This window comes from Anser anser (genome assembly GCF_964211835.1).
Source record: "Anser anser genome assembly, contig: SUPER_W_unloc_1, whole genome shotgun sequence".
NCBI lineage: Eukaryota > Metazoa > Chordata > Aves > Anseriformes > Anatidae > Anser > Anser anser.
In genome coordinates this window covers 170,851-287,513 of record NW_028154231.1, presented here as the reverse complement: position 1 = coordinate 287,513, position 116,663 = coordinate 170,851, and the positions used below count along the sequence as shown (strand labels likewise).

At 46.0% G+C, this 116,663-nt stretch overlaps 2 protein-coding genes, 2 long non-coding RNA genes and 1 pseudogene across 12 annotated transcripts in view; 3 read left to right on the top strand and 2 right to left on the bottom strand.

Annotated features, from left to right (window-relative positions):
- Nucleotides 1-9,761: 9,761 nt before the first annotated feature.
- On the bottom strand, nucleotides 9,762-71,417 carry LOC310888819. 7 transcript variants are annotated; one of them, XR_014576180.1, is made up of 9 exons: nucleotides 70,692-71,417; nucleotides 70,150-70,324; nucleotides 69,546-69,601; nucleotides 69,122-69,205; nucleotides 66,829-66,959; nucleotides 64,888-64,953; nucleotides 64,119-64,410; nucleotides 57,167-63,574; nucleotides 9,762-12,380 (listed from the first exon to the last, which is right to left on the bottom strand). It is a non-coding gene; the product is annotated as an uncharacterized lncRNA (long non-coding RNA). The 7 variants fall into 7 exon arrangements; XR_014576181.1 differs by lacking the exon at nucleotides 69,546-69,601 and having other exon boundaries at nucleotides 70,692-71,416; XR_014576182.1 differs by lacking the exons at nucleotides 69,546-69,601; nucleotides 70,150-70,324 and having other exon boundaries at nucleotides 70,692-71,416.
- LOC310888820 lies at nucleotides 24,202-34,448 on the top strand. The gene is made up of 2 exons (XR_014576187.1): nucleotides 24,202-27,089; nucleotides 30,142-34,448. It is a non-coding gene; the product is annotated as an uncharacterized lncRNA (long non-coding RNA).
- Nucleotides 71,418-81,658: 10,241 nt separating the features above from the next.
- LOC310888814 (ATP synthase subunit alpha, mitochondrial-like) lies at nucleotides 81,659-96,467 on the bottom strand. 2 transcript variants are annotated; one of them, XM_083852412.1, is made up of 12 exons: nucleotides 96,171-96,467; nucleotides 95,098-95,176; nucleotides 86,690-86,859; nucleotides 85,721-85,894; nucleotides 85,480-85,646; nucleotides 85,189-85,337; nucleotides 84,122-84,273; nucleotides 83,763-83,987; nucleotides 83,549-83,656; nucleotides 82,854-82,998; nucleotides 82,503-82,653; nucleotides 81,659-81,866 (listed from the first exon to the last, which is right to left on the bottom strand). In XM_083852412.1, exons 1-12 carry the CDS (start codon nucleotides 96,228-96,230, stop codon nucleotides 81,785-81,787), a joined length of 1,662 nt encoding a protein of 553 aa, XP_083708538.1. In that variant the 5' UTR covers nucleotides 96,231-96,467; the 3' UTR covers nucleotides 81,659-81,784. The 2 variants fall into 2 exon arrangements, with proteins under 2 accessions (XP_083708538.1, XP_083708537.1); XM_083852411.1 differs by having other exon boundaries at nucleotides 81,659-81,869; nucleotides 96,171-96,333.
- Nucleotides 96,468-100,827: 4,360 nt separating this feature from the next.
- On the top strand, nucleotides 100,828-105,042 carry LOC310888812 (ATP synthase subunit alpha, mitochondrial-like; the record flags this gene model as incomplete). Its single annotated transcript, XM_083852410.1, has 9 exons — nucleotides 100,828-100,980; nucleotides 101,055-101,221; nucleotides 101,364-101,512; nucleotides 102,428-102,579; nucleotides 102,714-102,938; nucleotides 103,045-103,152; nucleotides 103,703-103,847; nucleotides 104,048-104,198; nucleotides 104,832-105,042. 9 exons carry the CDS (start codon nucleotides 100,828-100,830, stop codon nucleotides 104,914-104,916), a joined length of 1,335 nt encoding a protein of 444 aa, XP_083708536.1. The 3' UTR covers nucleotides 104,917-105,042.
- Nucleotides 105,043-115,348: 10,306 nt separating this feature from the next.
- The window catches only part of LOC310888811 (HAUS augmin-like complex subunit 1), an 8,827-nt pseudogene continuing 7,512 nt past the window's right edge, over nucleotides 115,349-116,663 (top strand). Inside the window, exons 1-2 of the transcript XR_014589227.1 lie at nucleotides 115,349-116,069; nucleotides 116,437-116,611. The product of XR_014589227.1 is annotated as an HAUS augmin-like complex subunit 1 (transcript). The remainder of the gene's footprint in view (nucleotides 116,070-116,436; nucleotides 116,612-116,663) is intronic.

The following is a 116,663-nucleotide window of genomic DNA, read 5'->3' as shown; positions in this document are numbered from 1 at the left end:
AAGGACTTTTCGGCTTCTCGCTCTGTCCTGCCAGCGAGCAGGCTGGGGGTGCAGCAGGAGCTGGGAGGGGACAGACCCAGGACAGCTGACCCAAAGTGGCCAAAGGGGTATTCCATACCATCTGACATCATGCTAAACAATATATAGGGGTGGCTAGCCGGAGTGGGGGGCCGGCTGCTCGGGGATAGGCTGGGCATCGGTCAGCGGGTGGTGAGCAATTGCATTGTGCATCACTTGTTTCTTACACATTATTATTATTAATGCTATTATTATTATTATTGTTATTATTATTTTCCTGTCTTAATAAACTGTCTTTATCTCAACTCACAGGCTTCACTTTCCCGTTTCTCTCCCCCATCCCAGAGAGGGAGGGGGGAGGGTGAGCGAACGGCTGTGTGGTGTTTAGCTGCCAGCCGGGTTAAACCACAACAGGGTTGTAGTTTGTGAATGCCAGATGCTTGGCTTTCTCTCCAGAGTATCGCAGGGATGGAGCTGCAACTTCCCCTCTCTGCAGGGACAGGAGCAGCACTCCTGCAAAATACCACCTTGTGTATAAACACATCTCGTGTTTACTTTCAGCTGTGGTGCAAATAAGGTGACCGCTGTCCTTTTATTGGAAATAAATGGTAGCTTACAACCGGAAAAAGAAACAAATTAGCGTTCTCTGCAAATTTCATTTTTCATTACAGTACGTGACGCAAATTGAATACGGACCTGGAGTCTGGCCACTGCCTTTCACAGCAGGTTTCCTGTGCATGGCTTTGACAAAATCCCTGTCTCATACAGCTGAGGATCACATTTGCTTTGTCCACAGCTTCACCCACTGATAGCTTTTGGCTGGCCCATGATCAAGGGCACCCAAACCTTTCCCACCTCCTTTCTGCCAGGTCCTCATGTGTTTGCATTAAGCTTGATACTGCTGAACCCCACTGTCACATCTGTCACTCCAGCTCATCCACTTCTGTCCCTACTGGCAGTGCTGCATGATCCTGATTCATCAGCAGTTTTCAGTAGAAATCTCCAACTCTATGCCAAGGTCACTCGTGAAAATATTGAAGTAGCATGGTTTCAAAGCTGATCTCTCCAGAGGAGCCAACAGCTTGTGCAGCCACTGCTGAATCAGGCATCAGCTTCCTTAGAAACTCACCACTGGCAGATTTAATTACCTGCATCCTAAAATATCCCGATTGCCCCAGTCATTGCCATGATAGCCCCCTGGGTCCCTGGCCTTAGGCAGCATGGACCTCCAGGTCCTTCCAAGGAAGCAGGGTGCCTTCAAAGTCCCCAAGGAGGGGCTTTCGAGTCAGGGTGGTTGGGCTGGAACAATGGTTGTAAGAGGGGGCGCAAAGCTGCTCAAATGATGGCGTTACTGAGACGGGAGAGGGTAACCAGACACCTGCCCTTGAATTACTGAAGAGCTGCGGTGTGTGCCTCCAAGGCATCACAAGTCATAGGACAGCGAGTTGGGGGTGAGTGGCGTGGTGCTGACAGCAGTGTGCTTCCAAGTCAAAGCCACAATAAATCCCGATGAAAAGAGGGGTGCCTGCAAAAGGCAGCTTGCGGCATGTCTGGAACAAGGCTTGGCGTTTTGAAAACGCAGTTTGGGTCATCTCCATCACGAGAGAGGGTTCCTGGGGCACACCGGACTGTCCTTCATGCCCCGTGGAGCATCCAAGGACCTTTTCCGTGGCTGGGAAGCATCGAAGAGATGTTGCTGCAATGGTCTCCAGCCATTAAAACCCATCCTGCCCAGAGCTGCTGGATGACTGGCTCCTTGCTCCCTCTTCCAGGTCTTCGTTAAGAGGAAGAATTGGGGTAATTTTCACAGCAGGCCAACCTGGGCATTGCAGAAGGCAGGGAGCACGCTTGCCAGGGGGCTGAGCTTTCCCACAAAGCAAAAAACACGTTATTAAAGTGCTTCACAGGCCATTAAGCAGCAGTTTTTAATACAGTTTGGCCACCGACATTTTACCTCGGAAAATCCGGGCTGGAAGCAGCCGGTGGAAGGCACTAGATGGCACCAGAGCCGGAGGAATGGGCTGCAGCCACATCCTGCACTCCATCCCCCAGGAACAGGGGACAGTGCTCCAAAAATCACACCAAAGGGGGCTGTTGGGTGTGAAAGCATCCCGAGCATCAACAGGGCTGCCCGGCTGGATTTGCACCTGGCTGCAGCATCCCAGCTACAGCAAGCGGGAGCCCATTGGGATTTACCCACAGCTGGACAAATATGGGGTTGTAAATGTAAGGAATGGTCCAGCAATTCGTGCCACTAAGGGATTTGAAGGGTTAACATTGAGGCCTGGGTTTAGGTGAGAAGAGAACAAAGGGATTTCTTCAGAGAAAAACTGCTGACTCTGCACGGACGTGCAGTAACTTCTGACATCAGGCCAAGAGACCACCAGATAAGGAGGAAGAATATGAGCCTCCCCGTCCGAGAGGCCCCTGAGAGACTAACAGAGACTGATAAGCAGGTGCCCCTGGGAGGACTTTGGATTCGGGAAACCAATTATAATAACCCTGCGTCTTCTAGAAGTAGTAATGAATATGTATTAGCCTAGGAGCATAAAAACCAGCCGCCTTACATAACAGGTGTGCGTCCTGGTGGAGCAGAGACTCCCGGCACACCCAGCGCTGTTTGCTTGCCTCTATTCGTTTAATAAATTGTAAACTTTGATTGTAATCCTATTTGGGACTCAGTCCTTTATAACATAAACACCACCTTGCAGCACTTGTGTACGTCCTGGGGCGAGCTTTGACTAAAATGGACACATTTAACCACTGAGCACACCCAAATATAAAAACAAATTGTGTGATATATAGAGTAATAATTCGTGTCAAGAAGATGGCTGATGTTAATAAAGAAGGGGGAGATGTGGGAGTGTGGCCATGGGGGTCGACAAGCCCCATGGTTGGTGATAACATCGGACTCTTAACGATGAGGCCATCAGGAATGTAAAGAGTTTAGAGGGAACAAAGAAGGGTGATTCAGGAGACGCCATGCCGTCTCGGGTTGCTTGTTCTCCAGCCGTTAAGGCATGGAAGTTGCTGGGGGTTTGCTGGTTGCCGGGCAAAGTTGTTTGGCCCATGAAGAGATAGTGGAAAAGGACTGCTGTGGGGCGAATAGTATAAGAAGGGAGCCTGTCCTCAATATGGGATGCAACACGATATGATGAACTTCTGTCATCAATAAAGTAGTAGCAGTTACTGATCCTAAAAGAACCCCGGTGTCCGTGTAGTCGTTACGCCACAAATGGCACCCGAACAGGGACCTGAAGAAAACGAACAGGGACATGAACAACAGGAACAGGTGTTAGTGTTAGGGAGAACCAAATGGATGTTTTATTAATATCTCTTAGATGATGGGTCATAAAGTATAATAAGCATTGTCAAATGTACTTACATTATCAATTAATCTATGTATACTGAGATATTTAGGGAGTATACTGAACAGTCAAATGAATCTTTGAAAGGGAACCCTGGGAGGGAACAGGTACAACCTGACCTTTGATAAGAACCTGAAAATGCTGAAATGAGTTGAACCAGAACCAAGGAGCGGAGGGAGCATGCGTCGAGTGAGAAAGGTGAAAAGTTTAGCGGAGAGGAAGACTCCTTACTTCATCTGGATGACCACCTGGACAACCACCAGAGAGCGCCACACATGTGCAAATGGGAGGAGAGCTAATTAGAATGGAATGCGAGGCTGATGTTGCAACCTGTAATGAATATGTATGCCTTACGTAATGTTGAATGTATAAATAATGGCTGGGAAGTAACGGGACTTGAAGCCAGATTTGGGCACCTGCCCCGGCTTCCAGCGCTGAATAAAGCACCTTCATATAATCACTTGGTGGTTATGTGCTTGCTACGCTAACATTTTGGCGACCCAGATGGGATGGCGTGGGCACTGCTGAGGTGGATCGTGTCTCGGTTTCTCTCCAGCCGGCACCGAGGGATTCTCGGGGAGCAGTCGACCGCGACCGACCTCCGCTGCTCACGACGTACCACTGGAGCGGTAAGCAAAGGTGCTTTCAACTTTGGGTATTCGGTACCGATTTGGTTGGGAAAGCCTGCCGGTCAGACGCGGCGAAAGCCACGCTCGGTTGGGCAGGGAGCTCCCGGGGTAAGCCTAGGCACCTTCCATTAGACAGAGCGAAAGCTCTGCAGGTTCGGCATTGGTGGTTTGGTATTGGTAATTGTATTGGTTTGTGCTGAAGGGTCAGCACCTGGTATTATTGGTATCTGGTAAGCACGCTGCTGCTCCGGCAGCTTCTGGGATAGCGTGCTGCTGCTCCGGCAGCTTTTGGGTTTGTATCATAAGCTCAAAATGAAAAGAATTAAAGGAATTCTGGGAAAAGATGTACCTATCCTGCGAACATCCCCGTTGGGGTGTTTGCTAGCACATTGGAAAGAGGGAGGTTTTGGTCAAGAAATGCGGAAAGGAAAGCTGATTGATTATTGTAATATTTGGTGGCCACAATATAAACTAGAGGACCAAGAAACTTGGCCTGAAAATGGAACATTGCAATATAATACAATTTTACAATTAATGCTATTTTGCAAGCGGGAAGGAAAATATGATGAACTCCTGTATGTGGAATTATTCTTTTACTTGCACCAAAAGCCTGAATGGCAGCATGCTTGTGGAATAATGGTGCTTGAAATTTCAACTGAGGAACGTTGCTGTGCATGTACTAAGGAAGGACACTGTATATAGCATCAGGAAATAGAGAATAATAAGTATTATAGGGAAATGAATAATGGAAATATTGATTTGGAGGTTGCGCCGTCGGCTCCGGAAGAGCCAGGACAGGGAGAGAAAAGGGAGAATGAAGATAGCAGTAGTGATGGAGAACCCCCGACTTTAGTCTCCCCTGTGTCACACAGGACTCGGCAACAGCGAAGGGCAGGAGAAACTATAAATGAACAGAGAGGGAAAATAATCACTCCCCTCAGGCAAGGAGTGGGGACAGAAGGACCGGTGTACGTTAAGGTGCCTTTTTCAGCTGGGGATTTAATGATATGGAAACAAGCAGCCGGCACCTACAGGGAAAACCCAGATAAAGTAGCCAGGGTAATGAAAATGATAATTAAAACCCAAAATCCCGATTGGGATGATCTCCAGGTGATCCTGGATACTTTGATGGACTCGACAGAAAAAGACATGGTATTGCGGGCAGCTAGAGAGAGAGCCCGAAAGGATATATGAAACGGATTAGTGCTTGGAAATCTAGATCAAAACTTCCCCGCTGAGGATCCCCAATGGGATTATAACACGGGGGATGGAATAAGGAGGCTGAAGAGATATCAAGATTGGGTACAAGTCGGGGTACAGAATGCCATGCCCCGGACCATAAATTGGTCAAAATTGTATAATGTCAGGCAAGAAAAAGCGGAATCACCTTCCGCCTTTTTGGAGAGATTAAAAGAAACTGCTAAGAAATATACGGATTTAGACGTTGAGACTGAGCAAGCTAAAGCTCAATTAGCACTCATTTTCCTGGGACAAGCCCAAGAGGATATTCGGAAGAAATTGCAAAAGTTGGAAGGTGCAGATTTGAGAAATTTGGATAGGCTGTTGGAAATAGCCTGGAAAGTGTATAATAATAGAGAAAAGGAAACGACAAAAAGGCAACAACAGAACTTATTAGCAGTAATTCAAGGGAGAGAACATGCAGGATTAAGGGGCAGGGGAAGAGGAAATATTAATGGTCGAGGTAGAGGAACAGGGAGAGGCTATCCGAGCTCAGGGGGAAACCGGCTGGGTCTTAACCAATGTGCCCATTGTAAGAGGGAAGGTCATTGGAAAAACGAGTGCCCTCTCCGTGGACAGCTGATCGTTGGTGGGGGAAATCCGTTCCGAAACCAAGAAGCAGCAAAGGCGATGGTTCTGGGGGAATATAGTAGCTGACTAGGAGATTCGGTAACAGAAACTAAAGAGCCCCTAGTAAAAATTCAAATAGGAAATAAGGAAGTAAAATTTTTAATTGATACAGGGGCCACATATTCAGTACTCAATAAATTAAATGGTAAGATAGGGGAAAGGAAAACTACTATTGTAGGTGCCACTGGGAAGGAGGAAATACGGCCGTTCTTACAACCCCTTGATTTACGGTTTGGAGGTAAAGAAATTACGCATGAATTTTTATATGTACCAGAATGCCCTATTCCTCTTTTGGGACGGGATTTGTTAACTAAACTAAATGCTACCATAACGTTTGAAGATGGAGAATTGATTATGAGAATCCCGGAATCAAAAGTGGGACAAATATTGATGATTAAAGAGAAGGCTGTTCCTCATATACCAAAGGAGACAGAAAATGCAGTAATGCCTATGATTTGGGAAACAGACGTACCTGGAAAATCGAAAGTAGCCCAGCCAGTAAAAATTGAACTTAAGGAAGGGGCCCGACCGGTACGGATTAAACAGTACCCGTTGAAGCTAGAAGCTAGGCTAGGAATAGTAAAGATTATAGATAAATTTCTTAGCTACCACATTCTGGAGGAATGCAAGTCTGAATATAATACCCCAATTTTCCCAGTAAAGAAACCTAATGGGGAATACAGACTAGTGCAGGACCTTAGAGCAATAAACGAAATAACAAAAGACATTCACCCAGTGGTGGCTAATCCTTATATATTGTTAACATCTGTAAAAGAGAAATATAAGTGGTTTACGGTAATTGATTTAAAAGATGCTTTCTTCTGCATACCCATTGACAAGGATAGTAGAAAACTCTTTGCTTTTGAATGGGAAAATCCACGGAACGGACGAAAGATGCAACTGACCTGGACAAGATTACCTCAAGGATTCAAGAATAGCCCGACCCTCTTCGGCGGTCAACTAGCTAAAGAAATAGAAGATTGGATTAACCAAGGACAAATTCAGGTACCAAGGGATCGATACTTGCTGTTACAATATGTGGACAATATATTAATAGCTACCGAAGGAGAGTCAGAATGTATTCAGGTAACTATTGATATTTTGAATCAATTGGGACTAAATGGGTACAAGGTTTCTAAACAAAAGGCACAAATTGCGTGCACAACAGTAATTCATTTGGGATGTGAAATTTCCCAAGGACAAAGAAAATTGGGAGTTAACCGAATACAAGCTATTTGTGAAATCCCCGAGCCGCGAAATTTGCATGAACTACGGGCTTTCCTAGGTATGGCCGGGTGGTGCAGACTGTGGGTAATGGACTATGGACTCATAGCAAAGCCCCTCTATGAAACCCAAAAGGCCTGTACATTTACCTAGGGAAAGCCACAGCAAGAGGCCTTTAAGAAATTAAAAGAAGCCCTGATAAAGGCGCCTGCCTTGGGCTTGCCGGACTTATCAAAGGACTTCCAGCTGTTTGTGCATGAGAGACAACGATTGGCATTAGGAGTACTGACCCAGCGACTTGGGAGCTGGAAAAGACCTGTGGGGTATTTTTCTAAACAATTGGATGCAGTAAACGCTGGATGGCCCTCGTGTTTAAGGGCCGTGGCAGCCACAGTCCTTTTGATACAGGAAGCCAGGAAGCTCACATTAGGGAAACGAATTGAGGTGTTCGTGCCACATATGGTGACTATGGTATTGGAGCAAAAGGGGGGCCATTGGCTGTCACCCAGCCGAATGATGAAATATCAAGCCATACTAACTGAGCAAGATGATGTAATCTTAAGAACTACTAACCTATTGAACCCAGCAGTGTTTCTAGGAACAACTACGGAGGAAGGAGACCTCAGTCATGATTGCGTGGAGATCATCGAACATACCTATGCCAGCAGAACAGACTTAAAGGATCAGCCTCTGGGGAGACCGGATTGGGAACTTTTCACGGATGGAAGCAGCTTTGTGGAAAATGGGACTCGTTATGCAGGATATGCGGTAACCACATCAAAGGTAGTGATTGAGGCAAACTCCCTACCTCTGGGAACTTCAGCCCAACGAGCAGAAATAATTGCCCTGACACGAGCCCTGGAACTAAGCGAGGGTAAGAATGTGAATATATGGACAGATTCGAAATAGGCATTTGGAGTAGTTCATGTACATGGGGCATTATGGAAAGAAAGGGGAATGCTATCCTCACAAGGGACTAATATAAAATACCAGGAAGAAATATTGAAATTAATAACAGCTGTACAGAAACCCCAACAGGTGGCCATAATGCATTGTAAAGCCCATCAAGGAGGGGTGTCAGAGATTGCAGAAGGTAACAGACTGGCAGATTTGACGGCCCGGAAGGTTGCGCGCGAAGTATGGAAAGTAATGGCTCTAATTCCATCAAAGGTAGGCCTCTCTTGTTTTAAATTACCTAAAGACCCAAAGTATTCAGCAGAAGACGAGAGACTTGCGAATTTGATGAAGGCCCAGAAGAATCCTGACGGATGGTATGTGACTGCGACAGGACAACTCATAGTGCCTCCTATAGTAATGCGAGAAATCTTACAAATAAAACATAATGAATGTCACTGGGGTGCAGGAGCAATGGTGACCTATTTGAAACGAGGTGTCATCTCGGTACACATGTTAACAATGGCAAAGTCAGTAATGTCAAAATGTGAGCTTTGCTTAAAGAATAATCCGGTAGCAAGGAAACATGCTGAGATGGGAAGAACTAGAGCTGGGATAGAGCCTGGAGATTACTGGCAAATAGACTTCGTGGAACTGCCTAAAGCAAGAGGTTATAAATACCTATTGGTAGGGGTTGATACTTTTTCAGGATGGCCGGAGGCCCTTCCCTGTCGCACCAACCAAGCAAAGGAAACGGTAAAATGGTTACTACGGGAAATAATCCCTAGATTTGGTGTACCGTTGGGTATTTCTTCAGACAGGGGACCACATTTCATTGCCAAGGTGGTTAAGGAGGTTAGTAGGTTAGTGGGAATTACCTGGAACTTACATACCCCATGGAGGCCTCAATCTAGTGGTCAGGTAGAGAGGATGAACCAAACTTTAAAAGGACAATTAAGCAAAATCTGTCAGGAAGCTAAGATACAGTGGCCACAGGCCTTACCAATAGCCTTGCTAAGAATTAGAATAAAGCCAAGAAGTGGGATGTCAGTAAGTCCCTATGAAATCATGTCTCCTGAACCGAACCCGAATATGCATGTTACCGGTAAACAGGATGTATATAATTATGTTTTAATAGTAATGAAAATACTTGCTCTTGGTGTGAGTGAAGTATTTTCAAAGGGGGGAAATGTTAGCGTTAGGGAGAACCAAATGGATGTTTTATTAATATCTCTTAGATGATGGGTCATAAAGTATAATAAGCATTGTCAAATGTACTTACATTATCAATTAATCTATGTATACTGAGATATTTAGGGAGTATACTGAACAGTCAAATGAATCTTTGAAAGGGAACCCTGGGAGGGAACAGGTACAACCTGACCTTTGATAAGAACCTGAAAATGCTGAAATGAGTTGAACCAGAACCAAGGAGCAGAGAGAGCATGCGTCGAGTGAGAAAGGTGAAAAGTTTAGCGGAGAGCAAGACTCCTTACTTCATCTGGACGACCACCTGGACGACCACCAGAGAGCACCACGCATGTGCAAATGGGAGGAGAGCTAATTAGAATGGAATGCGAGGCTGATGTTGCAACCTGTAATGAATATGTATATCTTACGTAATGTTGAATGTATAAATAACGATCGGGAAGTAACGGGACTTGAAGCCAGATTTGGGCACCTGCCCCGGCTTCCAGCACTGAATAAAGCACCTTCATATAATCACTTGGTGGTTATGTGGTTGCTACACTAACACAGGGACAGGCTAACAGAACAGGGACCAGGACAGGAACAGGGACACTGATCGCCTAATGAAGATAGGTTCGGCCAAACTCAGCAAACAGCTCAAAGAAGCTCGTATAGAAAGTCGCTGGAAATAGGTGCACCGGAGCTGGAAGGAAGCTCAAGCTGAGAGAAGCTGACCCGCGCACACAACTGCCCCTCGCTGGCCGAAGGTAGGCAGTTGCTTGCTATGGGGAATCATACGTCCTTAGAAACAAAGACTGTCCTGGTAACCTTACAGCTTATTCCCTTTATTAACTGTTATAAATGACTGAGTCCCAAATAGGATTACAATCAAAGTTTACAATTTATTAAACAAATAGAGGCAAGCAAACAGCGCTGGGTGTGCCGGGAGTCTCTGCTCCACCAGGACGCACACCTGTTACGTAAGGAGGCTGGTTTTTATGCTCCTAGGCCAATACATATTCATTACTACTTCTAGAAGAGGCAGGGTTATTATAATTGGTTTCCCGAATCTGAAGACCTCCCAGGTGCACCTGCTTATCAGTCTCTGTTAGTCTCTCAGGGGCCTCTCGGACAGGGAGGCTCATATTCTTCCTCCTTATCTAGTGGTCTCTTGGCCTGATGTCAGAAGTTACTGCACGTCCATGCAGAGTCAGCAGTTTTTCTCTGAAGAAATCCCTTTGTTCTCTTCTCACCTAAACCCAGGCCTCAATGTTAACCCTTCAAATCCCTTAGTGGCACGAATTGCTGGACCATTCCTTACAATCCCTCCCCTTCTTTTTAATATCATCAATTCGTGTCTCTTCTTCAACCTTTGTTAGTAACAATTGGATTTCATCAGTCAGTTCTCGGGGTGCCCATTTCTTAAGCATCATTATCGACACATCACCTTTTCTCTCACGAAGTCATCACAAATTGGGTGCTATTTATTATTCGCAGCACCAACAACGTAAAGCAAGGTATCATACAAGGTATAAACAATAATGTCATTATACCACATAAAAATAAAAATAACATCCTTTTAACCCATAGTCCACCAGGCAACCACGAAAAGAAATCCCAATCCATACCCTTCCAGGTTTGTACTGGGACCTGGGCTAACTTCCCAATTTCCTTTGTTATCTGTTTAACCACTTTTCCATTATCATCAATTTGTAAACAACAATTAGAATTGTTCAGTTTTCCACATACTCCCCCTTCTTCTGCTAGTAAATAGTCTAAGACCATTCTATGTTGAAAGATAGCATTCCTCATCTGAGTGGACTGATCAGCCAGAAGATCCAAGGCCGTCGCTGTTTGATTGGTTACAACTTCGAGGATAGCTTGCAACCTAATTATTGGGTTCAAATTATAAATAGGTTCTTGGGTTCCTGATACCAACTCATTCGGGTTCCAGGTAGCTGGCCCATAATGCTGTATGATTCTTTCAGGAGGCCATTCATCCTTTCCCCATTTTTGGGCACTACCCCCGGCTAAGGAAGTATCAATAGATCGTTTCACTCTGTTCAGGTCATCATATAATCTTATTCCTAAATGATTTCCTTGTGTTTGTGACAATAAAAAGAACAAGGGTCTTATGTACCCCACATAGCATATTCCCGACCAGTTTCCGGGTAGCCTCTTGTAAGCATGTTTGCCACACACCCAATAATGTCCCTTTAGGACCCACGTCCCTTTTGGAAAAGGACCATCCCATCCCTCTTTACCCTTTGGGGCGTGATAATACAGAGTGTCCTTGTTACCGAGTGGTCCTGTTACAATGTCTGCCCCGTTTGTACTCGTATATGTGCACTTCCAAGCTCCCGCATCGGGTTTCCACTTACAGTCACAATTCAGTTCTCCTTGGTGGCCTGTCATATTATAAGCTGACCAGAAATGTTTAAAGAACACTCGCCTCCCATTCTCATCCTGCCATTTCCAATGATAGACCCGCACCACATGCTGTTCCTTAGTGGTGTTATCACGCTGACAGCTCAAGATTTGACCATCGAATTGTCCCCCCGCTTGCGCTCTTGCCACAGTTTTACATCCGGATCCAAAAAATTCTCTATATGAGCATTTCAGCCAAGTCCCGTTTCTCAGCTGAACATGTGTGGCATTCCATTTCCCACTACGTGCTGTACAGCTTATAGGACTACATCCAGGATCGGTACAATCATATCCGGGGGACAGAGTCCAATTGCAAATGCTTTTTCCCACCGCCACTGTTCCTGTTCTGTTCAAGCAGTATACACCCCGAGCTGACGAGTGCAACTGCCATGGACCTCCTTCCTCTTTCCAAAATTGCGTCCCATTATGAACTTCGCTCAAGTTACTGACCCACCACTTGGGTTCGACCGGGCCTGCTACCCAGGGCCAATTTCAGTTCCCCCCCGGTCCTCCACAAATCCAGCAGTTACTAAGGTTAAAGGCCTTGGCCACTTCCTCCCCCAAAGTGAAAAAGTTATCCCTCCATTCCTGCCCATGGCCCAATTGCCCCTGTAAAAACAATACCAGGAAGTATACCATTTCTTATCCTTTTTCGCCGTCCAATCTTGAGAGTGTGGGAAACGCCTCCAGTCATGGGGTTGGGCCCGCTTTCAGAGCTTGTGTTACCATTCAGCCCTTCGGGGTGATCCAGCTCCTGGAAAAACTAATCACAATTTTATTATGGGTTTAAAAGGTTCTCATGTTATTTTTCTCAGGACAACCTGATCTTAGCGCGGGAGAAGTCCGGTCGAGGCCCTCTCACTCGGCGGTCAATACCCATAGGGGTTGCCTCCCTCGGTAGACCATACACACCGCAGTGGAGGGTCCTACCCCGGTCTTGCCTTCTCCCTTTCCTCCCTTCAGCCTTGTCCTCTTTATCCAGTGCCCTTCATTCATGCAGAACCTCATTGCTGGGATATCAGTTCCTCTTTAGTCTCAGTTTCAGTTCCCCAGGAGTGGACTCAACCCTCCAGGCTTCGGTAGTTATTGGTCCTTTTATTCTGGATGCGTGGGTCCAACCCCTTTCTGCTGTTCTCACAGCTGTTTCAGTAGTAAATAAAACAAGGTACGGTCCCTCCCATCGGGGGTTCAATGATTCTTCTCTCCAGGTTTTTATTAAGACCTTGTCTCCTGGTTGTATTTTATGAATAGCAAATCCTAAAGGTGGTGTCTGAGTCATCATCCCAATTTCTCTTAGCTCCTGTAATCTCCTTCCAATGGCAATTATATATTTCTGGATACTACGATCCTCAACTACATTGTTCCCTAGGGGCATCCCTTGAGAATAAGGCATACCATATAACATTTCATATGATGATAATCCAGTCTCACTGTGTGGTTTAGTTTATGTTTAAAAGTTTTACATGTTTAAAAGTGCCAATGGTAAGCATTTCGTCCAGGGCAGCTGTGTCTCGATCATTAACTTAGCCAATTGTTGTTTTATTGTTTGATTCATCCTTTCTACTTTCCCTGAGCTTTGTGGGTGCCACGGAGCGTGGTATTCCCACTGAATACCTCTCAAGGGGTACATCCTTCAAATCTTTGTGGCTGGCGTATGTTCGATTATTTCCACACAACTGTGTTCCAACGGTCCTTCTTCTGGAACAGTTCCTAGAAATACTGCTGGATATAACAGGTTAGTGGTTTTCAAGGTTATGTCATCTTGTTCAGTTAGTATTGCCTGATATTTCATCAACCGGCTGGGTGATAACCAGTGGCCCCCCCTTTTGTTCTAAAACGGTTGTTACCATATGTGGTCCAAAAACTTCAATATGTTTTCCCATTCGAAGGCAAATAATTTTCTACTATCTTTATCAAGAGGTATGCAAAAGAAGGCATCCTTTAAATCTATCATGGTAAACCATTTATATTTCCCTTTCACAGATGTTAACAATGTGTAAGGATTAGCTACTACCGGGTGAATATCCTTTGTTATTTCATTTATTGCTCTAAGATCTTGTACCAATCTATACTCGCCATTCGGCTTCTTTACTGGAAAAATTGGAGTACTGTATTCTGATTTACATTCTTCCAGAATCTGATATTTGAGAAATTTGTCAATAATTTTCACCATTCCCATGCCTAGCTTCTATCTTAAGTGGATATTGTTTGATGCAAACAGGTTTGGCTTCTTCCTTTAATTCCACCTTTACCGGTTGTGCCAGTTTCGACTTCCCTGGTACATCTGTTTCCCATACTGCTGGTATAACTGCATTTTCTACTTCTCTTGGAATATTAACAAAGGGTTTATCTTTGATCATTAGGATTTGTCCTACTTTGGACTCAGGTACCTTCATTATTAATTCTCCATCCTCAAAGGTTATTGTTGCATCTAAGTTGGCTAATAGATCCCGTCCCAAGAGTGGAATCGGGCATTCTGGTACATACAAAAATTCATGGGTTAGTTCCTTACCCCCAAAACGCAAATCAAGGGGTTGTAAGAATGGCCGTTCCTCCTCCTTCCCTGTGGCTCCAATTATTGTAGTTGTCTTAGTTCCTAATCGTCCTTTTAAACTATTTAACACTGAATATGTTGCTCCTATTACATTTACTGACTAATTAACACAGAGAAAGAAGCTCCCATAACCAACAAAAAATTCAAGCCTCTGTCTTCGTTTCCTAGCTTTATTTCAACTAGTGGACCTGCTAGGGTAGATGCCCCAGGTCCCCGTCATTCCTGACTGTTGTAAGTTTGTCCTGCAGCCTCAGACAATTTCTTTCTGATATCAGGGGCCGATTGCCCTGGAAAGAGGCTAGCCAATTGCCTCTGTTTTTTTTGTTTTTTTTTTTTAAAGCCAGGTCCATTTTTTTTTTCTCATTGCATTTCAAAGTTGGTCCAAAAATTCAAAAATTCCATAAATTCCATAGGGGTTTCTTTTGGACCTTGTTGGAACAGATTCTCAATTCCCAATAGCCAATTTAACCAGATTTTGGTATTTACATAATTTCCGGGGTGATTAGGGTCTCAGTGAGGGGGTCGGTCAGGGGAATGCAATCGGTGACAGTTCCCTGAGCGGTCCCACTGGCAATCTGAGCTCACACATGAACTCAGGTTGTTTTAAGAGATAGCTGCTTTTCTGTTTCCATGACAACTCTCTCGGACCCATCACGGTCCCTCTGCCCCAGAGGGCTCACACCCGCGATTTAGAGATCTCAGCCTCGGGTTGAGGCAGAACTATTAGCATTCCTACATCCTCTTTCCCTGCTCATTCAACTTCAAACAGCTCTGTTAAATACTACATTCCACACAACCTTTAACACCTTCAACAACCCTTTTAACACTTCCTTTATCTTTCTCCAGCCTGTACTTTTCTAATGCCAACACCAAAGGCTCAGTCAGGGGCCAACTTAATTCCAAACCTTTTCCCTCCAAGATGCTGAAACAACATATCAGTATACAACATTTCATCCTATTTTCCTTCTCTCCTCAAAAACAACATTAATTGCAAGACACTGTTATAGTAGATTGATCCATAAAGTGGCCATTTAGTTTATATAGTGGCCACCATTGATTGCAACACTTAGTGAAAGTCCTCTTGCTTTCTGTGCCCCCATTTCTAACAATATCCTTCCAATGTGCCAATATGCACCCAAGGAGGCTTTATTTTTTTTTTTTTTTAGGACGTCTTTGTTTTGGATTTTACCCATTTCCTTGATTTCCCATTCCCTTTTATTTATTTATATTAGTTACTGTCCCTTGTTTCAATTTCCACGCAAACCTTTTTATTGCAGGTTTTTACTATCTTTTCCTAATCTTCTTCCCAAATGTCCCGATTCTCTGGGATTAAACTCTTCTTTCCACATACAAACTTTACTATTTCAGATTCTTAATGAGCCCCGTTCCAATCATAAATCCACAGGGCTTCGGAAAAACACCAGAAGCACTCAGCCTTCTGTCTTCTAGACAAACAATACCACCTTTTCCACAAAATTTACATTTCAACAAGACCAAATTAGCCGAATGCTAATTTTTCTCATGCACTTTGTTAGTAAGCCCACACAAAACAAGGAATCACTCCTGTGTATCCGTCAAGATGGGGGTTTAAAAAGGTATTGAGGCCTAAATAAATTCGCTCTCCCCCTTCTTACCAAATTCCCAGGGCTCAGGCCCGAACCACCAAAGAAGTGACTCTCCGTTCTACCACTTTGATAATCAGTCAGCCCCTCTCCCCCGATACTTGGGAAACTGACCGAACACCACCGCGAATATACCCAAACTTCTAAACTGTTACTTAGATAATGCTCCCACCTTCCTCCTTGACACAGTCAAAACATTTAAGAACAAAATAGGATTACAAGATGCACCACCGGGGGTGGATTGTTAGGATATAGAGGTGGTAGGTTATCCAATGACTCCCATTCATCATCTTTTTCTTTTTCCTTTTTTTTTTAATTTTATTTTTTTGTTCTCTTCTTCTTCAAACTTCTCGTCTGCTTTTAGTGTAAATGTTGAGGCTGGAAAAGGACGTGAAGTCCTGATCCATAATCCTGCATAATCACTTTCCTCCTGGCTAAAAGGTTCCTTTGAATTAACATGTAGATTTAAAGCCTGGCAAACCCAGTCTTCAAAGGATCCGAAAACGGGCCAAAAGACATGTGGTCTTAAAGGCTCCTTTGGCCATTCTATCATACAATGCTGAACCATTTTTAATTTACTTTTTTCCTTTTCTGGGGCCCCTATCGTTCCAATTTCTAATCATTATCCCTAATGGACTTTCTGGCGGTATGTCTGGTAATTTGCTCACATTTCTCTGGTCCCGGATCTTCAATTTTGTGTGACCCATCTAGGAATTTTACTGTGGCAATTCCTACAGCCCTTGGTTGCCTTAGTGAGAGTGTCTTGCAGGGGATTTAGGACCTATCACCTGTGATAAATTAGCGGGTGTTTGTTCATTGTCTTTAAAAGGAATTCAGAGAATCTGCTGAGAAGATAAGGTTTTGCAATTTACGACCTTGTTAAGGGGGAAGACTAAGCAAGTAGATAGTGGGGAGGGGGTGTTGGATAAACATCCTTGGTAAAACAAAGACTCTGTGAAATAGTGTTTGCCGCTTCACCACCCTCCCCCTTGAACACGAGCACAACGCATGATCATTGAAAGAAAAACGACGACCCCCAACAACGAACTGCGCAGCTTCAGAAGGCTCAACAAGTCCTGACAAGCCGAAACTTGGATGCTATAAAACGGCGACACTGAAAAGGGAAAGTTGCGTGCTGTGGTGGAGCAGAGACTCCCCAGCCACCCAGCGCTGTTTTGTTTGTACCTGCTTACTTAATTAATAAATTATCTTCGACCAGAAAATTGCATGGTCTCGCTTATAACAAATTTGGTGCCGTGACTCAGATGATAGGCGGATTGACTAGGAATCCCTCTAGGGGTGGCGCCCCGCCGATTTCGGCGGCCCCGGGAACGGGAAATCCCGCTCGAGCCCTTCACCGACGAACCCAAAATTAGGCACAAGCAAATAAAACCGGTAACCCCAAGCAATCTTTGTGCACGAAGACCGAAGGAAGACCCACGGGGTGGGTAAGTATAGGCCGGTGATCCGTTCGGTTGGGGTTGGTGATCCCGGAGTGCGTCTGTGTGAGACGTCCAATTGCGGACAAAGTGAGTGCGGACCCCTCAGTAGTGCGGTTCCCACATCCCGCGAGGGACTGGGCCACGACCAGGGGGAAGCGGCTGTGTGTGTGTGTGAAGGCACTCCGGAAGATGGGACAGAAGAAGAGTAAGCCTTCTGGTCCCATGGGTGGGGTAATGCCTAGTGCTAGGTTGCCCCCTATTCCCCCAGATAGTCCACTGGGGTTAATGATTAAGAATTGGAGTGATTCCCCTTTTAGGCGGGGAAAGGATAAAGTAAAAATGATTCATTATTGTGTTGAAGTTTGGGGAGGTAAGCAAATTATTGGCCCATATTTGGGCCGTTTGAAGACTGGGTTTGCCAAGCCTTAAATGTTTATGTAAATGCAAAGGAACCTTTTTGTTTAGAGGAGAGCGAATATGCGAGCCTTTGGATTGGCTCAGAGAATCGAGTTAACCTGTACCCTTCAAAAGAAAAAGGAAGGGCAAAACTACCAATTGTGGAGCAAGAGATAAAGTACCTGGGTCACCAGTTAAGTAAGGGGACTAAGAAGTTAGACCCAGGCAGAATCAGTGGAATATTGGCTTTAGCGTCCCTGCGAACTAAAAGGCAGGTACGGCAACTGTTAGGGTTGACCAGATACTGTAGACAGTGGATAGAAGATTACAGTGGAAAGGTTAAATTTTTATATAACAAGCTGAATAAGGATGGATTACTCAAATGGACAAAAGAAGATGAGGAACGACTGAACAAGTTAAAGGAGGAACTAGTACGCCCCCCCCAGTGTTAAGTTTACCAGATTTAAGGAGGCTGTTTTGTGTTTTTTTTTTGTGAACAGCGCAGAAGGCACGGCATACGGAGTGCTGGCCCAAGAATGGGCAGGGAGTAAAAAACCTGTGGCCTATCTGTCTAAATTATTGGATCCGGTTAGCCGGGGGTTGGCCAAACTGTTTGCAGGTAATGGTAGTTGCTGCCTTGTTAGTGGAAGAAGCACAGAAGATCACTTTTGGGGGGGAAATCAAAGTAATATCTCTACACAATATATGCGGGGTACTGCAACAGAAGGCAGAGAAATGGATCACTGACGCCACATTATTAAAATATGAAGGAATTTTGATTTCCTCTCCAAAATTAACATTAGAAACAACCTCCCTACAGAACCCTGCTCAATTTCTTTATGGGGAACCAAATGAGTCCTTAGGACATGATTGCCTCCGAAATATAGAAGAGCAAACGAAATTGAGACCTGATCTAGAGGAGGTGGAATTACCCATCGGTGAACAGATATATGTGGATGGTTCCTCGAGAGTAGTCGAGGGAAAGCAAAAATCAGGATACGCGTTAGTAAAAGGGAAAACATTTGAGATAGTGGAATCTGGACCTTTGAGCCCTAGCTGGTCTGACCAAGCTTGCGAGCTATATGCCATATTGCTAGCCCTAAAATTGTTGAAAAATAAAAGTGGTACAATATATACAGATTCAAAATATGCTTATGGGGTAGTACATACATTTGGCAAAATATGGGAAGAAAGGGGGCTCATCAATTCACAAGGAAAGGGTTTAATACATCAGGAATTGATTACCCAGGTTTTACAAGCTATCAGAGAGCCCAAAGAAATTGCCGTAGTACATATAAAAGGGCATCAAAAAGGCCTCACCCCTCAGGTTAGGGGTAATAATCTAGCAGATCAGGAGGCAAAAAGGGCAGCATTAATGAGTATAAGAATTATAAGAACGAGGGAAGATTGCCCAGACTGTGGGAAATACTTAATACTAATACTTAATACTTAATAATATAATAATTAATAATATATAAAATATAATAATACTTAATATAATACTTAATACTGTGGGAAAGACTTAAAGGAATTTCCATGTTATGATTGCTGGAGTGAATGGGGAGTTGATGGGATTGAATGCAATTGTTCTGAGGAAGAAAGCCCGCCTTATAAAAACTGCTACAAGTGCGGGCCGGCTAACTCCCTGTGGTCGAATGGACCCATTCCCCTCCCCTTACTCTGTTTCACTATTACAGAAGAAGACAAGATGACACAAATGGGGGTTCGAAAAAACGATAAAGGGAAATGGGTACTGCCTGATGGATGGGAAGTGTTACCAAAATCAGTAGCTATGAGGGTACTACGGAGATTTCATGAACAGATGCACTGGGGAACCCAGGCATTGGTGGATCAATTTGCCACAAATTATATGTGTATAGGGATTTATAATATAGCAAAGAGGATCGTAAATGACTGTATAACTTGTCGGAGGGTAAATGCTCAACATAATGAGAAAAAGGGTCCCGGGAGGACGAGAATTGGCACATCGACCTTTTGCAAAGATTCAATTAGATTTTACTGAACTTCCAAAAACGGGGCGATATAGATACTTGTTAGTTATTGTAGACCACCTCACAAACTTTGTTGAAGCATTCCCTACAGCAAGGGCCACAGCTCAAACCGTGGTAAAGATATTATTAGAAAGCATCATACCCAGATACGGGGTAATAGAAGCAATTGACTCTGATCGAGGCCCACACTTTGTGTCAAAGGTATCCCGAGACACGATGAAGGCTCTGGGAATTAAATGGGAATATCACACTCCCTGGCATCCTCAGAGTTCGGGAAAGGTAGAACGAATGAATGGTGAAATTAAAAGGCAACTAACAAAGCTTATGATAGAGACAAAAACCTCCTGGGTGAAATGTTTACCGCTTGCACTATTGAATATCCGGACATAGCCCCGAGCCGATGTCGGAATCTCACCTTTTGAAAGGCTGTATGGTATGCCTTATGATTTAGAGATGCCATCTGATCACCCCCAGGTACAGGATATCCAATTAAAACCTTATTTAATACAGCTTATGAACCGACGGAGGGAGTTGCAAGCGAAAGGCTTGGTGGCTAGATATAGCAATCCATAGGATACAACCTGGAGATAGGGTTCTAATTAAGACATGGAAAGAAACGTCTTTAACACCACGGTGGGGAGGCCCCTATGTTGTTTTACTTATCACAGAGACGGCTATCCGGACGGCTGAGAAGGGGTGAACGCATGCCAGTCGTGTGAAAGGACCGATCCAGAAAAGCGAATGGGAAGCGGTCGCAGGCCCTGATGACTTAAAGCTCATGTTGAAACGAACTCGATAAGTATGGTCTAACTGTCTATGTATCGTAAAAAAAGGGGGAGAGGGGACCCTGTTTGATCAGAAAAAGGTCACAGTTACCCGAGAAACTCCCCTGAAGAACACTGCTGCTGCCGAGAAGAACCTGCACCTTGTAGTTCGCTGCAACCGAACTGACAAGCGAGGCAGAGAGTGAAACGGTGGGGAATTACGTGGCCAGGTAAAGAACTCTGGAAAATGGGCCCTAGCCATTTTTTTTTTTGCGATACATAGTAATGGGTACGATTGTTTACACTGTTCCTGGGTCTGCGCACCCTCACAAACCTTTTAAATGGAGCCTGATTAGATGGGAAGATCACCATGTTGTTCAGCAGATAACTACTGCTGGGGGACTGATAGGGGAGGCATCATCTATATAAAGAAGGAAGAGACTAAGAGTCCCCAACGGGTGGGACCAAATCAGAAACTGTCGGGGAGTGTTTTGAGGATTCAGCCTACACAAGCTTTTAGAATGCTAACTCCTAATAGCCCTAAACCACTGGAGGTTGCTAATAAATCAGTAAACCTGGAGTACGGGATTAGAAATGAAGGGGTGACCGGGAATAACATATGGAGAATCGTGAATGCTAGTTATCAGTTGTTGAATCAACCAAATCCAGACGTGCCTAGACCTTGCTGGTTATGTCTTGATATAAGGCCCCCATATTACGACGCCATTGGGGATCTGGGAGAGACCACCCGTTCAAACGAAACCGATCCCCCACAATGCAATTGGGGAAGGGATGTAGGAATAACGTTAACGGAAGTAACTGGGAATGGCAGATGCGTAGGCACGGTCCCTGGTGAGAAGTTCCATCTATGCAATATTACAGAAAATGTTACACAATTAGACAAAGAAAAATGGTTAATACCAGCAGATAACACCAGATGGGTATGTTCGTCTCTGGGGGTAACTCCATGCTTATCTTTGAAATTGTTCAACTCGTCTCATGATTTTTGTGTACAGGTAGTAATTATCCCAAGGATTCTTTACCATTCTGAGGAGTATATGTACATCCAACAAGCTATGGCAAAAAACCACTTAAGGAAGAGAGAGCCTATTATGGCTGTTACTTTAGCCACTCTGATGATTCTGGGGGCTGCAGGAGCCGGAACTGGAATTACCTCTCTGGTAAAACAAAGCCAAGAATTTACCTCTCTACGCATTGCTGTAGATGAGGATTTGGCCCGTATTGAGCAATCTATATCAGCTTTCGAGAAATCTGTGCGATCTTTCTCTGAAGTAGTACTATAAAATCGTAGGGGATTAGATCTGATTTTTCTACAACAAGGAGGATTGTGTGCAGCCCTACGAGAGGAGTGTTGTGTATATGCTGATCATACTGGAGTGGTAAGGGATACAATGACTAAATTGAGAGAAGGGCTAGAAAAACGAAAAAGGGAGAATGAAGCCCACCAAAACTGGTACGAATCCTGGTTTAATTACTCGCCTTGGCTCACTACCTTGCTATCAACCATAGCAGGACCTTTACTGTTATTTATATTAGCATTGACTTTTGGACCATGTATATTCAATCGAGTAATCGCGATTGTAAAAAACCGATTAGAGGCAGCTCACCTTATGCTTGTGCGTGCGAAATATGAATCTCTTGAACAGGAGGAGGATGACGCAGAAACTTTAATATTGAGCAAACAAGTGCTTCAAAAATTCATCAATGAACAAAATATGTTAGAAAAAGAAAAAGGAGGGATTGTGATAAATTAGCGGGTGTTTGTTCATTGTCTTTAAAAGGAATTCAGAGAATCTGCTGAGAAGATAAGGTTTTGCAATTTACGACCTTGTTAAGGGGGAAGACTAAGCAAGTAGATAGTGGGGAGGGGGTGTTGGATAAACGTCCTTGGTAAAACAAAGACTCTGTGAAATAGTGTTTGCCGCTTCACTACCCTCCCCCTTGAACACGAGCACAACTGTCCTGGTTCCAGTTAGGACAGAGTTAATTTTTCCTCCTAGTAGCTGGTAGGGTGCTATGTTTTGGATTAGGATGAGAAGAGCGCTGATAACATGCTGATGTTTTAATTGTTGCAGAGCAGTGTTTACACCAGGCCAAGGACTTTTCAGCTTCTCGCTCTGTCCTGCCAGCGAGCAGGCTAGGGGTGCAGCAGGAGCTGGGAGGGGACAGACCCAGGACAGCTGACCCAAACTGGCCAAAGGGGTATTCCATACCATCTGACGTCATGCTAAACAATATATAGGGGTGGCTGGCCGGGGTGGGGGGCCAGCTGCTCGGGGATAGGCTGGGCATCGGTCAGCGGGTGGTGAGCAGTTGCATTGTGCATCACTTGTTTTCTTACACATTATTATTATTAATACTATTATCATTATCACTATTATTATTGTTGTTGTTATTATTATATTCCTGTCTTAATAAACTGTCTTTATCTCAACTCACAGGCTTCATTTTCCCGTTTCTCTCCCCCATCCCAGAGAGGGAGGGGGGAGGGTGAGCGAACGGCTGTGTGGTGTTTAGCTGCCAGCCGGGTTAAACCACAACAACAACGCATGATCATTGAAAGAAAAACGACGACCCCCAACAACAAACTGCGCAGCTTCAGAAGGTTCAACAAGTCCTGACAAGCCGAAACTTGGATGCTATAAAACGGCGACACTGAAAAGGGAAAGTTGCGTGCTGTGGTGGAGCGGAGACTCCCCAGCCTCCCAGCGCTGTTTTGCTTGTACCTGCTTGCTTAATTAATAAATTATCTTCGACCAGAAAATTGCGTGGTCTCGCTTATAAGAGACGTGACGCCCATCAGTTTTTTGGGCCTCGGCCATCACCATCAAGAGACCTACACTGACCCTAACACTTCATCACCCAAAGGCTGTCCTCTTGAGCGCACAAAAAACCGTATTAATGGATACCGGGGCAGATGTCACGGTAATTGCTCTTCACGACTGGCCCAAAAGTTGGCCTTTAGATTCCACCACAAAAGGCCTTGTGGGAGTCGGTGGTGTCTCTGATACTTTTCAGAGCCGGTATATGCTTACCATTAAGACTCATGAAGGCTCGCTGTATAACGTCTGGCCGTATGCTGCCCTCATACTTGTCAGTCTCCTGGGAAGGGATGTGATGGAACAGGGCGAGTTCACCCTGAGCTTTCCGGAAAATTTTCAATAGCGGCCATTGACAAATGATCACGCGTGAGACTCACCTGGAGGACTAATAATCCTGTGTGGGTGACTCAATGGCCGCTCCCTGTGGAAAAGGTCTCTGCTCTCCAAGAACTTGTCCAAGAACAGTTACAATTGGGACACATTACCCCCATGTTGTGGTTTAACCCGGCTGGCAGCTAAACACCACACAGCCGTTCGCTCACCCTCCCCCCTCCCTCTCTGGGATGGGGGAGAGAAAAGGGAAAGTGAAGCCGGTGAGTTGAGATAAAGACAGTTTATTAAGACAGGAATATAATAATAACAATAATAATAGTGATAATGATAGTAGTATTAATAATAATAATGTGTAAGAAACAAGTGATGCACAATGCAATTGCTCACCACCCGCTGACCGATGCCCAGCCTATTCCCGAGCAGCCGGCCCCCCACCCCGGCCAGCCACCCCTATATATTGTTTAGCATGATGTCAGATGGTATGGAATACCCCTTTGGCCAGTTTGGGTCAGCTGTCCTGGGTCTGTCCCCTCCCAGCTCCTGCTGCACCCCTAGCCTGCTCACTGGCAGGACAGAGCGAGAAGCCGAAAAGTCCTTGGCCTGGTGTAAACACTGCTCTGCAACAATTAAAACATCAGCATGTTATCAGCGCTCTTCTCATCCTAATCCAAAACATAGCACCCTACCAGCTACTATGAGGAAAATTAACTCTGTCCTAACTGGAACCAGGACAGATATCCACCCCTTATTCCAAAGCATTTATGTCATGCTCAGGTTACACTCTTTCCAATACCTTGTAATTAATCACCATTTTCATCTATGATATTGTGGGAATAGAAATGTTGTTTTTGCAGTGTTACATTGTTTAGAAGGAAGGAATGTGGTATTGAGATATGCTTACAGTGATAAGAAAGCTCAGCAGGTGACCTCCTAAAATGCAGACAACCAGACTCCTTAGAGCAATGAGGTGAAAATCACTATGTTAAGTCAAGCCAGATAAGGGGAGAAAACATTACCATCTCAAAAACAGGCCGGCAACTTAAGGCCAGGCATTGTCTGTGAAGCATCAGATAGATTGTGAACCTGGATTACCCACTCCAGTGGGGAAACAGGGGAGGGTCCTGTCATCAAAAAGTACATAAACTGTGTTTTTGGAACTAGTAGGTGCGCTCTCCTGCTTGTGGGGCGCCCGCCATTGCAATCGTGAATAAATTACTACTTCACTGAGATCCTCGCCTGAGCCTAAGTTATTGGCTATGGAGTGTTTCTCACAATCTGGGGGCTCGTCCGGGATCCAGTCACCTACTGGGGAGCCCCACCGCCGCAGCAGCAGGAAGGCATGCCCCGCTGATTTCAGCGGTCCTGTGCATCGACGGTGGCGGTTCTGCGGAGAGCTGACAGAGGGCCCGAGACTGATTAAAGAGGCAGGATCCGTGAAGTAGTGGGGAAGGGAAGAAGGTAGGCACTCCGGGTTTTAAGAATTGATCCGGTAACTCTGTGCACAGACCAAGGTAAGAAATATTTATTGCCTTGGGGGTCGGGTGAGACTCTGTGTGATGTGTGATTGAGACGTACTTTTGTACGAAGCGAGTGTGGAGTCCTGATCCGCGGTTCCGTAGCTCCGCGAGGGGTGCGGCCGGAGACGGACGAAGCGTGAGATAAGGGAGAGAAAGGAAGAGTCTCGGGAAATTTGGTGTATGGTAAGCCCTTGCACAGGGAAGTGCTTGGAAGTACACCAGGGAAATTTGGTGTGCGGTAAGCCTTGCACGGGGAAGTGCTTGGCAGTACACCAGGGAAATTTGGTGTGCGGTAATCCTTGCACGGGGTAGTGCTTGGAAGTACACCAGGGAATCTGGTAAACTCATAGGTGTGCGGTAGCCCTTGCACGGGGAAGTGCTTGGCAGTACACCACCATTTTCCAGGATAGGAAAAATGGGAAATATGAGTTCCAGGGGACAGGGAGATATCCCCGGGGGAGTGCCTACCGAAAGTTCTTCCTGAAGAATTATAAGAAATTGGAAAAATAATCTCAAAATTGGAGGAGATGGTAAAAAAAAAAAAAAGGTTAAATATTGTGTATTAGTCTGGACAAAAGAACCAATTAAGGAAACAGCAGTATTTTGGCCAAAATACGGGCCTGATGAAAATTCAGGCTTGAAATTTATGTGTAAACAATAAGATTCCTTTTTTTTCGGAGGAGGAGCCAAGTTATGCTCCCTATAATCCTAATATTGCACCGCTGGCAGCAGCAGTCGCTCCAGGAAAGGAGACAGGGACTGCAATTAACACTGTCCCTAGAGAAGAGCGTACTCTAGGCTCTGGCAAGAATTAGAACAAGGTAGAAGAAGTACTGAGAATTTCGCCTTCCCTGATACTAACAGTACTAACACTAACTGTGTATCCTCTTAGGTGAACTTCCCCCCCTCCTTACCAGCAGAGAGGTTAGGAGTTTCCTAGGACCTAACTTATACTCTTGGGGAGGGGGAATTATGTATATAAATATGTTGTTTACAGGGAAAGAAATGGGAATGATCAGGAGGAGAGCTGCTATACAAAAATGGGAAAGAACTCATCCTCCAGGACCAGGGGTAATACCGGCAGGGCAGAAATAACCACTTGCCGATCCTGGCTGGAAGAATAATAGTGTGCAACACAGAAATTGTAATGGGTAAGATGTATTTGTTCATTGTATAAAGAAATAAAAAAAAAAAAAAGAAAAGGGATAAGATGGTTATAAAATAGATAGTATTTTACACGAGGTTGGGACAGAGCTTCCTGATCATAATAGAACCTTGATATATGATGACAAAGTTGGGGAGGGGGGGGATTTGCTAACTATCTGTAAGGAATTTGGGAATCTGCGAGGGAGATAAGGTTGCACAATGTTGCCTCAATGAAGGGGAGGCTTATTAGGCAGATAACAAGAAGGGGGGGTGTTGGGTAAACATCCTTGAACAGGTACAAAGACTCTGTGAAATACCCCATCGCAAGACATCCTGTCTGCTACTTCACTCCCCCCACCCAAACATTAGCACAACGCGTGAGCACCAAAGAGAGGAAGCAGCCCCCCCCCCCCTTTGGACTGCATAGCCGCAGCTGGTTCAACAAGCCCGGACAAGCTGGAACTCGGATACTATAAAACAGCACCCCCGGAGAAGGAAAATTGTGCGCCGCTGCGGAGTCGGAACTCCCCGGCCGCCCAGCGCTGTTTTGCTTCTGCTTGCTTACTTAATTAATTAATAAATTCTGTGATTAATAACATTTATTAACAGACCGACTTCGTATGCGAGTCTGTTCATAACAATTTGGTGCCGTGACTCGGATGGGCAATTTGATTGAGGACTCCCCTTTGGGGGTGGCGCCCCGCCGATTTTGGCGGCCCTCGAAGCAGGAAGTCTCATTCAGGCCTTCACCGACGAACCTCAAAAATTAAGCAGAAGCAAATAAAGCCGGCAAACCCTTAGCAATCTTTGTGCACGAAGACCGAACGAAGACCCACGGGGTGGGTAAGTATAGGCCGGTGATCCGTTCGGTAAGGGTGGGGAATCCCGGAGTACGGCTTCTGAGACGGCCAATCGCGGCCGAAGCGAGTGCGGACCCCTCGGTAGTGCGGTTCCCACATCCCGCGAGGGACTGGGCCACGAAAAGGGGGAAGTGTGTGTGTGTGTGAGTGAAGGTACTCCGGAAGATGGGACAGAAGAAAAGTAAGCCTTCTGGTCCCATGGGTGGGGGAAATAGCGGTAGGAATATTCCTCCTATTCCCCCGGATAGCCCGCTGGGGCTAATGATTAAGAATTGGAGTAATTCCCCTTCTAGGCGGGGAAAAAGTAAAGTAAAAATGATTCATTATTGTGTAGAGATCTGGGGTAATAAGCCCATAAAGGGGGACAGTGTGTTTTGGCCCCTTTTCGGTTCCTTTGAGGATTGGATATGTCAGGCTCTAAATATTTATGTTAATTCAAAGGAACCATTTAGTTTAGAGGAAAGCGAATACGCACATTTATGGATAAATTTTGAAACTGGGACCCAGTTATACCCTCTAAAAGAAAAAGGAGGGAAGGGAAAGAAGAGAGATTTGGAAGTCCCAGTTGCGCCACCTCCCTACGTGCCCTCTTTGCCAACAGCACCCTCTGCTGCCGAATCTGAGGATTCGGATGACAGTGCCTCGGTCCAAGGGAGACGAGGGCCAGTAACTAGAAGCCAGACTCGTCGCGCTAAAGAAGGGTTGTACCCCTTGCGGGAGATTGCAATGGGGGTACCTCAACCAGGGATGGGATATGTAGCCGTCCCCATTAATTCAGGGGACGTTAGAGACTTTAAAAAGGAGATGGGAAGTCTCTTAGAAGACCCGTTAGGAGTAGCCGAACAGGTAGATCAGTTTTTAGGGCCAAACATTTATACTTGGGAAGAATTACAATCTATTTTGGGAATATTATTTACATCAGAAGAGAGAGGAATGATAAGGAGAGCAGGTATGCGAATTTGGGACCAGCAACATCAGCAAGGTCCTGCTGCTGATATTAAGTGGCCAATGCAGACACCTAACTGGAATAACCAGGATCCAATACACAGGGGCCACATGCAGGATCTAAGAACAATCATAATACAAGGAATCAGAGAATCTGTGCCCAGAGGACAGAATATAAATAAAGCATTCAGTGAACAACAGAAAAAGGATGAAACTCCAACAGAATGGTTGGAGAGACTTCGTAAAAGTCTGCAATTATACAGTGGGTTAGACCCAGGTACCCCGTTAGGGGAAGCATTACTTAAGACACAGTTTGTGGCTAAGTCTTGGATAGATATCAGAAAGAAATTGGAAAAAAATAGAGGATTGGCAAGATAGAGGTCTGGACGAATTATTAAGGGAAGCACAAAAGGTGTATGTTCGTAGGGAAGATGAGAAGGAAAAGAAGCAAGTGCGAATGATGGTGGCAGCGGTGCGAGAAGGATCCAGAAGGGCTGGCAATGAACAAAGATGGAGGAATGAAGGGTTTACTAGAAGGAATAGGAAAGAGAAAAAGGGTGCCCAGGAAAGAAGAGATGTGACCTGTTTTTACTGTAATAAGAAGGGTCACATGAAAAGGGAGTGCCGACAGAGGAAAGAGGATGAGAAAATGTTTAGAAATGAATAGGGGTGTCAGGGGCTCTATTTGCTGGGGACCCAAAGGAACAGTGAGCCCTTGATAAAGTTACGAGTGGGCCCCCAGCACGAGGAAATCGAATTCCTCATAGACACGGGAGCTGAAAGATCAACTGTCCAGACATTACCTTTAGGATGTAGAACTTCAAAGGATAGAATACAGGTAATAGGAGCAAAAGGGGAGCCTTTTGGGGTCCCCGTTATAAAAGAGGTACCGATTGAATTGGGATCAAAAAAGGGTACGGGGCATCTGCTTCTTGTGCCAGAAGCCGAATATAACTTATTAGGTAGAGATTTGATAATAGAATTAGGCATAGGACTAGAGGTAGTAGAAAAGAAACTGGAAATAAAGCTGTGTCTTCTTCGGGTAGAGGATGAGAAAGAGATAGACCCCGAGGTTTGGTATACCTCGGAGAGCGTTGGAAGGTTAAACATTAAACCATTTAAGGTAACTATCAAAGAGCCAGAAGTACCAATCAGGATAAAACAATACCCCTTGTCTGAAGAGGGTAGAAAGGGTCTGAAGGAAGACATACAACGATTATTACAACAGGGGTTGTTAGAACCCTGTATGTCTCCTTTCAACACCCCTATATTACCAGTTAAAAGAAAGGATGGTAAATACCGATTGGTACATGATTTGAGAGAAATTAATAAGAGAACTATAACCAGATTCCCCGTGGTAGCAAACCCACATACCTTATTGAGCCAATTAAGCCCAGAGGACAAGTGGTACAGTGTAATAGATTTAAAGGATGCTTTCTGGGCCTGTCCTCTTGATGAGAACAGTAGGAATTATTTTGCCTTTGAATGGGAGGATCCCGACACTCACAGGAAACAGCAACTAAGGTGGACAGTGTTACTTCAGGGGTTTACAGAATCTCCAAACTTGTTTGGCCAGGCCCTGGAGCAAATTCTAGAGGATTACGATAGAATGCCAGGGACCAAAATGATCCAATATGTAGATGACTTATTAATAGCGGGAAAAGATGAGAAAATCGTACGACAGGCAAGTATAAACTTGCTGAATTTTTTGGGCTCACGGGGACTAAAGGTTTCAAAAGCAAAATTACAATTCGTGGAGGAAGAAGTAAAGTATTTAGGCCATTTATTAAGCAAAGGAACAAAGAAATTAGACCCTGAAAGAGTTAGAGGTATTTTAGAACTCAGGGCACCAGAGACGAAAAAACAAATCAGGCAGTTGCTAGGATTGACAGGGTACTGCAGACAGTGGATAGAGGATTACAGCGGGAAGGTAAAATTTTTATACAACAAATTGAGTAACGAGGGCCATCTTAAATGGACAAAAGAGGATGAGGAATGACTGATGCTCCTAAAAGAAGAACTCGTGAATCCACCGGTTTTAAGCTTTCCCGAATTAAAGAAGCCCTTTTTCCTGTTTGTTAATACTACAGAAGGAACTGCATATGGAGTACTGGCACAAGAATGGGCAGGATGTAAAAAGCCAGTGGCCTATTTGTCAAAATTGCTAGATCCAGTCACTAGAGGCTGGCCAAACTGTTTACAAGCAATTGCAGCAGCGGCCTTATTGGTTGAAGAGGCACAAAAGATTACCTTTGGAGGAGAAATTAGAGTAATATCTCCCCACAACATTCGCGGAGTGTTGCAGCAAAAAGCAGACAAATGGATCACCGACGCAAGGTTGTTGAGATACGAGGGGATATTGATCTCTTCCCCAAGATTGACTCTAGAAACTGCGCCAGTACAAAACCCTGCGCAATTTCTCTACGGAGAAACAAATGGCCATCTAGAACATGATTGTCTCAGCAACATCGAAGAACATACGAGATTAAGACCGGACTTAGAAGATACCGAATTGACTCATGGGGAACAGATATATGTGGATGGATCCTCTAGGGTAATAGAAGGGAAAAGAAAATCGGGGTATGCCCTGATAGATGGGAAAACATTTAGAGTCATAGAATCAGGACCCCTCAGTCCGAGTTGGTCAGCTCAGGCTTGTGAATTATATGCAATGTTAAGGGCTTTAAAATTATTGAAAGATAGAAGCGGAACCATCTATACGGATTCAAAATATGTTTATGGGGTAATACACACCTTTGGAAAAATTTGGGAAGAGAGAGGACTTATAAACTCCCAGGGGAAAGGACTAGTTCATCAAGAATTGATTGTTAGGGTTTTACAAGCGATTAGGGAGCCAAAAGAGATAGCGGTGGTACATGTAAAAGGCCACCAGCGTGGACTGACCCCGCAAATAAGGGGAAACAATCTTGCTGATCAAGAGGCAAAGCGGGTAGCCCTCATGACTAACTATGTAATAACAAAAAGGGCGGATTGCCCAACTTGTGGAGAGGATTTAAAGAGGGAACCTTGTTATGGGTGTTGGAAGAATTGGGGGATGGATGGAGTAGAATGTAATTGTTCAAAGGAAGAGAGCCCTCCTTACAAAAATTGTTTCAAACATGGCTTGCAAATGTCTTTGATAGGAGGGACTTTCTTCTCCCCCTTGTTGTGTTTTACTGTGCAAGAAAAAGGGAAAATGATACAAATGGGAATTAAGGAAAATAAGGAAGGGAGATGGTTGCTACCTGATGGGAGAGAGGTATTGCCTAAATCAGTAGCTGTGAGGGTGCTACGGAGATACCATGATCAATCCCACTGGGGGGTACAGGCCCTAGTGGACCAATTTGCATACAAGTATATGTGTATTGGAATATATGATATAGCAAAGACAATAGTTAATGGATGTATAACTTGCCGAAAGGTAAATGCCAAAAACATAAGGAAAAGGATTATGGGAGGAAGGGAATTGGCCCATCGACCCTTCGCAAAAATTCAATTGGACTTTACGGAACTCCCCAGAGTAGGGAGATATGAATTTTGCTCGTGACAGTAGATCATTTGACTAACTTTGTCGAGGCATTCCCTACGGCAAGGGCAACGGCACAAACAGTAGTAAAAATTTTACTGGAGAACATAATCCCTCGATACGGAGTTATTGAAATGATAGATTCTGATAGAGGGCCTCACTTTGTGTCAAAAGTTATACAAGAAATTATGAGAAACTTAGGAATCAAGTGGGAATACCACACTCCTTGGCACCCTGAGAGCTCGGGAAAAGTAGAACGAATGAATGGGGAAATTAAGAAACAACTTACTAAATTGATGATAGAAACTAAAACCTCATGGATAAAATGCTTACCTCTTGCTTTGCTAAACCTGCGTACGAAACCCCGAACTGATCTGGGGTTGTCACCATTTGAAATGCTATATGGGATGCCCTATGACTTAGAGATACCCGTCGATCACCCCCACATTCAAGATGAGAGTTTGAAGTCTTATTTAGTACAGTTAGGGAACAGAAGGAGGGAATTGCAGAAAAGGGGTCTGGTTATACAACGCCCTCCTCTGGATATGGCAATACACAATATACAGCCTGGGGACCAGGTCTTGATTAAAACTTGGAAAGAAACTGCATTGACCCCACGTTGGGAAGGTCCCTATATTGTTTTGCTAACTACAGAGACTGCTGTCCGGACTGCTGAATGGGGATGGACGCACGCCAGCCGAGTTAAAGGGCCAATACAGAACGACAGGTGGGAAGTGACTTCCGGCTCTGAGGACTTAAAGCTGACTCTGCGACGAACTCGGTAGGCATTACTGGGAAGGGGTGGAGGCTCCATGGTCCCTGAAGAATACTACTGCTGCCGAGAAGAATCATAACCCCGTAGGTGGTAGCACCCCATCTGACGGGCGAGGCAGAGTGGTAAAACAAGTGGGAATGGACCTTCACTACCCCCTGTGGTGCTTGGGGTTATTCGCGATGGTCATGCCACCCACCGCTGGTCAACACCACCCGCATCAGCCTTTCTTGTGGAGCTTGATAAGACTTTTCGATACTACGGTCGTACAGCAGATTGTTACGCCAGGGGCTCCCAGCTTTAAGACTGATCTCTGCAACCTCACAACGACTTTGGAGCTATGTAACAATCAGTCAGATTTCTACTTATGCCCAGCTTCTAACCCAGGGAAAAGCTACTGTAATTCCCCAGCACAGTATTACTGCGCTTATTGGGGTTGCGAAACTATAGCCACAGCATGGAATCCAGGCGGGGGAAAAGATAAATATTTAACTGTCCAATTTGGGCCTCAGGGTTGCAGTAATCGGAACACGGTTGAGGCAGTCTATCACCGTGGAACAGGGACCGTACAAAAAGGGAATTGCGCGTTTTTGTGGGTTAACGTAACTAATCCGATGGATCCGGGGTGGATCCTTGGAAGGACTTGGGGAATAAGGTATTATGAGAAAGGAGCTGATAGAGGGGAAATAATTTTAATAAAGAAGGAAGAACCGCCTAAAACACCTCGAAAGGTAGGCCCCCTCTCACATTTGGAAAACAAAGGGACGTCTCGCCCCACGACAACTAAATTGACCCCCACGCGGCCTGGTAATAATAAAATGACGTCCATTCCCACTCCTACTCCCACTGCGATAGGAAGAAATAGGGATGATTCTTCCTTAAGTAGAATGTGGAAAATTATTGAAGCCAGCTATCAACTCCTTAATCAAACAAACCCGGAAATTACAAAAAATGCTGGTTATGTGTCAGTGCCCAGCCTCCATATTACGAGGCAATAGGGGATATGGGTGCACTCGAATACTCGAATGAATCAAACCCCAGCAAATGTAACTGGGGGCAGGAAATCGGGATCACTCTAACACAGGTGACAGGGAAAGGTAGGTGTATAGGAACAGTCCCAAGAGGGAAAAGAGATTTATGCAGTATTACAGAAGATAGAAAACAACCCTCTAATTGGTTGATTCCGGCTAATAATACTCGATGGGTATGTTCGTCTTTAGGGGTAACTCCGTGTCTGTCTTTAAAATTGTTTAATTCGTCCCGCGACTTCTGTGTACAGGTAGTAATTATACCAAGAATTCTGTACCATTCTGAAGAGTATATATACATGCAACACACAATACCACAATTTAATCTAAAAAGGAGGGAACCGGTAACAGCTGTTACCCTAGCCACTTTAATGATTTTAGGGGCCGCGGGAGCTGGAACGGGGATTGCATCCCTAGTTAAACAAAGTCAAGAATTTACCTCTTTACGAGTTGCTGTGGATGAGGACTTGGCTCGCATAGAGCAATCGATAACGGCCCTAGAAAAGTCAGTCAGGTCATTATCTGAAGTAGTGCTCCAAAATCGCAGAGGACTGGACTTGATATTCTTACAACAAGGAGGACTTTGCGCAGCCCTGCGAGAAGAGTGTTGCGTATATGCTGACCATACAGGAGTAGTAAGGGACACTATGACAAAACTCCGAGAAGGATTAGAGAAACGAAAAAGGGAACACGAAGCTCGCCAGAGTTGGTATGAATCTTGGTTTAATTACTCACCTTGGCTTACAACATTGTTATCTACTATTGCTGGACCATTATTGTTGCTAATATTTGTGTTGACTTTTGGCCCATGTATCTTTAACCGGGTAATTGCTATTGTAAAAAGTCGACTGGAGGCTGCACATTTGATGCTTATACGTGCTAAGTATGAAACTGTAGATCAGGAAGAAGATACTGAAACCTGATGATGTGTAAAAAAGCTTTGGAAGAATTTAATGAACAAAATAAGTAGCCTAAAAGAAAAAGGAGGGATTGTAATGGGTAAGATGTATTTGTTCATTGTATAAAGAAATAAAAAAAAAAAAAAAGAAAAGGGATAAGATGGTTATAAAATAGATAGTATTTTACACGAGGTTGGGACAGAGCTTCCTGATCATAATAGAACCTTGATATATGATGACAAAGTTGGGGAGGGGGGGGATTTGCTAACTATCTGTAAGGAATTTGGGAATCTGCGAGGGAGATAAGGTTGCACAATGTTGCCTCAATGAAGGGGAGGCTTATTAGGCAGATAACAAGAAGGGGGGGTGTTGGGTAAACATCCTTGAACAGGTACAAAGACTCTGTGAAATACCCCATCGCAAGACATCCTGTCTGCTACTTCACTCCCCCCACCCAAACATTAGCACAACGCGTGAGCACCAAAGAGAGGAAGCAGCCCCCCCCCCCCTTTGGACTGCATAGCCGCAGCTGGTTCAACAAGCCCGGACAAGCTGGAACTCGGATACTATAAAACAGCACCCCCGGAGAAGGAAAATTGTGCGCCGCTGCGGAGTCGGAACTCCCCGGCCGCCCAGCGCTGTTTTGCTTCTGCTTGCTTACTTAATTAATTAATAAATTCTGTGATTAATAACATTTATTAACAGACCGACTTCGTATGCGAGTCTGTTCATAACAGAAATCATATGAGAGACTTGGGGTCAGAATGAGAAAGTACTTGGGGATGAATCCTGAGGACCCGGTATCCCAAGGGCTCTTGAAAGTTCATTTTGTGATTGAAGCCTGACAAGATGCACAGAAAATGCTCCAGAAGGTGGGGGGGGGTGTAGTGAACAGTCACTGGGGGGCCCTCCTGTGGGAGGTCCTGAACGTGTGTGTCAAGAGGGGAGATGAGAAGGAAAAGCAGAGAGTGAAACTAATGGTATTGACAGTGTAGCAGGTAGTCAGGCAGAGGGTTGGAGAAAGAGGAAGAAAATCTTCAGGGGGAGTCAGGGCCAGGATGGAAAAGAGAGGAAGAGAGATGAAGGAATGGCAGGCAAGGAAAGCTACCCGTGTTGTGGCCTGAATCTTAGCAGGGACAGGCTTTGATGGGATGTTTTAAGTGTGGGCAGGCTGGCCACTTCAGGTAGGAATATCCAGAGTGGAAGAAGGAGGAGAGAAGGAAAATGGGATGAGGGAGAAAGGTATGGAATTAAGTTGGCTAATGACTGAGACTTTGGTGAAAGTACAGGCTGGAGAAAGATAAAAAGAAGTGTTAAAAAGGGTTATTGAAGGTGTTAAAGGTGTGGTATGTAATGTTTGACAGAACTGTTTTTTTGAATGAGTTGGGAAAGTTGAATGAGCAGGGAAAGAGGATGTAGGCACTATCTAAGTAACAGTCTAGAAGTTTTGGTATATTTGCTGTGGTGTTTGGTCAGTTTCCCAAGTATCGAGAAGGGGGGGGGGCAGGGGGGGCAGCCTGCTCCACCAGGGGCGTCTCCACAGGCCACAGGGGGCTTCGGCTCCGGCGCCTGGAGCGCCTCCACCCCCTCCTTCTGTGCTGACTTTGGTGTCTGCGGGGAGGTTTCTCACTCCTCGCTCTCCCAGCTGCTGTTGAGCAGCAGGTTTTTGTTTGTTTGTTTGTTTGTTTTCGTGGATGTGCTCTCACAGAGGCACGGACTGTGTTGCTCATGGCTTGGCTCTGGGCAGCGGTGGGCCCCTCTGGGGCCGGATGAAATTGTCCCTTATCTGCCACGGGGTGGTTTCTGGATTCTCCTCGTGGGGGCTGCCACTGCAGCCCCCCCCCCCCCGAACCTTGCCATCGAACCCAATACACTGGGGCAGCTAGGTCATTACTGGCCTGTAAAGTATCAGGGATTAAATTAATTAATGAAACCCTAACGAGTGATGGGGGTAGAAGGGGCTGGGATAACAGTGCCACCTTTGGGGGATACCAAGCTGAGACTAGGGGATAAAATGATCTCTGGGCAATTATTGTCTGTACCCAAGGCAGGGACTAACTTGTTGGGAAGGGATTTGATGATGAAATTGGGCATTCAAATAGTAAATTGTTAGACTGGAATAACAGTGTTATTAATGGAGTGTTCTCAGGCCCTGAGAGCAAAGATATATTCACCTCTGACTGGAAAGACTCTGAAGTGGGGGCGGAAGCAACAATACAGATGGACAGTTTTACCTCAGGGGTTTACAGGGCCACCAATTTATTTGGGCAAAGTTCTAGAACAGATTTTGGAGCAATTCCAACCTCCCAAGGAGGAATTTCTGTTACAAAATGTGTATGATTGTTTATTGTCAGGACAGGAGAAAACAGTTGTGAAGGAAGCTACTAACAAGCTATTCAACTTTCTGGGAAAGCAGGGCTTGGGAGTATTGAAAATAAATTACAATACGTAGAAAGAGAAGTCAGGTATTTAAGGCATCTAATGTCTGAGGGAAAACTGAGAATAAATCCAGAGAGGATTCAGGGAATTGTTGAAAACTAAGAAAGAACTAAAAAGTTTTTAAGAGAGATTTCTTTAAGGAATCAGGAGCCACGAAGTCTGAGGGAAAATGGATACTCCCTGATGGGAGAGAAATGCTGAATAAAGCAGCAATGAGGCAAATATGATGTTTTACATCAAGAGAGTCATTGGGAGATGCAAGCAATGTGTGATGTGGTGCTAAGAAAGTATGTCTGTGTAGGAATATACACTTCAGTGAAGCAAATATGCAGAGGATGTACCATATGTCAAAAGGCAAATAAAAAGGTCATTTGTAACTAACCTAGAGGGGGACGGGAGCCAGGGATTTGACCTTTACAAAGTATACAGGTAGACTTTACTGAGTTACCTAAAGGAGGGAGACTTAAGTACTTGTTTGTCCTAGTTGACCACGTGACTGGATGGGTGTAAGCTTTCCCCTCTGTATCTGCCACTGCAAACATGGTGGCTAAGGTATCACTGGAGCAAATAGTCCCTAGATATGGGATAGCTGAAAACATTGATTCAGATCAAGGAAATAATTTCATTTCACAAGTACTGCAAGGGTTAATGCAGGCCTTAGAGATTGAGTGGGCTTTTCACACCCCCTGGCACCCCTCCTCTTCTGGGAAGGCAAAGCCAATGAACCAGACATTAAAGAAGCAATTAACTAAATTAGTGTTAAAAACCCAACTTCCTTGGGTAAAATGCTTACCTTTAGCACTCCTACAGGTTCAAACAGCACCAAGAAACGATATAGGAATTTCACCGTATGAGATGCTGTTCGGATTACCCTATCTGGGCAGAAGGGATGAGATACCACAATTCGAAACAAGAGAGTTTTCTTAAGAACTGTATTCTGGGGTTGTCCTCTTCTTTGTCATCTCTCAGGACCCGTGGGAAATTGGGTCCTGATTCAGACCTGGAAAGGATCAACTCCGGCCCGAATGGGAAGGACACTTCCAAGTACTATTAACCACTGGAACAGCCATAGGAACTGCGGAAAAAGGTTGGACTCACTATACTCGAGTGAAGGCATCCATCGACCCTAGTACCTGGGAAGCTGTTCCTACAGAAGACTTGTTGGAAGCTGAAATCGAAGAGAAAAATCTCATAGTGGACTCTGAGCGGGATAAGAGCTTGCAATTGTAAACTAACCTTTTATTTTCACAGGTAACTAATGAGTGTGACTTGTGACTGAGAGAAAGGACTGGCCTATAGTGAATTGAAGTGTTCCCAAGGGGGGTTTGTTATAGTAGTAGTGTATATCTTATTCTTTGTATTGATAATTATTTGGAAACCTAAGGTTTAAAAATAATGACAGGGAAAAATCAATTATTAATTTTGTTTTTAGTGATTGTAGGCCTCAGAGAAAGTCTTGGTCAATTGGCAACTTGGAAAAGGCATGATCAGATAATAGTAAGATGGGATATACCATAGAAATATGGGTGAATGTGACAGAGGGTTATGTACCACAGTCTGTCATGTTTGATGCTTGTGAGGTGTTAGCTTGTGGAGATTTAAATGCCCAACGACAATTGAGCAGAGGGAACAAATAACTGGTAGAGACCCAACAGCCAGATTGAGAATAGCTGTATGGAAACGATCCTCTATTGCCATCAGAGAAAGGGAGAAACTCAAGGAGAAAACAGGAGAGAAAACAGGAGGCCCTCTTTGAAATGCGGCAGTTCAAACATTTGAGATTGAAACAGGGTACGGGGATGTGAATGCCTGGATAGAATGGGTCAAATATACTGTCCAGAGTCTCAACCATAGCAATTGCTATGCTTGTGCCTCGGGATGACCGATTGCCCAGATAGTGCCCTGCCCATTGGGGTGGACCGAGGATTCCCAGGGAATGCGATGTATGATTGCATTGTACCAAGAAAAGACTGCAGACAACCAGACTCCTTAGAGCAATCAGGTGAAAATCACTACGTTAAGTCAAGCCAGATAAGGGGAGAAAACATTACCATCTCAAAAACAGGCCCCGGCAACTGAAGGCCAGGCATTGTCTGTGAAGCATCAGGTAGATTGTGAACCTGGATTACCCACTCCAGTGGGGAAACAGGGGAGGGTCCTGTCATCAAAAAGTATATAAACTGTGTTTTTGGAACTAGTAGGTGCGCTCTCCTGCTTGTGGGGCGCCTGCCATTGCAATCGCGAATAAATTACTACATCACTGAGATCCTCGCCTGAGCCTAAGTTATTGGCTACGGAGTGTTTCTCACAATATATAGCAGTCATGGCAGTGATGACATACAGTATTATATAATAATTAACATACTACAATTCAACTCATGGGCTATTCTCACCCAGTATCAAATCCCCTTGAGGTACACACCGGACCTCCCCATTCTTTTGCATTACCCACCAAGTGCATCCAGGTCCCTGAGCAAAAGCAATTCCACGAATGGGTTTGCTTTTCCTGAGGCAGGAGTAGCCCAGACTGTTTTACCCAGCATGTTTCTTACGTGCACTACAGGAACTTTATCCCCTTCTACAGTGCGTAACAGGTTTGATTGGGCAGGTCCAGCTCGGTTGGCAGATCCCCTGGTATTGACTAACCAGGTGGCCTTTGCCAAATGTGTATCCCAATTTTTGAATGTCCCAGCACCCATTGCTTTCAGAGTAGTCTTTAACAGTCCATTGTATCGTTCAACTTTTCCAGAGGCTGGTGCATGATAGGGGATGTGATACACCCACTCAATACCATGTTCTTTGGCCCAAGTGTCTATAAGGTTGTTTCGGAAATGAGTCCCGTTGTCTGACTCAGTTCTCTCTGGGGTGCCATGTCGCCATAGGACTTGCTTTTCAAGGCCCAGGATAGTGTTCCGGGCGGTGGCATGGGGCACAGGATATGTTTCCAGCCATCCGGTGGTTGCTTCCACCATTGTAAGTACGTGGCGCTTGCCGTTGCGGGTTTGAGGGAGTGTGATGTAATCAATCTATCAGGCCTCTCCATATTTATATTTCAGCCATCGTCCTCCATACCAAAGAGGCTTTGACCGTTTGGCTTGCTTGATTGCAGCACGTTTCACAATCATGAATAACCGGTGCTATAGTGTCCATGGTCAGGTCCACCCCTCGATCACGAGCCCATCTGTATGTTGCATCTCTACCTTGATGGCCTGAGGAGTCATGGGCCCATCGGGCTATAAATAATTCACCTTTATGTTGCCAGTCCAGGTCCACCTGAGCCACTTCAATCTTAGCAGCCTGATCCACCTGCTGGTTGTCCTGATGTTCTTCAGTAGCCCGATTCTTGGGCACATGAGCATCTACGTGGCGTACCTTTACAACCAGGTTCTCTACCCGGGCAGCAATATCTTGCCACAATGCCGCAGCCCAGATGGGTTTGCCCCTGCGCTGCCAGTTGTTCTGCTTCCATTGCTGTAACCACCCCCACAGGGCATTTGCTACCATCCATGAAACAGTATAGAGATAGAGAACTGGCCACTTTTCTCGTTCAGCAATATCTAAAGCCAGCTGAATGGCTTTCACTTCTGCAAACTGACTCGATTCACCTTCTCCCTCAGCAGCCTCTGCAACTCGTCGTGTAGGACTCCATACAGCAGCTTTCCATCTCCGATGCTTTCCCACAATACGACAGGACCCATCAGTGAACAAGGCATATTTCTTCTCATTTTCCGGTAGCTTGTTGTACAGTGGGGCTTCTTCAGCACGGACCACCTCCTCCTCTGGTGATATCCCAAAGTATTTGCCTTCTGGCCAGTCCATAATCACTTCCAAGATCCCTGGGCGACTGGGGTTTCCTATTCGAGCCCGCTGAGTAATCAGTGCAACCCACTTGCTCCATGTAGCATCAGTTGCATGATGTGTAGAGGGGACCCTTCCTTTGAACATCCAGCCTAGTACCGGCAGTCGGGGTGCCAGGAGGAGCTGCGCTTCAGTACCGACCACTTCCGAAGCAGATCGAACTCCTTCATATGCTGCCAATATTTCCTTTTCAGTTGGAGTATAGCGGGCCTCAGATCCTCTGTATCCCCGACTCCAAAACCCCAGGGGTCGACCTCGAGTTTCCCCAGGTTCTTTCTGCCAGAGGCTCCAGGTGGGACCATTCTCCTCGGCTGCGGTGTAGAGCACATTCTTTACATCTGGTCCTGTTCGGACTGGCCCAAGGGCTACTGCATGAACTATTTCCTGCTTAATTTGTTCAAAGGCTTGTCGTTGCTCGGGGCCCCATTCAAAAGCATTCTTCTTACGGGTTACTTGGTAGAGCGAGTTTACAATCAGACTGTAATTTGGAATATGCGTTCTCCAAACCCCCACGACACCTAGGAAAGTTTGTGTTTCTTTTTTGCTAGTTGGTGGAGACATAGCTGTTATTTTGTTGATCACATCCATTGGGATTTGACGACGTCCATCTTGCCATTTTATTCCTAAAAACTGGATCTCTCGTGCAGGTCCTTTAACTTTATTTTGTTTTATGGCAAAACCGGCCTTCAGAAGGATTTGGACTATTTTCTTCCCTTTCTCAAAAACTTCTTCTGCATTGTCACCCCACACAATGATGTCATCGATGTACTGCAGGTGTTCAGGAGCTTCCCCCTGCTCCAGCGCAGACTGGATCAGTCCATGGCAAATGGTAGGGCTATGTTTCCACCCCTGGGGCAGCCGATTCCAAGTATATTGGACTCCCCTCCAAGTGAAAGCAAACTGTGGCCTGCACTGTGCTGCTAGAGGGATGGAGAAAAATGCATTAGCGATATCAATTGTGGCATACCACTTGGCTGCCTTTGATTCCAGTTCATACTGGAGCTCTAGCATGTCCGGCACTGCAGCACTCAGTGGTGGCGTGACTTCGTTCAGGCCACGATAGTCCACTGTTAGTCTCCACTCACCATTAGACTTGCGCACTGGCCATATGGGACTATTAAAAGGTGAATGAGTCTTGCTGATCACTCCTTGGCTCTCCAGTTGACGAATTAGCTTATGGATGGGAATCAGGGAGTCTCGGTTGGTGCGATATTGCCGCCGGTGCACAGTTGTGGTAGCGATAGGCGCTTGCTGTTCTTCAACCCTCAGCAACCCCACAACAGAAGGGTCCTCTGAGACACCGGGCAAGGTAGACAACTGTTTAATGTCCTCTGTCTCTAAGGCAGCTATGCCAAAAGCCCAGCGGAACCCTTTTGGGTCCTTGAAATATCCTCTTCTAAGATAGTCTATGCCAAGGATGCACGGAGCATCTGGGCCAGTCACAATGCAGTGCTTTTGCCACTCATTTCCGGTTAGACTCACTTCAGCCTCCAATACAGTTAACTGCTGGGATCCCCCCGTCACACCATAAATACAGATGGGCTCTGGCCCTTTATAGCTTGATGGCATTAGAGTACATTGTGCACCGGTGTCTACCAAAGCCTTATACTTCTGTGCGTCTGACGTGCCAGGCCATCGAATCCACACAGTCCAATAAACTCGATTGTCCCTTTCCTCCCCCTGGCTGGAGGCAGGGCCCCTCTAGTCCTGGTCAGAATCTTCGTTTCTGTGTTTAAAGGACTGCCTGCTGGAAGTTGGAGCAGCAAACATTTCAGAGAACTCCTTTTTCCCGATTGTTTTCTTTTGCAACTCACGTACCCGTGCCTCTAGGGTCGCAGTAGATTTTCCATCCCATTTTCTCATGTCCTCTCCATGGTCACGTAGGTAAAACCACAGGGTGGCGCGGGGTGTGTGCCCACCATATTGTCTTCCTTGCACAGATGAACGTTTACCCCTAATAGCTGAGACACTGGTTTGTACAGGTGGGGAGGAAAATAATCTCTCTTCAAGTTGGTGGACCTCTTCAAACAGTTTCCCCAAAGTATTTTCCTTTAGCTGGTGGACACTGGTTTGTTCAGGTGGAGGGGAAGATAAATTCTCTTTAAGTTGGTGGACCTCTTCAGAAAGTTTCTCCAAAGTATTCTCTTTTAGCTGGTGGAACTCTTCAGAGAGTTTCTCCACAGCCGAGACACAGGCCTGTAGGGAAGAGGAGAGATTTCCTTCATACTGCCGGAGTATTTTAGCCACTTCATTCACTGTGGGTTCCTGATCCTCTTTCCAGGTTAGTATTGCCAATGAGCTGGCATATGATGATGGTGCACTCCGTACAAACTTCCGCCACATGGGTCATGTACACTGGACTTCATCTGGATCTGTGGATGTTTGTGCGTCATCTAGGTCCTTATAAATTACTTCCCGTATGGCTAATTCCCTCAGGTACTGAATTCCCTTCTCCATGGTGGTCCATTTGCCTGGTAGACATACAAGTTCTTCCTTGAAGGGATACCTTTCCTGCACAGCTGACAGGAGACGCTTCCAGAGGCTGCAAGAGCGTGTTCCATCTCCAATTGCTTTGTCAATGCATGCGTCCCTAGCAAGGGATCCCAGCCGCCTGGCTTCCTTGCCCTCTAATTCCACACAATTGGCTCCGGTGTCCCAGCACCGGAGCAGCCAGGTGACAAGCTGCTCACCTATACAGCGACCAAAATCTTTACGCACATCTCGTAGCTCACGCTGGTATAGAGTCCGGGTAGTTACTGTTGATTTTTCGACATCCTCATCCTCATCTTCATCCTCCTGCACCTTTGATGGCCCAGCCTCGTCTTCTCTATGCCCAGACCTAGCAGAAGACTGTCTGCGTTCTAAACGACCTGAGTTTCTATACCATTTTTTCACCTTGTCTACAGGGGCAACTTGCACTGCTACAGCTCGTTTCTCTAATCCAGACACAGGGTCTGCCACAGGGGTTGGAATACCCTCTGCGGGGTCAACTTGCACTGCTACAGCTCGTTTCTCTGACCCAGACACAGGAGTGGGAGCAGCTGCAGGAGCTGGAGCTGCTGCAGGGGCTGGAGTGGCTGCGGGAGCTGGAGCTGGAGCGGCTGCAGGAGCTGGAGCGGCTGCAGGAGCTGGAGGGGCTGCAGGAGCTGGAGCTGGAGCGGCTGCAGGAGCTGGAGCGGCTGCAGGAGCTGGAACTGGAGCGGCTGCAGGGTCTGTCGCTAGGTTGATAGTAGCATCAATTGCAGCTCGATAGGCACAAGCCAGACCCCAGCACGCTACAGTGATTTGTGTCACTTTGGAACTGCCAGAGTCATGACACCTTTTTTTCAAGCATTCTGCCAGCTTTTTAGGATTTTGCAGTTGTTCAGGGGTGAATGTCCAAAACACTGGAGGTGACCACTGCTCTAGAAACCTGCCCATATCCTCCCACACTCCCTGCCACTCGCAACTATCCCGCCTCAAGGCAGATCTCCGGATGAGATTCCTAAGTAGTTGTTTAACCTTAAACAAAACCTGAAGCGCATTCAGGAGACATAACAACAAGAACATGCTGGTCTGAGTATCCCAAGGATATCCAAAATCTTGAAGAGCTATCGTGACTAGCCTGGAGGAGAAGAGGGTGGTGAAGGAGAAAGGGAGAGTGAACAGGTAGGGAAACATGTCTTCCCCTGTCCCCTCCACAGATTGGCTCCCTAAAGAAAAAAGGCAATAGGTGTAATTGCTAATAGTTTCCGAGATATGGTTTCCAAAGTATAGAGTCGACGTCAGTGCTGAGTACAAATACCAGGTTAGAGTCATGACCAGAAATCTCAGCATTTCATAAGCCATTGTTACACCGCACAGTACCATAACAATCTTAAACCAGGGCCCGGAAAGGACAAACAGTGCGACAGGGAGCACATAGAGAAAGTAACGTGCTATAAAATTTGGAAATTTGGAAAACAGGCACAGCAGACTGGAGATTAAGGCAATCAACATCGTGACTAGCAACTATTAAGCAGGTCCAATACTTATACCAATTTTAGTTTAACACACTCTGGTCAAATCTGTCGATATCTCAACCCTTCGAGCCCCATGCTGGGCACCAAAAGGACTGTTGTGGTTTAACCCGGCTGGCAGCTAAACACCACACAGCCGTTCGCTCACCCTCCCCCCTCCCTCTCTGGGATGGGGGAGAGAAACAGGAAAGTGAAGCCGGTGAGTTGAGATAAAGACAGTTTATTAAGACAGGAATATAATAATAACAATAATAATAATAGTGATAATGATAATAGTATTATGTAATTATGTAATAATAGTGATAATGATAATAATATTATCACCCCACAACCAGTCCCTGGAATTCACCCGTGTTTCTTATTAAAAAGAAAAGCGGGAAATGGCGATTACTTCACGATTTACATCAAATAAGCAATGCAATGGAGGACATGGGAGCTCCCCAGCCCAGCTTACCTTCTCCTGCTATGATCCCTCGCAATTGGAATATCTTGATTATCGATTTAAAGGACTGCTTCTTTACTATTCCGCTTCACCCTGCTGATGCTCCTCGATTCGCGTTCTCTGTCCCAAAAATCAATAAGACCGAACCAATGGATAGGTATCATTGGACTGTGCTGCCTCAAGGGATGAAAAACTCCCCAACAATTTGCCAGACATACATAGCAGGAGCACTATGCCCCGTACGCAAACAATTCCCGCACGTATACATCTATCATTATATGGACGACATATTGCTGCTCGGCTGCGGGATCGACTGTGGAACGGATGCCCCTAGGTGCACCCCGAGCATTTTCCTCGGAGGGGTCTCCACTCTCAGCCGCTCACCGCGGGAGTAGACAAGGACCTCCTGAAGCCGCGGACAAATTATTTTAAGTGATATTTTCTTGTGGTATGAATGAGAAGTGCAAGAGGCCTCTTCGCGTGATTGTGTGATTGTGCTGTGAGAGTGAGAAGCAGCATCGCTGCAAAGCAACATCCCTAGCGCTTAGTGGCTTGTTGACTGATGTAGATTCTAGTAGGCACGCTACTTTACAATCGTAATTCTGCATGTGATTTTCACCCTGTTGCTTATTGTACCTTGCTTATTGCATTGTGTGCGGTGATTGATAGAAAAATCTATAGAAAGCATTTGGTTGGTTGAAAATAAAAAAGGGGGAATTGTGGGAAAGGAATTCGCAGGTGGCTTCGCGCTGTTTCACATGTCCCTGAATTAGAGATAATGAGGAAACAAGAGGTAGAACCAAAAACTTGAGCAAGGTCGAGATAAAGTAAATTGGCTACAGTGTTAAAGAGGAGCTTTGGGCAGTGGCCAATTGCTGGCTGGCTCGAGGCACGTGTCTGAGGGTCTCTAACCAATTGTAAGACAGATTCGGGCACGTGGACAGCGCGTGGGGCTATGGGGAAAGTATATGTAGCAATGAAAAAGGGCAATAAAGGTCTCCTGTTCAAGAGCCATTAGGAGTCCGTGTCTTTCATCCCTTCATTTAATGTCAGTATCTATAGCATGTGAAGGGTGTACACAAAACTGATTTCATCATCCCTGAAATCCCCTAGGGTGCATGATTAGAGTCTTACAATGATGCAGGAACTCTGCGATTCAAGTTGAAATACTGATTTCTTTATGCCATTTTCTCTCATTAGAATCCTTCCCTTGCACGAGTGAATACTGAAGAAGTAAAATGAGAACTGGTAAGAGTTTTTATCTTTCACAAAGACTTAAATGGGTGCTGTCATTCCAAAACAAGCTATATGCATTAATTGCTTGTGGATTTATCTACTTCAGATCATAGTCTTAATGATCTCTAGAGGGAAATTTTTGCTCTGGTATGGCAGAAGCAGTGCATGTTGGTAGGAGGAACTATTGGAGGAACAATATATAAAGCGACAAAGGCAGTTGAGCATAATGGTATCAGTGAGGATTAGGTATCTGTATGCCTCTGTATTTTCTGCTTCACATGTCAGAATGTTTATTCGCTCAACTGTGCTACAGCTTCTTGGTCTCACGACCTTCATTACTTACTGTGCCTGACTTCTCAAAGGGTAGTAGGGCCCATGTGTTATTGAACAGCTGCTTTGTGGACTGCAACAGGGACCTTTCCCTATAAAACACTGCCCATTTCATACTTGCTTGTGTAACCTGCAGTCATTGTTGGGAAAAACGTCATCTAAAGATGTTTGGGAAGTCTGTAGCTTTCCAGAGTGAGCTGGGCCACGTCTGAGCATAAAAGCTGTCTTTTATTTCTTTGGGTTACTGTCTGCTTGTTCATAGATACAGCACAAGGTATTCAGTGATAAGCCTTAAAACTGTGATCAGAAAACATTTATTTGAGAGTATTCTGTATGTTTTCAGATAGGACCAGTCAGGTTGGTGAGCCACTTTTTTGTTCCAGAAACACAAGCTCACCTTACCAGCCTGTAAGGCTTTTGTCAGGTGTGTACGCTCTGGAGTGCACCAGTTCAGCTCCAAGGTGTCTAATGTCCCATTGGGGCACAGTACAAAGGCCACAGAGCATGTTTGGCTGTTCCTTTGGAGTTTCCTCTGTAGTGACTACTGACGCTACTGACACTTGCAGCAGTGAGAACTTCCAGTTCAATGCTTGGGTTAATCAGTGCTAATAATATCCTGAGGTTTGATCGCTGCAGATGTTTTCATATATTCTTCTGATAAAAACACTACTGTGTGATCACTGAGTCCTTGTTTTGTTGTTTTGTTTTTTTCTTCTCCTAGAATGCCTTGGAGGCAGAGTTCTCAAAGCAAATTGACATGCTGACTCTTGAGATGCCAGAACCCAACAAACTCCAGTTCACCTGAAGTGGCTTGAATGGAAGATTTCTTTTCCAATTTTCTATTTACTTGCACTAGTTTGGACTTGAAGGCACGCATGACACGGACTCCTGATGGCTCTTCAACAGCAGGACCTTTATTGCCATTTTTCACCACTACATATACTTTCCCCGTAGCCCCACACGCTGTCCACGCGCCCGAATCTGTCTTACAATTGGTTAGAGACCCTCAGACACGCGCCTTGAGCCAGCCAGCAGTTGGCTACTGCCCAAAACTCATCTTTAACACTGTAGCCAATTTACTTTATCTCGTCCTTGCTCAAGTTTTTGGTTCTACCGCTGTTTTCTTCATAATCTCTAACTCAGGGACGTGTGAAACAGCGCGAAGCCACCTGCGAATTCCTTTCCCACAAAACAGCACAAAGCTCCCTGCGAATTCTTCTCCCACAATTCCCCCTTTTTTATTTTCAATCAACCAAACGCTTTCTACAGATTTTTCTATCAATCACCGCACACAATGCAATAAGCAAGGTACAATAAGCAACAGGGTGAAAATCACATGCAGAATTACGATTGTAAAGTAGCGTGCCTACTAGAATCTACATCAGTCAACAAGCCACTAAGCGCTAGGGATGTTGCTTTGCAGCGATGCTGCTTCTCACTCACACAGCACAATCACACAATCACGCGAAGAGGCCTCTTGCACTTCTCATTCATACCACAAGAAAATATCACTTAAAATAATTTGTCCGCGGCTTCAGGAGGTCCTTGTCTACTCCCGCGGTGAGCGGCTGAGAGTGGAGACCCCTCCGAGGAAAAATGCTCGGGGTGCACCTAGGGGCGTCCGTTCCACAGTCGATCCCACAGCCGAGCAGAGCGGCTCCTGGCGCAAGGAAGGATGCTATTATAATTTGTATAATGACAGCAAAGAGATGCATTGCAATAAGGAGCAAGTGTGGTGTTGACCTTTTTTTTTTTTTTTTTTTTTTTTCCAAGCAATTAAACCTTACACATGCTGTTGCTGTTACACATCCCAGGATATCTAATTCCTGTGGCTCTAGGGGCGCTTGAGATAAGTAGACAGTCCAGTCTTTGTCATCCGCCGGGTTCCCCACCAGACGTGTTGTAGACGGGTCGTTTCATTGGCTCCACCAGAGCCAGGAACCTCCTCCCATCTAACATTTAGTGCACTGCTGTATTAATCAGCTCCAGATTATCACCGAATGGGTCACCCACAGTCTGGGCTGGACTGAGACCCAGGAGGCGCCAAAGGTGCAGAGGCGGACAAGGATGATGGTCCCAACCATGGTTGCACGCCACGAGCCGGCACCCATCGTGGTCCTTGCCCTGTGGAAACACAAGCGTACCCTCGCCCCCAGGTTATTAAGGGATATAGTCCTTCCCACCCCCCAGTATCCAGATTTCTCATCATAACCATCGCTTTTCCTGTTGGAACGGACGTTAGTCCAGATTCCATTGATTTAAAATGCTTAATTATAGGTGGTATTTCTTCGTATTGAAAAGGTAGTGTCAAATGATTCATGACATACACCACTTTGTTTAATCTATTCTGCGGGGTCTCCTGTGTCTCCCCCTTTTACCGTTTTGCCAATAAGTCCTTTAATGTGCGGTGAACACATTCTACTATTGCTTGTCCTGTGGATGAGTGTGGGATGCCTGTCTTGTGAGTGATACCCCAGCTATGGAAAAAAACCCGCATAGAGCGGCTTGCATAAGCCAGGCCATTATCAGTTTTTATTTCTTTAGGGATTTCAAAGGCGGCAAAGGCCGCACGGAAATGCACCTGTACGTGACGGCTTGTTTCGCCCGTCATCGCAGAGGCCCAGAGCGCGTGCGAAAAAGAATCTATGGACACGTGAATGTATTTTAGCCTCCCGAACTCGGGAACGTGAGTAACGTCAGTTTGCCAAAGCTGAAGAGAAGAGAGGCCCCTAGGATTAACTGTAGTCAGTGGGCCTGGTCGTTGCTGACAATCTGGGCAGGTCTGTACTATGAGCTTAGCATCTCCTATGGGGATGGCAAACTGTTTGGACAATGCCTTTGCAGCCTGGTAGAAGAATTGATGTGATAAATGAGCCTGGGACAATGTATTTGGCACTGGGACTTGCAATGCAATGTTAATCAATTATTCGGCCTGGGCATTTCCTTCTGCAAAGAATCCCGGGAGTGTCGTATGATTTCTAATGTGGATCATGCAATAAGGGTGGGTATGGTGCTCTACAAGAAATAATAACTCTTTAAATTTTAAGAATAGTGCTTCGTTCTGGATGTGTTTGATCTGAGATCTTTCAATTCGTTGTGCTACTCCTACTGCATAATGTGAATCAGACACAATATTTAGTGGAGCCTGGTCCCATTGCTTGAACGCCATTACTACCGCATGTAATTCTACTATCTGAGGGGAGCCCTGTATTGTTTCTATCACATGTTGCCAGTGGCCTCCTTGTTCCCACGTGACTACAGCTTTCCCCGTTCTCCCTGACCCGTCTGTAAATACTGTTTGTCCTTGGACTGGGTGCCATCGATATAGCGGCTCGTCCTCAGCGTGTACATTATTATAAAAGGTAAGCATTTTATGAGACGAGAGATGTATATCAAGTTGACCATTGAAACCCGAAAGGGCTGATTGTAGCTCTAAGCTATTCTGGAGGCACCAATCAAGGTAGTCTTTAACTATCGGAATGATAATGGATTTTGGCTCTTCTCCGGCCATTTCTATAATTCGTTCTCTTCCCTTCCTAATCAAATCCGAAAACATTTCAATGCGGGTGGCAAGTGTCTTTGTTGGATGGTCGGGTAGAAACACCCATTCTAATAGCAGCAACGGGTCTGTTGCGTTGGAGTCCCATTGCGCAATAATAGCTAAAGGTTGTGGATTCTGGTTGCATATGTAGAGCTGAATGGGTAAACTTTCTGCTCGCCGCTGGCATTGTTGGGCAAAGATCTTCTCCTCTATACAGTTTAGTGCCACCCTGACTTCATTAGTCAGCCGGCGGGGAGCATTAATATTAGTGTCCCCTTTTAACAACTCGAACAGGGGTGCTAGTGTATGGTTGCCAATTCCGCATTGCGTCCTTATACAATTTATATTGCCTATAAGCTTCTGGACATCATTGAGCGTGCGAATTTCCCTTGTAATGGCTACGTTTTAGGGTTGAATACTTTGCTGCAGTATCTTCCAGCCTAAATATTTCCAAGGCACCTCCATTTGAATTTTCTCCAGTGCGATTTGTAATCCCCATGTCTGGAACTCCTGCCATAGAACAGGCAGTACTTCTTGCGTTAAGTTGCCTGTCGGACTGGAGAGCAATATGTCGTCCATATAATGATAGATGTATACGTGCGGGAATTGTTTGCGTATGGGGCGTAGCGCTTCTGCTATGTATGTTTGGCAAATTGTTGGGGAGTTTTTCATCCCTTGAGGCAGCACAGTCCAATGATACCTATCCATTGGTTCGGTCTTATTGATTTTTGGGACAGAGAACGCGAATCGAGGAGCATCAGCAGGGTGAAGCGGAATAGTAAAGAAGCAGTCCTTTAAATCGATAATCAAGATATTCCAATTGCGAGGGATCATAGCAGGAGAAGGTAAGCCGGGCTGGGGAGCTCCCATATCCTCCATTGCATTGTTTATTTGATATAAATCGTGAAGTAATCACCATTTCCCGCTTTTCCTTTTAATAAGAAACACGGGTGAATTCCAGGGACTGGTTGTGGGGTGTCCTGGTTCCAGTTAGGACAGAGTTAATTTTCCTCATAGTAGCTGGTAGGGTGCTATGTTTTGGATTAGGATGAGAAGAGCGCTGATAACATGCTGATGTTTTAATTGTTGCAGAGCAGTGCTTACACCAGGCCAAGGACTTTTCAGCTTCTCGCTCTGTCCTGACAGCGAGCAGGCTAGGGGTGCAGCAGGAGCTGGGAGGGGACAGACCCAGGACAGCTGACCCAAACTGGCCAAAGGGGTATTCCATACCATCTGACGTCATGCTAAACAATATATAGGGGTGGCTGGCCGGGGTGGGGGGGCGGCTTCTCGGGGATAGGCTGGGCATCGGTCAGCGGGTGGTGAGCAATTGCATTGTGCATCACTTGTTTCTTACACATTATTATTATTAATACTATTATCATTATCACTATTATTATTGTTATTATTATATTCCTGTCTTAATAAACTGTCTTTATCTCAACTCACCGGCTTCACTTTCCCTTTTCTCTCCCCCATCCCAGAGAGGGAGGGGGGAGGGTGAGCGAACGGCTGTGTGGTGTTTAGCTGCCAGCCGGGTTAAACCACAACATGGGGGTAATGTGTCCCAATTGTAACTGTTCTTGGACAAGTTCTTGGAGAGCAGAGACCTTTTCCACAGGGAGCGGCCATTGAGTCACCCACACAGGATTATTAGTCCTCCAGGTGAGTCTCACGCGTGATCATTTGTCAATGGCCGCTATTGAAAATTTTCCGGAAAGCTCAGGGTGAACTCGCCCTGTTCCATCACATCCCTTCCCAGGAGACTGACAAGTATGAGGGCAGCATACGGCCAGACGTTATACAGCGAGCCTTCATGAGTCTTAATGGTAAGCATATACCGGCTCTGAAAAGTATCAGAGACACCACCGACTCCCACAAGGCCTTTTGTGGTGGAATCTAAAGGCCAACTTTTGGGCCAGTCGTGAAGAGCAATTACCGTGACATCTGCCCCGGTATCCATTAATACGGTTTTTTGTGCGCTCAAGAGGACAGCCTTTGGGTGATGAAGTGTTAGGGTCAGTGTAGGTCTCTTGATGGTGATGGCCGAGGCCCAAAAAACTGATGGGCGTCCCGTCGATCCAAACTCCGCGCTGTGTCGGTCGCATGTCTCTGCTTGTGGAACTATGGCTTTAAACAGTATTAACTGTGCAATTGTAGTCCCCTTGGGAATGAGCATTGGAGGAGAAGGAGTCCATGCCATTGCTTGTATTATTCCTTCATAATCAGCATCGATTACTCCAGGCAGTACAAAAAGACAAAAAGTACAAAAAGTGTGGTGCTAAACCGTCCTAGCAAGAGGGCGCTGCATCCCTTCCCTATTGGTCCCTTTACGTTTAGAGGTATTCTGCGGACCCGAGTGTCCCAAAGGGTGCAGCTCGTTGCTGTGGAGACATCCAATCCGGCGCTTCCTCGGGTTCTGGCTGTGAGGGAATCCACGGTGACGTAGTGGACGGGATCGCTGGAGCAGTGGGCGGCTGCGGTCGCAGCCCGGTAGTCGTCATCGCCCAGGGCGGTGACTTCCGCGAGGACGGCCCGCCCACGACGGAGGGCCGGGGCACTTGTGTCGTCGCGCGGCCCCGCCCCGCGCTCTGCTTCCCGTTTCCCTGCCGCGGTTGTAAAGGTCGTCCCTCTGCATCATGCGTCGAACGGCACTGGCTAGCCCAGTGCCATCCCGTGCCGCACCGTGGGCAAACAGTGGGAGGGGCAGAGTTACCGCGTTCCCCCCCCGCTCCTCGCTGTGGGCATTCGGTGGCAAAATGTCCTGTGGCTCGATAGCGAAAACACTGTTTACCCCCAGTTTTAAGCGCAGCAGAAAAAGCTCCGGCCAAGGCGGCAGCGTGATGTTCTATGGATCCGACTCGATTGCATGCCTCTATCATTTGTACCAGTGTAGTATTAGCAGGCAGGGCTTGGAGTATTTTCTTACAGTCTGTGTTTGCATTTTCCACTGCCAGTTTTAGTATAAGGGCCTCTTTGGCCTCGCGGTTGTCAATTTGTTTGTCCAAAGCGTCTCGCAATCTATCAATGAATTGCATATAAGGCTCTGTTGCCTAATGCTGGTAAATGATGGCTCGGCTTTTCCAACTTCAGGCAACTTCAGCATAGCCTGGAGGGCCAGAGACAAGGACTGCCGCAGGATGGCATCGTCGAGCCTAGCCTGCAATCTCGGATCAAGTAACGGCTCGGTCCCCATCAACTGTGGGATCCCGGCTCCCCGGAAGGGGTCGCCAGGCTGCCGTTCTATGTTACCCAGTGTAGCGGGTTTACGTGGCAAGGTTTCGGTAGAAAGGGGGCCATAGGGGTGGCTTCTGTGAAAAGAATCTAGAAGCTGCCCCATGTTTGGTAAGGGTCCCACTGCTGACCAGAGCTGAGCCAATAAGTGATGTTGTTTTGCGCATCTCTAAGAGCATATTTAAGACAGGGGAAAAGCACGCTGCACCACACACACCAGCTGAGAGAGTGAGAGGAGTGAGGAACAGCCTTGCAGGTGCCAAGGTCAGTGAAGAAGGAGGGGGAGAGGTGCTCCAGGCAGAAGTCCCCTGCGGCCTGTGGTGAGGACCATGGTGAAGCAGGCTGTCCCCCTGCAGCCCATGGAGTACCACAGTGGAGCAGGGTTCCACGCTGCAGCCCGTGGAGGAGACCACGGTGGAGCAGGTGGACCTGCACCGACGGAGACTGGGGCCTGTGGAAGACCCCTGCCAGAGCAGATTCCGGGCCAGACCTGTTCCTGTGGAGAGGAGACCACGCAGGAGCAGGTAACCTGGCAGGAGCTGCTGCCCGTGGGGGATCCAGGTTGGAGCAGTTTGCTCCTGAGGGATGGACCCCGTGGTACGGACCCATATCTGGAGCAGTTCTTGAAGAGCTGCTGCCTGTGGGCAGCCCGCGCCGGATCAGTTCAGCAAGGACTGCATCCCGTGGGAGGGACCCCACAGCACAGGGGACAAGAGTGACCGAGAAGGAGCGGCGGAAAAGAAGCGCTGTAGACTGACCATAACCCCTGTTATAAATGACTGAGTCCCAAATAGGATTACAATCAAAGTTTACAATTTATTAAATGAATAGAGGCAAGCAAACAGCGCTGGGTGCGCCGGGAGTCTCTGCTCCACCAGGACGCACACCTGTTACGTAAGGCGGCTGGTTTTTATGCTCCTAGGCTAATACATATTTATTACTACTTCTAGAAGAGGCAGGGTTATTATAATTGGTTTCCCGAATCCAAAGTCCTCCCAGGTGCGCCTGCTTATCAGTCTCTGTTAGTCTCTCGGGGGCCGCTCGGACAGGGAGGCTCATATTCTTCCTCCTTATCTAGTGGTCTCTTGGCTGGATGTCAGAAGTTACTGCATGTCCGTGCAGAGTCAGCAGTTTTTCTCTGAAGAAATCCCTTTGTTCTCTTCTCACCTAAACCCAGGCCTCAATGTTAACCCTTCAAATCCCTTAGTGTGGGAATAGAAATGTTGTTTTTGCAGTGTTACATTGTTTAGAAGGAAGGAATGTGGTATTGAGATATGCTTACAGTGATAAGAAAGCTCAGCAGGTGACCTCCTAAAATGCAGACAACCAGACTCCTTAGAGCAATCAGGTGAAAATCACTATGTTAAGTCAAGCCAGATAAGGGGAGAAAACATTACCACCTCAAAAACAGGCCGGCAACTGAAGGCCAGGCATTGCCTGTGAAGCATCAGATAGATTGTGAACCTGGATTACCCACTCCAGTGGGGAAACAGGGGAGGGTCCTGTCATCAAAAAGTACATAAACTGTGTTTTGGAACCAGTAGGTTCCTGCTTGTGGGACGCCCGCCATTGCAATCGCGAATAAATTACTACTTCACTGAGATCCTTGCCTGAGCCTAAGTTATTGGCTACGGAGTGTTTCTCACACAAGAAAAGACTGCCTGGGGAAATGAGGCCTGTAAGTCTCTCTTTGCTATTCCCTTCCTTGCGTGATAGCAATATCAGGGCTCCCCCTGCATTCTCCACAGCTATAGGTAACCATACAGCTTGCCTCTCACGGCAGGGTGTGAGTGCTACCCGGCATCTGGGAGAATTTGCCTTGTAGCTTCTCAGGTTCCCTCTTCAGTTTCTCCCGCTACTAATAGATCGTCCACATATTGCAATAATTTGACCCTCCCTAGGTAACGTGAAATCTTGTAAAATCTTTTCTAAAGTTTGTCCAAATAGATTTGGTGACTCTGTAAACCCCTGTGGTAGCACAGTCCATCTTAATTGTTGTTTTCGTCCCGTTTTGGGGTCCTCCCACTCGAAGGCAAAATAATCTCTGGATCTCTCATCCAGAGGGCAGTGTGGGAATAGAAATGTTGTTTTTGCAGTGTTACATTGTATAGAAGGAAGGAATGTGGTATTGAGATATGCTTACAGTGATAAGAAAGCTCAGCAGGTGACCTCCTAAAATGCAGACAACCAGACTCCTTAGAGCAATCAGGTTAAAATCACTATGTTAAGTCAAGCCAGATAAGGGGAGAAAACATTACCATCTCAAAAACAGGCCGGCAACTGAAGGCCAGGCATTGTCTGTGAAGCATCAGGTAGATTGTGAACCTGGATTACCCACTCCAGTGGGGAAACAGGGGAGGGTCCTGTCATCAAAAAGTATATAAACTGTGTTTTGGAACTAGTGGGTGCGCTCTCCTGCTTGTGGGGCGCCCGCCATTGCAATCGCGAATAAATTACTACTTCACTGAGATCCACGCCTGAGCCTAAGTTATTGGCTACAGAGTGTTTCTCACAGCAGGCCCTAAATGCATCTTTCAGATCTATTACACTATACCACGTATGTTTGGGAGATATACGACCCAATAAAGTATAATAATATAAATATAAATAAATAATGTTTTGCCCTCGGGGGGAACCGCTTCCCTTATTCCCTGTATGATTAATGTTCTCAAATCCCTCATATTCTGTCTTCCTTGGGGTTGTTGATGATCCCAGTGGGGATCCACGTTTGGCCATTTTTGGTCTCCCGGGGGTCCTGCCTGATTCTGTCTCTCCCACATTCTCATTCCAGCTTGCCTAATCATTCCTTTTTCCTCGACAGTAAATAAGATCCCTAAAATGGACTGTATTTCTTCCCAGGTATAAGTATTGGGACCTAGGAATTGGTCCAGTTTTTCAGCTACTCCGAGGGGGTCATCTAATAAGGCCCCCATTTCTTTCTTGAAATTCCTTACATCTGTGGTATTTAAGGGGACTGCCACAAACCCAATGCCTCCCTGATTGCCTCCGAGGGGTACCTCTCTTAAGGGATACAGAGAAGCTCCCTCAGATGTGGCAGTCCTACTTCTTGTACATGCAGCCGGAGGTCGGTCTAATTCCGGTGCTGTCGGTGGTAGAGATACCACAGCTGCTGGAGGTGGGGCCACTGCCGGAGGTGGATTGTTAGAATATAGAGGTGGTAAATTATCTAATGGCTCCCATTTATCATCTTTTTCTTTTTCCCGTTTTTCTTCTCCTTCTTCAAACTCCTCCTCTGTTTTTAGTGTAAATACTGAGGCTGGAAAAGGACGTGAAGTCCTGATCCATAATCCTGCATAATCACTTTCCTCCTGGCTAAAAGGTTCCTTTGAATTAACATGTAGATTTAAAGCCTGGCAAACCCAGTCTTCAAAAGATCCGAAAATAGGCCAAAAGACATGTGGTCTTAAAGGCTCCTTCGGCCATTCTATCATACAATACTGAATCATTTTTAATTTACTTTTTCCTTTTCCGGGGCCCCTATCGTTCCAATTTCTGATCATTATCCCTAATGGACTTTCTGGTGGTATGTCTGGTAATCTGCTCCCTTTTCTCTGGTCCCGGGTCTTCGACTTTGTCTGACCCATCTAGGATTCAGGACCTATCACCCACCCACGAATCCTATAGGAATCGCTTCGGTCCTTCAGTGGCCAAGTCCCTCGCGGGAGATTGGAACCGCGGTTAGAAGACCTCCACAATCACTTCGGAACTACGTTCCGTCTCAGTCACACTCTCACACACACACAGGCAACGGAATCCCACCCAACCGAACGGTATACGCCTTAAATACTTACGACTCCGTCGTCTTCGTTCGGATCTTCGCGCGCAGAATTACGGGCAAAATATAGTGCTGCAGCCGGGAAAGGGAGCTCATAAAAAAATCTAAATCGTTGCTTGCCCTTATTCAGGTTCAAGATGGCATTAGCCCCGACCCGACTCGAACAGGAGCCACCAAATGGTGGGGGCGCCCCTCCTAGATCAAGTCAGAATTCAGGAACCAAGACCATCCCGGACGAGCCCCCAATTGTTATAAATGACTGAGTCCCAAATAGGATTACAATCAAAGTTTACAATTTATTAAACGAATAGAGGCAAGCAAACAGCGCTGGGTGTGCCGGGAGTCTCTGCTCCACCAGGATGCACACCTGTTATGTAAGGCGGCTGGTTTTTATGCTCCTAGGCCAATACATATTCATTACTACTTCTAGAAGAGGCAGGGTTATTATAATTGGTTTCCCGAATCCAAAGTCCTCCCAGGGGCGCCTGCTTATCAGTCTCTGTTAGTCTCTCGGGGGCCGCTCGGACGGGGAGGCTCATATTCTTCCTCCTTATCTAGTGGTCTCTTGGCCGGCTGTCAGAAGTTACTGCACGTCCGTGCAGAGTCAGCAGTTTTTCTCTGAAGAAATCCCTTTGTTCTCTTATCACCTAAACCCAGGCCTCAATGTTAACCCTTCAAATCCCTTAGTGGCACAAATTGCTGGACCATTCCTTACACCCCCGTTCCCCTGCACCGCTCAGGGGGAAGAGGTGGAAGAGGGTGGATGGGGGGGAAGGTGTTTTTGGTTTCTTTCCTTTGTTTCTCACTTCTCTAGGTTGTTAGTAATAGGCAATAAATCTCACTGTCTCCCTATGCTGAGTCTGTTTTGCCCCTCACGATAATTACCGTGTGACCTCCTCGTCCTTATCTCAACCCTTGAGCCCTTTTCATCATATTTTCTCCCTGTTCCACTTTGAGGAGGGGGAGTGAGAGAGCGGTTGTGGTGGAGCTCAATGGCAAATTGGAAAAGGCATGACCAGATAATAGTAAGATGGGATACCCCGTCAAAATATGGGTGAATGTGACAGAGGGTTATGTACCACAATCTGTCATGTTTGATGCTTGTGAGGTGTTAGCTTGCGGAGATTTAAATGCCCAACGACAACTGAGCAGAGAGAACAAATAACTGGGAGAGGCCCAACAGCCAGATTGAGAATAGCTGTATGGAAACGATCCTCTATTGCCATCAGAGAAAGGGAGAAACTCAAAGAGAAAACAGGAGGCCCTCTTTGAAATGCGGCAGTTCAAACATTTGAGATTGAAACAGGGTATGGGGATGTGAATGCCTGGATAGAATGGGTCAAATATACTGTCCAGAGTCTCAACCATAGCAATTGCTATGCTTGTGCCTCGGGACGACCAATTGCCCAGATAGTGCCCTGCCCATTGGGGTGGACCAAGGATTCCCAGGGAATGCGATGTATGATTGCATTGTACCAAGAAAAGACTGCCTGGGGAAATGAGGCCTGTAAGTCTCTCTCTTTGCTGTTCCCTTCCTCGCGTGATAGCCATATCAGGGTTCCCCCTGCATTCTCTACAGCTATAGGTAACCATACAGCTTGCCTCTCACGGCAGGGTGTGAGTGCTACCCAGCATCTGGGAGAATTTGCCTTGTGCACGAGGACCTTGAATGCTACCAAGGACTTGATGGGAAACTGCTCAAGACTTGAGATCCCCAGGGCAGATCTCTGGTGGTACTGTGGAGGGAAGATCTTACGGTCCACCCTGCCATCTAATTGGGGAGGCACTTGTGCACTTGTTCAATTAGCTATACCCTTCACCCTGGCATTTGAAAGAGAAACATCACAAATACCCAGAAGAAGTAAAAGAAGCTTAGGAGTATCATTCGATGATAGAGCGTACATAGATTCTATTGGGGTGCCTACAGGAGTTCCTGATGAACATAAAGCCAGGAATCAAATTGCTGCAGGGTTTGAGTCACCGTTCTGGTGGGTAACAATCAATAAGAATGTGGATTGGATTACTTATATTTATTATAATCAGCAGAGATTCATAAATTATACAAGGGATGCGATAAGAGGAATCGCTGAACAACTAGATGCCACCAGCAAAATGGCTTAGGAAAACAGAATAGCATTAGATATGATGCTTGCGGAGAAAGGAGGTGTGTGTGTGTGTGATACTGAGCAACCATTGTTGCACTTCTATACCCGACAATACTGCCCCGGATGGCACAGTAACTGAGCACTGCAAGGGTTTACCACCCTTGCCAGTGAATTGGCAGAAAAATTAGGCATATTTACATCCTTGATCGTAGTAGCAGGAGTTTTGACAGCCGTTGGTTGTTGCATTATCCCCTGTGTAAAAGGACTACTACAGTGGTTAACTGAAACTGCACTATTGAAACAAATGACCACGAAGCCACCACCTTACTCAGATAAGGTGATGATATTAGAGGAGATGGAAAGCAAAGAAGGTGAAGAAGAGGAAGATATCTACCAAATTACACCTTAGAGAAAAATTTTGCAAAAATCAACAAATTATAAAAAGAGAAAAGGGTGGAGTTGTGGGAATAGAAATGTTGTTTTTGCAGTGTTACATTGTTTAGAAGGAAGGAATGTGGTATTGAGATATGCTTACAGTGATAAGAAAGCTCAGCAGGTGACCTCGTAAAATGCAGACAACCAGACTCCTTAGAACAATTAGGTGAAAATCACGGTGTTAAGTCAAGTCAGATAAGTGAAGAAACATTACCACTTCAAACAGTAAAAAAGTCAAAAGAAATTTGAAATTTAACAGGCCGGCAACTGAAGGCCATGCATTGCCTGTGAAGCGTCAGATAGATTGTGAACCTGGATTACCCACTCCAGTGGGGAAACAGGGGAGGGTCCTGTCATCAAAAAGTACATAAACTGTGTTTTGAAACCAGTAGGTTCCTGCTTGTGGGACGCCCGCCATTGCAATCGCGAATAAATTACTACTTCACTGAGATCCTCGCCTGAGCCTAGGTTATTGGCTACGGAGTGTTTCTCACAGGAGGACTTTGGATTCGGGAAAACAATTATAATAACCTCGCCTCTTTTAGAAGTAGTAATAAATATGTATTAGCATAGGAGTATAAAAAATTAGCCGCCTTACGTAATGGGTGTGCGTCCCGGTGGAGCAGAGCTTCACTTCTAGAACTTTCTACTTCTCTAGCTTGTTAGTAATAGGCAATAAATCTTACTATGTCCCTATGCTGAGTCTGTTTTGCCCCTCACGATAATTACTGTGTGACCTCCTCGCCCTTATCTCAACCCTTGAGCCCTTTTCATCATATTTTCTCCCTGTTCCACTTTGAGGAGGGGGAGTGAGAGAGCGGTTGTAGTGGAGCTCGGCCACCCACCGGAGTAAAACCACCACACCTAGGGCAGCTAATTCACACCCTTCTTTCCATTTTTGCTCCCACAGTAATTTTTGTGTTGGCGTTAAAATCATCCTGGCTATCTGAGGGCAGTCGTATGGCACCAACAATTGACCAGTCATAACATTTTTTTAACAATGACTGAGTAAATGGTGCGTGTAATCCATATGGAGTCACAGTCTTTCTTAATTCTTTAATTAGGTCCCATTGGAAGGCATTATATTCATTTGGACTGTTGGGTCACACCTGCACCGGGAAAGCTATTCCTACCGGGTCCCCGTCCTTTAGCGCTTCCCGGCGCACCAGCTCCCATCGTTCCCGCGGGTCGAAAGCTCGGGCCCCCAGGGAGGCATTATCAGGGGTAGGCAAGGCAGGAGCCGAGGCGGTCAGCAGGGAGGGGCTCTGCGGCAGCGGTCCGCGGCCCTCTTCCTTGTCATCCCCCAGGTCTATCAAATTGCACCGCTCTGGTGACCTTGCAGGCTCTGATCTCGGTTCGGCTGCTGTTATTGCCTGGGCAGCGGCATTCTGTACTTCCTTTTCTGCCTGCCACGATCTTAACGTCTCAGTCACCAGCCACCACGTAGTCATCGCCTCAGCAGCATTAGTATCCCCACTGGACACTGCTTCCCATACTTTTTTCCCAGCTTGGTCCCAGGTTTTTACATCAAATACTGTGGAAGCCATTGAGGGGAGTCCTTGTTTTCACAAAAATTTCAATAATAGCTTTATCTTAAATGGATCATATTTTACTCCCCCTGTCTATTAGGAGTTGCGCTAGTAGTTCCACTATAGCCTCTTCCTCTGCCGAAAGGCTAGCTCCCATGATTAATGCCCAGCTGCTCACCTGTCCTTCAGGTGATGTCCCAGGGCTGAAGCTGCAGTCCAGCTGCAAGCTTGACTTGTTTGGCTGGGTTCCCTTCAGACGCTCATGCAGCGCTGCTCCTCCCCTATCACATCAGGGTCACCATTTGAAGGGATGCAAGACACGGACTCCTGATAGCTCTTGAACAGGAGACCTTTATTGCCCTTTTTCACTACTACATATACTTTCCCCCTAGCCCCACACACCTGAATTGGTCATACAATTGGTTAGAGACCCTCAGACACGCGCCTCGAGCCAGCCAACAACTGGCCACTGCCCAAAGCTCATCTTTAACACTGTAGCCAATTTACTTTATCTTGACCTTGCTGAAGTTTTTTGTTTCTACGGCTTGTTTTCTCATTATCTCTAATTCAGGGACATGTGAAACAGCGCGATGCCACCTGCAAATTCCTTTCCCACAATTAAAAGCCTATTATCAGTTTGGTTTGGACAATCAGATATTTTTCAGAAGTTTGCTATGACCTAATGCCTAAAGAAATATTTGTATCTATTTTCCAAAACTACCAATTGAGGAAGTAGATTTTAAACATATCCAGGAATGAAGTTACCAGAGCACAACAAGCCTTTAGTAGTGTGCAAGCATTAACCTTCCTCCTTCATTTTGTCTGCACCAGCAGCAAGGCATCAGGGCTCTCTCCCCATCTCCACTGACAGAGAGTTGGGGGGGGGGGGGGGGGGGGCGCGCAGAGGCGGAATTGCAGGAACCTAATCCAATTTGAACATCCTGTTTTGCTCGAGAGGAGGCAGCTGCCTCTTGGGGTAAGATGGATTTAAAAGAGTATCACTCCCCCCCCCCCCCGCTTCATCCTTTTGTTCTAGGAGGGAGACAGCAGTATTTGTATAAAGGAGAAATTAGGTTACAGGAAGGGGTGCTGGTGCTGAGGAGCAGGAACTCTGTGCAAGGGCTGAGGAGGTAAAGGGTGATCCAGCAGACAGGTCCCCAGTTCACAACACAAAATACATGATTCATCTTAGAATTTCTACGTGAGTTTGGACAAGTCCCTTTGTTTCTCTGGACCTCTACTCCCTATTTATAAAACTAGAATAAATCCTTCACCTCTCAGAGGTTACCTGTCTTATGGACTGTGGGGTGCTCAGATGAGGAGGTAACGGTGGCAATAGCAGGTAACTCAAGTACAATTGCAACCATTTAGTTTACCGTTTTTATTTACTGTAGCCAAAACCCACTCAAATATCCGCTCCAGTTTTTGCCAAATCTCACTTGAATGACAGAGAAAATCCTTAATACTCATCTGTAAAAGTAGTGACGATCTTCCAAGGGAGACCAGAAATACTCGGGCTGAATCGTCCCAAGTATCTCAGGCAGTGATATACACACATCACACAAAGCCAAAGACATCTGTTTCACGGATTTACCGTTTCTCCATGATTTCTTTAAGCCATTAAGTTGTTTACAGAACCACCCTCAACTGAAAGTCTTTTGTAACACGGGTTCTTCTCATTTGAAATGAGTAAAACCCTTTTTATAAAAGGTGCTTCAGAGAGCGGCCTGATGAGGTGTGTACCCAGCACCCTCAAGAGAAATCAAGGAAGAGGATGGAGCAGCCAGTACTCATACAAGCTACAGTACTTGACTTGCTTAGGGAGAAGACTACATTTGGGTATTTCTTCATAATTTTTACAACGTTGCTCAGAGCTTTAACCTCTGCAGTGTGCTGTGTCTGCCATATTGACAGCCTGATTTACTAATGTAAACTAATTAGGACATGTGAAATCTAAAAACTTTTGTTATACTAAGGAATTACATTTTCTTCTAAATTTTTAACTTCTGGCTAATTCATCTTGATACTGGGCTCAACTAGCCTTTTTCTTCAGGTCACATTCCTAGACATTTTGTTAGAGCAAAGTTTGCCTGGCAAACACTTTTTTTGGGCTTTGATTAATCAATATATAGCTTAAGTGAAGTCTTTTGTTTACACCACTCATTAATAGATCTATAGATAGATCTTTATCTATTGAAACATGCAACAATTTCCTTTATATTTTTGAAGCCCATTGAAATTAATCTGACTGCAAATATAAAAGAACAGTGAAAAAATAATTACAGGAGTTAAATCAAGGTAGTACTCAAGTTTCTTCTTCAAAGGCACAATTTCTTCCTGCATTTCAGCCAGTTTCTGTGGACAGAACAAGTATTATATTCCATAGTCTTACATGTAAAGAGATGTAAATCAGTGAAACACATTTAGAATTATCTACAGCATTTCAGAATTCACTGATATTAGAGTTCTTGTGATCCTTCTCAAAATGTATGGAGAACTAAAGATCTACCTTTCACTCAGTCAGTCAAACCCAGTTCAAATTTTACAGAGGTACATTCTCTTCCTTTCTGAAAACATACAACACTGTTTCCTACAGGATAACCACCCAATCTCACCTCCCTGACAGGAGGGAGCCTGTCAACTCAGAAGCCACCAGAGGACTTTCATGGTCAACATCGCTGTAGGCCACACACAGACCTGAGCCCCAAGGAAGGAGATACAGTCTCATGTCTATGGCTTGTGTGTGAAAATTTTACACACGCAACAGAAAAAAAGTCCCCAAACATGCACTGCTTTGCTCATTGTGTTAACAAGGGAAGGTAGTTTCCCTGAGGGGCTGAAAATTTAGCACATTACAAAGCCCTTTTTATTCCCCTCAAATAATCAAACTAAAACATACCAAAAAACGCGCTCCAAAGATGAAGTCATTTGTGCTGCATAATTCACAGAGCTCTTGGCAAAGCAGACATAGAAATGCCAGGGAGTCAAACATGCCCTTTTACTCAAGTTTGAGAAGATGATGAAGGTCAGATAAAGACTAGAAAGGTTCCAATTCCATTTTGTATGTAGAATTCCAACATGATTTTTAGTTAGTGCTCTTCTGAAACACTGTGCAAAGTCAACATTGCCACCCAGTGCTGGTTCACAAGAATGACAGCGTACATTCAGGAAACCTATCTTAATTGTTCAACCTAATAGGCAGGAAGAGATAGTAAAAGAAATGGGAAGAGAGACTGAAATGCCCATTACAGTAACAGCAAGTAACATTAAAACACATTGAGTGCAGACAGAACTACTCAAATACATTAAATTTGTATAAATACTCAGTACAAAGCTGGACAATCTATAGTTAGTAACTCAAGAAATGTGGTTTTTTCCTTTTAAAAATATCCTGCTGGACTTACGATTTAGTTAAAAATGTTATGTTTAAAGACAAGAAAAAGGCACACAATAGTTCAGAATCTGGGCTTTGCTCAACCTCCTCCCTTTGCTCAGGGGCATTTGAGAGCAGGTGTATTTCACACACACTAGAAGCAATCACCTGGGTAATTTTATTTAGTAATTGCAATACACAGGCAGCCATGTAATGAGATATATTCCACAGAATATCCACTCCATTTGCAACATGGATTGCTGTAGAAACATCTGTCTTGTACCAACAGACCTACCTCAGACATGCTCACTAGTGACTGATGTGTCAATGACTGATCCAACCCTGTGGCAGCAAGCTGCTCCTACAAACAGGAAAGAGTTCAAAAGATACATGACAAAATATAACAGGAAAGAGAAAGATTTTGCCATTTCCTTGGGTTTTGATTGAAACAGTCAGACAAGAACACAGTCTGAAAATAGTAGAAACGTGCTACTTGAACTACAGCTCTAGCTGGTGTATGAAATCAGTCACTACTAAAGTTTACTCCAAGAATAACAAATCTTTACAGAAAATTAGTGGGAGAAGAGCACATGGCAAGGTTGTGAAGAGGTTTCTCAGTAAAGTGTTGTTAACACTAATTCAACATTTTCTATCTGATATTTGTCAGGATATTGAACAGCATCCAAGTATTAAATAAAGCATTCACATATCCTTCATCACATAGGGAAAGGCAAAGAAGACAGAACAACTTCTGCCTTCAACATTTAATCATTCATTAATCCCCCCCCAAATGGCTATATTCAGGATTTTGATACAATTTTCCTCAGTGAATCATATGTTCTACTGTTAATATAAGAGTATACAGACAAGTTAACAGTACATCACAGCAAACACAAAGTAGTCTTACCTAATATTCCCAGAAGGGAAAGTATCCTTGCATTTACCCAAGGACATTCAGAAGAATGAGCATGTACATATCAAGAACAATTGAAGTATGATAATGACTCATCCTGTTAGGCCAGATGTCCTAAATCCAGGAGTTTAGGAAGCTCCAGCGATGTCCCTAGCTAGTTTTTAGGCCTGACCAATCATGACTATGCCAACCTGTTACAGCATCCTGTTAGATAATTCCTTCCATCTACCTCAGCAGCCTTAATCCTGATTTTGAAATCCTCAGATTTGTCTTTCATGAACTTCAAGTTCTGGGATCGGCTCTCAGCCTTGGCTCTTTCTACCTCAAGATGTTCCTTTGGTTTTTTTTTGTTTGTTTGTTTTTTGTTTTTTTAAGATCCATTAAAAAAAAAAAAGAAAGAAACCTTTACATTCAAAGAAACACCAGTATTCACATACCACTTAGTCATCTATGCTCAAGCTAAATGCCATAATATAACCAACTTCAGAAGGGAGAGAATGTTTGCATTTTCCTGTGAGATTCCCTTACGTAAATATCCATGGCCGTCAACTCCAGACTCCCAAGACCCACAGGATAAAAGGTCAAGGGGAAAGCCATCTGTGTAACAGCACAGAGTAACAGTCTTCCGCTTAATTCTCTAATTCGCTTAGGGACATGTTATGAAGGCTAAACTTATGAGCATAGAGAGGAGCCATGGCAAAACTGGGAGAGGCATGTGGATCTTGTATCTTTGCTACAAGAGCACCACAATTACAACTTTGACAGAACCAGACAATAATTAGAATGGAAAGAAACTGTGGAGATCATCTGGACCAATGCCCAGGGAGGGGCTGATCACGCTGTACTTGGCAAAGCCCTTCAGATGACATCCTTTAGGAAATGGACTTGATACTGATTACTTTATTTTTTCTTTTAGACTCTCCCGTGCAACGGTTAAAGGAGATTCTTACCTGGGAACCCTTTTTGTTTTGCCTGGCTCCTTCATTCTAACTACAAAGCCCACAGTAAGCGTGGTAAGATGATGTGGTTTGCCCTCAACCTCAGCTGAAGAGGACTGGTGGAAGATGCCGTCCCATATCTGAAAACTGCTTGCAAACCATTTTTGGTTTAAAATAATAGGTTTGATCATAGCCCCAAAAGTCTTGACTTCTGAACGTGTCCATAGCACACAGCTTTTGGCAGACACTTCCCAATACTGTGGATTAAAGATGCATCAAAAACCTGTCAGTATGGTTACCCTTGTTAGTTGTCACAACGAATACACCACATGGCAGAGATCAGCAGCACTGCCTACATCTTTCCCCTTTCTCATCCATTACTTACTCCTCTGCTTTTCCAGCGCCAGTGCAGCAGTTCATTTTTTCCTAATGTTGGTCAACTCCAGTTCCATTTCTCTGTTCTTTGATTCTGTTGTATACAGCTCGGGACTCATATCATTGATGGCACAGAAGCAGCTGGTGGAAAGAAAGATTCAGTGGGAATACTAAACAGTCAACTTTTATGAAACTCAGAAGTCTTGTTGTTGTTTACCCCACACACACTTTCCTCAAGTGACCTGTTTTTCTCATGTTATGATGCGTCAGGTAATTAACTACCGGGTATTTTAGAAGAGGAAAATAAATCACTGAAGGTATTTGCTTCCCTTAATTAGCAGAGATTTTGTCCAAAAGGGGAAACAACTCAGTAAACTGAGTACTAGGACAGGCTAAACAGGACCTGACATTCTAGTGAATATAGCCACCAGGTTTGAAATAATAAAACGCTCCACTCCTGGCTTGCCAAACTGCCTTTGAAATTCAGTTTCTGAAAATACATGTCCCTGGGACACTCCCAGAAGTATTTCATTCACTCATTCTTCTCAAATTGTTCATTGCTGCCTGCCCCGCTGTCTCTAAAGAGCTGTAAGAGCAAAGCTCCCAAATGTGATTTTAAAAAAAATGGATTCCAAGGCAGATTTCAGCTCCTCCTTACTGAGGATGCTCAAGGGACTCCTGCTGTGTTATAGTTTAAGGTCAGGCAGAGGGGCTGAGAAAGAACAGACTAACAGCTGCCATTTTTCTCTGTGGCTGAGCCAAAGAATCACAGAATTGTAGGGGTTGGAAGGGACCTCAAGAGATCATCGGGTCCAACCCCCCTGCCAAAGCAGGTTCCCTAGAGCAGGCTGCACAGGTAGGCATCCAGACGGGCCTTGAGTATCTCCAGAGAAGAAGACTCCACAACCTCCCTGGGCAGCCTGTCCCAGCGCTCCGTCACCCTCGCTGTGAAGAAGCTCTTTCTCGTATTGGTGCAGAACTTCCTGTGATCCATTTTGTGGCCATTACCCCTTGCCCTGTCCCCACAGACCACTGAAAAGAGGTTGGCCATATCCCTCTGTCTCCCACACTTAAGATATTTGTAAACACTGATAAGATCCCCTCTCAGCTTTCTCCTCTCAAGGCTGAACAAACTCAGCTCTCTCAGTCTTTCCTCATAGGGAAGATGTTCCAGGCCCCATATCATCTTTGTGGCCCTCTGCTGGACTCTTTCCAGGAGATCCCTGTCTTTTTCGTACCGGGGAGCCCAGAACTCGACACAGTACTCCAGGTGAGGCCTGACCAGGGCAGAGTAGAGGGGGAGGATCACCTCCCTTGACCTGCTGGCCACGCTCCTTTTAACGCACGCCAGGATCCCATTGCCCTTCTTGGTCACCAGGGCACACTGCCAGCTCATGGCCAACCTGTCGTCCACCAGGACCCCCAGGTCCTTCTCCGCAGAGCTCCTCTCCAGCAGGTCATCCCCCAGCCTGTACTGATACGTGCGGTTGTTCCTTCCCAGGTGCAGGACTCTACACTTGCTCTTATTAAACCTCATTTGGTTTCTTCCTGCCCATCTCTCCAGCCGGTCCAGGTCTCACTGAATGGCAGCACAGCCTTCTGGCGTGTCAGCCACTCCTTCCAGCTTCGTGTCATCAGCATACTTGCTGAGGGCAGACACTATTCCCTCATCAAGGCGGTCGGTGAAGATGTTGAACAGGACCAGACCCAGCACCGACCCCTGGGGAACACCGCTAGTCACAGGTCTCCAGCCAGACTCTGCACTGCCGATCACCACCCTCTGAGCTCGGCCAGTCAGCCAGTTCTCAACCCACCTTACTGTCCACTCCTCTATCCCACACTTTCTCAGCTTTGCTATCAGGATGTCATGGGAGACAGTATCAAAAGCCTCGCTAAAGTCAGGAAAACTCCTTAGAATAACTGAGGCTTGATAAGAAAGGAAAGAGAGGAGCTGAGACCAAACAACCAGTTACATTTCCACAGTCCTTGTCTCAGCAGTATAAAAGCTGCTCCAGCTTGTGCTACCTAGCATGAAAGTTGTAATGGACACATCCTGCATGCACTGATCATGAAGGCATGGGCTAAAAAGAGGTTTAATTGTAGCTAAGGCACCTTCTGGGCTTCAAAGACTTTCCTTACTGGGAAAGTCAAGTGTTGTGCTCAGTTTCTGGGTCCTCTAAAGCTGCCCCAGTAGTGCAAAAGAAGCTGGACAAGTAAGATCCCTGGTGTGAAAGTACAGTTTGAAACCGTAGAAAGGGAAATAGCACAAACCATCACCCCTGATGCAGAGTGGAAAGAATTACCTGACAAGAGAGGTGCCTTTCGTTTCAAGTGTCATTGCACTGTTTACCAGGGCACTGAGGTAGGCGGTGCCTTCGCTGGACAGACTAGATAATGAAAGACAAGATTTTTTTTTTTTTTAATATAACTGTTCTTTTAAGCTCTAGGTATGACCCAATCCCACTCCAGAAGGTTTTTTTTTTTTTTTTTAAAACCTCTCTGCTGTTACGGAAAGAGCCACCATGCTTGTCACATGAAACCTCTGCTAGTAATGATATTCCTTCCTACCACAGGAGTCTGAAATTGCAGCAGAGCTCGCACCCATACCTGTCTGGTAGCATCCACATTCTCTGACAGCCTAAATCAACTGTACAACCTCCATTATTGTTTATTTGATAGCAAGTCACTAGAGGACCCAAAGAAAAAAAATCAAAGAGAGTTTTTTACCACATTGTCCTCTTGTGTACAACGTCAATCTCTTTACAGAGCAGTAAAATTCCTTCCTGAAAGAAGCCAAGGAAGGGATGATCCTTTAGTACATGTGTTAAGATCTATTATGGCCCCCTAAACCACTCACTTGGTCTAGAAAAAACATTATTGGACACAGACTCCAGGCTGTGAGAGCATAACTTAATCACCTCACTGTTGTTTCAGATTCCTCAAGTGTTTTCCTTAACAGTAGATTAGCACCAGTTCAGACTCTTAAATCAGCTGTAGGGTCTCTCTGCTATCTATCCAGCCAATATTCCAAAGCTGTGCTTATTCAGCCCAGCAGGCTAGGAGGCTTTAGTAATCAATCTGCCTGTCCATATTTACAGCCTACTCAAGCTGGCTAAAAAATTGCTTTTGACCAACCTTATGTCAGTCAGAGTGTATTTTGCTGAAAGGAAAGCATGGAGTACATTGGAGTAAAAGCTGTACCATAACAAAAGCTAAGCTTATTACTAGTTTGTTTTTTTAAATATGCTAGGTCATAAGGTTTTAACAAAAAAGTCTACAAGCTCACTAAGGAAAACCGTGATGAAACCAAGAACTGGAGCTTCTAACTCACCGTCTGCTTCATATTCTGCTGCCCTCTGCTCCATGCCTTCTATCAGCAAAGATATATCTCTGTCTCTGGATCCACTGTATTCTTCAGGCTTATACAAGATATCAATGGTCTGCGCATTCACTTCATATTGTGGAATGGGCTGATTCCCAAATATTTTCTTTAGCCATAAGGTAACCTGACAAGGAATGGGTGTGTGTGTGTAAAAAGTAAACAGTCAAGGGAAAGAGAGAAAATAGCTAATGGCTGTGAGAAATGTGAAGCACTGTGAGCTCTCCATTCCCGAAGAGCAGCTTCTACTACAGCAGTCAAAGCACTGCTGGAGAAAGGGGAAACAGCTTCCTTCACCTCTGCTTTAGACACCCTCTTCAGAGAACCACTTCCCTTCTAACCATCCTCATTTTTTTCTGGGCACCTTCTTATCTCCTAATTTTAGGAAATTTTATCTTTTTATTCTCATGTCCTGCTTGCTACAGACGCACTGATGACCCAAGAGACATTAAAGACCCCAATCACCACAGCCCCCTCGCCCACCCCTTACTCACCTGAGCCCAGGACCAAGCAGTGCCCGGGAGGACACAAGCTCGCTGTCCCCAACCATACGCATTCCACTTCTAAGCCCAACAGCGCCCCAACACCATTAGCGACTACAACTTCTCCCCCATAGCCATGACCATCAACAGCCGCCTTCAGCCTCCGCCCCGGCGTTCCCCGCGCGCCGCGGGGCCTGCTGGGAGTTGTAGTCCTGCGGGAGCGCCCAACCAGCCAGCCCCCATCCCCGGCGCCTTTACTGCAGGCACTGAGCCCGCTCCGCCTCTGCAATGTAGCCACAGCTGCGGTTGTCCTTTTCTTTTTCTTTTCGGGTCTGAGTTTTAGCACCTGAAACCTTTTCAGGTTCCTATTGCTTTATCCAGCCAGTGCAGTTCAGCGACAAGGTCACTAGCAGACAAGCGACCGGGAGCTCTCCATTTAAAGTTTACATATAACACCTTAGATATGAGGTTACAACATCCTAGTTTTAAAAATCTCAAAGCGTAAATAAAATAACAAATTGGTTCAATTCACTAACTGCAGCCATCACTTTTAATAGAACTGATTTAAGTGCTCTGAATGTTTTGAAATAATTTGCTTTTTCCTCTTACATACCTGATAGTTTAAGAAAACAGTCTTTAATCAGTAAAAATACTTGAGGTGAAATCAGTAAAATACTGAGGTGATTTTTGATGGAACTGTATGTTTCATGCATATCACAATACAAATTGCAAAAAAAAAGACATATAAAACTCTTCACCAAGAAGGTGTGAATCATCATGTAAGGAATGGTCCAGCAATTCGTGCCACTAAGGGATTTGAAGGGTTAACATTGAGGCCTGGGTTTAGGTGAGAAGAGAACAAAGGGATTTCTTCAGAGAAAAACTGCTGACTCTGCACGGACGTGCAGTAACTTCTGATAGCCGGCCAAGAGACCACTAGATAAGGAGGAAGAATATGAGCCTCCCCGTCCGAGCGGCCCCCGAGAGACTAACAGAGACTGATAAGCAGGTGCCCCTGGGAGGACTTTGGATTCGGGAAACCAATTATAATAACCCTGCCTCTTCTAGAAGTAGTAATGAATATGTATTAGCCTAGGAGCATAAAAACCAGCCGCCTTACGTAACAGGTGTGCGTCCCGGTGGAGCAGAGACTCCCGGCACACCCAGCGCTGTTTGCTTGCCTCTATTCGTTTAATAAATTGTAAACTTTGATTGTAATCCTATTTGGGACTCAGTCATTTATAACAATTGGGGGCTCGTCCGGGATGGTCTTGGTTCCTGAATTCTGACTTGATCTAGGAGGGGCGCCCCCACCATTTGGTGGCTCCTGTTCGAGTCGGGTCGGGGCTAATGCCATCTTGAACCTGAATAAGGGCAAGCAAAGATTTAGATTTTTTTATGAGCTCCCTTTCCCGGCTGCAGCACTATATTTTGCCCGTAATTCTGCGCGCGAAGATCCAAACGAAGACGACGGAGTCGTAAGTATTTAAGGCGTATACCGTTCGGTTGGGTGGGATTCCGTTGCCTGTGTGTGTGTGAGAGTGTGACTGAGACGGAACGTAGTTCCGAAGCGATTGTGGAGGTCTTCTAACCGCGGTTCCAATCTCCCGCGAGGGACTTGGCCACTGAAGGACCGAAGCGATTCCTATAGGATTCGTGGGTGGGTGATAGGTCCTGAATCCTAGATGGGTCAGACAAAGTCGAAGACCCGGGACCAGAGAAAAGGGAGCAGATTACCAGACATACCACCAGAAAGTCCATTAGGGATAATGATCAGAAATTGGAACGATAGGGGCCCCGGAAAAGGAAAAAGTAAATTAAAAATGATTCAGTATTGTATGATAGAATGGCCGAAGGAGCCTTTAAGACCACATGTCTTTTGGCCTATTTTCGGATCTTTTGAAGACTGGGTTTGCCAGGCTTTAAATCTACATGTTAATTCAAAGGAACCTTTTAGCCAGGAGGAAAGTGATTATGCAGGATTATGGATCAGGACTTCACGTCCTTTTCCAGCCTCAGTATTTACACTAAAAACAGAGGAGGAGTTTGAAGAAGGAGAAGAAAAACGGGAAAAAGAAAAAGATGATAAATGGGAGCCATTAGATAATTTACCACCTCTATATTCTAACAATCCACCTCCGGCAGTGGCCCCACCTCCAGCAGCTGTGGTATCTCTACCACCGACAGCACCGGAATTAGACCGACCTCCGGCTGCATGTACAAGAAGTAGGACTGCCACATCTGAGGGAGCTTCTCTGTATCCCTTAAGAGAGGTACCCCTCGGAGGCAATCAGGGAGGCATTGGGTTTGTGGCAGTCCCCTTAAATACCACAGATGTAAGGAATTTCAAGAAAGAAATGGGGGCCTTATTAGATGACCCCCTCGGAGTAGCTGAAAAACTGGACCAATTCCTAGGTCCCAATACTTATACCTGGGAAGAAATACAGTCCATTTTAGGGATCTTATTTACTGTCGAGGAAAAAGGAATGATTAGGCAAGCTGGAATGAGAATGTGGGAGAGACAGAATCAGGCAGGACCCCCGGGAGACCAAAAATGGCCAAACGTGGATCCCCACTGGGATCATGAACAACCCCAAGGAAGACAGAATATGAGGGATTTGAGAACATTAATCATACAGGGAATAAGGGAAGCGGTTCCCCCCGAGGGCAAAACATTATTTATTTATATTTATATTATTATACTTTATTGGGTCGTATATCTCCCAAACATACGTGGTATAGTGTAATAGATTTGAAAGATGCATTTTGGGCCTGCCCTCTGGATGAGAGATCCACAGATTATTTTGCCTTCGAGTGGGAGGACCCCAAAACGGGACGAAAACAACAATTAAGATGGACTGTGCTACCACAGGGGTTTACAGAGTCACCAAATCTATTTGGACAAACTTTAGAAAAGATTTTACAAGATTTCACGTTACCTAGGGAGGGTCAAATTATTGCAATATGTGGACGATCTATTAGTAGCGGGAGAAACTGAAGAGGGAACCTGAGAAGCTACTATTAAATTGCTAAACTTCTTAGGGGAAAGGAGATTAAAGGTGTCTCGATCGAAATTACAGTTTGTGGAACAGGAAGTAAAATACTTGGGGCACTGGCTGAGTAAGGGGAAAAAGAAGTTAGATCCTGACAGGGTATCAGGGATTCTATCTTTAAGACCCCCACAAACTAAAAAGGAAATTCGGCAAGTATTGGGATTATTACGATATTGTAGACCGTGGCTTGAAGGCTACAGTGAAATGGTCAAATTCTTACATGAGAAATTAACTAATAACCAACTTAAGTGGTTCACAGAAGATGATCAGAAATTTGAGGAAATAAAAAGGGCTTTAATACAGGCACCTGTACTGAGCCTCCCCGATCTGGAAAAACCTTTCTATCTCTTTGTAAATACATCGAACCAAACAGCATATGGAGTTCTCACTCAAGATTGGGCAGGGATTAAGAAACCCGTAGGGTATTGCTCTAGGTTGCTTGATCCAGTAAGTAGAGGGTGGCCTGCTTGTCTTCAAGCTCTGGTCGCTACAGCATTATTAATAGAAGAAGTTAGGAAGATTACCTTTAGTGCTCCTTTAAAGGTGTATACTCCACACAATGTTAGAAGTGTCTTACAGCAAAAAGCAGAAAAATGGTTAACGGATAGTCGGATCCTAAAGTATGAAGCAATACTAATTGACTCACCTGACTTAGAACTGAGGGTAACCTCTGCTCAGAGCCCAGCACAATTTTTGTTCGGAGAACCACAGGAGGGAGTACAACATAACTGTTTAGAGGTAATCGAGACCCAGACAACAGTGAGGCCGGATTTAAGGGATGCTGAGTTGGAGAAAGGAGAGGCACTGTTTGTAGATGGCTCCTCCCGAGTAGTGGAAGGGAGGAGGAAATCAGGATATGCAATAATCAATAAGAACTTAGAACCTGTGGAATCCGGACCTTTGAGCCCATCATGGTCAGCTCAGGCTTGTGAGCTGTATGCCCTATGTAGGGCCCTGGAACTATTAAAAGGGAAAAGTGGGATGATATATACAGATTCTAAATATGCATATGGGGTGGTCCATACTTTTGGAAAAATTTGGGAAGAAAGAGGTCTAATTAATACTCAAGGGAGGAATCTTATACATCAAGAGTTAATAATAAAAATTTTAAGGGCATTAAGAGAACCAAAGGAGATAGCAGTGGTACATGTAAGAGGACACCAAAAGGGATTGGATTATCGAATCAGAGGAAATAATCTAGCAGATAAGGAGGCCCAGGAAGCAGCCCTGAGGACTCAGGTTGTTAAAATCAATGTGATACGAGAGGAAGAAAGGCGAGAAAGAGGAGAAAAGAAATTTACCCCTGAGGAACAAGCAAGATTGGAGAAAATAGGGGCTAAGTTAGAACAAGGAGAATGGACACTGCCTGACGGGCGAGAGATATTGCCAAAAGCCTATGCGAGGCAAATACTGGAACGTTTACATGCACAAACACATTGGGGTATGAAGGCATTAAGCGATCATTTCCTTAAACAATTTGGTTGCATTGGAATTTTTGAAATAGCGAAACAAATTACACAAGGTTGTTTAACTTGTCAGAAAATAAATAAGAAAGTGTTTCGACAAGCAGCTACGGGAGGGAGAAAAACAGCTTATAGGCCTTTCGAGAAAGTACAAGTTGATTTCACTGAATTGCCCAAGGTAGGGAGAATGAAATATCTATTGGTAATTGTAGATCATTTAACACAGTGGGTAGAAGCCTATCCTGTAGCACGAGCTACGGCACAGACGGTGGTAAAAATTTTATTGGAACATTTAATACCAAGGTATGGGATAATCCAGTACATTGATTCTGATCAGGGCACACACTTTACTTCTAAAATAATAAAATTGTTGTGTCAATCATTAGGTATTCAGTGGGAATACCACACTCCGTGGCACCCACAAAGCTCAGGGAAAGTAGAAAGGATGAATCAAACAATAAAACAACAATTGGCTAAGTTAATGATCGAGACACAGCTGCCCTGGACGAAATGCTTACCATTGGCACTTTTAAACGTAAGAACTAAACCACACAGTGAGACTGGATTATCATCATATGAAATGTTATATGGTACGCCTTATTCTCAAGGGATGCCCCTAGGGAACAATGTAGTTGAGGATCGTAGTATCCAGAAATATATAATTGCCATTGGAAGGAGATTACAGGAGCTAAGAGAAATTGGGATGATGACTCAAACACCACCTTTAGGATTTGCTATTCATAAAATACAACCAGGAGACAAGGTCTTAATAAAAACCTGGAGAGAAGAATCATTGAACCCCCGATGGGAGGGACCGTACCTTGTTTTACTTACTACTGAAACAGCTGTGAGAACAGCAGAAAGGGGTTGGACCCACGCATCCAGAATAAAAGGACCAATAACTACCGAAGCCTGGAGGGTTGAGTCCACTCCTGGGGAACTGAAACTGAGACTAAAGAGGAACTGATATCCCAGCAATGAGGTTCTGCATGAATGAAGGGCACTGGATAAAGAGGACAAGGCTGAAGGGAGGAAAGGGAGAAAGCAAGACCGGGGTAGGACCCTCCACTGCGGTGTGTATGGTCTACCGAGGGAGGCAACCCCTATGGGTATTGACCGCCGAGTGAGAGTGCCTCGACCGGACTTCTCCCGCGCTAAGATCAGGTTGTCCTGAGAAAAATAACATGAGGACCTTTTAAACCCATAATAAAATTGTGATTAGTTTTTCCAGGAGCTGGATCACCCCGAAGGGCTGAATGGTAACACAAGCTCTGAAAGCAGGCCCAACCCCATGACTGGAGGCGTTTCCCACACTCTCAAGATTGGACGGCGAAAAAGGATAAGAAATGGTATACTTCCTGGTATTGTTTTTACAGGGGCAATTGGGCCATGGGCAGGAATGGAGGGATAACTTTTTCACTTTGGGGGAGGAAGTGGCCAAGGCCTTTAACCTTAGTAACTGCTGGATTTGTGGAGGACCGGGGGGGAACTGAAATTGGCCCTGGGTAGCAGGCCCGGTCGAACCCAAGTGGTGGGTCAGTAACTTGAGCGAAGTTCATAATGGGACGCAATTTTGGAAAGAGGAAGGAGGCCCATGGCAGTTGCACTCGTCAGCTCGGGGTGTATACTGCTTGAACAGAACAGGAACAGTGGCGGTGGGAAAAAGCATTTGCAATTGGACTCTGTCCCCCGGATATGATTGTACCGATCCTGGATGTAGTCCTATAAGCTGTACAGCACGTAGTGGGAAATGGAATGCCACACATGTTCAGCTGAGAAATGGGACTTGGCTGAAATGCTCATATAGAGAATTTTTTGGATCCGGATGTAAAACTGTGGCAAGAGCGCAAGCGGGGGGACAATTCGATGGTCAAATCTTGAGCTGTCAGCGTGATAACACCACTAAGGAACAGCATGTGGTGCGGGTCTATCGCTGGAGATGGCAGAATGAGAATGGGAGGCGAGTGTTCTTTAAACATTTCTGGTCAGCTTATAATATGACAGGTCGCCAAGGAGAACTGAATTGTGACTGTAAGTGGAAACCCGATGCGGGAGCTTGGAAGTGCACATATACGAGTACAAACGGGGCAGACATTGTAACAGGACCACTCGGTAACAAGGACACTCTGTATTATCACGCCCCAAAGGGTAAAGAGGGATGGGATGGTCCTTTTCCAAAAGGGACGTGGGTCCTAAAGGGACATTATTGGGTGTGTGGCAAACATGCTTACAAGAGGCTACCCGGAAACTGGTCGGGAATATGCTATGTGGGGTACATAAGACCCTTGTTCTTTTTATTGTCACAAACACAAGGAAATCATTTAGGAATAAGATTATATGATGACCTGAACAGAATGAAACGATCTATTGATACTTCCTTAGCGGGGGTAGTGCCCAAAAATGGGGAAAGGATGAATGGCCTCCTGAAAGAATCATACAGCATTATGGGCCAGCTACCTGGAACCCGAATGAGTTGATATCAGGAGCCCGAGAAATTATTTATAATTTGAACCCAATAATTAGGTTGCAAGCTATCCTCGAAGTTGTAACAAATCAAACAGCGACAGCCTTGGATCTTCTGGCTGATCAATCCACTCAGATGAGGAACGCTATATTCCAACATAGACTGGTCTTAGACTATTTACTAGCAGAAGAAGGGGGAGTATGTGGAAAACTGAACAATTCTAATTGTTGTCTACAGATTGATGATAATGGAAAAGTGGTCAAGCAGATAACAAAGGAAATTGGGAAGTTAGCCCATGTCCCAGTACAAACTTGGAAGGGTATGGATTGGGATTTCTTTTCATGGGTGCCCGGTGGACCATGGGTTAAAAGGATGCTGTTTTTATTTTTATGTGGTGTAATGACATTATTGTTTATACCTTGTATGATACCTTGCTTTACGTTGTTGATACGGCGAGTAATAAATAGCACCCAATTTGTGATGACTTCGGTGGAGAGAAAAGGTGATGTGTCGATAATGATGCTTAAGAAATGGACACCCCGAGAACTGACTGATGAAATCCAATTGTTACTAACAAAGGTTGAAGAAGAGACACGAATTGATGATATTAAAAAGAAGGGGAGGGATTGTAAGGAATGGTCCAGCAATTCGTGCCACTAAGGGATTTGAAGGGTTAACATTGAGGCCTGGGTTTAGGTGAGAAGAGAACAAAGGGATTTCTTCAGAGAAAAACTGCTGACTCTGCACGGACGTGCAGTAACTTCTGACATCCGGCCAAGAGACCACCAGATAAGGAGGAAGAATATGAGCCTCCCCGTCCGAGCGGCCCCCGAGAGACTAACAGAGACTGATAAGCAGGTGCCCCTGGGAGGACTTCGGGTTCGGGAAACCAATTATAATAACCTTGCCTCTTTTAGAAGTAGTAATAAATATGTATTAGCCTAGGAGTATAAAAATTAGCTGCCTTACGTAATGGGTGTGCGTCCTGGTGGAGCAGAGACTCCCGGCACACCCAGCGCTGTTTGCTTGCCTCTATTCGTTTAATAAATTGTAAGCTTTGATTGTAATCCTATTTGGGACTCAGTCATTTATAACATTACTAAATTCAGATTGAGTTGTATCTTCATTTATAACAGTGCTGTGCTCATACCCTTGTATCCCACAGCACGCTGCGGCCAAAATCCCAACACCGGCTCCTCTGGGACCTATGCACCTTCTCCCCATCCTGCAAGGCTGCTTCCCGGGCATTACTGGCAGGACCTCGGGGATTTATCAGAGCCCAAGCCTTGCCGCTTGATTCCTGATTACCGTACCCAAACGAAGGCCGGCACATCCAGGGGAACTGCAAAGCCTTGGTGCCAATGCTCTACGGGGGATAAGCGGCTGATCAGCACTTCTGGAGGCCCAAAGGCACAGTTCACGCCCCAAAGAACTTGCAGCGTCCCCCATGCCCTGCCTTTTCCCCCCACAGCTCAGCAGCAGCAAAGTGAGGAAGCAGCCCCCCCACCAGACCCCCCCCCCCACACCCAGGGGTGCCCCCGAGCAGCCCTATAGGAACCTCGGGGCACCCAGGGGCAGGCTTGCAAAGCCAGGGGCAGGACGAGCCCCCCCCCCCCATTTTCCCAGCTGGAGCCCCAACTCCCCAAAAGTGGTCCCGGAACCGTGCCTCCCGCATGCTGCTGCAGCCCCCCTGCACCCTTCCGGCACGGCCCCGCCCGGCTCCGCCCAGCCCGGCTCCAGCTACCGGGCTTTGGTTGCGGCTTCGTGAGCTGGGACTGGGGCAGAGCCCTGCGGGGCTGAGCTCACCGCGCAGCCCTACCCCGCAGCCTCGGCCACAGCTGCGGAGGGCTTGGGGGCAGCTGAGTTTAGTGTCAGCCACGCTCCCACCCCGAGTTCAGTGTTACTGCATGAGGTAAGCAAACACTGGTCTCAGAACAGGGATGGAAGATGAAAGCAGATGGACACCAACTGCACTCAGGATAGCCTAATTCACAGCCTCTAACACACGACAGCTAAAATAGGCCAGTAATGTAAAAATAAGGCATTTTCCACTTAATTCATCTGCCCACTTGTGACACATGGTGGTGTGACACCTATAGCAAAGATGGGTTTGAAGGGTTTTCTCTTTCACTGCTTGTGGCCACAGTTCCTGCCCCCAGTCACAGCTGGGGCTGGGCTCAAGGCTTCGAAGAGGTTTCAGCAACCTCATCTGAGAACACAGCTGTGGGTGGTGCACTCTGACCCGCTACAAATCTAAATCCTGGAATAAATCACCATTTTTCTTCCACATCCTCACCTTCCGTTTGCTCTCGGGGCACTTTCAGCCAGCCAGGTAAGCCCCCGTGGGGTTGAGACAAAAACAGAGCAGGACAAAGCAGCAGGGGTCAAGGCACAGGGGGTGTGCTACTGTTGGTAAAAGTTAACATGGCAACAGGTGTATTAGTAGTGAAACCAGTATTGCTGCTAACAATGCATACCATAAATGCTCATTTGATCTAGAGATAGTAGTTAGGATAAATATTATGGGTATCTGGGAGATTATTGCTAGGTGAATAAATGGTTTGGAAACTAAGGTAAATACCATTGAAATCCAATGTAATTAGTAAAGTATCTAAGTAACTGAAAAAGGGACCAATCAGATTAATAAGGGGGTTGTGATTATAGAAGATGGAATATACATTCATCCAATGAATATATGAAGATAACTGATGATTATGAGTATATTATGCAAATGTGTGTTTCTAAATAGTATAAATGTTTGTTGTGTGTACAAATCGAACAAAGTTAGATTTGGGCAGACATGCCCCTAACTTCTGGCACCTAATAAAAGCACCTTCATATAATCACTCTGTGGTTATGTGTCTTTACGAACGCTAACACTACAACAGCCGTGCAACCCAGCCACAGCACTGCTTGGCACCACCTGCACATGGAGACAGTGTTAGTGCAGTGGCACTGGAAAGTGCAGTGAAAGAGGTACAGCAAGTACTATGTGAACAAAAAAACGCAGCACAAAGCAAACTGTTTTTCTCTAGCACATGGAAACTGCCTCCTTTTAGCAGCTCTCCTGGGTGCCTGACAGCAATCTCTCACTGTCTGCCATTCATATGATTTAGTCAGAGGCAGCCCATGCTTGCTTCCAAGAGGGCCTAGACCCTGCAGTGCTTACCCAAAATCACTACGACCCACAGGCTGTTTCTCTGCCTCGTAAGCACCACCCTGTGGCCAGCACACCCCACAGCTCCAATTGCTTCCAGCTTCCCAACTGATCCATTAACAAACGTTGTCAGCAGAGCTAAATCACGCTTGAAGCCAATGATGAAGCCAAACCTTTCCACTTCAGGTACACGCTCTAACACTGGGACCTTGTACCTCACATAAGCTCCATTTAGGGTACCAAGCAGAAAGTCAGGAATGGAACAGATGCTCTGATATTTAATCTTCCTACAAACCAGTTGTGACTGAAGCTTATTGACAGAACTGCAGCAAACCACAGAGGAAGGTAGTATTTAAATCCCTTGCAGTTAATATAACAGCTAAATATGCAGGTGTCCTGAGACACAGGGACAATCAGTTCTGAAAGCATACATTTCTGAAAGCCAGGCACCAGGAGCATGACTTAGCAGTTCTAAGAAATAGTCTGTCACAGTATTAGACTGCTAGAGGGTAAGAATACTGTAAGGTGTTAGCTACCACCCATGCCAAGACAGCTCGACAGCTTCCACAGGTGTATGCCTTCCTCTGACATCAGCTGTCTAGCAAAAACAATAAAAGCAACAAGAGCAACCCTCAGTTGTCATGATGGGAACTGCAGTCAGCCACAGAATCCCACCACTACCCCTCCCAGGTTTTATACAGGGAGTTTGATCTACTCAACAGTCAAACGCACCCTGGTTTTTCAGAGTTCCTTTAGCAAGCATGTGTCCAGGGAAGTTGTGCACATGTGTAGTTAGAGCAGCTAGCCAAAAAAACAGTAATTGAGAACAGAATATCCAAGTCTTTTTACATGTAAACTTTTATTTTCAGTGAGATCTGTACATTCAAGTCGCACATACTTTTAAGTCTTTGATGGAGCTGGAGCACGTGACCACAAAAAACACCTCATCTGCTTGAATGGTTAAGAGTTTATGCCTCGAAAGTAGCCAGGAAATTTGTGACTATTTCCTTCAACTTCGCTTCTGTCTGGTCAGAGATCTTCCCTTCGGTCCTGCTGAAACAGAGTTTAATTAAGCTTCTGACACAGAAATGAATGTACGGTTAATTCCCAAGTAGAAAAAAAACAAAAACAAACACTTTACTAACACAACATCCCTTCTCCTCAAGAAGAGTTAGTCCTGTTAAGAACTAAGGTTTGTCAACAAATACTCTCAGAACAGAGCCTTGCTGAACTGGGTACAGCTACGCCACAGAGGTGGAATGCACAGATCTGACTCAGGACAAAGCAAGCTAGAACCAGGTCACAGGACAAGACCACAAAAATACTCAAATCCCAACAGTCAGCTCAATAACAAGGCAGCAAGCAGCACTTAATCTACAGTATTCTAATAACTCACAGCTATCAAAATCATGCCAACTCACTGCCTGAAGTGATTTCAATTTCAGATTACAGGACAAGCATGCAAATAGGTTCATTTTAAGCATCAGCTGGATTTTCTGAGTAAAAACTGCAGACAAGATGCTGAGCTCTGGATAACAGTGCAAGGGCAGCAGGCAGGCTGATTTAACCTCCAGTCAGAGGCAGCAGAAGGCCTGATGTTCAAGGATACACTAGCTTCACGGTTCAGTGACCATTATCTGTGCTCCAGCTCTCACCCCTGGGATGAGCTAAGATAAATTATTATACCTGATCGTAGAGAGGAGGGCCTGGTGCTGGCTCAGTACATGAGCTAGGAAAGCACTCTCAAATTTAGTGATTTTGCTGGGCTCCAGCTTGTCCAAGTGACCTCTTACACCAGCATAGATAACTGCAACCTGTTCCTCAATAGCCATGGGAACTGCATGAAAGAAAACATTTGTACCATCAGCAACTCTTGTGTCAGGATACATCAGTATCAGAGAGTCTCTCTGAAGATCAGCTGTATTTATGCAAGTCAAGCCTGCATTTACAATACCCAAAGGATAGCTTCATGCTGCCACGAAGACCAACACAACAGACTAAGAGGGAATGCAGGCACGTTACACCCAAGACACTCACCGTACTGTCCTTGTTTGAGGAGCTCTGTCAGACGCACACCACGATTCAGCAACTGCTGTGTGGCAGCATCCAGATCAGACCCAAACTGAGCGAAGGCAGCTACTTCACGGTATTGAGCCAATTCCAGCTTCATGGTACCTGCCACCTACAATAAAAGGTAAGGTCACACTGAGTTTCACTAGTTTTTAAATGAATCTAGTTGTCTGTGGGTCATCTTCAGCTGACAGTTGTCACAAGTCAGCTAAATAGGTGATTAATCACATTTCTAAGAAATCCCACACTGTCTGGCCATAACTTGTTATTCCTCCCTGAAAGTATCACAATTGATACATCTAACTTGTATCTGGATTAAAAAGTGTGGTGTTAAGATAGCATTCTTTGTATCCAGCTAGATCAGCACCCAGTTCAGCATAATTAAACTGACTATTTTTGACTGGTTTTGACTAGTCAAACATCTCTACACAGATACTCTTTCCCTCTACTCCCCACGCCCTGCTTCCTGCCAGCATGTGACAGAAATATCACAGATCCCACAAGTTTGTTCTTTGAGAATTTTCTGAAGTTATTTCATAATACTAAGGAAGTTCTGAAGAACTTAATTCCCTTTGTATTCATGACTCCGTAAAGAGTGAAATGGGTTGGACAGCCTGCACACTACTCATCTCTGATGACAGAAGCTATCATTCCATGCTTACTTGCTTCATAGCCCTGGTCTGAGCAGCAGAACCCACACGGGACACGGACAGACCAACGTTGATGGCTGGACGGATACCTTTGTAGAACAGCTCGGTTTCCAAGAAGATCTACGGGAGAAATTTGTTTTATTATCCTGGCTAGAAGCTCAGAAGCCTCCTTCAGACATACCAGTACATCTGTGTAACTTACTGGCAGACGAAGAGTAAGCCCTACCTGTCCATCAGTGATGGAGATGACGTTGGTTGGAATGTAAGCAGACACATCACCAGCCTGAGTTTCAATGACAGGCAGGGCAGTCAGAGAGCCGCCTCCAAAGGAATCATTCATTTTGGCCGCTCTCTCCAGCAGGCGGGAGTGCAGGTAGAACACGTCACCTGGGTAGGCTTCACGACCAGGTGGACGGCGCAGCAGCAAAGACATTTGACGGTAGGCAACAGCCTGTGCAGAAGCATAAAGAAAGCTCTCAGATTTCAGTAGCTCGTTTAAAATTTGGAATTTTTAAGCCTAAGGTGATCTTACAGCTATAAGCATCAATGCTGGACTATGAGGCCTATAAAGCAATGTTTCCTGACCTGCTTGGATAAGTCATCATAGATGATCAATGCATGCTTTCCGCTGTCTCTGAAGTACTCCCCCATGGAGCAGCCTGAATAGGGAGCCAGATACTGAAGGGGCGCAGCGTCAGATGCTGTGGCAGACACCACAATAGTGTACTTCATGGCACCTGGAAAGAATTTGAGACTCGTCACCTTAAGTACATTACCTTATCATGCCAGTAATCAGCAAATGCAACATGCATACCAAGTGCTAGTTGCTGAAGTAAACCCAGGCAGTATCACTAGTTACAGGAAAGAACAACAGATATTAACCTATCAGTTAGCTTGACTAACTCAGGAAATTTCAAGAACAAGTTTACGGCAGCTATTGTCTAGCACTCACAGATTATTTTTCATTTAAAGTGAGGCTTAAACTTTGACTAAGACACCCTTGGGCTCTAGAAGAGAGAGATCTGGAAGTCTGATTTCTTAGCTTTTACAAGAAGGCGCTACACTGCTTCACAGTCCAAAACAAATTGCCACTAAAATACCTTTTTTTTCCTACTAGGTATGATTCTGCTTGACCAGCAGGCAAGAGGTAAGGTGCTTAATTTCTTCTAAGCTCTGTTATATATGCAGCTTTTTTGTCAGACAAATTACTGTTTCTGAAAAGATTCTATCACATAATGGATTATGTTTGGGCAGTAAAGTCTCTTCACCAAGCTTTAAATTGTCATTCACACTGACTTGTGCACAAATGAAGCAAACGCCAAGTCCATAAAAATACTTGCGGGCCACAGCTTATAATCAGGCCTGCCTGACTGCCAAGAGGAAACTCCCCCAACTCTGATGAAAAAAACATGAAGGATAATGTTTTTAGAAGCAATTCAACAGTTTCAGGGCATCATACTTCATTGGATTAGAAAAGTAGTAAAAAGGTGTCCCATCCCTGACGATAACTGTAAAAACTTGTCCAGAAAAACAAGTAATTTTTTCATCTAATGAGAAAAGAATTTTGTCTGTACTTTCAATTAGGAGAGTTCATAGCATTATAATAAGAACAGGATGTCCTCATTTGCCAGGCTGATGATTGAAATCTGTACCTGCATCGGTGAGCCTCTTCACCAGCTGCGCAACAGTAGATCTCTTCTGGCCAATGGCAACATAGATACAGTACAGCTTCTTTTTCTCATCTGTTCCATCATTAAATCGTTTCTGGTTGATTATCGTGTCAATTGCAATTGATGTTTTCCTGTACAACACACAGTTTGGTTAAGTTAAGCTACCCATTGTCCTCCCAACCTCCACCCAGCTGCGTTCAGGTTCGTACAGTAGAGCAGGCTGCATTCAAGTCTCTATTTATGGAAACATTTTTCTTTGGGCATTTAACTTACCCAGTCTGCCTGTCACCAATGATCAGCTCACGCTGTCCACGGCCAATTGGCACCAAACTGTCCACAGCCTTAATACCAGTCTGCATAGGTTCCCGCACAGAGATTCTGGGAATGATGCCAGGGGCCTTTAAGCCAACTCTCCTACGTGTCTTAGATGTAATAGGACCCTTAAAAGAGAGAAAAAACCCTGTTGCAGTCTGCATCACACAGGAGAAAGCTTTATGCTTAGCATTACACTGACCTTCCCATCAATGGGATTGCCTAGGGCATCTACTACACGGCCCAGCAGCTCTTCCCCAACAGGAACATCCACAATGGCACCAGTCCTCTTCACGACATCCCCTTCCTTGATCAGTCTGTCGTTACCAAACACGACAATACCAACATTGTCGGGCTCCAAGTTCAAGGACATTCCCTATGACAAAGATCATGCTAACATGAGAAAAATGATACCAACGTCTATGGTAAATTCTTGATGCTTTAATATTGATGCAATTAGTCTCCAGTGTGAAATATGGGACACTGTCAACAATTATCAATGTTCTGCTTACATCCAAATCATAGAATATCCTGAGCTGGAAGGGACCCACAAGGATCAAGTCCAATGCACTTATCTTCTCCCATACTGGTGACAGAACCTGCCTAAGCCTTCAGTTTACTACATAATTATACTTGCAGCAATCATTCCTCTCCCAAATAAAACCAGAAAGGATAAGTAGGCTTCAAATACATTTCTCTTGCCAAGGAATTAACAAGGGAACTGGCTTATCTGCCTCAGGCAAGCCAGAGCATTAACAATGCTGGAAGAGATGCTGCAGTAGTCTCAGGGAACAGTCAGCTTTTTAACTCTAGTCTACCCTTAGCAGAATCCCTAACTACCCTACTAGCAGAATCACAGAAGCCTGCCTAAAACCAAAGAAAACAAAATCCTGTGCCAAATTAGCTCTTAACACTTCCTAGAGGAAGGTAAATAAAGCTCAAGTGTTGGCCAAGAACAAGATAACGATACCAAAAGCAAAGTATTACAAATTCAAAGAATATTTGCTTTCTGTAGTATTTGACTAGTAGTCAACTAGTTACTACATATTAAAATTACAATGAAGTCTGTAAAATCTCCATATGGGTAAGTCCATACACAGTCTCAGATTCTCCTTTAAAAAGGTCATCTGTTCATTTCAATGATAAACAAACTGCTTTAGTGAAAGCTCACCTTCAGCCCAGAAGAAAACTCAACCATTTCTTCTGCTTGGACATTTCTTAGGCCATACACACGGGCAATACCATCACCAATTGAGAGCACACGGCCAGTCTCCTCAAGTTCAGCAGAGGTATCAGCTCCCAAAATACGTTCCTCAAGAATAGAGGATACCTCAGCAGTGCCTAGAAGATATTTCAAACCAGATTTAGCGAATTAAGGCACAGTATAAATTCAATAAGCCTGTCTTTAATTCACAAGCCAAGGTACCCTCTCCCAGGTATACCGTAAGTTCTAGCAGGGAATGTTCTTCCTTACATATGATGCAGAAGGTAAGTAACAGTTTCTGTACTCACAGCCAATAAAAGCAATTTCAGCTCATCACTGAACCAACTTCAATCAAAACACTGATGGCTGTTTAGTTTTGCCACTGATTTCCTTCAGTATGTCCTACACTGTAAGCAATCCCTCCCTCTGGAGAGCCATTAGACTTCACTCAGAAAGCACAGACATTCCCTCTCTGCAGGCAGTGCATTTACTTAGACTAGATGCATGAAAACATCAACTCATTTGTAACCCAGCGTATTCTAAAGACACTTAATGTTTACAGAACAAATTGCTCAATATAAGCTATAACCATGTATATTCTATCTTCCTCCAATTTGGCAGTATGCCTCCAACAACTTTTTATTTCCTCAGCTAGGAAACAGTAAGCAACATAGTGAAACTTATTTCCTAGTAATACCTTTACTTAGCCTAAACCACATCAAAAATCGTACATGAACTGTGGGAAAGGAATTCGCAGAGAGCTATGCGCTGTTTCACACGTCCCTGAATTAGAGATAATGAGGAAAACAGCGGTAGAACCAAAAACTTGAGCAAGGTCGAGATAAAGTAAATTGGCTACAGTGTTAAAGAGGAGCTCTGGGGAGTGGCCAATTGCTGGCTGGCTCGAGGCGCGTGTCTGAGGGTCTCTAACCAATTGTATGATAGATTCGGGCATGTGGACAGCGCGTGGGGCTACAGGGAAAGTATATGTAGTAGTGGAAAAGGGCAATAAAGGTCCTGCTGTTGAAGAGCCATCAGGAGTCCGTGTCTTGCATCCCTTCAAATGGTGACCCTGATGTGATAGGGGAGGAGCAGCGCTGCATGAGCGTCTGAAGGGAACCCAGCCAAACAAGTCAAGCTTGCAGCTGGACTGCAGCTTCAGCCCTGGGACATCACCTGAAGGACAGGTGAGCAGCTGGGCATTAATCATGGGAGCTAGCCTTTCGGCAGAGGAAGAGGCTATAGTGGAACTACTAGCGCAACTCCTAATAGACAGGGGGAGTAAAATATGATCCATTTAAGATAAAGCTATTATTGAAATTTTTGTGAAAACAAGGGTTCCTCCCAATGGCTTCCACAGTATTTGATGTAAAAACCTGGGACCAAGCTGGGGAAAAAGTATGGGAAGCAGTGTCCAGTGGGGATACTAATGCTGCTGAGGGGATGACTACGTGGCGGCTGGTGACAGAGACTTTAAGATCGTGGCAGGCAGAAAAGGAAGTACAGAATGCCGCTGCCCAGGCAATAACAGCAGCCGAACCGAGATCAGAGCCTGCAAGGTCACCAGAGCAGTGCAATTTGATAGACCTGGGGGATGACAAGGAAGAGGGCCGCGGACCGCTGCCGCAGAGCCCCTCCTCGCTGACTCCCTCGGCTCCCGCCTTGCCTACCCCGATAATGCCTCCCTGGGGGCCCGAGCTTTCGATCCGCGGGAACGATGGGAGCTGGTGCGCCGGGAAGCGCTAAAGGACGGGGACTCGGTAGGAATAGCTTTCCCGGTGCAGGTGCGAACCTGTAGTGGGTTTACATGGCAAGGTTTTAGTAGCAGGGGGCCATAGGGGTGGCTTCTGTGAGAAGGATCTAGAAGCTGCCCCATGTTTGGTAAGGGCCCCACTGCTGACCAGAGCTGAGCCAATAAGCGATGTTGTTTTGCGCCTCTCTGAGAGCATATTTAAGATGGGAAAAACACGCTGCACCACATACACCAGCTGAGAGAGTGAGAGGAGTGAGGAACAGCCTTGCAGGCACCAAGGTCAGTGAAGAAGGAGGGGGAGAGGTGCTCCAGGCGCCAGAGCAGAAGTCCCCTGCGGCCTGTGGTGAGGACCATGGTGAAGCAGGCTGTCCCCCTGCAGCCCATGGAGTACCACAGTGGAGCAGGGTTCCACGCTGCAGCCCGTGGAGGAGACCACGGTGGAGCAGGTGGACCTGCACCGACGGAGACTGGGGCCTGTGGAAGACCCCTGCCAGAGCAGATTCCGGGCCAGACCTGTTCCTGTGGAGAGGAGACCACGCAGGAGCAGGTGACCTGGCAGGAGCTGCTGCCCGTGGGGGATCCAGGTTGGAGCAGTTTGCTCCTGAGGGATGGACCCCGTGGTACGGACCCATATCTGGAGCAGTTCTTGAAGAGCTGCTGCCTGTGGGCAGCCCACGTCGGATCAGTTCAGCAAGGACTGCATCCCGTGGGAGGGACCCCACAGCACAGGGGACAAGAGTGACCGAGAAGGAGCGGCGGAGAAGAAGCGCTGTAGACTGACCATAACCCCTGTTCCCCCGTGCCATTCGGGGGGAGGAGGTGGAAGAGGGTGGATGGGGGGGAAGGTACTTTTGGTTTCTTTCCTTCTCTAGCTTGTTAGTAATAAGCAATAAATCTTACTATGTCCCTATGCTGAGTCTGTTTTGCCCCTCACGATAATTACTGTGCGATCTCCTCGTCCTTATCTCAACCCTTGAGCCCTTTTCATCATATATTATCCCCGTTCCTCTTTCAGGAGGGGGAGTGAGAGAGCGGTTGTGGTGGAGCTCGGCCGCCCACCCGAGTAAAACCACCACAGACCCAACGGTCCAAATGAATATAATGCCTTCCACTGGGACCTAATTAAAGAATTCAGAAAGACTGTGACTCCATATGGATTACACGCACCATTTACTCAGTCACTGTTAGAAAATGTTATGACTGGTCAATTGTTGGTGCCGTACGATTGCCACCAGCGCCGCCGCCCACCCACCCCACCGCCGGCTGCTGCGTTTCTCCGGTTTGGGCGCCCATTTGCACGCACCGGGCGCTGCCATGTTCCACCTGCTGCTGCGCCCAGGCCCGCAGCCCCGCGGGCCCCCGCTCTGTCCACCCTGCGAGGCCGGGCAGAGCTGCACACCACCCGCGCTCCGCAACAGCCCGTGCAGCCGCAAGCTGGTACTTGCCACTAGGGTACTGAGAGAACTGGCGGAGGAGCTGGCCGAGCCGCTTTCCATCATTTATCGGCAGTCCTGGCTATCGGGGGAGGTCCCGGTTGACTGGCGGCTAGCCAATGTGACGCCCATCTATAAGAAGGGCCGCAGGGCAGACCCGGGGAACTATAGGCCTGTCAGTTTGACCTCAGTGCCGGGGAAGCTCATGGAGCAGATTATCTTGAGGGTCATCACGCGGCACTTGCAGGGCAAGCAGGCGATCAGGCCCAGTCAGCATGGGTTTATGAAAGGCAGGTCCTGCTTGACGAACCTGATCTCCTTCTATGACAAAGTGACGCGCTTGGTGGATGAGGGAAAGGCTGTGGACGTGGTCTACCTTGACCTCAGTAAGGCTTTTGACACCGTTCCCCACAACATTCTCCTCAAGAAACTGGCTGCTCGGGGCTTGGACTGGCGTACGCTTCGCTGGGTTAGAAACTGGCTGGATGGCCGGGCCCAGAGAGTTGTGGTGAATGGAGTCAAATCTGGTTGGAGGCCGGTCACTAGTGGAGTCCCCCAGGGCTCGGTACTGGGGCCGGTCCTCTTTAATATCTTTATTGATGATCTGGATGAGGGCGTCCAGTGCACCCTCAGTAAGTTTGCAGATGACACCAAGCTAAGTGCGTGTGTCGATCTGCTCGAGGGCAGGAAGGCTCTGCAGGAGGATCTGCATAGGCTGGAGCGATGGGCTGAGGTCAACTGCATGAAGTTCAACAAGGCCAAGTGCCGGGTCCTGCACCTGGGCTGCAACAACCCCAAGCAGAGCTACAGGCTGGGAGATGAGTGGCTGGAAAGCTGCCTGGCCGAGAAGGACCTGGGAGTATTGGTGGATAGTCGGCTGAATATGAGCCAGCAGTGTGCCCAGGTGGCCAAGAAGGCCAACGGCATCCTGGCCTGTATAAGAAGCAGTGTGGCCAGCAGGTCGAGGGAAGTGATTGTGCCCCTGTACTCGGCTCTGGTGAGGCCGCACCTCGAGTACTGTGTTCAGTTTTGGGCCCCTCGCTACAGGAAGGACATGGACGTGCTCGAGCGAGTCCAGAGAAGGGCGACCAAGCTTGTGAGGGGTCTGGAGAACAAGTCTTACGAGGAGCGGCTGAGGGAGCTGGGCTTGTTCAGCCTGGAGAAGAGGAGGCTCAGGGGCGACCTCATCGCTCTCTACAGTTACCTGAAAGGAGGCTGTAGAGAGGTGGGGGTTGGTCTATTCTCCCACGTGCCTGGTGACAGGACGAGGGGGAATGGGCTAAAGTTGCGACAGGGGAGTTTTAGGTTGGATGTTAGGAAGTACTTCTTTACCGAAAGGGTTATTAAGCATTGGAACGGGCTGCCCAGGGAGGTGGTGGAGTCACCATCCCTGGAGGTCTTTAAAAGACGTTTAGATGTAGAGCTTAGGGATATGGTTTAGTGGAGTACTTAGTGTTAGGTCGGAGGTTGGACTCGATGATCTTGAGGTCTCTTCCAACCTAGAAAAATCTGTGAATCTGTGAATCTGTGAAAGCACCGCCCCTGCATCCCCCCCCCCGGCCCCTCTGCTGGCACTGCGGGCCACCAACAGAAGCTCAGCCAAGGATGTGGGTGGATCCCCTGAAGAGGCAGCCACAGATCTCAGCAGTGAACACGCACTCAATAAATCCCAGCAGCTGAAAAAAGTTTTTAAAGAATATGGTGCTGTAGGGGTTTCATTCCATGTTGGAATTTCATTAGTATCTCTAGGAACCTTCTACCTGGCTGCGTCAAGTGGTGTGGATATGACTGCAGTTCTCTTCAAACTTGGTTTCAGTGAATCATCGCTGCAATCTAAAGGGCTGCTGGTACAAGCGCATTGGTGTTGGCATATGCTATTCACAAATTGTTTGCTCCAGTACGAATAATTTGTGTGCCAGCGATACAGATGGCAATGTTTAACAACAGGAAAATGTTACATTGTTCCTTATCCAGCTAAATTAGACGGCTAAGTACCTAAACATGCTTTCTCACAAACCACCGTGTCCCCTGCTCACCACCTTCGGGTTTTTCCAACTAAAACAAGAGTTGCTGTTGTAACATCACAATTTGCGTGAATAACAATCTGTGTAGCTCAAAAGATTACACTGTTTCTCTCTCAGGGTAGAATATTTGCATTGTGCCAAATGCTAGTAGATATTTTCATATATTTTCTATGCTCTGTGATACCTTAATATATGCAGATTTTCAGACTTGTGTCCTCTTGTGTTAAAGATAAAAACCATAAATGATGGAGGAATTACATTGTGAATGTGTCTTAGGCTGTTAAATATTTGTTTTTCAGATTTTTTTTAAAATGTATGTATTTAAGTAAATTTGTTAGCATATTTTTGACAATTTATGTTCATAAATGTTTTGAAGTAATTGTTTCAGGGAAAGTATCTGTGCTGCACTCCAAATAAAAATGTGTTAAATAAAAGAGAAAAAAGGAAAAAAAAGGAAAAAAAAGACAAAAAAAAGAAAAAGCCTAGTACCTTTGAATATTGTATCGGACTCGCAATATGCTGTAAGTGTCGCTCAGCACATTGAGAGGGCACATTTGAGACATATCCCAAAGGAAAACTTGTTTCTAAAATTTAAAGACCTGTTATTTTTGGTAGAGCAGCAAGTGCACCCAAATTGTATTATTCTTATGTGGAGCCACACCATGTTACCTTGGTATTTTTGCAGAGGGTAATGCATGCGCTGACTAGCTAACTAATATGACCCTGACTGCCCTGGTGCCTAAGGTGCTGGAGCAAGCACGGTTATCCCATGCCTTTTTCCATCGATCCGCCAAAGCCTTGGCAAAACAATTCACTATATCGATCACTGACGCCAAATTGATTGTCCAAACATGTCCTGACTGTCAACAACATGTTTCAACCCAGTCTTTAATGGTAAACCATAGAGGTCTACGGTCCTTACAGTTATGGCAGACTGACATCACGCATATTCCAGAATTTGGTCGCTTGAAATATGTTCACGTATCGGTAGACACTTTCTCTCATGCTATTTGGGCGACAGTTGCGGAGGTTGAAACTATTCGCCATGTCCAGGCTCACTTCCGTGTCGCTTTCGCAGCGCTAGGAATCCCAAAGGAAATAAAAACCAACAGTGGCCCCGCCTATGGTAGTCACTGCCTTCAAACCTTTTTTCAAACTTGGGGTATCTGACACATCACAGGCATTCCTCATTCCCCCACGGGTCAAGCCATTGTAGAGCGCACACATCGCACCTTGAAAACACTGCTAAATAAACAAAAAGGGGGAGACACCCAGGAAACACCACAGAACAGGTTGGGAAAGGCACTTCATGTAACGAATCACCCATCGTTACCCTTTCCTCACAAAGAGGTACCGCCCATAATAAAACATTACAAAAACATGAATTCCACCCTGTCACAGGTACCACAATCAGAGCAGGCCTTAGTAATAGTAAAAAATTTAAATACAGGTCTTTGGAAGGGACCCCAGCCTCTAATAACTTGGGGTCGAGGGTATGCTTGTGTCTCCGCAGGTCACGGACCAAGGTGGGTACCAGCAAGGGGGGTAAGGCCATGGTTGGCCTCCTCCTCACAATCGCCGCTGTCATCGGTTATTGCCAGCCCTGGGTCTCCATCCAACCACGCCGCAACATCTGGGTCACCCTCGCCAACATGACAGGACAAGAAGCGATGTGCCTGTCCCTGGCTAGTGCTAACGACCCATTCACGAAATGTCTGGTGGGGAACCCAGCAGATAACAAAGACTGGACTGTCTACTTGCCGCAAGCACCCCTAGAGCCACAGGAATTAGATATCCTGGGATGTGAAACAGCAACAGCATGTGTAAGGTTTAATTGCTCAGGCAAAAAAACAAATCATGGAACAAATGGTCAACGCCACACTTGCTCCTTATTGCAATGCATCTCTTTGCTGTAGTTCTACAAAACTATAATAGCATCCTTCCTTGCGCCAGGAGCCGCTCGGCTGTGGGATCGACTGTGGCATGGACGCCCCTAGGTGCACCCCAAGCATTTTCCTCGGAGGGGTCTCCACTCTCAGCTGCTCACCGCGGGAGTAGACAAGGACCTCCTGAAGCCGCGGACAAATTATTTTAAGTGATATTTTCTTGTGGTATGAATGAGAAGTGCAAGAGGCCTCTTTGCATGATTGTGCTGTGCGAGTGAGAAACAGCATCGCTGCGAAGCAACATCCCTAGCGCTTAGTGGCTTGTTGACTGATGTAGATTCTAGTAGGCACGCTACTTTACAATCGTAATTCTGCATGTGATTTTCACCCTGTTGCTTATTGTACCTTGCTTATTGCAATGTCTGCGGTGATTGATAGAAAAATCTATAGAAAGCATTTGGTTGATTGAAAATAAAAAAGGGGGAATTGTGGGAAAGGAATTCGCAGGTGGCTTTGTGCTGTTTCACATGTCCCTGAATTAGAGATAATGAGGAAACAAGAGGTAGAAACAAAAACTTGAGCAAGGTCGAGATAAAGTAAATTGGCTACAGTGTTAAAGATGAGCTTTGGGCAGCGGCCAATTGCTGGCTGGCTTGAGGCGCGTGTCTAAGGGTCTCTAACCAATTTTATGATAGATTTGGGCACGTGGACAGCATGTGGGGCTATGGGGAAAATATATGTAGCAATGAAAAAGGGCAATAAAGTTCCTGTTCAAGAACCATCAGCAGTCCGTGCCTTGCATCCCTTCAATGAACTGCTACCAAAACACAGCTATGCAGTGCTGCTGCCTTCTTAAGATGCTAGCAGCACAGGAGTTATAATTAAGGACACAAGGTCAAACTCAAGCAGGCAAGAGAAAGCCATCCTTTCCCTAATGTTGCCAACAAGCAGACAGGAAATTGGAATTTGAGTCATTTTTCAGATAGTTCTGCAGGACTGAAAGACTGAATTGGATATTTGGGAGGCAAATAAGCTGAGTAAGACAGCTGACATGTGACCACTCCATTGGTTTGGACATACTTTGAACAATTATTAAAGTTAAGTCTGACAGATGTGACCGTGTAACTGATATTTTACTTCCCAACACTAGCAGTACATAAGCATCCTCAAATGTTTTGTCTGCTGACACGCACCTCACACTCCAAGTTCAAATTACCTTGCCTGACTGATCAAGGTCTTAAACAGTACTCTTATAATAAAGGCCTTTCTTCCAACTCACCGGTTTTCTGGAAACATGTTTTGGAAGCATGGATGTTTCTTGTGACAACAAATGCTGCACCCAGGGTGTTTCTGGAAATCTAAAATAAGCAATTGTTTCAATAAGCGAAGCCTCTTAATCACACCAAATACAATATTTTAAAGAGAGACTACAGTAAAATTTCTCAGTATGAGGTTAGATATTTAGTGTCTCCATTTTGAATTGAGCTTCAAAGCTCTGTATTCACAGTTACAAAACCGAACCCAACGTGAATAAACAACCACGGGTACTAAAAGAAACTGCTGTAAATCACTCGCTGCATTCTTCTGCATAGCCCTTATGTTGCACTGCCACCACCACAGCATTGCAGCAGCTCCCACAGCAGCACCTCCTCTCATCTGCCACCATTCCCCATGGCATCAAGAAGTCAGGGCACAAATAAATCAGTGAAGACCTCATGCATCTGCACAAGGGGAAAAATAAGGTTATGTCTTCTGAGGATTGACCTTTCTTAGTAAAGCCTAAGGGCAAAATTTCTGAAGCACGGCTAAAATATATATGATTGCACAAAAGAAAAAGTTGTGATAACGAATGTATTAAACTGTTGTTATATATCCTAAAGCTCACAGTGCAGATCTGCAGCAGTATTAATACAGTTTCTCTGAAATCCCATGAAGGCCTCCGCATTCACCTTCACAAGGGACACAGGTTGAAGACGGACCCTGACAGCTCCCTGCACCCTTTGTGGTGCCCCCCCTGCAGGGCTGCGCACAGCAAACCCCCCAGCCCCACCGGGACGCAGCCGCTTTCACCCCCCCACCGGGCCAATTTTCACCTTCAGCGAAGGGCACGGCGCCCCCTACCCCCTGTCCCCATTCCCCAAACCAACACATCCTCAGCAGGGCCCGGTTCCCTGGGTGCTAAGGCAATCCCCCCTCACCCCATACCAGACCCCCGGGGGCCGCATGCCGACCCCCGGCCGGGCTGAGGAGGCCGCGGCCCCTCAATGTCACCGCGGCCCCCAAGATGGCGGCGGCCGCCCTCCCCTCAGCCCTCCTCAGGCGCCCACTGGGCGGAGCAGAAGGCAAACTCACCAGGCCAGCATACCGCGGCAAAGAGCGGGCGAGGGTGGCAGCCAGACGGGCTGACAGCATAGTGGCGGCAGTTGAAGCAGACAGGATGAAGCTGCCGGTCCTGCGCTCTCTCCACAAAATGGCGGCGCTGCGCTCTGCCCCGATGGGCGGTGAGGCCACGCCTGGGGTGGAGAGGGGGCCCAGGCCACTCCCCCGGCCTCTCAGCCTTCCTCGCGCGTGTCTGTAAAAACAGAGAGAAATGGGGTGTTTAGAAAAATAGCTGTTATGGCAGGTGCCCTTGAAATGGCCCTGGGTGGGTGGGTGGGTGGGTGAAAGGGGCGGGGAGGGAGCGTGGGGGGCTGGGGGCTTTGCCCCTCTTCTGGGGGTTGTGGCTGTTGGTGCTCCTCTTATAGCAGCTTCTGGAGGTTGAACACAAGGCAGAAAACTGCTTATATCTCCCCTGCACTCTGGAAAGTGGGCGGAAGGGCCATAGTGTGCAGTGCTTTGCTGGTCTTAGTGATCTGACAAAGCAGCTTATTTATTTCTTTGCCCATCTCTTGCTAAAACACCTGTATCCTAATGATTCGTGGAAGAACTCTACAATTCAAAGCAAATGAGTTATAAAGTAGGTATGTGGTTTATTTTGGTGCTGGGCACGTGTGGGATAGCTTCCCAAAGGCATGCGCACCCCAACAGGGCAACTTGCCTTGGTTCTATGCGGTAAAGAATTACATATGCATTAACTTTCCCAATACGCCTATATGTATGCATAACCTATCCCCACTTTGTATTAAAATTAGCTCCAAGAAGTCATTTCCATAAACTCCTCCCATCTGCGCACAGGTGAGTCCACAGGTGCAGTGCCTTCTGGTGGTGGTTGTCGGGGGGGGGGGGGGGGGGGGGGGGGGGGGGGGTCCTGGGGATGAAGTCCGATAACTCCTCTTTGTCACCACTAGTTGACCTTTGTACAGACTCAGCTGCTCCTTGGCTCTTGTCCAAACCACAAGGTCGGTCTCAGCTGGTTTTTGAGACAGGTTCCCCATTTTTGTCAGGAAACATCCTCTGTGAGGGGCCCCGAGACTCCTTGTTTCGGTTAATTTGCACAGTAGTAAGCAAAGACACTCAGCAACATCTACTTTTAATGCGATTAAGCAAGCCCCCATTCTTCCATTCCTGGCTTTAATAATAACGATTGTTTTATTTAGAAATCATTACTGTGATTAAGCAAGCCCCCATTCTTCTATCCCTGGCTTCACTAAAAGGTGACCCCACAGCTGCTTGGGTGCTGTCAGCAGTGCTATATGGCAGCAGCACAGTGCCTGGCTGCCAAGCCTGTAGGTGGGGAGGTGCAGGGGCCTCCTGCTGCCCACCTGTGGGGACTGGCACCCAGCGGGTCCCCCAGGCGAGGCTGGGTGCCAGAGGTTGGGCAGCACTCTTCGTCAGGACAGTGGCCTTGGAATCATGCAGGAGTTTGGTAAAGCGCAGCTCCCAGCAGGCCTTTGCAGGAATTGTAAATGTTCAGCAAAAAGAGCACAACTTTTTAATGTAAGCATTGATACGCAAGCTATTTGGTTTTTAATTTTTGCCCTTTAGTTTAAAAAGATTATTATAAAAGACTGGGCGACCTCGCTTCCTAGGGCGAGGAAGCCGACCCCACGCCTCAAGACTGCCTCCACCAAGAAAGACAGAAGGGTGATCGTAGTAGGCGACTCCCTTCTCAGGGGAACGGAGGGCCCTATTTGTCGACCTGACCCTACCCATAGGGAAGTCTGCTGCCTCCCTGGGGCCAGGGTCAGGGACGTTGCCAGGAAGCTTCCCAACCTGGTCCGCCCCTCTGACTACTACCCTCTTTTGATAGTCCAGGCTGGCAGTGATGATATTGATGAGAGAAGCCTGAAGGCTATCAAACGGGACTTTAGGGGACTGGGACGGTTAGTGGCTGGAGCGGGAATACAGGTGGTGTTTTCATCTATCCCTGCAGTAGCAGGGAGGGGTACCGAGAGGACACGGAAAGCCCACCTGATTAACACGTGGCTCAGAGGCTGGTGCCAACACAGAAATCTTGGGTTTTTTGACCACGGGGCGCTTTACTTGGCACCCGGCCTGATGGCCGCAGACGGGTCCCTGTCTCTAAGGGGAAAACGGATCCTAGCCCAGGAGCTAGCAGGGCTCGTTGAGAGGGCTTTAAACTAGGAAAGAAGGGGGATGGGGCTGAAAGAAGGCTTGTTGGAGCTGTGCCAGGGGGAACAATGGCAGAGCTGGGGAAGATGGCAATGGCCCAGCTGAAGTGCATCTACACTAATGCACACAGCATGGGCAACAAACAGGATGAGCTGGAAGCCATCGTGCAGCGGGAAGGCTATGACTTGGTTGCCATCACAGAAACGTGGTGGGACCACTCTCATGACTGGAGTGCTGCAATGTCTGGCTATAGGCTCTTCAGAAGGGACAGGCAGCACAGAAGGGGTGGCGGTGTGGCTCTTTATATTAGAGAGTGTTTTGATGTTGAGGAACTTGAGGCTGGGAATGATAAGGTTGAGTCTCTATGGGTTAGGATCAGCTAGAAGGCCAACAAGGCAAGCATCCTGGTGGGAGTCTGTTATAGACCGCCGAACCAGGATGAGGAGACGGATGAGGAGTTCTACAGGCAGCTGGCAGAAGCCGCAAAATCGTCAGCGCTTGTTCTCGTGGGGGACTTCAACTTCCCAGACATATCCTGGAAGCACAACACATCCCAGAGAAAGCAGTCTAGGAGGTTTCTGGAGAGCGTGGAAGATAGCTTCCTGATGCAGCTGGTTAGAGAGCCTACCAGGGGAGGTGCCCCGCTAGACCTTCTGTTCACGAACAGTGACGGACTGGTGGGAGATGTGGTGGTTGGGAGCTGTCCTGGGCAGAGTGACCACGAAATGGTTCAGTTCTCTATTCTTGGCGAAGTCAGGAAGGGGACCAGTAAAACTGCTGTCTTGGACTTCCGGAGGGCTGACTTTGAGCTGTTCAGGACACTGGTTGGCAGAGTCCCTTGGGAGGAGGTTCTGAAGGGCAAAGGAGTCCAGGAAGGCTGGGCGCTCCTCAAGAAGGAAATCTTAACGGCTCAGGAGCGGTCTGTCCCCACGTGCCCAAAGACGAGCCGACGCGGAACTAGACCGGCCTGGCTGAGCAGAGAGTTGTGGCTCGAGCTTAGGAGAAAAAGGAGGGTTTATAATCTTTGGAAAAGAGGGCGGGCTACTCAGGAGGACTATAAGGATGTTGCGAGGCTGTGCAGGGACAAAATTAGAAAGGCCAAAGCTCATCTGGAGCTCAATCTGGCTACTGCCGTTAAAGATAACAAAAAACGTTTTTACAAATACATCAACACCAAAAGGAGGACTAAGGAGAATCTCCATCCTTTACTGGATGTGGGGGGAAACTTAGTTACAAAAGATGAGGAAAAGGCTGAGGTGCTCAATGCTTTCTTTGCCTCAGTCTTTAGCGGCAAGACCGGTTGTTCTCTGGATACCTGGTACCCTGAGCTGGTGGAAGGGGATGGGGAGCAGGATGTGGCCCTCGCTATCCATGAGGAAATGGTTGGCGACCTGCTACGGAGCTTGGATGTACGCAAGTCGATGGGGCCGGATGGGATCCACCCGAGGGTACTGAGCGAACTGGCGGAGGAGCTGGCCAAGCCGCTTTCCATCATTTATCGGCAGTCCTGGCTATCAGGGGAGGTTCCAGTCGACTGGCGGCTAGCAAACGTGATGCCCATCTACAAGAAGGGCCGGAGGGTAGACCCGGGGAACTATAGGCCTGTTAGTTTGACCTCAGTGCCAGGGAAGCTCATGGAGCAGATTATCTTGAGTGTCATCACACGGCGCTTGCAGGGCAACCAGGCGATCAGGCCCAGTCAGCATGGGTTTATGAAAGGTAGGTCCTGCTTGACGAACCTGACGCCTTCTATGACCAAGTGACGCGCTTGGTGGATGAGGGGAAGGCTGTGGATGTGGTCTACCTTGACTTCAGTAAGGCTTTTGACACCGTTTCCCACAACATTCTCCTCAAGAAACTGGCTGCTCGTGGCTTGGACTGGCGTACACTTTGTTGGGTTAAAAACTGGCTGGATGGCCGGGCCCAAAGAGTTGTGGTGAATGGAGCCAAATCCAGTTGGAGGCCGGTCACTAGTGGAGTCCCCCAGGGCTCAGTGCTGGGGCCGGTCCTCTTTAATATCTTTATCGATGACCTGGATGAGGGGATCGAGTGCACCCTCAGTAAGTTTGCAGATGACACCAAGCTAAGTGCGTGTGTCGATCTGCTCGAGGGAATGAAGGCTCTGCAGGAGGATCTGGATAGGCTGGACCGATGGGCTGAGGTCAACTGCATGAAGTTCAACAAGGCCAAGTGCCGGGTCCTGCATCTGGGGCGTAACAACCCCAAGCAGCGCTACAGGCTGGGAGATGAGTGGCTGGAAAGCTGCCTGGCGGAGAAGGACCTGGGAGTACTGGTTGATAGTCGGCTGAATATGAGCCAGCAGTGTGCTCAGGTGGCCAAGAAGGCCAACAGCATCCTGGCTTGCATAAGAAGCAGTGTGGCCAGCAGGTCTAGGGAGGTGATTGTCTCCCTGTACTCGGCTCTGGTGAGGCCGCACCTTGAGTACTGTGTCCAGTTTTGGGCCCCTCGCTACAAGAAGGACATGGAGGTGCTCGAGATGTCCAATGTTGGTGTTGTCGTGTTTGGTAACGACAGACTGATCGAGGAAGGGGATGTCGTGAAGAGGACTGGTGCCATTGTGGATGTTCCTGTTGGGGAAGAGCTGCTGGGCCGTGTAGTAGATGCCCTAGGCAATCCCATTGATGGGAAGGTCAGTGTAATGCTAAGCATAAAGCTTTCTCCTGTGTGATGCAGACTGCAACAGGGTTTTTTCTCTCTTTTAAGGGTCCTATTACATCTAAGACACGTAGGAGAGTTGGCTTAAAGGCCCCTGGCATCATTCCCAGAATCTCTGTGCGGGAACCTATGCAGACTGGTATTAAGGCTGTGGACAGTTTGGTGCCAATTGGCCGTGGACAGCGTGAGCTGATCATTGGTGACAGGCAGACTGGGTAAGTTAAATGCCCAAAGAAAAATGTTTCCATAAATAGAGACTTGAATGCAGCCTGCTCTACTGTACGAACCTGAACGCAGCTGGGTGGAGGTTGGGAGGACAATGGGTAGCTTAACTTAACCAAACTGTGTGTTGTACAGGAAAACATCAATTGCAATTGACACGATAATCAACCAGAAACGATTTAATGATGGAACAGATGAGAAAAAGAAGCTGTACTGTATCTATGTTGCCATTGGCCAGAAGAGATCTACTGTTGCGCAGCTGGTGAAGAGGCTCACCGATGCAGGTACAGATTTCAATCATCAGCCTGGCAAATGAGGACATCCTGTTCTTATTATAATGCTATGAACTCTCCTAATTGAAAGTACAGACAAAATTCTTTTCTCATTAGATGAAAAAATTACTTGTTTTTCTGGACAAGTTTTTACAGTTATCGTCAGGGATGGGACACCTTTTTACTACTTTTCTAATCCAATGAAGTATGATGCCCTGAAACTGTTGAATTGCTTCTAAAAACATTATCCTTCATGTTTTTTTCATCAGAGTTGGGGGAGTTTCCTCTTGGCAGTCAGGCAGGCCTGATTATAAGCTGTGGCCCGCAAGTATTTTTATGGACTTGGCGTTTGCTTCATTTGTGCACAAGTCAGTGTGAATGACAATTTAAAGCTTGGTGAAGAGACTTTACTGCCCAAACATAATCCATTATGTGATAGAATCTTTTCAGAAACAGTAATTTGTCTGACAAAAAAGCTGCATATATAACAGAGCTTAGAAGAAATTAAGCACCTTACCTCTTGCCTGCTGGTCAAGCAGAATCATACCTAGTAGGAAAAAAAAGGTATTTTAGTGGCAATTTGTTTTGGACTGTGAAGCAGTGTAGCGCCTTCTTGTAAAAGCTAAGAAATCAGACTTCCAGATCTCTCTCTTCTAGAGCCCAAGGGTGTCTTAGTCAAAGTTTAAGCCTCACTTTAAATGAAAAATAATCTGTGAGTGCTAGACAATAGCTGCCGTAAACTTGTTCTTGAAATTTCCTGAGTTAGTCAAGCTAACTGATAGGTTAATATCTGTTGTTCTTTCCTGTAACTAGTGATACTGCCTGGGTTTACTTCAGCAACTAGCACTTGGTATGCATGTTGCATTTGCTGATTACTGGCATGATAAGGTAATGTACTTAAGGTGACGAGTCTCAAATTCTTTCCAGGTGCCATGAAGTACACTATTGTGGTGTCTGCCACAGCATCTGACGCTGCGCCCCTTCAGTATCTGGCTCCCTATTCAGGCTGCTCCATGGGGGAGTACTTCAGAGACAGCGGAAAGCATGCATTGATCATCTATGATGACTTATCCAAGCAGGTCAGGAAACATTGCTTTATAGGCCTCATAGTCCAGCATTGATGCTTATAGCTGTAAGATCACCTTAGGCTTAAAAATTCCAAATTTTAAACGAGCTACTGAAATCTGAGAGCTTTCTTTATGCTTCTGCACAGGCTGTTGCCTACCGTCAAATGTCTTTGCTGCTGCGCCGTCCACCTGGTCGTGAAGCCTACCCAGGTGACGTGTTCTACCTGCACTCCCGCCTGCTGGAGAGAGCGGCCAAAATGAATGATTCCTTTGGAGGCGGCTCTCTGACTGCCCTGCCTGTCATTGAAACTCAGGCTGGTGATGTGTCTGCTTACATTCCAACCAACGTCATCTCCATCACTGATGGACAGGTAGGGCTTACTCTTCGTCTGCCAGTAAGTTACACAGATGTACTGGTATGTCTGAAGGAGGCTTCTGAGCTTCTAGCCAGGATAATAAAACAAATTTCTCCCGTAGATCTTCTTGGAAACCGAGCTGTTCTACAAAGGTATCCGTCCAGCCATCAACGTTGGTCTGTCCGTGTCCCGTGTGGGTTCTGCTGCTCAGACCAGGGCTATGAAGCAAGTAAGCATGGAATGATAGCTTCTGTCATCAGAGATGAGTAGTGTGCAGGCTGTCCAACCCATTTCACTCTTTACGGAGTCATGAATACAAAGGGAATTAAGTTCTTCAGAACTTCCTTAGTATTATGAAATAACTTCAGAAAATTCTCAAAGAACAAACTTGTGGGATCTGTGATATTTCTGTCACATGCTGGCAGGAAGCAGGGCGTGGGGAGTAGAGGGAAAGAGTATCTGTGTAGAGATGTTTGACTAGTCAAAACCAGTCAAAAATAGTCAGTTTAATTATGCTGAACTGGGTGCTGATCTAGCTGGATACAAAGAATGCTATCTTAACACCACACTTTTTAATCCAGATACAAGTTAGATGTATCAATTGTGATACTTTCAGGGAGGAATAACAAGTTATGGCCAGACAGTGTGGGATTTCTTAGAAATGTGATTAATCACCTATTTAGCTGACTTGTGACAACTGTCAGCTGAAGATGACCCACAGACAACTAGATTCATTTAAAAACTAGTGAAACTCAGTGTGACCTTACCTTTTATTGTAGGTGGCAGGTACCATGAAGCTGGAATTGGCTCAATACCGTGAAGTAGCTGCCTTCGCTCAGTTTGGGTCTGATCTGGATGCTGCCACACAGCAGTTGCTGAATCGTGGTGTGCGTCTGACAGAGCTCCTCAAACAAGGACAGTACGGTGAGTGTCTTGGGTGTAACGTGCCTGCATTCCCTCTTAGTCTGTTGTGTTGGTCTTCGTGGCAGCATGAAGCTATCCTTTGGGTATTGTAAATGCAGGCTTGACTTGCATAAATACAGCTGATCTTCAGAGAGACTCTCTGATACTGATGTATCCTGACACAAGAGTTGCTGATGGTACAAATGTTTTCTTTCATGCAGTTCCCATGGCTATTGAGGAACAGGTTGCAGTTATCTATGCTGGTGTAAGAGGTCACTTGGACAAGCTGGAGCCCAGCAAAATCACTAAATTTGAGAGTGCTTTCCTAGCTCATGTACTGAGCCAGCACCAGGCCCTCCTCTCTACGATCAGGTATAATAATTTATCTTAGCTCATCCCAGGGGTGAGAGCTGGAGCACAGATAATGGTCACTGAACCGTGAAGCTAGTGTATCCTTGAACATCAGGCCTTCTGCTGCCTCTGACTGGAGGTTAAATCAGCCTGCCTGCTGCCCTTGCACTGTTATCCAGAGCTCAGCATCTTGTCTGCAGTTTTTACTCAGAAAATCCAGCTGATGCTTAAAATGAACCTATTTGCATGCTTGTCCTGTAATCTGAAATTGAAATCACTTCAGGCAGTGAGTTGGCATGATTTTGATAGCTGTGAGTTATTAGAATACTGTAGATTAAGTGCTGCTTGCTGCCTTGTTATTGAGCTGACTGTTGGGATTTGAGTATTTTTGTGGTCTTGTCCTGTGACCTGGTTCTAGCTTGCTTTGTCCTGAGTCAGATCTGTGCATTCCACCTCTGTGGCGTAGCTGTACCCAGTTCAGCAAGGCTCTGTTCTGAGAGTATTTGTTGACAAACCTTAGTTCTTAACAGGACTAACTCTTCTTGAGGAGAAGGGATGTTGTGTTAGTAAAGTGTTTGTTTTTGTTTTTTTTCTACTTGGGAATTAACCGTACATTCATTTCTGTGTCAGAAGCTTAATTAAACTCTGTTTCAGCAGGACCGAAGGGAAGATCTCTGACCAGACAGAAGCGAAGTTGAAGGAAATAGTCACAAATTTCCTGGCTACTTTCGAGGCATAAACTCTTAACCATTCAAGCAGATGAGGTGTTTTTTGTGGTCACGTGCTCCAGCTCCATCAAAGACTTAAAAGTATGTGCGACTTGAATGTACAGATCTCACTGAAAATAAAAGTTTACATGTAAAAAGACTTGGATATTCTGTTCTCAATTACTGTTTTTTTGGCTAGCTGCTCTAACTACACATGTGCACAACTTCCCTGGACACATGCTTGCTAAAGGAACTCTGAAAAACCAGGGTGCGTTTGACTGTTGAGTAGATCAAACTCCCTGTATAAAACCTGGGAGGGGTAGTGGTGGGATTCTGTGGCTGACTGCAGTTCCCATCATGACAACTGAGGGTTGCTCTTGTTGCTTTTATTGTTTTTGCTAGACAGCTGATGTCAGAGGAAGGCATACACCTGTGGAAGCTGTCGAGCTGTCTTGGCATGGGTGGTAGCTAACACCTTACAGTATTCTTACCCTCTAGCAGTCTAATACTGTGACAGACTATTTCTTAGAACTGCTAAGTCATGCTCCTGGTGCCTGGCTTTCAGAAATGTATGCTTTCAGAACTGATTGTCCCTGTGTCTCAGGACACCTGCATATTTAGCTGTTATATTAACTGCAAGGGATTTAAATACTACCTTCCTCTGTGGTTTGCTGCAGTTCTGTCAATAAGCTTCAGTCACAACTGGTTTGTAGGAAGATTAAATATCAGAGCATCTGTTCCATTCCTGACTTTCTGCTTGGTACCCTAAATGGAGCTTATGTGAGGTACAAGGTCCCAGTGTTAGAGCGTGTACCTGAAGTGGAAAGGTTTGGCTTCATCATTGGCTTCAAGCGTGATTTAGCTCTGCTGACAACGTTTGTTAATGGATCAGTTGGGAAGCTGGAAGCAATTGGAGCTGTGGGGTGTGCTGGCCACAGGGTGGTGCTTACGAGGCAGAGAAACAGCCTGTGGGTCGTAGTGATTTTGGGTAAGCACTGCAGGGTCTAGGCCCTCTTGGAAGCAAGCATGGGCTGCCTCTGACTAAATCATATGAATGGCAGACAGTGAGAGATTGCTGTCAGGCACCCAGGAGAGCTGCTAAAAGGAGGCAGTTTCCATGTGCTAGAGAAAAACAGTTTGCTTTGTGCTGCGTTTTTTTGTTCACATAGTACTTGCTGTACCTCTTTCACTGCACTTTCCAGTGCCACTGCACTAACACTGTCTCCATGTGCAGGTGGTGCCAAGCAGTGCTGTGGCTGGGTTGCACGGCTGTTGTAGTGTTAGCGTTCGTAAAGACACATAACCACAGAGTGATTATATGAAGGTGCTTTTATTAGGTGCCAGAAGTTAGGGGCATGTCTGCCCAAATCTAACTTTGTTCGATTTGTACACACAACAAACATTTATACTATTTAGAAACACACATTTGCATAATATACTCATAATCATCAGTTATCTTCATATATTCATTGGATGAATGTATATTCCATCTTCTATAATCACAACCCCCTTATTAATCTGATTGGTCCCTTTTTCAGTTACTTAGATACTTTACTAATTACATTGGATTTCAATGGTATTTACCTTAGTTTCCAAACCATTTATTCACCTAGCAATAATCTCCCAGATACCCATAATATTTATCCTAACTACTATCTCTAGATCAAATGAGCATTTATGGTATGCATTGTTAGCAGCAATACTGGTTTCACTACTAATACACCTGTTGCCATGTTAACTTTTACCAACAGTAGCACACCCCCTGTGCCTTGACCCCTGCTGCTTTGTCCTGCTCTGTTTTTGTCTCAACCCCACGGGGGCTTACCTGGCTGGCTGAAAGTGCCCCGAGAGCAAACGGAAGGTGAGGATGTGGAAGAAAAATGGTGATTTATTCCAGGATTTAGATTTGTAGCGGGTCAGAGTGCACCACCCACAGCTGTGTTCTCAGATGAGGTTGCTGAAACCTCTTCGAAGCCTTGAGCCCAGCCCCAGCTGTGACTGGGGGCAGGAACTGTGGCCACAAGCAGTGAAAGAGAAAACCCTTCAAACCCATCTTTGCTATAGGTGTCACACCACCATGTGTCACAAGTGGGCAGATGAATTAAGTGGAAAATGCCTTATTTTTACATTACTGGCCTATTTTAGCTGTCGTGTGTTAGAGGCTGTGAATTAGGCTATCCTGAGTGCAGTTGGTGTCCATCTGCTTTCATCTTCCATCCCTGTTCTGAGACCAGTGTTTGCTTACCTCATGCAGTAACACTGAACTCGGGGTGGGAGCGTGGCTGACACTAAACTCAGCTGCCCCCAAGCCCTCCGCAGCTGTGGCCGAGGCTGCGGGGTAGGGCTGCGCGGTGAGCTCAGCCCCGCAGGGCTCTGCCCCAGTCCCAGCTCACGAAGCCGCAACCAAAGCCCGGTAGCTGGAGCCGGGCTGGGCGGAGCCGGGCGGGGCCGTGCCGGAAGGGTGCAGGGGGGCTGCAGCAGCATGCGGGAGGCACGGTTCCGGGACCACTTTTGGGGAGTTGGGGCTCCAGCTGGGAAAATGGGGGGGGGGGGCTCGTCCTGCCCCTGGCTTTGCAAGCCTGCCCCTGGGTGCCCCGAGGTTCCTATAGGGCTGCTCGGGGGCACCCCTGGGTGTGGGGGGGGGGGTCTGGTGGGGGGGCTGCTTCCTCACTTTGCTGCTGCTGAGCTGTGGGGGGAAAAGGCAGGGCATGGGGGACGCTGCAAGTTCTTTGGGGCGTGAACTGTGCCTTTGGGCCTCCAGAAGTGCTGATCAGCCGCTTATCCCCCGTAGAGCATTGGCACCAAGGCTTTGCAGTTCCCCTGGATGTGCCGGCCTTCGTTTGGGTACGGTAATCAGGAATCAAGCGGCAAGGCTTGGGCTCTGATAAATCCCCGAGGTCCTGCCAGTAATGCCCGGGAAGCAGCCTTGCAGGATGGGGAGAAGGTGCATAGGTCCCAGAGGAGCCGGTGTTGGGATTTTGGCCGCAGCGTGCTGTGGGATACAAGGGTATGAGCACAGCACTGTTATAAATGAAGATACAACTCAATCTGAATTTAGTAATGTTATAAATGACTGAGTCCCAAATAGGATTACAATCAAAGCTTACAATTTATTAAACGAATAGAGGCAAGCAAACAGCGCTGGGTGTGCCGGGAGTCTCTGCTCCACCAGGACGCACACCCATTACGTAAGGCAGCTAATTTTTATACTCCTAGGCTAATACATATTTATTACTACTTCTAAAAGAGGCAAGGTTATTATAATTGGTTTCCCGAACCCGAAGTCCTCCCAGGGGCACCTGCTTATCAGTCTCTGTTAGTCTCTCGGGGGCCGCTCGGACGGGGAGGCTCATATTCTTCCTCCTTATCTGGTGGTCTCTTGGCCGGATGTCAGAAGTTACTGCACGTCCGTGCAGAGTCAGCAGTTTTTCTCTGAAGAAATCCCTTTGTTCTCTTCTCACCTAAACCCAGGCCTCAATGTTAACCCTTCAAATCCCTTAGTGGCACGAATTGCTGGACCATTCCTTACAATCCCTCCCCTTCTTTTTAATATCATCAATTCGTGTCTCTTCTTCAACCTTTGTTAGTAACAATTGGATTTCATCAGTCAGTTCTCGGGGTGTCCATTTCTTAAGCATCATTATCGACACATCACCTTTTCTCTCCACCGAAGTCATCACAAATTGGGTGCTATTTATTACTCGCCGTATCAACAACGTAAAGCAAGGTATCATACAAGGTATAAACAATAATGTCATTACACCACATAAAAATAAAAACAGCATCCTTTTAACCCATGGTCCACCGGGCACCCATGAAAAGAAATCCCAATCCATACCCTTCCAAGTTTGTACTGGGACATGGGCTAACTTCCCAATTTCCTTTGTTATCTGCTTGACCACTTTTCCATTATCATCAATCTGTAGACAACAATTAGAATTGTTCAGTTTTCCACATACTCCCCCTTCTTCTGCTAGTAAATAGTCTAAGACCAGTCTATGTTGGAATATAGCGTTCCTCATCTGAGTGGATTGATCAGCCAGAAGATCCAAGGCTGTCGCTGTTTGATTTGTTACAACTTCGAGGATAGCTTGCAACCTAATTATTGGGTTCAAATTATAAATAATTTCTCGGGCTCCTGATATCAACTCATTCGGGTTCCAGGTAGCTGGCCCATAATGCTGTATGATTCTTTCAGGAGGCCATTCATCCTTTCCCCATTTTTGGGCACTACCCCCGCTAAGGAAGTATCAATAGATCGTTTCATTCTGTTCAGGTCATCATATAATCTTATTCCTAAATGATTTCCTTGTGTTTGTGACAATAAAAAGAACAAGGGTCTTATGTACCCCACATAGCATATTCCCGACCAGTTTCCGGGTAGCCTCTTGTAAGCATGTTTGCCACACACCCAATAATGTCCCTTTAGGACCCACGTCCCTTTTGGAAAAGGACCATCCCATCCCTCTTTACCCTTTGGGGCGTGATAATACAGAGTGTCCTTGTTACCGAGTGGTCCTGTTACAATGTCTGCCCCGTTTGTACTCGTATATGTGCACTTCCAAGCTCCCGCATCGGGTTTCCACTTACAGTCACAATTCAGTTCTCCTTGGCGACCTGTCATATTATAAGCTGACCAGAAATGTTTAAAGAACACTCGCCTCCCATTCTCATTCTGCCATCTCCAGCGATAGACCCGCACCACATGCTGTTCCTTAGTGGTGTTATCACGCTGACAGCTCAAGATTTGACCATCGAATTGTCCCCCCGCTTGCGCTCTTGCCACAGTTTTACATCCGGATCCAAAAAATTCTCTATATGAGCATTTCAGCCAAGTCCCATTTCTCAGCTGAACATGTGTGGCATTCCATTTCCCACTACGTGCTGTACAGCTTATAGGACTACATCCAGGATCGGTACAATCATATCCGGGGGACAGAGTCCAATTGCAAATGCTTTTTCCCACCGCCACTGTTCCTGTTCTGTTCAAGCAGTATACACCCCGAGCTGACGAGTGCAACTGCCATGGGCCTCCTTCCTCTTTCCAAAATTGCGTCCCATTATGAACTTCGCTCAAGTTACTGACCCACCACTTGGGTTCGACCGGGCCTGCTACCCAGGGCCAATTTCAGTTCCCCCCCGGTCCTCCACAAATCCAGCAGTTACTAAGGTTAAAGGCCTTGGCCACTTCCTCCCCCAAAGTGAAAAAGTTATCCCTCCATTCCTGCCCATGGCCCAATTGCCCCTGTAAAAACAATACCAGGAAGTATACCATTTCTTATCCTTTTTCGCCGTCCAATCTTGAGAGTGTGGGAAACGCCTCCAGTCATGGGGTTGGGCCTGCTTTCAGAGCTTGTGTTACCATTCAGCCCTTCGGGGTGATCCAGCTCCTGGAAAAACTAATCACAATTTTATTATGGGTTTAAAAGGTCCTCATGTTATTTTTCTCAGGACAACCTGATCTTAGCGCGGGAGAAGTCCGGTCGAGGCACTCTCACTCGGCGGTCAATACCCATAGGGGTTGCCTCCCTCGGTAGACCATACACACCGCAGTGGAGGGTCCTACCCCGGTCTTGCTTTCTCCCTTTCCTCCCTTCAGCCTTGTCCTCTTTATCCAGTGCCCTTCATTCATGCAGAACCTCATTGCTGGGATATCAGTTCCTCTTTAGTCTCAGTTTCAGTTCCCCAGGAGTGGACTCAACCCTCCAGGCTTCGGTAGTTATTGGTCCTTTTATTCTGGATGCGTGGGTCCAACCCCTTTCTGCTGTTCTCACAGCTGTTTCAGTAGTAAGTAAAACAAGGTACGGTCCCTCCCATCGGGGGTTCAATGATTCTTCTCTCCAGGTTTTTATTAAGACCTTGTCTCCTGGTTGTATTTTATGAATAGCAAATCCTAAAGGTGGTGTTTGAGTCATCATCCCAATTTCTCTTAGCTCCTGTAATCTCCTTCCAATGGCAATTATATATTTCTGGATACTACGATCCTCAACTACATTGTTCCCTAGGGGCATCCCTTGAGAATAAGGCGTACCATATAACATTTCATATGATGATAATCCAGTCTCACTGTGTGGTTTAGTTCTTACGTTTAAAAGTGCCAATGGTAAGCATTTCGTCCAGGGCAGCTGTGTCTCGATCATTAACTTAGCCAATTGTTGTTTTATTGTTTGATTCATCCTTTCTACTTTCCCTGAGCTTTGTGGGTGCCACGGAGTGTGGTATTCCCACTGAATACCTAATGATTGACACAACAATTTTATTATTTTAGAAGTAAAGTGTGTGCCCTGATCAGAATCAATGTACTGGATTATCCCATACCTTGGTATTAAATGTTCCAATAAAATTTTTACCACCGTCTGTGCCGTAGCTCGTGCTACAGGATAGGCTTCTACCCACTGTGTTAAATGATCTACGATTACCAATAGATATTTCATTCTCCCTACCTTGGGCAATTCAGTGAAATCAACTTGTACTTTCTCGAAAGGCCTATAAGCTGTTTTTCTCCCTCCCGTAGCTGCTTGTCGAAACACTTTCTTATTTATTTTCTGACAAGTTAAACAACCTTGTGTAATTTGTTTCGCTATTTCAAAAATTCCAATGCAACCAAATTGTTTAAGGAAATGATCGCTTAATGCCTTCATACCCCAATGTGTTTGTGCATGTAAACGTTCCAGTATTTGCCTCGCATAGGCTTTTGGCAATATCTCTCGCCCGTCAGGCAGTGTCCATTCTCCTTGTTCTAACTTAGCCCCTATTTTCTCCAATCTTGCTTGTTCCTCAGGGGTAAATTTCTTTTCTCCTCTTTCTCGCCTTTCTTCCTCTCGTATCACATTGATTTTAACAACCTGAGTCCTCAGGGCTGCTTCCTGGGCCTCCTTATCTGCTAGATTATTTCCTCTGATTCGATAATCCAATCCCTTTTGGTGTCCTCTTACATGTACCACTGCTATCTCCTTTGGTTCTCTTAATGCCCTTAAAATTTTTATTATTAACTCTTGATGTATAAGATTCCTCCCTTGAGTATTAATTAGACCTCTTTCTTCCCAAATTTTTCCAAAAGTATGGACCACCCCATATGCATATTTAGAATCTGTATATATCATCCCACTTTTCCCTTTTAATAGTTCCAGGGCCCTACATAGGGCATACAGCTCACAAGCCTGAGCTGACCATGATGGGCTCAAAGGTCCGGATTCCACAGGTTCTAAGTTCTTATTGATTATTGCATATCCTGATTTCCTCCTCCCTTCCACTACTCAGGAGGAGCCATCTACAAACAGTGCCTCTCCTTTCTCCAACTCAGCATCCCTTAAATCCGGCCTCACTGTTGTCTGGGTCTCGATTACCTCTAAACAGTTATGTTGTACTCCCTCCTGTGGTTCTCCGAACAAAAATTGTGCTGGGCTCTGAGCAGAGGTTACCCTCAGTTCTAAGTCAGGTGAGTCAATTAGTATTGCTTCATACTTTAGGATCCGACTATCCGTTAACCATTTTTCTGCTTTTTGCTGTAAGACACTTCTAACATTGTGTGGAGTATACACCTTTAAAGGAGCACTAAAGGTAATCTTCCTAACTTCTTCTATTAATAATGCTGTAGCGACCAAAGCTTGAAGACAAGCAGGCCACCCTCTACTTACTGGATCAAGCAACCTAGAGCAATACCCTACGGGTTTCTTAATCCCTGCCCAATCTTGAGTGAGAACTCCATATGCTGTTTGGTTCGATGTATTTACAAAGAGATAGAAAGGTTTTTCCAGATCGGGGAGGCTCAATACAGGTGCCTGTATTAAAGCCCTTTTTATTTCCTCAAATTTCTGATCATCTTCTGTGAACCACTTAAGTTGGTTATTAGTTAATTTCTCATGTAAGAATTTGACCATTTCACTGTAGCCTTCAAGCCACGGTCTACAATATCGTAATAATCCCAATACTTGCCGAATTTCCTTTTTAGTTTGTGGGGGTCTTAAAGATAGAATCCCTGATACCCTGTCAGGATCTAACTTCTTTTTCCCCTTACTCAGCCAGTGCCCCAAGTATTTTACTTCCTGTTCCACAAACTGTAATTTCGATCGAGACACCTTTAATCTCCTTTCCCCTAAGAAGTTTAGCAATTTAATAGTAGCTTCTCAGGTTCCCTCTTCAGTTTCTCCCGCTACTAATAGATCGTCCACATATTGCAATAATTTGACCCTCCCTAGGTAACGTGAAATCTTGTAAAATCTTTTCTAAAGTTTGTCCAAATAGATTTGGTGACTCTGTAAACCCCTGTGGTAGCACAGTCCATCTTAATTGTTGTTTTCGTCCCGTTTTGGGGTCCTCCCACTCGAAGGCAAAATAATCTGTGGATCTCTCATCCAGAGGGCAGGCCCAAAATGCATCTTTCAGATCTATTACACTATACCACGTATGTTTGGGAGATATACGACCCAATAAAGTATAATAATATAAATATAAATAAATAATGTTTTGCCCTCGGGGGGAACCGCTTCCCTTATTCCCTGTATGATTAATGTTCTCAAATCCCTCATATTCTGTCTTCCTTGGGGTTGTTGATGATCCCAGTGGGGATCCACGTTTGGCCATTTTTGGTCTCCCGGGGGTCCTGCCTGATTCTGTCTCTCCCACATTCTCATTCCAGCTTGCCTAATCATTCCTTTTTCCTCGACAGTAAATAAGATCCCTAAAATGGACTGTATTTCTTCCCAGGTATAAGTATTGGGACCTAGGAATTGGTCCAGTTTTTCAGCTACTCCGAGGGGGTCATCTAATAAGGCCCCCATTTCTTTCTTGAAATTCCTTACATCTGTGGTATTTAAGGGGACTGCCACAAACCCAATGCCTCCCTGATTGCCTCCGAGGGGTACCTCTCTTAAGGGATACAGAGAAGCTCCCTCAGATGTGGCAGTCCTACTTCTTGTACATGCAGCCGGAGGTCGGTCTAATTCCGGTGCTGTCGGTGGTAGAGATACCACAGCTGCTGGAGGTGGGGCCACTGCCGGAGGTGGATTGTTAGAATATAGAGGTGGTAAATTATCTAATGGCTCCCATTTATCATCTTTTTCTTTTTCCCGTTTTTCTTCTCCTTCTTCAAACTCCTCCTCTGTTTTTAGTGTAAATACTGAGGCTGGAAAAGGACGTGAAGTCCTGATCCATAATCCTGCATAATCACTTTCCTCCTGGCTAAAAGGTTCCTTTGAATTAACATGTAGATTTAAAGCCTGGCAAACCCAGTCTTCAAAAGATCCGAAAATAGGCCAAAAGACATGTGGTCTTAAAGGCTCCTTCGGCCATTCTATCATACAATACTGAATCATTTTTAATTTACTTTTTCCTTTTCCGGGGCCCCTATCGTTCCAATTTCTGATCATTATCCCTAATGGACTTTCTGGTGGTATGTCTGGTAATCTGCTCCCTTTTCTCTGGTCCCGGGTCTTCGACTTTGTCTGACCCATCTAGGAATTTTACTGTGGCAATTCCTACAGCCCTTGGTTGCCTTAGTGAGAGTGTCTTGCAGGGGATTCAGGACCTATCACCCACCCACGAATCCTATAGGAATCGCTTCGGTCCTTCACCGGCCAAGTCCCTCGCGGGAGATTGGAACCGCGGTTAGAAGACCTCCACAATCGCTTCGGAACTACGTTCCGTCTCAGTCACACTCTCACACACACACAGGCAACGGAATCCCACCCAACCGAACGGTATACGCCTTAAATACTTACGACTCCGTCGTCTTCGTTCGGATCTTCGCGCGCAGAATTACGGGCAAAATATAGTGCTGCAGCCGGGAAAGGGAGCTCATAAAAAAATCTAAATCTTTGCTTGCCCTTATTCAGGTTCAAGATGGCATTAGCCCCGACCCGACTCGAACAGGAGCCACCAAATGGTGGGGGCGCCCCTCCTAGATCAAGTCAGAATTCAGGAACCAAGACCATCCCGGACGAGCCCCCAATTGTTATAAATGACTGAGTCCCAAATAGGATTACAATCAAAGTTTACAATTTATTAAACGAATAGAGGCAAGCAAACAGCGCTGGGTGTGCCGGGAGTCTCTGCTCCACCGGGACGCACACCTGTTACGTAAGGCGGCTGGTTTTTATGCTCCTAGGCTAATACATATTCATTACTACTTCTAGAAGAGGCAGGGTTATTATAATTGGTTTCCCGAATCCAAAGTCCTCCCAGGGGCACCTGCTTATCAGTCTCTGTTAGTCTCTCGGGGGCCGCTCGGACGGGGAGGCTCATATTCTTCCTCCTTATCTAGTGGTCTCTTGGCCGGCTATCAGAAGTTACTGCACGTCCGTGCAGAGTCAGCAGTTTTTCTCTGAAGAAATCCCTTTGTTCTCTTCTCACCTAAACCCAGGCCTCAATGTTAACCCTTCAAATCCCTTAGTGGCACGAATTGCTGGACCATTCCTTACATGATGATTCACACCTTCTTGGTGAAGAGTTTTATATGTCTTTTTTTTTGCAATTTGTATTGTGATATGCATGAAACATACAGTTCCATCAAAAATCACCTCAGTATTTTACTGATTTCACCTCAAGTATTTTTACTGATTAAAGACTGTTTTCTTAAACTATCAGGTATGTAAGAGGAAAAAGCAAATTATTTCAAAACATTCAGAGCACTTAAATCAGTTCTATTAAAAGTGATGGCTGCAGTTAGTGAATTGAACCAATTTGTTATTTTATTTACGCTTTGAGATTTTTAAAACTAGGATGTTGTAACCTCATATCTAAGGTGTTATATGTAAACTTTAAATGGAGAGCTCCCGGTCGCTTGTCTGCTAGTGACCTTGTCGCTGAACTGCACTGGCTGGATAAAGCAATAGGAACCTGAAAAGGTTTCAGGTGCTAAAACTCAGACCCGAAAAGAAAAAGAAAAGGACAACCGCAGCTGTGGCTACATTGCAGAGGCGGAGCGGGCTCAGTGCCTGCAGTAAAGGCGCCGGGGATGGGGGCTGGCTGGTTGGGCGCTCCCGCAGGACTACAACTCCCAGCAGGCCCCGCGGCGCGCGGGGAACGCCGGGGCGGAGGCTGAAGGCGGCTGTTGATGGTCATGGCTATGGGGGAGAAGTTGTAGTCGCTAATGGTGTTGGGGCGCTGTTGGGCTTAGAAGTGGAATGCGTATGGTTGGGGACAGCGAGCTTGTGTCCTCCCGGGCACTGCTTGGTCCTGGGCTCAGGTGAGTAAGGGGTGGGCGAGGGGGCTGTGGTGATTGGGGTCTTTAATGTCTCTTGGGTCATCAGTGCGTCTGTAGCAAGCAGGACATGAGAATAAAAAGATAAAATTTCCTAAAATTAGGAGATAAGAAGGTGCCCAGAAAAAAATGAGGATGGTTAGAAGGGAAGTGGTTCTCTGAAGAGGGTGTCTAAAGCAGAGGTGAAGGAAGCTGTTTCCCCTTTCTCCAGCAGTGCTTTGACTGCTGTAGTAGAAGCTGCTCTTCGGGAATGGAGAGCTCACAGTGCTTCACATTTCTCACAGCCATTAGCTATTTTCTCTCTTTCCCTTGACTGTTTACTTTTTACACACACACACCCATTCCTTGTCAGGTTACCTTATGGCTAAAGAAAATATTTGGGAATCAGCCCATTCCACAATATGAAGTGAATGCGCAGACCATTGATATCTTGTATAAGCCTGAAGAATACAGTGGATCCAGAGACAGAGATATATCTTTGCTGATAGAAGGCATGGAGCAGAGGGCAGCAGAATATGAAGCAGACGGTGAGTTAGAAGCTCCAGTTCTTGGTTTCATCACGGTTTTCCTTAGTGAGCT

What these genes read in the sequence shown, in the direction of transcription:
- LOC310888814 (XM_083852411.1), bottom strand. Translation starts at nt 96,230, where the DNA reads ATGCTGTCAGCCCGTCTGGCTGCCACCCTCGCCCGCTCTTTGCCGCGG. An exon ending in AGTTTTCTTCTGGGCTGAAG is followed by an intron (nt 85,895 to 86,689) that starts GTGAGCTTTCAC and finishes TCTTTGTCATAG; the next exon opens with GGAATGTCCTTGAACTTGGA. An exon ending in GCAATCCCATTGATGGGAAG is followed by an intron (nt 85,647 to 85,720) that starts GTCAGTGTAATG and finishes CTCTCTTTTAAG; the next exon opens with GGTCCTATTACATCTAAGAC.